This window comes from Solanum dulcamara, chromosome 2 (assembly GCF_947179165.1).
Source record: "Solanum dulcamara chromosome 2, daSolDulc1.2, whole genome shotgun sequence".
NCBI lineage: Eukaryota > Viridiplantae > Streptophyta > Magnoliopsida > Solanales > Solanaceae > Solanum > Solanum dulcamara.
In genome coordinates this window covers 46,141,113-46,285,291 of record NC_077238.1, presented here as the reverse complement: position 1 = coordinate 46,285,291, position 144,179 = coordinate 46,141,113, and positions in this window count along the sequence as shown.

Sequence of the window (144,179 nt, the reverse complement as noted above, 5' to 3'; positions counted from 1 at the left end):
TACTTGGTCTTATAAAACTCTTATCCAATAAATCCTTCACTACTTATTTAAACTACTTAAGTTCCGCCGGAGCCATATGGGAAGGAGGAATAAAAATAGGTTGGGTATCAGAAAGGAGATCAATGCCAATGTCAATTTCCTTTTTGGGAGGAATACCGGGCAAATCATCAAGAAACACATCAAATAACTCATTAACAGTAGGGACCGACTTATGAGTAGGAGTTTTGCAATGGATGTCCCTAACTCACACAATATGATAAATACACCCTTTGGAAATGGTGATCTTCTTGGAGCAATCTTTCTGAAAATCGCAAAGAAAGACCGTTTGGGAAAAGAAGTCTTATGGTAAACTCTATAGTACGACATGGATAATGAAAGAAGTTATAATTCCTAAAACACCTCATAGCGTCCTACTCATAAGTGTGGCGTGCTTCACACCCATGAATAAGACTCTACTTGATGCGGCATGCTGGATACCCTAGGAGACTTGAAAAACCTTGTGCTCTGATACCAAGTTTGTCACAACCCGGCTTAGGTCCAAGTCGTAACATGGCAATTAAAACCTTGAAGGGTTCCAACCAAGCCTCTTGAATATATCATAAGCATACATAAGGTAAAGCAAAAGCGAAAATATCATAAGAGAGTCTAAACTATGAATAGAAATTTAAGAATGTCATATGAAAACATAAACTCAAAATATTTTTCCAACTAGACACCTCTACTCATGCATATAGGTGAGGACTAAGACATGTCCTAGCTCACCCTCAATATGAACCATAGCAAAAATCCATGAAAATAATAACTAACTCGATAACTAGTTCCCGATAAATAAGGACTCGCCACAAACACAACTGAATAGGAAAGCTTAAATAGCCACATAGATTAGTATGATCTTCAACCTCAACCCCTATATTATGAGACAATATAGGAAACAAGTATGCATTAGTATGTTGGAATGTCTCAGTATGAGGGCGTGACATGCAACATAAATCATGAAATGCAATTGTCAAGTAAAATACATGATAAGATTAGATAAGTAAAGTCATGAGAAAATCATATAGACCAAAGCATTTAAAAAGCATAATTTAAAATCATAGCATACATAAGAGATCATACATATATGGGATAGGAATCATAACAAACAATAAGACCATGCGAACTATAACATGGAATTCCGTTGTCTCCCCATACAATAATGAAAAATTGGAATCTACTTTCTAAGGTAGACTCTACCCTTCTAGGAGGGTCATACATACGCTATATGTGGATCCAATAGCTAGGCTATGAAGGTAAACTACGGTGCCACATAGTTTATGGGACATGAGGCTGCTACTAAGTCTTTTGGTAGAGATCCCACCTCAAGTCCACTCGGTGCTAAGTAAAATCCCACAGAATACATGCATATCATAGAAATCATAATTACATATCTCATAGTCATGATCATAGGTTTAAAATCATAGAGTAGCTCCTTTTCATAACAAACTTGTAATGTTAGAATTGTCCTTTCATCATTATAAACATATTTGCATAATTCATATGTTAAGGCCCTTCACCTTTTAGGCCTTAGGTCATCACATAGGTCCTTAAGTCACCATTCTTCATAACTTATATGAAATTCATACCATAAACGTAGAGTAAAACTCAATTGCATAATTAATTGACTTTGAAAATCATGTAATTTATTTGAAAACATGCATGATTGTAAACTCTATATCAGCCAATGCATAATTCATATAGATAATATCCCTTTGAAGTATAATTCAAAATAGTCGTAATTTATATCATGAACCGTAGAGATCAAAATGCGAGAATTAATGAGAAAACTTTTCAATTAAATGCAAGAACCATCAATTTATATAAAATTAAACTCATGATCATACTTTAAATCATAATTCATGCAATAGGAATAGAGATCATAAAACCAATAAAATACCATACTTTAATTTGATAGAAAACCTTGAAAAATTTATTGGGTTTCATGGATGAAAGGATCCATGAATCAACACCCACATACCTTAAGTGAGAACACCAAATAATTTAGAAGAACATGAGAGGTTTGATGGAGAGCTTTAGTGAATTTACTTGAAGTCTTCAATGGATCCCTTGAGATTCTTTCGTAGAGAGAGAAATATTTGAGTAGGTGAATTATAGAAGAATAGATAGAGTTAGAGGTTTAGATCAATTTATAGAGTTGAATTAAGTCTTAAAAATGTGTAGGTTTATTGACTAACAATTAGGCAAAAATGGACCCAGAACCCTACTGGCGCGATAGTGGCACGCCGTGTGAAAGGCCAAACTACTGCATCTAGTTTTGGGTGCTCTGCTAGCATGCCGCGCCAAGCCCATAATTGCTTCAGCGGTAATCTTTGGTAAAATGATCATAACTTTTGACTTTGAACTCGAAAAGAGGAAACCTTAGTGGCGTTGGAAAGATAATGCAAAGACCTTTATTTTTATTGGTAATATAACACCTAATTAGTTATATAAAAGGAGATATAGGCATTTAATGTTGACCCTATTCCTCACTCATATAAAAACTTAGCCGATGGAAATTCTTTTGACTTGGCTTGGTGTTAGAGATATCTTATAAACCTAAAAAATATCTAATACACTTAAAATACTTAGAAATTGCATCTAACTCATACATAAAATTATAACTTGATGATATCAAACCTATAAACTTTTGAAGAATGGTTTGGGTCTTGGCATATAAATTTTCGAGGTGTTACGGTTTATGTATGCCAATATAGCGAAGCTAGTGGATCAACATAGCCCCGTAAAAAAGTAACTTATGGAGAATTCCATGGAAAGTTAGCCTCCCATGACTTGATGCATGAGTCATTGGATTCCATTAATTAGCTTACATGGTCTTATGTCGATTATAGGTCCTATCCCACATAGTTTTAGTTGAGGTATGAGTTCTTATAATGATTTTGAGATTCTTTTGATGCCTTGACCAATATGATAAATATTTTAATATTTCTATGACATTAGATATATTTTAATGATATTGGTCTTGCATCTTATGATTTATTTTGATTATGTACTATGTTTATAATTCATGCATCTTCTCATATACTTAGTGCATTCTATGTACTAACAGATACATTTTTCCTGCATTGTATCATAAAGTAGGGATGGACGATTACCTTCATTCTCCTCCCAATCGTGGCTAGAGTATACTATTAGCTTCTTGTTGGTGAGTCCTCACATTTCGAGCACATGACATTTATTTCTCATTTGACAGGCATACTTTCTTACTTCTATTTTGTCTATTTGGTAATATGGGAGATTGTCTCATCCCCCCATCTAGTATTAGAGGCATGTTGGATAGAGAGAGTTTATGTTGTCTCTTATTCCGTATTTTTGAGACTTATGTTCTTAGTAAGGATTTTTCTTCTGTATGTTAGTTTAGTTTGAATGCTCATTATGGCTAATTGAGTTTCTATCCTATGAAGATTGGTAAGTCCTCATCTATCGAGGGTGAGGTATGAGTTTATTTCATTTCAAAGACTTTTGTTATATTTGTGTTGAGGGTGAGCTAGGGACATGCGTTAGACCTTACCCTTCTCAAGTAGTAAAGGCATTGTTGGACAAATGGTGAAGAGTCTATGTAGTCGACCTTACTCTCTTTTATTTTATGATTCATGTTTGAGACTCTTCCTATTGTCATTTCCGCTTTAATTTACCTTATGCATAGTTACGATACGTCAAAAGGTTTAGTTGGAGCCTATTGAGGTTTTGATAGTCATGTCAAGTGTAGGGACTAGTTTGGGTCATGACAAAGGGGTCACAAATGACAAGGTTACACCTGGATCAAACAAACCATAACAATCAAAAAAGAGAACTTGAAGCATGCCACTAAAACATATGGTGAGTTCTCCTAATCCAGGAGAGTATCCATAACATATAGGTTGTTTGAACCTCCACCTGTACTTGATATGGTACCTCTCTAATTACCTTGAGTTGTAGTTACTACAATAGAGATTGGGCCCTGCCACCCCACATTGTACACTGCCACTGAAAATGGCCTATCTTAGCATATTTTTATCAACCATTACCTCTGTCTCTGCATTCAAGGTGGATTTTTCCATACTTACCATAAAGTGGCTTCCCTTTCGAATTGACAGCCACACTATCTTGGGAATGAGAACCGTAAGCCCTAAAATTCTAGTGGCTTTATGACTTCTAATCATACCTATAACTGGGAGCAGGTACACTTGTTATCGACGGTGCATAATTAGAAGACCTCTTCTCAAAGAAGGATTTATTTCCCTTGCCTTGCCTCTTCTCATTCTCATTCCCAACTTCTTTGGGATTTTTGCTCAAGTGCTCTTCTCTATCTTTCTTCTAATCATCCTCGACATGCTGCATATATACCATCAACCTAGAAATATCAATATTAGAAATCAATAATGATGCCTTACACTCTTTCTTCACATGCTTGCCCAAGCCAAAGAATAACTTCCTCATCTTTGATCTCATGTCTAAGATTATCTCCGGAGAATATATAGACAACTGGATGAACTTCATACCATATTCCTTTATTGTCAGGCACTATTGATTCAAGTTCACAAACTCCTCCATCTTGGCTTTATTCAATTCTCTATGAAAGAATTGATCAAGGAAAGCATCCTCAAACTCAAAATCCCATTGATTGTACCACATATTCGCCATATCCTTGAGCTGATAGGATACCAAATTAACTCACTCAACCTCAGTAGAATGCATTTCTCTCAGTATCTTCCATATCTCATCGATGAAATTCAAGGATCCTCCTCAGCCTTAGAACCTATGAAAATTTGCGGATTCATTCTCAAAAAATGTGGGATCCTCACAGAAGTTGAATGCTCTTGAGAGATAGAGATAGGAGTGGGTGAAATCTGGTTAACCCTTTGGGCAGCTATCAACTAAGTGAGCATGGTAATAGTGCCTCTAAAATAATCCTCTAAAGTAGAAGCGGGCTAAGTAGTAGACACCTGGGTTTCTTCCAGAGATCGGGCATGTCGACCACTATTCCTTATTGTAGAAGGTGGGGGCATCTTTGACTGTGGCACTTTAGTGCTGGCAGCGTTCCTCTTACTAGAAGTACATATACGGGGCATTACATCTCAAAATATGAAGAAGTGAAACAATTTCCTAATATCCTATAGCCGTTTGATAGTAAGTGTGGTGCACGAAATACCTATATGAAAGACTCTACTATACATGAATTCATATACATCTTAGGACTCTTGAACTCTATGCTCTAATATCAAGTATGTCATGCCTCATGAGGGTACCCTAGATGTGGCCGATACTCGAAGACAATTAATGATTCCTAAGAGAACCACTTGGTCCAATCACATTTTAATTCATTCAACGGAAGACTTATACAAAAGAAAAGGGGACCATCAAGTGGTCTAACCAAATCAGCAACTCAAGAAAGAATAATGTAATAAAATCAAATCTCAACTCAACTCCACATCAAAGAATAGTTGTGAAAACCAGAACAATAACTCAACACTATCACTATTTGTCTATGAAGTCTCTATCACTATCCAGGTGGTACCTATGAAGAGTCCATGGCTACCAAAAAGAAAAATATCAAATGTAAAACAAAATACCATGATTCCTCTGAAAGAAAGGGGGTCTCACCACTGTTAGGAAAGGAAAATAGTCCATCAATTGAGCTCTTATTGATGTTCTCTATCACCTATATCTGCATCATGAAATGATACAGTCCAAAAGGCATCAGTACATAGAATGTACAAGTATGTAAAATGGCAGAAAGGAGAAACAGTCAATAAAACTTATCGCTATCTCATCAATCAACTTAAAGGATATGCAAACTTTAAAATTTAGCAAATGTTTTCGAAATCAACTCAATAATCTACAATATCAATCAAACAATCCTTTCATGCAAGATCATATCCTTATTGGGAGTTTCTCTAACCGACACCATAACCTATGAGCCAGTGATGTACAATAAAGTAGTGTCATTGCCACACCCATTCAATACTTTTCTAGGGTAAGGAGAGAATCACTATCATTAAATCCAGAATCAATCAAAATCCATTGTTTTGGGACATAAGAGATTTAACCCTCCATCATATGCTAGCTATATAGTTAATGGGATTTGGGTTGTAACGATACTCTTTCCCAATTAGGTGTTCAATAATCCTCCCAAGAATCATATTCTCATAAGACTTGAATAAATCAGCTTATACAAGTCATCACATTAGACTCTAATCAACTCAATCATTATTTCAGTCATCGCTTCTTTCAATTAGACATTCTTTCCAGACCCGTTTGTGACTCATTTGGACTCCAAATCAACAATTATTAATGCTTTCGTTTAAGAGGTACTTTCAACTCAGTCATACATTCTCATCACTCTTTCACAAAATAATTGTTTATGACAAAGAAATATTCATGTTTAAAAGTAGTAAAATGCTTAAAGACATCAAACTTGACTCATACTTGATGCTAGAGTTGTTCATGGTTATGGTTAAAAAACCAAGAACAACAACAACAACAACCACCTAGTGAAAGCCCACAACGTGGGGTCTGAGGAGGGTAAAGTGTACGCAGACCTGATTAAAAAAACCGATATTTGGTTTGGTATGGTTAGGTTTGGTTTTAAATTTTGAAAAACAATATTATTTGGATTGGTTTTGGTTTTACTAAAAATAAACCATAAAAACAACCAAACCGGCCAAGAAATTATATATATATATATATATATATATATATATATATATATATATCATAATTATTTATATATTATTCATAAACAAAATATAGATATTTTATTTAATTTTAATTAATTTATGTCTTTACCTTTACCATTTTCTCAAGCCCAAGATTTAAATTTTTGGTAAATAAGTTTCTTTTACCCTCCCTTGGGTGGTTCCTCAGTTGTTGAGCTTGGAGTTATTTTTGAAATAAAGATTTGTTCTTTTGATTTTTTGTCTATAATGACTTTAGGATTGCTTAAATAAATCACTTTTTTGTTTAATAATAACTCAAGTATTTCTTAACTGAATCTCTAATAGCTTTCATGTGGATTGTTTATTCTCTAAGTGTTTGTATCTATCGGGATGCAGATGACTTCAACAAATTTATTATTTTCAAACCGGAAAAAAATAAAAATTGAACCAAATCAAACCAAATTGACCGTTATCTTTTTTGTTTGGTTTTAGCAATCGATCCAACCGAACCATCAACACCCCTACTTAATGCTTCCTCTTTCAAGACATTCACAATAATGCTTTCAAATCCAATCAATGTAGTAAATTATAAATATAATTTCAATTAGGGTTCATGTGAATAGATACATGAAAACATACCTCAAATACTCAATTCAGTAACACTATCAACACATGATCAATTAGGTACAATTAAAGACTTATTAGAATCATAATAACTCAAGAAACATAAATCATAGAAACATTCAAAACTCCAATTGAGACACAATTCGTCTCAAAAAAGATGTAGGTTACGTGGATAAACTTAGTCCAATGTTTTGATAGCCTTACATACCTAGAACTCAAAGAACAATTGAAACATGAATGATGGAAGTGAACGCTTGAACCCTAGTCTCTTTCTCCTCTCAAATCCTAGCCGTCTAATAATTCTAAGTGTTAATGAGATTCTAGGAATTCATGGTACAGATAAGGGACTCAAGATAATCCCAAACATCGAGTTTTTGATTTGGAAAGGGTGAAAAAGACCAAACTACCCTTCCTAAAACTCAATTCTGGCCATTTACGGGTCGTTCTTATGAGTTGTCGAGCATCCTATGAGTCATCACAATGACTCGTAAGTCACCCCAATACTTAGAAATTGTCCCTGAACTTAGGACCCTTCCTACGAGTCCATTCTATGACTCATCAAAAAATTTATGGGTCATAGGATTCATTCATCCCGGCAACTTTGAAAACCCTTAAAACCAGAGTCTCTGAATTTTCTCTACGGGTCTATTCTACGAATCATAATACCTTCTACCGGTCATCCTATTGACTTTTAATAGAAGTATTGAGGCTTTTATTTTTTAGAACTTAGGGAATTACTCTACGACTCATTTCAACGAGTCATCAACATTCTTACAAGTCGTAAGGTGACTCATAAATCCTTTCAAACTTGGACAAAGTTTTCCTTTCTAGTGCCAACCCTACAAGTCCATTCTATGAACTGTAGAATCCTCTACGAGTTATTGTTTGACTCGTAACAACTGGCATAATCCATATTTCTCAATTTTTTCTCATGGTCCAGTGCATAGTTTAGGCTAGGATAACACAGGGTGTTACACAACCCTAGTTATGGGATTAAGCAGATCATATCCGTATGCAAAGAGTTAAGAATTTGTGTAGAATTCTTATAACAATTCTTAGATTTATAAATAGTTAATCTCAAATCAATGGATGAACGACGAATCAAGTAGAATCCAAAAAAGCAATATTTGTATTAATCTTGAAAAGTAGCTCAACGTAGGTTCTCACACGTTGTTCTATGCTCAAAAACTAGTAAATGTGTAACATCAGCATAAACCCTATGTAGAATATTTATAGAATACAAAAAAAAATCTTAAATAAAGTAGGAAAACTAAGTCGATGCTGCTTAACGCTCGAAGTTCACAGTTTGTAGTGATTTTCATGCCCTGTAGAGAAGCATCGTGATATTTAAATTGGGATCCAAAGCTGCTTCAGACTCCACCTTTCCATGACTTACATTTATAAACTGTATGAATCTTAGCGGTTCGTATAAGATTTAGTATATAATGTCTTAGACATATTCCTGGAGCTTTAATAATGACAAAGTTAAAGAGATGACCAATAAAAATTGATTATTAGAATGTGGAAGCAATACGAGAAAAAGAAAAAGAAACCTAACTAAAAATATGGGACATTCGAAGGAAAGATCCAAGAATTTCAAAGGATTTGATGTTCTAAGGCCTTGAAAATATCCAAGTAAAAACCTATAGATTTATGGAAGAAATATACGCCTTTACTTGAGAAAATGAATAAAAAAGATAGATTCAGATCTTGACCATTTTATGAGTAACTAAATACAATAATTAATATGTATAAACTAATCACCTTCTAAAGAATAACAGAAAGAAATCAAAGATATCAAACGAAAAAATTACTTTATACCTTAAACTATGAAACTAGTAAAGGTTAAAGATAAATTCTAAAAGAACAAGTCACAAAGGTTCAAAACAAACTCCCTCAAATAATATTAATATTAATGCAATGTATTTAAATGAAGAAAATAACTCCTATTCATAGGATATGGGGGAGGACGTCCAATACCCCTTAGGCTAAGCTAAAGGATCAGCCAAAACCTAGGAAGAAAATTACAAGGTAAATCCTACACTAGAAAGGAAATAAAGTAACCTAATTAGGAAAGAGTTAAATAGTACTAGGGAATCCATAAATAGACTAACTAAAGTATTAACTAACCTATAACTAAATAAAGAAATAAGATAAAACCTAACTAGGAAAGGAATCTTGACAATCTTGGAAAGTTTGACTAGTCTTCTCTAAAAATAAGTGCAGAAAGCAATCGTTTGTTGTGACTGATTCTTGGACTATTCGTGACCTAGTTACCACGAAATTCCTTAATCTAGAATCCGATAATTTTTTACTTTAACTTATGAAAAATTGAGCCTCTTTCCTCCACAATAAACAACTTCTTGATTTTTCATTGTACCTATAAACTTTAATGGAGGTATGTCATTGTGGATGCTATCATTCCCCTCTTCTTAAAAATATTTCATCCTCGAATTAGAATCTCGCTAAATTAGTAAGACATGCATTAGTAAACAACATCCATTAACTGAAAAGCAACAATGGTAGGAATAAAACAGGGTAGAGACCATGTCCACTAAACCCAATTAATCCTAGCATGTATTGATACATCCTTATAAAGTATGTGTACATCATCATCCCAATATAAAATTCTCCCATGTATATAAGAAGAACAAAAGTCTTGTTAGATGTTATTGCGAACGATACATGCGACTCCAAGTTAGTTCTTTTAATATACTAATTTGATGGGTATGATAAAGAAAATAAAAAAATCGCATTGAATTGGACACTTTTATGATATAGCCAAGCATCCTCAACACTATCCCCCATAAATTCTTCTCTATATGAGTTATTCATATAAGCATTTAAAAACGCATAGTCATGTATCTCCTAATAGTTATGTATCTCCTCATCAGTAGTAGCAAACACCCTTTTAAACTCACAATCACCAACACTTAAAGAATTATGACTCATCACACAAAAAAATCATATTCTAACAAATTATTACACAAAAAATTATTTGACAATAGAATAAGAGAAAATCATCCAACTCATTCACAATCATTCTCGCACAAACATCACACTTCTTGTCAAGTGAGAATCCAAAATCAACTATGTCATGCACAATTTTAAAAAGTAATGAATTGCTCTTATTGAGCTTAGAGGTTACGGTTAATGACTTATTATATGGCGAAATATCATAATCCTTAAAATTAATAAATTCATTAATATAGGAATTAAGAATGTAGTTCATTACCTCAAAAAAGACCTTAGGTATTTTAGGAATACAAAGAATGTGAATAAACCAATTATACATACCGTACTTAGTCTTATGTATCATAAGAATAACATCACCTTGTTTTTCCTTGTTCATTAGCATTAAATCCATAATTTTCTTGTTGAAATTTTTGTCATGAGTTTTATCTTGGACAGACCCTAATAAATCTCTTTACCTTTATTGTTCTCATCAACATGCATTTTCTCAATGGGGCATGTAGTATCGACCATCTTAGGTTCAAGTACATGCAATGATGGTTTTTCTAGGAAAACATTCTCATGTGTACCTACAAAAGAATCAAAACAACTACAAGAAGAAGTAGTAATGTAAGAATTAAAAGAAGAAATAACCTCACTCAAATTATCTTGTTTTTGTATCTCTACCTCACAACTATCCCTCTCATTTATGCTCTCATGGCTATCTCTCTTTTCGTTTCTCTCAATCTCACTTTTTCCCTCACTTTACTATCCATTCTCTTCACATAGCACATCCTTTATTTTTTCTTCTCTTGGGATGTCAATGTGTACTCCTTTAATCCTCTCATCCTTTTGTTTCTCAATTTTTTCATTAATTCTTTCACACATTTTTTCTCTTCACAAACCTTAGATGGAGTTAATGGTCCAAGTGCATATTTTCTTTTATTTAGCTCAAGATAAACTCCACTTTTTCTCCTATCATGAATCACGTTCCTACTAAACTGCCATGTACTCCCAAGCATGATATGGAAATCTTCCATTAGAATTACATCACAAAGAGCATTATCCGAATACCTTCCAATCGAGAAAGACAATACCAATATTGATTATTCACCTTAACCTCGCCAAAGTTATTAATCCCTTGATGTTTATGAGTAGTATGTTTGATGCATTTATGTTTCAACTTCTCCATCAGATATGAGCCTACCACATTAACATTATTTCCACAATCAATAATCATAGAACCACTCTTATACTACTTGATAACAACAAGGTTAAGGACATCACCAATAAAAATTGAATATTAGAATATGGAAGCAACAAGAGAAAAAGAAATAGAAAACTAACTAAAGATATCAAAATTTGAAGGGAGCCTCCATGAATTTCCAAGGATTTAATGTTCCAACGCCTTAAAAATCCAAATAACAATGTATAGATTTATGGAAGAAATCTAACGCCTTTACTTGAAAAATTGAATAAAAATGATAGATTCGGATCTTGATTACTTTATGAGTGTCATGACCCAACGAGGCCAATGAATCTCACTAAGGACCAAGCATACCTATAACCTAGTCCTAACACCATCCTAACAATAAAACTACTCAAATATTCACACAATCAACTAAGCAAGGACTAAAAAGAAGTAATTCATAACCTACCTCGAAGCCGAAACTACACTCGAACCTTTACTAGTGTATTTTTTTATTTTTGGAGAGCCTCAATTGCTGCCAAGCTACAAGAATGGAACGATCAAGTCTAAACTAATCCAACGATACCCATATTACTAAAAAGAAAACCGAATGGAAATATAGGTCAAAAATTGACCCTCAAATCGAAGTTACAGAATTATAGAACAAAACCCTTCATTAATTCTCCTTGAGGTAAGGATCATATGCCTAAACGTTGAGCAAAAATGGAGTTCAATTTGGACCTCAAATGGTCCAAATACTATTATTTGAAGACTAGATATCGAGGGATTTAGGGTCAAGAACAGAAATAAATCACGGATTGAAAAAGAATAATTTTAGGAAAAAGAAATGGAAGAGATTTACCTTTGAATCACTTAAATTTATCAATAAATGAGAGAAAAAGACTTGGTCTGAGCTCTCCTAAGGGGGGTCTTCATTTTTGAAGAAAGAATAGTGTATAGTGTTTAAATCTTTTTGCGGTTATCCCTAAAGCGACATCTGAGCTGCAAAAGCAAACCCCGCCCAGAGTCGCTTGTCGCTAAAATGACAGCCTGGTCAAAAAAGCATAGAAGAAGTGATAGGCTGGTCACTTAATAGACCCCCACCCCATGGGTGGCCTCCGCTAAAGCGACCCCTTGGTCATAAAAACGGCCACCACTTAAAAGTCCAAGGGTAACAAAAGCGACCGCACCAATGGGTAGCAACCTCAGTTTTGAGTTTTAGGCTTAAGACATCAAACGACACCTTGGAAATTAATCGGAATCCGAATAACGCAAACCAAAAGTGCAAAAAACTCGTAAACAACATTTTGTACTCAACGGAATACACGAAATGACCAACGAAGGTTGCCTCATCAAAATTTTGACTAAAGTCAAAAGTAAATCTAGAATACATGAAAAACACACAACCAGCCAAAATCTCATTCTGAGCAGCTCGGGAACTAAACCAAAGTATATTCTAGACCAAACATGGTATTCAAGATCTAATTGCGCTATAGGAGTTTCAATCCTAGCATGTTTTCTAATATGGTCGACAAAAGTCACATTTGGCCAAAAACTTTAAAGTTAAAATGCCTAATTGCACAAACTCTTAATGACAACTCCAAAACCAAAACAAACATTTATTCTAGACCAAAATCACCCTATCGGAGCTGATGGAATAGGCAGAATCGTCATCCCATCGCAGAATCTCAAAATGTTGACTAAAGTCAACTCTTTCAAGACTTAAGCCTCAAAAATGGCCAGACCACCTCAAAACTCAATTGAACACCTTGGAGAGCATGCCACCCATCTAAACACCACATAAATGCTACAAGAAAGTGAAGGGAAAGGGAAAATGGTAAAACATGCAAAAACACAGAAAAGACCTCGAGGGTCATTACAACATCCATTACTAAAAAGATTTTTGTCCTCAAAAGTAAGAGAAAGAAAGGTGCTTGAAGGCTCAGAATGGTGAGGATATCAAGTACACATATAAAGCTCGGTCTCCTAAGTCGCCTCTTCAATCAGACAATGCCTCCACTCAACTTTCATGGATGAAATCTCCTTAATTATCAACTTCCTAACCTGCTTGTCTAGAATGGCTATAAAATCCTCTTCAAATGCCAAGGTCTCATCAAATTGAACGGAATCCAACTGAAGCATGTGAGACTCATTTGGAATATATTATCTCAGCATAAAAACATGAAAAACAGGGTGGACCCTCGAAAGAGCTTGATGTAATTCTATCTCATAAGCCACCTATACTACCAACGTAAGAATCACAAACATACTAACTTGGGGCTGAGCTTGCCCCTCCTCCCGAATCTCATCATACTCTTCATGGGCGATACCCGCAGAAATACTGGGTCACCAACTGTGAACTCCAAAGTCCACAACCTTTTGTCATCATAGCTCTTCTGCCTACTCTAGCAGTATGAATTCGCTCTTTAATCACATGGGCACTATCTATAAAATCATGCAGCAAGTTGGTGCACTCGACCTAACCTCAAAAGCATCAAACTAGCCTACAGGATAATAATACCTACTACTATACAATGCCTCGAATGGATCCATCTAAAAGCTAGAATAGTAGATGTTATTATAGATGAACTCTACCAAATTAAAGAACTGATCCCACTGCCCTATAAAATCAATAACACAGGCCCAAATCATGTCCACCAAGACCTGAATGGTCTTCTCAGACTAATCGTCGGTCTGAGGGTGGAAGGTTGTTCTAATCTCAACCCTAGTACCCAACTCTCTCTGAATAGACCTCTAGAAGTATGAAGTGAACTTAGTAACACGACCGAAGATAATACGCACTGATATACCAATAAAATTTAGAACCTTACAAATGTAGATTAGAGCTAACCTATCAGAACTATAGGAAGGCTGAACCAGTAGAAAGTGAGCAGCCTTGGTCAATCAATCCACGTTGACACAAATAGAATCAAACCCTTAAAAAGTATATAGAATGCCTACCACAAAGTCCATAGCTATTAACTCCCACTTCCACTCTAAAATGGGTAGTTGTTGACTCAAACCACCTGGCCTTTGATGCTCGTACTTCACTGGCTGACAGTTGAAGCACCTAGACACAAAAGCTGAAATACCCCTCATTATCCCACACCACCAATAGTGTTGACTTAGATCACAATACATTTCACCACACTAGGATGAATGGAATATCTAGAACAGTAAGACTTCTCAAGAATCAGCCTAACCAAATCTCCAGCTCTAGAAATGCAGATACGACCCTCAAACCTCATAACACTATCTAAATCTAAGATCGCCTTCCTAGACTCATCGCTAAACACCTTATCTTGAATCATCCTCAACTGTGGATCATCAAACTGTTATGCTGGAATCTACTTAATCATAGATGATCTAGCCTCCACACAAGCAATTACCTTGCTCAGCTCTGAAATATCAAGCCTAACCAATCGATTGGCTAAAGACTAGATGTCCAAAGCCATAAGTTGCTCCTCTACAGTTAGAAAGCCAAACTCCCCATACTTACTATCTTCTGGCTCAAGGCATCCGCTATCATATTAGCCTTGCCCAGATGATAAAGAATTGAGATGTCATTGTCTTTTAGCAACTAAAAACACCTGCACTACCTCAAGTTAAGGTACCCGTGGCTGAATATATAATAGAGACTACGATGGTTAGTGAACACCTTATAATGAACTCCATTTAGTTAGTGTCACCAAATCTTCAACCTAAAGATTACCACCACCAACTCTAATTCATGAGTGGTGTATTTTTTTCTCATAAAGCTTCAGCTGCTTAGAAGCATAAGAAATAACCTTATCTTAATGCATCAACAAATATCCTAGGCTGACACTGAAAGTATCACTATAGACTGTAAACCCATGTCCTTCAACTAGAAAAAATAGAATTGGCGCTGAATTCAATAAGGCCTTGAGCCTTAGAAAGCTCACCTCATACTTGTCAAACCACTGAAAGGGAATATTCTTCTGATTAAATCTAGTAAAGTGTACCGCTATCAAAGAAAACCCTTCCACAAATCGCCTGTAGTAGCCTACGAAGCTGATAAAACTACAAACCTCAGTGGGAGAAGTAGGCCGAGCCCAATCCTATGATGATCTTATGGATCTACCATAATCCCATCCTTGGATACAACGTTCCCCAAAAATATCAATGAGTCAAGAAAAAATACATACTTAGTGAATTTGGCATACAACTGCTGATCCCGCAAAGTCTGGAGTACACCCTCAGATACTGCTCGCACTATACTACTAGACTATATTATAATGTCATCGATGAATACTATCACAAAAGAATCTAAAGAGGGAATGAGCACACGGTTCATCAACTCCATAAATGTTGTAGGGGCATTGGTCAACTCAAAAGTCATGACTAAGAACTCATAATGGTCATATCGAGTGTTAAAGGGACTACAAGGGATGTCTACCACCCTACTCCTGAATAGGTGGTATCCCGATCTTAAGTCTATCTTAGAGAATATGAAAGCACCATAAATTCGGTCAAATAAGTCATCAATCGACGACATAGGACATTTATTCTTGATGATAAGCTTATTTAGTTGCCTGTAGTCAATGCATACATGTATGCTACCATCCTTTTTTTCCACAAACATGATAAGAGTACCCCAGGTAGATGAACAAGGCATAATTAACCCCATTCTCAGCAGGTCCTGAAGCTGATTCTTAAGTTTTCTCAACTCAGTTAGACCCATATGATAGGGTGGAATAGAAACTGGTTGAATACCCAGCTCAACATCTATGCAAAATTCAATATGACGATCAGGCGGGAGACTAGGTAAATAAGTAGGAAACATGTCAGGGTACTCTGTAACCACTGGAACTGACTCAAGTAAATGACTACTGGATCTACTATCATGAACATAAGCAATATAAGTAAGGCACCCTTCCCTACCAACTGTTATGCCTTAAGATAAGAGATCATGCCCCCGGGCGTATGGCTAACCGTACACACCTATATAATTGAAGGAATGCTAGGCATGTATAAGTGACAGTCTTGGTGAAGCAATCCAAGACCACATGATGAGAAGATTACCAATCCATGGCTAGAATCAAGTCAAAGTCCATCATATCTAGTATTATAGAGTCCTCCCTAGTATTATTCCTAAAAATAGACACTACACAGGATTGATACACTCGATTCACTAATAAAGAATGACCTATTGGGTTGGCTACACTCATTGGCAAAGGCAAAGGCTTATGCAACACATCCAGATATATAACATAATAGACAAACACATATGAGTAGGTAGACCCCAAATAAAATAAAGCATATGTAGGATGATGTGAGAAAGATATCGTACCTATGATAATAGCATCCAAAGCCTCTTCCTCTGGCCTCCCTAGAAAAGCAAACATGGGTCATCAACTACGGCCACCTGACCTGCCTAATTGAGGACCACCTCGAGCATCTTGGGGACCACCCCTACTGCCATGAGCACCATCTCTGGTAGAATGAACCACAGCCCTAGGGGCCTGAATTTTCTGACCCTGATGACCTTATTAGCCTTACTATTTGAAAGATCAACCTACCACATTCTCTAGAAAAGTGGCCAAACTCGCCACACTCATAACAACCTCTGCCAGAATTGACCGCTGAGACAACTTGGCTGAACTTAACTGGCCACCATGGTCTAAATACACTAAGTGTTCACCTTAATGAGTCTAAACTAGCATTGGAACTATAGAACTAGTAGCACCTGCAGTAGTGACACCATCTTTAAGATGAATGTCAGCCTGAAATGGCCTAGTAGGCTAGAACTGTGTTAGATAACCATTACCTAGAAACCCCATACCATAGGACTGAGTCCCGCTGAAATCATCCTAATGGTGGGGTCTCTTATCTTTTCCCCCATACGCCTCATGATGGATTCCCTCAATGGTGCTTGCATGATCGATTATCTGTATAAAGATTTGGCCTGACACCACTATCTACTCTGTAGACAACATTACTTAGTATAAGAGCCCTCTGACAAACCTATGCACTCTCTCATGCTCTTTCGTTATAAGCATAGTTGCATGTCTAGAAAACTTATGGAACTAGGTATCATTCTCTACAACTAATAGTGACCCCTGAGTCAAACATGTAAACTCATCCCGCAATCGCTCCTTCAGGAAGTGAGGTACATATTTCTGTAAGAAAGCCTTAGAGATTGAGCCCAAATCATTAGACCTAGTTGTCCTACATTAAAGATAAATCCTTCACCTCTACTTTACTGACCTATCTAGATGTTAAGTGGTGTAATCCATCACGTGAGACTTATCTAACCTGAAGTTATGTATCCTCTCTTGACAACTAATCAAAAACTCATGGGCATCCTTTCCCATTGTGCTAGAGAACCTAAGGGGACCCAATCTAATAAACCGTCCTAGCATCTTCTACTCCTCAAAATACATGATTGGCCAGGGTTCCTAGGGTGGAGAAAAAGTAGCAATCGAGTGAACTAACAACTAAGGAGCCGGGCAGTAGACTACGCCCCTAATATCGGACCTCCTCGTGCCTCCGCCTAGGCTGCATTTTGAGTCTCATCACGCCGCTAGGACCTGTTGAAGTACTGGGAATAGCTCCTACCTGGGGGATACCATCTATGAAGCTAACAATCCTTACTAGGGTATCCTCCATAATTGGTGTGAAAACAAATCCAGCTGGAGGCTGGGCTGGCCCCACACCATTTAACTGATACTGAATATTCCCAACCTCTGATGTTGTATATCATGCCCTTGCTCGACCTCTAGCTCGACCTAGATCTCAATCCCTAGAAGTGTCTATATCGGTAGGATTAGGATTTTCTCACCCACCCACAGACAATCTTATGTTAACCATCGATAAATAGTGAAAGGATCAAAACTCAAAAGTTTATACAGTTAAGGACACATAGTGGCAAACAAATAAGTAAAATGTTCCTAAGAATTCCCTATAGACTATCGAAGATGGGATATAGACTTTATCATGTTGATCCGCGAGACTCTACTAGGCACTTGATCTTGTATTGGTGAGACTGATAAACTTAAGATCATTTACCACTCTATCACTACTCGAAGGGGCCAATGAATCTCACTAAGGATTAATTATATGTATAACCTAGCCCTAATACCATCATAACCATAAAACTACTCAAATATACACATAATTGACTAATCCAAGTCTAAAATGAAATAATCCACAACCTACCTCAAAGACGAAACAACACTCAAACTTTTACTTATATGATTTTCCTTTCTGGAGAGCTCAGATTAATACCAAGCTATTGAGAATGGAACAAGAAAGTTAAAATGAATCCAACGATACCCATATCAGTAAAATAGAAATTGGACCAAATATAGGTCAAAATCTCTATCACGAACCGATGTCGGGCCAGGATGGCAGCTACTACAACCCACCAAGTAGGCAAGCCTATATCCAAGGAAATAAATTTGTAGAAGACAACAATTTAAGTATAATGATAATAATAAAGGATGGATACATCAATTAAGACCGTTTATTGCTCAGAAGGACATTAATTGGAGGAGTAGACCCCATATTTTTTCTACTATTACTTCCATCGCATCCTTGACAGTAATTTCTGCCATTGAAGCATTTTCCAGTGCGGCTTCTAGCACCTCTCTTTTCAAGTCCTTAGGTTTTATTACACAGGCTCCTTCATTGAACAACCTTCTAATTATTTTTTTATCTGCTGTAACTTTTCACATTTTTGTACTGCTTGTCTTTCTCTTATTTTTTCTCTTCTTGCGTAACTCTCTTATTCCTTTCCTTTCTTCATCTACTACATATTGAAACAATCACAGATTTGAACGAATGAAGGTGAGGTTCAAATATCCATCTTTCCCCCGCACGTAATCTCCTTTGGTAGAGTTGCTTCACTACTATTTTAGAAAACTTCTGACGACATTGACCATCAATCATTCCTTGAAGGTTCCCTTCTTTGAACCGACGGGATGTCATCATATTCTGTTCACTACTCCTTGTTTAGACAGTTGGTCAGATTTTTCCACACCGAGAAACTCATTTCTAATGGTATGAAACCTCATATTTGAAAATGAGTAATAAGAAATTTAAAGAAGGGAACAAGCACTAGCAGTAGCAACATCTCTTCTTCTTCTATTGCTCATACACATCTAGATCTATTGTTTTTGATAGCTCACGCTGTTTGAGTTAGAACCGAAGAGGAAGGCTAAGAGGAAACATCTTCAGTAACGAATGGGAAAACTCGATCTCAAATCGGGGCGAACCACCAACAATAATGTGAATAGTATTTTTTGGCTGCAACCAAGTTTATTTCAACTAGAGTTGGTACCTTCGATTTCCATATCTTTCAATATCTATTCTTTGTTCATAATCTTGTAGTTATATTTTGTTGACTTTAGATCTTTGAATAATTTATTAGTCCATACATATTTTCGTAGATTTGGGTAGTGATGGTAGACTAGGGTTATTTTCTCGCTCAGGGATAGGGATGGTGATGGGGTCGAGGGTAAGGAGAGGTAGGTTGGTTAAAAGAGCATCTAGACTGAGAGTAGGTTCTTGGAACATTGGGACATTAATGGGAAAATCCATAGAGCTTGTTAAGATTCTAAAGAAGAGAAAGGTTAATATAGCTAGTGTCCAAGAGACCAAATGGGTAGGTTCTAAAGCTAAGGAGGTAGATGTGTATAAGCGTTGGTTCTCTAGTAGGTCGAAGAATAGGAATGGGGTAGGCATTTTTGTAGACCATGATTTAAGGGATCAGGTGGTGGAGGTTAGGAAAGTCACTAATAGGATAATGTTGATTAAGGTAGTCATTGAACGGATCACATTGAACATTATTATTGCTTATGCTCTGCAAGCAGGCTTAGGCGAAGAGGATAAAAGGCGCTTTTGGGAGGATTTGGATGAGTTAATGGGAGGCATACTGACTACTGAGAAGAATTTTGTGGGAGGGGATTTCAATAAGCACATCGGGTCTATTTCAAGAGGGTATGATGATGTGAATTGAGGCTTTGGCTTCGGGGAAAGAAATGGAAGAGAAGTCTCAATTTTGGATTTTGGAAGAGCTTTTGGGTTGGTGATAGCTATTTCGAGTTTCACAAAAAAAGGAGGACAATATGGTAACCTTCCATAGTTCGGTAGGTAAGACTCAGATAGATTTTTTACTCTTTAGGAAGGATGATAAAGGTATATGCAAAGACTGTATGGTCATTCCAATCGACAATCTTACAACCCAACATAAGTTCTTTGTGATGGATTTAGGGATCAAGATAACGAGGAAGAAAAGGGACGGGGATGACCAACTTAGGATCAGATAGGGGAGTTTGACCACAACTAGTTCCCTGGAGATGGGAGAGAAATTGAAGGATATGAGGGCCTAGGATAGTAGTGAGGATGTGAATAGTATGTAGTATAGGATGGCTAGTTGTATTAGGGTTGTAGCAAGGGAAGTACTGGGAGTCTCGAAAGTAGTTGTAGTTGGCGTCGAGGGGACTAGTGGTGGAATGAAGAAGTGCAAGGATAGGTTAAAGCAAATAATACAATGTATGCGAAGTTGATAGAAATAAAGGATGAGGTAGAGAAGTGAACGAATAGGGAACTTTATAAGATAGAGAGGAAGGAGGTGAAGTCATCGGTTTCGAAGGAAAAAACGACAACTTTTAAATGCCTTTATACTGTACTAGAAGAGAAAGACGGGGATAGTAAATTGTTTAGTCTAGCTAGGGAAAAGGAGAGAAGGGCATGTAATGTGGATCAAGTGAAGTGCATTAAGGACGATCATGGAAAAGTATTGGTAGAGGAGACTCTCATTAAATAGAGATGACAACCATACTTTCATAAATTCTTAAATAAATAAGGGGACAGAGAGATTGTGTTGGGAAATTTGGAACATATAGGGAGGCATCACAAATTTTTATGTTGTAAGAGTATTATGCCCGAAGAGGTTAAGTGTATTGTGTGTAGGATGCGCTGGGGAAGAGCGATTCGACCTGATAAGATCTTGGGAACTTTTGAAAAGCGCGAGCTCGGTAGGTTTGGAGTGGATGACTATGTTATTTAATGTCATCTTTAAGAAGGCAACGATGTTCGTACAATAAAGGTCGAGCCTAATGATCCCTCTATACAAAAACAAGGGGGATATCTATAGTTGCAACAAGTATAGAGGTATCAAGCTTCTAATCCATACTATGAAAGTGTGGGAAAAAGTGGTGGAGATGAGGGTGGGGATAGGCGTGTCTATTTCAGAGAACCAGTTTGGATTTATATTGGGATGCTCAACTACAGAATCCATCGACCTTATGAGAAGACTGGTGGAGTGGTATAGGGAGAGGAAGAGGGACTTGCTTATGGTATTCATCAACCTAGAAAAGTCTTACGATAAAGTTCCATGACAAATACTATGGAGATATTTGAAGGATAAAGGTGTACATGTAGCATATGCTAGGGTGATCAAGGACATGTATGAGGGTGACAAAACCAGGGTAAGGATAGTAGAAAAGGACTCAGAGCACTTCCCAGTTGTGATGGGGTTGCATCAACGATCAGCTCTTTGTCCATTTTTATTTGCCTTGGTGATAGATGGATTGACGCGACAAATTAAAGGTGAGGTGCCATGGTGTATGCTTTTCGAGGATGACATAGTTCTGATTGATGAGACTCGTAGAGGAGTTAACGCTAAGTTGGAGGATTGGAGACATACCTTGGAGTGTAAAGGGTTTAAGCTGAGTAGGAATAAGATAGAATACTTAGAGTGCAAGTTTAGTGAGACACCTCAGGAGGTTGGCGCGGAAGTTAGGCTTGGTTACCAGGCTATCCAAAAGAAAAGTTGTTTCAAGTACCTTGGGTCTATAATGCAAAGAAGCAGGGAGATTGTCGATAATGTCACACATTCTAATGGGGAAGGGTAAATAAAATGGAGGCTCGCTTCTAGTGTGCTATGTGACAAGGTTCCACCATAACTTAAGGTCAAGTTCTACAAAGTGGTGGTTAGACCGACTATGTTATATGGGGCGGAGAGTTTGTCCAGTTAAGGTCTCTCATGTTCAAAAGATGAAAGTTGCAGAAATGAGAATGTTGAGATGGATGTGTGGGCATACTAGGAGTGATAGGATTAGAAATAAGGCTATTCGGGATAAGGTAGGTGTGGCCTCAGTGAAAGACAAAATGCAGGAAATATGACTGAGATGGTTTGGGCATATAAAGAGGATACACACAGATGCCCTAGTGCGGAGGTGTGAGAAGTTGGTCATAGATGGTTTCTGAAGATGTAGAGGTAGGCCAAAAAAATATTAGAGAGAGGTAATTAGACAGGACATGGCGCAGTTACAGCTTACCAAGGCATGAACTTAGATAGGAGGGTGTAGAGGACCCACATTAGGGTAGAAAACTAGTACATAGCCTTGGTATTCTTCCTTATAAGTAAGCGCATTAGCACACTACAATTTCTTGTGCTCTGATTTCTGTTATTATCTATTACTTTCTGGACTTTGATTACCCTATTTTATCTATGTCGCTTTTGGTATTTGCTTTCCCATATTGCTTTGAACTTATTAGCCTTATCTGACCTCTTTTTATGCTTTTATTGAGCCGAGAGTTTTTTCGAAACAGTCGTCCTACCTTTGTAAGAGTCTACGTACACTTTACCCTCTCCAAACCCCATATTTTGGGATTTCACTGGGTTGTTGTTGTTATTGTTATTGATAATAATAAAGGATGCAAGGAATAATATATAAGGAACATGCCATATCATAAATCTATAGTTCCATACAAAATATACAAAAGAGTTCTGGAAGTGACCAGGAAGACAAACTAACACATCACCAAATCCCCGGACCTAGTGTCGCCTATACAAGAGCTACTAAGTACAGAAAGGCTTTATCTACAAGGGAAATTATTAAGCAAAATACAATTCATAAGTTAGTATAAAAGAGGGAAAGCAACAAGTCTCGGAATGCAAGGAACTCACTACGATCCAAGTCGATGACAGCCAAAAAAGATCCAACACTCAAGAAGGGTGGCTCGTATTAGGAGATGCATCATAAAAGATGAAACAATATAGTATAAGTACTAAACCACGGTATACTCAGTAGGCAACATAGGTCGACCGAGTTCAGAAGGATCATATATACATACAAGAAGTAAGAAAGTTATAATAGGTTCTAAATAGAATTTAAAAGTTGTCCAAATTATAAAAATGCATAAAACAATAATCAAGTTAGCACAATAACTACCACACTATCCATATCTCACACAAAATCAAGTACAATGCCTATGTAGCCAATACAGAATGAATGCCAAAAGTTTCATAATTATATCTTCGCCTATCCCGTGGACCCTCGATATAGATGCGGAACCTTGCCTTAGCTTATCAGAAATGTAAAATACAAGATTTAATCTATGGACTACCGGAGCTCATCAACATATGAATAATCGGGTGAAAATTGTACTTTTCCTTAAACCAAGTTTCCATCAGTAAAATTAGTCAAAAATCGGTATCCCGCTCCTTTGGAGCTCAAACCCATGGAAAAGTGTAGTACATCTTAAACTAGTTAGAAACCTCTCCACTTTCATAAAATATATGCGAATATACCATGATCATTATTTTAAACCAATGCAATCGATTCCATAACTCAAAACAATCAAACTCATGCATATAATGGGGTAGAACACCCACCACATATGAAAGGTACAAACCCGGTAGTCCAAGCCCATGGCCTTAGACCCAAAATTTCAATCAAAAGGGGGATTAAACTTTAACATAGCACGAAAGTGGCACATAACACAAATGTAACAATCAAAATACATACAAGCTAAGTTTTAAACCACCTAGGAGCAGTCTAAGGATCTAAGCGACAATACTGCCAAAAGACACCCTAAACTAAGGCTTGGAGGCTAAAACACTAAACTAATAATTTGAAGTGGACAATGAATCTCACTAAGGATTAATCATACCTATGACCTAGTACTAACACCATAAAAACCATAAAATTACTCAAATATACACATAACCAACTAAGCCAAGTCTAAAAAGAAGTAAACTATAACCTACCTCAAAGACGAAACTGCACTCGAACCTCTACTCATGTTCTTTTCCCTTTTGGAGAGCCTCGGATTGCTGCTAAGCTATCAAGAATGGAAAAAGAAAGTTAAGATGAATACAATAATTCCCATATTACTAAAATGAAAATAAGACCAAAATTTGGGTTAAAAAATCTTTCACAATCCGATGTTAGGCCAGGATGGCGCCTACTACAACCTATCCAGTAGGCAAGCCTAAACCCAAAGACATCAATTTGCAGAAGACAACAATTCAAGTATAATGATAATAATAAAGGATTCCAGAATAATATATAAGGAACGGGCCATATCATAAACCTTTAGTTCGATACAAATTATACAAAAGAGGCCCAAAAGTGACCAGGAATAACAACTAATACAAAACCAAATCTCCGAACCTGGTGTCACCTATATAGGAGCTTCAACATAAAGAAAGGATATATCTACATGAGAACTGACTAAATAAAATAAAATGCATAAGTTAGTATAAAAGAGGGAAAGCAACAAGTCTCTAGATGCCAGGAACTCACCATGATCCAAGTCAATGATAAGCCAAAGAAGATCCTACACTTAAAGAGGGATGCTCGTATTGGGAGTTGCATCATAAAAGATGCAGAAATATAGTATAGGTGCCAAAATATGAGGTACCTAGTAGGCATCAAAGGCTGACAGAGCTTAGAAGGGTCATATATACATATTTGCAGTAAGAAAGTTATAACAGGGTCTAAATAGAAGCTAAAGGTAGTCTAAACGACTAAAAAGTATAAAGTAATAATCAAGTTACCACAACAACTATCACACTATACATAAATCACACAAAATTAAGTGCAATGTGTATGTAGCCAATGCAGAATAAATGAAAAAGGTTCCACAGTTGTCTCACCTACTATCCCTTAGACCTCCGAGACAGTTGCGGAGCCTCAGCTTATTATGAAAGTAAAACCCAAAATTTAGTCTACGGGCTGCCGGAGCTCATCAGCATATATATAATCAGAAGAAAATGGTAATTTTACTAAAACCAAGTTTCCATTAGTAAAATTAGTCAAAAAACGGTATTCCATTCCTTTGGAGCTCAAACCCACATAAAAGTGTAGTACATCTTAAAATAGCTAGAGACCTCTTCACTTTCAAAATTTATATGTGAATATTCTATGATCTTTCTTATATACCAATGCAATCCAATCAATATCTCAAAACAATCCAACTCATGCATATAACTGGGTAAAACACCCACCACACATCAAATGTACAAACCTAGTAGTCCAATCTCATGGCCTTAAAGCCAAAAGTTCAATCAAAAGGGGAATTAAACTTTAACATAGCACGAAAATAGCACATAACACAAATGTAACAATCAAAATTCATACAAGCTATGTTTCATACCACCTAGGAGCAGTGTAAGGATCTAAGCGACAATCCAGCCAAAAGTCACCCTTAACTAAGGCTCAGAGGCTAAAACACTAAATTACTAACCCAAAATGGCCAATGAATCTCACTAAGGATCAAGCATACCTATAACCTAGTCCAAACAACATCCTAACCATCAAACTACTAAAATATACACACAACCAACTAAGCCAAGTCTTAAATGAAGTAAGCCATAACCTACCTCGAAAATAAAACTGCACTCGAACCTTGACTAGTGTTCTTTTTCGTTCCAAAGAGCCTCGTATTGCTACTAAACTATCAAGAATGGATAGAGCAAGTCAAAACAAATCCAATGATACCGATATTACTAAAAATAGAAATGGACCAAAATTTGAGTAAAAAATTGACCCTCAATATGTTCTCCTTGAGGTAAGGATCACATGCCCAAAAGTTGGAAAAAAAGGAGTTCAATTCGGACCTCAAATGGTACAAATACCATTCTTTGAAGATTAGAAATCAAGGGATATGGGGTCAAGAATGGAAATAAATCACGAAATTTATGCTAGAATAATTTTAGGAAAAGGAAATGGAAGAGAATAAACTTTGAATGACTTAAATTAATCAATAAATGAGAGAAAAAGCCTTGGTCCGAGCTCTCCTAATATGGGTATTAATTTTTGAAGAAAGATGAGTTTTAAGGGATTAAATCCCTTTGTAGGTGTCGCTAAAGCGACATCTGGGCCCATGGCCACTTGTCTCTAAAGCGACAACCTAGATGGAAAAGCGACCATCGTTTAAGCAACAATAAATAAATACAATAATTAATATGTATAAACTAATTACCTTATAAAGAATACCAGAAAGAAACCAAAGATATCAAAACCAGAAATTACTTTATACCTTAAAATATGAAACTAGTAAACTCAAAGTAACAATATATAGATTTATGGAAGAAATCCAACGCCTTTACTTGAGAAAACTCAAAATAATAGGTTCGGATCTTGACTTATTTATGAGTAACTCAAGAAAATTATTAGTATGTATAAAATAATCACCTTTTAAAGAATACCAAAAAGAAATCAAAGATATCAAAAGAAGAAATTACTTTATACCTTAAACTATGAAACTAGTAAAGGTTTACAATAAATTCTCAAAGAACAAGTCATAAATGTTCAAAGGAACCCTCTAAAATAATATTAATATTAATGTAATATATTTTATTGATTGGAAAAAGAATCCTATTTATAGAATAAGGGTGAGAACGTCCAAGACCCTTCAGGTTAAGCTAAAGGGTCAGCCAAAAGCTAAAAAAAAATAAAAAGTAAATCCTACACTAAAAAGGAAATAAAGTAATATAACTTGAAAAGCATTAAATAGAACTAAGGAGTCCAAAAATAGACTAAGTAAAATATTAACTAACCTATAACTATGTAAAGAAACAAAATAAAACATAACTAGGAAAGGTATCTTGACAATCGTGGAAAGTTTGACTAGTCTTCCCTAAAAACTTGGGCAGGAAGCAATCTTTTTTTCTGACTGATTCTTGGACTCTTCTTGACCTAGTTACCATCAAATTCCTTCATCTAAAAGCCTATAATTGTTGACTTTTACTCTGGAAAAATTGTGCCTCTTTTATTTGTCATTTAGGAATTGATTTTTGGACCACATTATTTTTTTCGGGCTTCATATTGGGCTCATCTTTAGAATTTCTTCCACAATAAACAACTTCTTGATTTTTCATTGAACCTATAAACTTTAATGGAGGTATGCCATTGAGAATTCTTTCAAACTTCTCATATCTTCTCCACGAGCAAAGTTAACGCCTCGTATAGGTTTCCACGACATATGGTGGATCTCATGGACATTCCCTTAGAAATTTTCTAGATTCTTTTAGCTTAGCTTTCAAGGCCAGGTTCACAACCCATGGTGACTCCCGTAGCACATGAAGGTTCTCATGGTGGTTCACTTGGGGAATTTCCTAAAAACTATTTTTCAGCAGCATTTTGATGGCCAAGTCCATGGGCCGTACAAGTCTTCAGGACCCGTGGTGGCAATCGGAAACCATCACTTTAGTTGAAATTAGTGAAAAACAACAATTTAGCCTGACCTTGTGCGCGACTTAATTTTTTTGCAAAATAAGCACAATGCACATCATATTTACAAAAATATGCACGACATCCATGATAATTCAACATTTTAAGCATCAATAGTGTCCTAAATATGCGACACATTATATTGCAAGTCCACACTTATATCTCACACGTTCTAGAGCAAGTAGGATGAGATGGTTCTAAAGGAAGAAATCATCCAAGAGGAAAGTATGTACTTTGGAACCTTTATGGACAATTTGGGGATTTGTGCAAAGATAGAATAGGATTATTCTCCTCTAGTTTTTTATTTATAACCCCCCATATTTTTTAACTTAGATGAATTCCTAGAATAAAGAGAAAATTTTGAAAAGAGTGAGTTGTAAGGGGTCAAAAAACCAACTCTATGACTAGTAGAGTTTTCTACGAGCTGTAGGAACAACTAGTAGAACCCCTGGACCCTTAGTCAAATTTCAGTCTTTATGGTCCTTTCTACGAGCCTTGTTATAACCAATAGAAAGTAATACAACCCATAAGAATTGGTCATAGACTTTTGTGTCACATTCCAATATTAGTGGAATGTTGACAAAATTCCTACGAATAGGTCTTATGACCTGTAGAAAAGATTACGAAGCATAGAAAAAGGGTCTTTACATCCCAATCCCAACCTCCATTGAATCCTAAATAGTACAACCAATAAAAAATTCTACCACCCGTAAAAGCTTAGTCGTAGACCCATATCATCTTGAACCAGTGAGGTCAAATTTTGGACCATAGTTTCGATGACCGGTCTACTACCGTCCGTAGAAGGACCCATAGATGGCTAAAAGTCAATTTTAATGAGGGATATACTCATCTTTTCCACCTCTCCCAAATAAAACCCAAGATGTTTTATGATGCAAATTAGTCCCTTATTAGTACCCAATGACCCCTTTCTCTCATTATTACTTAGAATATTCTGAGAGCAAGGATTAGGGAGAAAAAGAGAAGCTAGGGTTCAAAGTTTCAAGCCAGAGTATGAAGTTTGGCTTAGATAATCTTCATCCTAGGTATGTAAGACTATCAGAATATTGTACTAAATTCATCCTTGTGCCCTACATCTTCATATAGTAAAGTTAGGCTTTGAATTTGAGTTTCAATATCGATAATGTGAATTCTTGAGTGTCTATATTATTCCTTATTGAATTCTAGTTTGTGTATTTTATTATACTATGATGAGTTGAGTTTTTAAGATTATGGAGTCATGTTTTCTATAAGACGCTATAAGTTGAAGAGTCAAAATGAAGGAACAAATTTTGGAAAAATAGACTGAATGAGCTCTTATGACTCAGTCTATGAGTCATAGAAACTCCTATGAGTCGTAGGAGTAAGTCATAGGACTGAGGTTAAATTTGTCCATTTGGCTACGGGAAGGAGTGGGTCTATGTATCCGTGTTATGACTCATTGAAATTTAGACGAGTTGTAGAAATGACTCATCAAGAAACTTTAGAGGCATAGATTTGTAGGTTGTCCAAATCCTATAGAATGACTCGAGTCTATGACTCATCGTCATGTCTAAGAATCATACAGACAAGTCATAAAGAAACTTCTAAGGGACAGTCATTAGAGTATTTCTCAGACCCTTTAGGACAAGTCCTCTCTACGACTTTAAGAGGACATTTTAGCCCTTTGATATATTTTAACATCTAAGTGAGGTCATTTTAGGGAATACATCTAACCTATCTAAAGACCTTGAATCTAACATTAATAGCACTTGCGGATTTGGTGGTGAGTCGCATTTGTTTTCTCAGCCTCACTTTCTACTACACTCCTTCTTTAGTTCCAAGTCACTAATTTGGCAATATCAATCTTTCTCGCCAATATTTTTGACTAGTTTCCTTTACACCTTTTGCATAGTTCTTCGGTTGCTTTCTTTCCATGAAATTCTAACATTCTAGGCGAGATCAGATGAACTCGCCTTATTGATCGATGATTCACCAAGATTCTTCCTTGCTTGCCTTCTTGATATTCATATGATGCTTATGTTACACCTCACCCTTTTAAAATCAGAATGTTTCATAAGTTCCTTGGACATTACCATATGAACCGGATATGCTACGACACTATCAAATGACTCCAACGAAGGGAGGATGTGATACCCCGTGGTAGAGAAGGTTGGAAGGGGAATCATAAGAGTCCGGAAGGAATAGGAGGCCAAGTAACGAGTCGTAGGACTCGACTTATCTACGTAAGCTGCTAATTTAGAAATCTTACATACGTGAGTTACTTGATTACATACCTGCTTGGGGGAGGTGGACCCCACTGCCACGTGGAAGCACCCCATTGGCCGCATGTTGAGGTGGCCCAATAAGGGGCTGACACGTGTCACCCTTAGGGGGCTGACACGTGTCACCTCATATATATATATGTATATATGCTTCTTAAGATGTTCATTATCCAGAAACAGCAGCTAACATAGAAAAAAAAAACGTGAGAAGAGGCAGCCATGGTTGGAGAAAGTTTAAGGTAAGTTCCTTAATTTTCTTCCGTGAATTAATTAGCTACGGTGTTTCTTAAGCACGTGGAGATGTATATATGCATATATATGTATATTATGATGACTAAGAAGTCATTTCTTCAGCTGTACACTTGGGAAAAATTGGACAGAAACGTGAGAGGAAAAACGTGAAGAACCAAAAGGAACAAGGCAACAACGTTTTTGAAGAATTAAAGGTGAGTTCTTCAATTTTCCTCCGTGAATTAATTATCTACAATGTTTTTCAACCATGTGGGGGTGTATACATGTGTCTTAGGATGCCTAAGGAACCATGGTTGCAGTTTACACTTGGAAAGAAATAAGAGAAAGTTGAAGGAGAAAACGTTAAGAAATAATTAACCAACCCGTTTTTGGAAGGGACTGTTGTTAGTAATATGGGTATAACTTCTTGTGTACAGATTCGTTTCGAGTGATTTAATATGATTTCGAAAGGTATTTCGTGGTTCTATAACTTTCATTCAGACTCCAAAATCCAGTTCTTCTTGTATCAGCTTGAAAAGTGGTGATGAAGTGTAGAGGAGGTACTGCTCAAATTTGGTTTTGGAAATTCCACACGGACAGCTGTAAGTATTTTGGTCATATCCTTTTGTACAAAATTGATGTAGGGATGATTCGAAATTGTTTGCGACCTTAAGACATATGTCTATAACTTTCATGAAGGGCGTAAATCCTGTTTCCCTCCATTACCCCTTCGAAACGAAGCGACAAGGTAAAACAGTAAGCTGTCCAGATTTCACATTTTGGATAGTTTTGGCGAGTTTGACAAGTTTAACGTAAGGTAAGGTTTCTTCTTTAAATTTGAGCTTTATGTGTTCTGATGGAGCATGTTACACGCCCTATTGGTGGCTGGAAATATGAAAATGGCTTAGAAATACTTGGCGTTCGGAATAAACTAATTTGTAGTCGTTATAGTTGAATTGTTGTCGAAATAAAGTGTCGTTCTTGTGAGTTGCTGATGCAGGGGTGTGGCTTGTTGTTGCAGGCCCTAAATATGTCCTAATGTGGGTTAGGGTGTTTCTGGTATAAGCCACATGACCCCTCGTTATGTATAATTAAAGGCGTCACAAAATAAAGGCTAGACGCCCTATTTTAATATCGTATTTTTGAATAAGTCGTTTGGGATTTATGTTGTATATGGTTGGTATGAATTGCTGCAGGTTGTTGTTGTTGGTTGGCTGTAGGTCTTAGGGACCTAATTGGAAATTCGGATAGGGCACATTATAGGGGAGGTGCTGCCCAATTTTCGTTAACGCCTTAACAAACTAAAGGACTAGTCGAGGAAACAACTAAGGCAATAGATTCCATTAACATTAAGGCGTAATCCAAGATACTGGAAAGTTAAGAGTAGTTGATATTCGTATTACTTTCATATTGAATAGGTTCAGAAGACGACGAGACGAGCAGGATAAAGGGTAACTCCCAAAAGGTATGTAAAGCTTTCTCTTGGCATGTTTTGGTATAAGTTCGTACAGCTATCTTTCTTTCCTTTTGGCAAGTTTTAGCTTTAAGTAAAGTGTGTGTGGAATGTGGGGATAATTCCATTCCCAAAACTCCAAGTATGCCTCATAACCCATATCCACTGCTTAGTATTGGAATTTCTGCAAGAATTGAGTATTGCCTAGTAAGGCTCCTATGTGTTAAACACTAGTAGGTGGAAAGCTATCTCTCATTTCCTTTGATACGTACTTGGTACGAAAGTGAGATTATGATGCCATAATGATTCACCGAGCCCCATGATGGGCCGGGTATGAAATATGTGTATGCAGATCCCATAAAGGAAAGTACAGACCACATATAGTTTATTCTCTTTCTTCTTCTGGCATGTCTTAGTTGTAGGTTAAAAATGATATGAGTTCCGAGGTAACTCCATTCTTAGAATCTCTTATTTACGTCTGAATATCAAACTTTTATAATAATCGAACTATTTCCCTAGAAACTTTTATATGTTAAAAAGGTAACAAATGTACAGGCTCCAAGTCTTACAGACTATATGTTAACAAATGTTTCTGGTTCCATAAGCGATTTGGCTTTACTTTAGTACATGTCTAGGAGCCCCGAGATTATAATTGAGACAACCCATAATGGCATTTAGAGGACACTCGAGATGACTACACCGTTACTCGGGTTCTCAAATAAAAGCTTAACTTTCTTATTCTGTCGAGTCTCTGATAACGATTTAAATTGCATATAGTTACTCACTACTCTACTCGTGTATACCGTAACACTTCTTTCCTTGAGTCCCGAGCCAGGATATGTTCTCGTGCACAGTTCACTGCATTATTCACTGAGTCCCTCAATAGAGGGCCAGGATACGTGTATAAATATATGATGATGTGTTGTAATAAGGTGGTGATGGCACTGGGGCCATGATGGTTTTACAGAGATGATTCACTGGACCCCAGAAAGGGCCGGCTATATGATATGACTCGAACATGCATGTTTTTGTAATTCATAAAGTACAGGTACAGGTTTCTGAATTGATATCTTATCCCCTGATTCTCTATCTCAGATATGTTTCCAGTTGTATTATATTATGTTTTACATACTCAGTACACATATCGTACTGACCCCCTTTCTCGGGGGGCTGCATTCATGCCCGCAGGTACAGATACAGATTTTGGGAGTCCGTCAGCTTAGGATTCCATGCAGCTCAGCTGGAAGAGGCTCCATTGTATCGGAGCCTAGTTTTTGATACTGTCCACGGATGTATAGAAATTGTTTTATCCATTCAGGGGTATGGCGGGGGCCCTGTCCCGCCATATGTTGTCATTTATATGTTTAGAGGTCTGCAGACATGTATATGTGGGTTGTGTATGTCAGTTTGATTCAGCTGGGTCTACATGATATATGATATATGTTATTATGTTATGGCAGCCTTGTCGGCTTGCGTGCCCTATCGGGTTGTGGTACAAATGAAAAGGGCTACAGGTTTATGAAAATGTTATCGCCCAGTGGGGCTTTATTACATGATATTGTCTTATTTATGATTCAATGTGACCTCAGCTAATAGATATAGGTACGGGGGGTCCAGGTAGGACCCTAGTCGCGGCCTACGGGGTTGGGTCGTGACAGAAGTGGTATCAGAGCAGTTCGTCCTCGGAGTGTCTGCAGACCGTGTCTAATAGAGTCTTGGTTATCGATTTGTTGCGCGCCACATCTATAAACAGGAAGCTATAGGACATTTAGGATGTTACATTTCTTCTACATCTGAGATCGTGCTTTAGATCCGAGTCATAGGAAAAATTCCTTATACTAACCTTGGATCTTAACAGAAGGACGACACCAGCAGAAAAAAGTAATTGATGACATGGAAAGTTATAAACATGCAGGTAAGTAAAGTAAAGCCACGAAAGATATTCGTCAGGTAAGGTATTGAAATATAAAGTTGAAACCTGAAAGAAAAGCAGACAGAAAGTGCAACAGATGCAGTTTGAAGTTAGACATATGAGGTAAGTCCGATTGAAAGCCCTGTGCGGCTGTGATATGATATGTATATATATATGTTGGCCCTGTGAGGCATTGTTGGTATTTTCTGCGTGCAGGTTTTGAGATAGTAAGAAATATAGAGGAAACTCTGCCGAAATTTTCCAGAACAAGGAACAGGGAATGAAACATAGATTTTTGAGATGTCTGAGGAATTGATACCAAGTACCCCTACTGTGTTTAACTAAAGCTGTAAGAGGTATCCTTCAGGTCGCTGACAAGGGGCACCCTTTTTACTTGAAGAATTTTATTTCAGAGGAACAAAAGCTTAATTAAGTAGTAAAGTTTAGGTTACGGTATCTCCAACTGTATTTGTATTGTAGGAATATAAACAGAGGGCTCAGAATGAAGGATAGGATGTCCCGCGAATGAGTTTCACTCTTTTGGAAAAAAAATACCAAGCCCTCAACTTCTAATTGTAAATTAGATAAGTTGTTCCTAACTCGAGATAAACTCAAAAGGAAACCAGGTAGGTCGAGTATAAAAATGGAAGTACTATGATGATTAAGGGATTCGAGTCTCTTCCAACAATGATTGGAAAAGGGTTTACGATAACAGTTTATAGTTTTTCACCGACTAATTGGGGAAAGATCTTTGAATAGAAGCACCTCAAAGAGATGTCAGGAACCAAATATATATACGAGTTAAAAGGGGGATATGTAAGTATGAACTGAACAGTGTGATACGAGTACGCAGGGATAAATTGGAACCACTAGTAAGACGCACTTGGTACGCGTTGCCTAAGTTAAAAGTCTGCGTTGAGTACGCAGTAAGAGTATGGAGCCTAAGATACAAAAAAATGACGCGGGTACACCACGTCACCCCAAAAATAGTGGAACCCTCAAGGGACGAGGATGGCAAACTAAAAAAAAAATAATTGGAACAACTTCCATTCATCCTAGGAAACAAAGGATATAGGTTAGGACAAAGCCACTACTTTAAGAAAACCTGGAATAGTTATTCCCAGAATACTAGTACCGCCTAATTGAAATTGGAATGACTACAAGTACATACAGAGGAAAGCACGAGTACCCTCTAAAGGGGGGAAGTTAATGAGAAAATGGCAAAAGTAAGGTGAAGGCAATCGATATGGTAATATATTTGAGATGGACGTCTAAACTTTAATAAGATATCCTGTCGAACCAAGTTAGAAAGGTCTGGAAGCCACCAGTAATTGAACGGAAGCCAGAATGCTACATAAGGCAACGTTGAGAAGGTTGTGACGAGACCCTAAACAACATAACGCTAGAAGGCGTCTGCATATAAAAACAAAAGGGTGTAAACAAGAAAGGATGTCGAATGAATTAAGAAACACTACGAAGGATAATGATAACATGCTAGATCAAAAGCCAAAATGTTAACTATAGAGTTGGTCGCAAATAATGTTGCGATAGATATATAACCAAGGACAAAGGAATAAAAAGTCTTCTGTGGTATAAAATGAAAAAGACACAAAGTGAATCGAGGATAGGGAAGCGTATATGTCAAATTCCTTTAAAGCTATGCCAGGTAATAATAGATAAGAGTCAAAGCGGCTCCAAGGGTCACTATATGACCGAACTTTAGCGCTACTCAATAGCCCACCCTAATGAATGGGTGCGTACAGAAAGGGGGGGGGGGGGATACAATAGGGGAAGTTAAACCAAAATGACCAAAAAGGGACATGGTCATAGCGGAACTAAAGGTCTACGCCGATACTAGTCGCAAGATAACAAAGGAAGGACAGGGCAAAACATAAAGACTCGCGAGACAACACTAAGGTAAATCTTGGGCTAAATTGAGTGCCCGCACATCGTAGAAAGGATTACAGTGAAATGATACACGAAGACTTCCCAGGAAGGTCACCCATCCCAATATTATCTTGCCCTAGCATGCTTAACTTCAAAATTCTGATGGAACTTAATGCGTTAGTGCTGGTATGATCACGCGAGATGGAAGAATCTGAACTAGCAACGGAGAAACGATATGAGATGATGTACCTAGAGTATTATAAGATACGTTAAGGCAATTCTAACAAGAACTTAAGCAACACAAGGAGGATTAGCTAATTGCTAACTGACAACACACTTGAATGCCACAGTTCTTCAACATAGAACCAGTTAACGAGTGGAAAACCATAGAATAACAATATAGGCCAATTAAAGTTCTGAAAAGAGTCGAGAAAGACTATACGAGGCTAACGGTTCCCAAATTATCCACGTCATTACGCACCCATTTTATACTCGGTAAGAGTAGGGTGCTATATGAGTTGTTGTGATTAGGCTAATGAATCAGCCCATTTGCATCCAATCAAGAGCACCTATGCTGCTGAAATTAGAGTGAGTTATAGAACATGGAGAATGGTAAGGTTCCGTGAGGTTTCCTTATCCAATATCCCAGATAAAGGGACTTTAATTATAATTAACGTCTTGAGATCAGTCCAAGAAGAGGTCAGGAGCACAGACAGGTCTTAGTACCGCATTTCCCCCTCGAGCTATTAAACAGACTGAGCGCACCATTAGATGCTAGAAGATATGCCACAAGCCGGGAGATTAACTTCGAAGGTAGCCGGAATGATTATCCATCACTTATCAAGTTGCCTACAATAATAATTACTACTCTAGTATGCCAATGGCCTCGACATGATTAAGCAAGCTATTGACTAAAAGCCCAGAGTCGGCAGGAATGATATACAGATAATCGACGTCGACATACAGAGTTCAAGTTGATGATTGGATGTTCAACATAGGGTCACCTAGAAAAGGAACTTGACCCAGAATACGTTAAACAGTATCAAGTTACTCATAAGGTGGGAAACGTGGCTAGTAAGTTAAGCTTACCACCTTAGTTGGAAACTATACGCCCAGTCCATTAGATACTGACGAGTCACCCAGGGTATATTCCATAAATGAGGTCCAGTAGATGGAATCCTGTGAGGAAAATTCTACCACCATCCTGGATCGGCAAACTGGAAGATTGTAGACTAAAGATGTATCTTCCGTCAAGTTATGGTGGAAAAAACCAAAACCAGAAAGAGGATGATCGGGGAACTGAAGAGAACATGGAATACAAGTATTTGCACTTGTAACCGATGTCTACAGGTAACTCCAACTCTTGAGAACTCATATGTTAATAATATAGATGGGAATGCATGTGATAGCATAAAGTAAAGGAAACCCTCTATAATTTATATAAAGTCTTACAGAAGGTTGCATTTAACATTCGGGGACGAATGTTCTAAAGGGGGGAAGGATGTTACACCTCACCCTTTTAAACTCAGAATGTTTCATAAGTTCCTTGGACATTACCATATGAACTGGATATGCTACGACACTATCAAATGACTCCAACGAAGGGAGGATGTGATACCCCGTGGTAGAGAAGGTTGGAAGGGGAATCATAAGAGTCCGGAAGGAATAGGAGGCCAAGTAACGAGTCGTAGGACTCGACTTATCTACGTAAGCTGCTAATTTAGAAATCTTACATACGTGAGTTACTTGATTACATACCAAGCTTACGTAGCAAGGGTTTCATAGTCTCTTAAAGTGAGACGAGATTACGAACGAGATTACGAACCCACGAGGAAGAGAAAAAAAAATTCGCGGGGCAGCCAATGGGAGGGTGACACGTGGCAGCACCTGAGCAGGCAGGTGACCCACCTGCTTGAGGTCAAGTAGGTGACCCACCTGCTTGGGGGAGGTGGACCCCACTGCCACGTGGAAGCACTCCATTGGCCGCATGTTGAGGTGGCCCAATAAGGGGCTGACACGTGTCACCCTTAGGGGGCTGACACGTGTCACCTCATATATATATATATGTATATATGCTTCTTAAGATGTTCATTATCCAGAAACAGCAGCTAACATAGAAAAAAAAAACGTGAGAAGAGGCAGCCATGGTTGGAGAAAGTTTAAGGTAAGTTCCTTAATTTTCTTCCGTGAATTAATTAGCTACGGTGTTTCTTAAGCACGTGGAGATGTATATATGCATATATATGTATATTATGATGACTAAGAAGTCATTTCTTCAGCTGTACACTTGGGAAAAATTGGACAGAAACGTGAGAGGAAAAACGTGAAGAACCAAAAGGAACAAGGCAACAACGTTTTTGAAGAATTAAAGGTGAGTTCTTCAATTTTCCTCCGTGAATTAATTATCTACAATGTTTTTCAACCATGTGGGGGTGTATACATGTGTCTTAGGATGCCTAAGGAACCATGGTTGCAGTTTACACTTGGAAAGAAATAAGAGAAAGTTGAAGGAGAAAACGTTAAGAAATAATTAACCAACCCGTTTTTGGAAGGGACTGTTGTTAGTAATATGGGTATAACTTCTTGTGTACAGATTCGTTTCGAGTGATTTAATATGTTTTGGAAAGGTATTTCGTGGTTCTATAACTTTAATTCAGACTCCAAAATCCAGTTCTACTTGTATCAGCTTGAAAAGTGGTGATGAAGTGTAGAGGAGGTACTGCTCAAATTTGGTTTTGGAAATTCCACACGGACAGCTGTAAGTATTTTGGTCATATCCTTTTGTACAAAATTGATGTAGGGATGATTCGAAATTTTTTGCGACCTTAAGACATATGTCTATAACTTTCATGAAGGGCGTAAATCCTGTTTCCCTCCATTACCCCTTCGAAACGAAGCGGCAAGGTAAAACAGTAAGCTGTCCAGATTTCACATTTTGGATAGTTTTGGCGAGTTTGACAAGTTTAACGTAAGGTAAGGTTTCTTCTTTAAATTTGAGCTTTATGTGTTCTGATGGAGCATGTTACACGCCCTATTGGTGGCTGGAAATATGAAAATGGCTTAGAAATACTTGGCGTTCGGAATAAACTAATTTGTAGTCGTTATAGTTGAATTGTTGTCGAAATAAAGTGTCGTTCTTGTGAGTTGCTGATGCAGGGGTGTGGCTTGTTGTTGCAGGGCCTAAATATGTCCTAATGTGGGTTAGGGTGTTGCTGGTATAAGCCACATGACCCCTCGTTATGTATAATTAAAGGCGTCACAAAATAAAGGCTAGACGCCCTATTTTAATATCGTATTTTTGAATAAGTCGTTTGGGATTTATGTTGTATATGGTTGGTATGAATTGCTGCAGGTTGTTGTTGTTGGTTGGCTGTAGGTCTTAGGGACCTAATTGGAAATTCGGATAGGGCACATTATAGGGGAGGTGCTGCCCAATTTTCGTTAACGCCTTAACAAACTAAAGGACTAGTCGAGGAAACAACTAAGGCAATAGATTCCATTAACATTAAGGCGTAATCCAAGATACTGGAAAGTTAAGAGTAGTTGATATTCGTATTACTTTCATATTGAATAGGTTCAGAAGACGACGAGACGAGCAGGATAAAGGGTAACTCCCAAAAGGTATGTAAAGCTTTCTCTTGGCATGTTTTGGTATAAGTTCGTACAGCTATCTTTCTTTCCTTTTGGCAAGTTTTAGCTTTAAGTAAAGTGTGTGTGGAATGTGGGGATAATTCCATTCCCAAAACTCCAAGTATGCCTCATAACCCATATCCACTGCTTAGTATTGGAATTTCTGCAAGAATTGAGTATTGCCTAGTAAGGCTCCTATGTGTTAAACACTAGTAGGTGGAAAGCTATCTCTCATTTCCTTTGATACGTACTTGGTACGAAAGTGAGATTATGATGCCATAATGATTCACCGAGCCCCATGATGGGCCGGGTATGAAATATGTGTATGCAGATCCCATAAAGGAAAGTACAGACCACATATAGTTTATTCTCTTTCTTCTTCTGGCATGTCTTAGTTGTAGGTTAAAAATGATATGAGTTCCGAGGTAACTCCATTCTTAGAATCTCTTATTTACGTCTGAATATCGAACTTTTATAATAATCGAACTATTTCCCTGGAAACTTTTATATGTTAAAAAGGTAACAAATGTACAGGCTCCAAGTCTTACAGACTATATGTTAACAAATGTTTCTGGTTCCATAAGCGATTTGGCTTTACTTTAGTACATGTCTAGGAGCCCCGAGATTATAATTGAGACAACCCATAATGGCATTTAGAGGACACTCGAGATGACTACACCGTTACTCGGGTTCTCAAATAAAAGCTTAACTTTCTTATTCTGTCGAGTCTCTGATAACGATTTAAATTGCATATAGTTACTCACTACTCTACTCGTGTATACCGTAACACTTCTTTCCTTGAGTCCCGGGCCAGGATATGTTCTCGTGCACAGTTCACTGCATTATTCACTGAGTCCCTCAATAGAGGGCCAGGATACGTGTATAAATATATGATGATGTGTTGTAATAAGGTGGTGATGGCACTAGGGCCATGATGGTTTTACAGAGATGATTCACTGGACCCCCGAAAGGGCCGGCTATATGATATGACTCGAACATGCATGTTTTTGTAATTCATAAAGTACAGGTACAGGTTTCTGAATTGATATCTTATCCCCTGATTCTCTATCTCAGATATGTTTCCAGTTGTATTATATTATGTTTTACATACTCAGTACACATATCGTACTGACCCCCTTTCTCGGGGGGCTGCATTCATGCCCGCAGGTACAGATACAGATTTTGGGAGTCCGTCAGCTTAGGATTCCATGCAACTCAGCTGGAAGAGGCTCCATTGTATCGGAGCCTAGTTTTTGATACTGTCCACGGATGTATAGAAATTGTTTTATCCATTCAGGGGTACGGCGGGGGCCCTGTCCCGCCATATGTTGTCATTTATATGTTTAGAGGTCTGCAGACATGTATATGTGGGTTGTGTATGTCAGTTTGATTCAGCTGGGTCTACATGATATATGATATATGTTATTATGTTATGGCAGCCTTGTCGGCTTGCGTGCCCTATCGGGTTGTGGTACAAATGAAAAGGGCTACAGGTTTATGAAAATGTTATCGCCCAGTGGGGCTTTATTACATGATATTGTCTTATTTATGATTCAATGTGACCTCAGCTAATAGATATAGGTACGGGGGGTCCAGGTAGGACCCTAGTCGCGGCCTACGGGGTTGGGTCGTGACTGCTTATCTCTCAATGAACTTTAGGCAAGAACAAAGCAGTCTGCCCATCTTCACTCAGTGAGCCACCGAAGGCTCTTTCCATTGCCAAAATGCTTAAGCTGTTAGCCTTGAGTTCTGATTCGCTTGGCGAGCTTTTGGTGTATTTGGCGACTCGCATACAACCCTTTGCGAGCCTCATCTTTCATTTTGCTCAATTTTGTCCTTTTTAGCTCTTTTCTTTAACATTTAGCTCATGTATAGTCCTTAACTACTTGCATCTTCAAATATTCAGTTTAGAGTCAGTTTTTGACCTAATATACGCAAAGAGGACACTAATTCAATGCATTTTGAGCAATAAATATTTCCAAATTCTTGACTTATCAAAAACCCCAACTTAAACTTTTGCTTGTCCTCAAGTAAATGAAGAAGCCGATCAGTTCAAAAACTAAAGACTACAAATAGTGCTTATTGAGACTCAACACAACAAGTGCAAACGAGGTGTAAATTAGTATGTAATGTTCAATTGTGCACTCAAGGCTTCAAATGATGACTAATCAATTCCCAATGCAAGCTCATTCTCACAAATGCTCGCTCCAAAGTGCAAATTTATGCCCAATACCCATATTAGAATGCCTTCACATCCACACTCTCAAAATGCCATTCACAAGTTATAGTATAGAAATCACATATTACCCTCACAATCACAATGAAAAAAAACATGCATAAGTCCACCCATAGGCTTGCCCTTATTTTCTAATCAATAAACTAATCGCATCATGTAAGATAAAAAGGGATTTTAGGGCCTGTAATGGAGCTCAGTGCAAGGCATGATCATTTTGGTTTAGTTACTTATCTTCCTAGGAGCATGAATTAATTTATCTTTTCAAATTAAGGTTCACCCTTATTCATTCGCGGCACTCTCGAATCTTTGACCTATTCATATATATATATATATATATATTCATTTTCTTCTATCGATCATCCAAGGGTGATGTCACAACCCGACCTAGGGCCGAGTCGTAATACGTCGATTGGGATGCAAGGGACCCCAACCATAAGCCATCTTATCATACATCGAATACATAAGGTAAAGAACATGATAAAGATAAGCGAAAGTAATCATCACAAGGAAATGTGACAAAGAGAGATCAACTTTCTAAAAGTCCAACTGGACTACACCATAATATCATCTAAACATACCTCTAGTCTATTCTTTCATGCGGGCTTAGGAAAACCTCCTAGATCACCCTAAAAAAAGAACAAAGTTTAAATCATAGAAACATGAATAAAAGTCATGTACTCGATACAATGCTGACTCAGCAACTTCTTTAGAATCTAAGGCAAACTCTAGGCACAAATACAATGATGGCAAGTGTCGTCCGTCCCTACATTATGAGAGATTGTAGGTAAAATATGCCTTCTACGTATGGCCACGTGAACGTAGTTTTCTCTTGATCCTCAGGAGAAATAGAAATATGATTGTACCCGGGGTATCCATCCAAAAAGAAGTACCAAACACGACCCGCAAGATGATCCAACATTTTGTCCATGAAAGGCATAGGGAAATAGTCCTTTTCTGTGCAAGTATTTAGTTTTTGGTAATTCATGCATACCCTTCAACCAGTCACCAAACACATTAATATAAGATCATTCTTTTCATTATGCACGACAGCCATACCACCTTTTTTAGAAAAGCATTACATCGGGCTCACTGATTTACTATTTGGAATGGGATACACACCACCCACATCAAGCCACTTAATGATTTCTTTTTTCACCAATTCTTGAATTGGAGGGTTTAAACTCTATTTGTGCTTAATGCTAGTCATGCTATCACTGGCTAGCTGGATCCTGTCTTTATACCCACTTGGAGGAATGCCTACAATGTCAGCAATTGTCCACTCTATGGCTTTGATGAATTTCCTCAACACACTCATAAAAGCTTTCACTTACTCCTCAACTAAATCAACAATTATTATGACGGGAAATGTATCATTAGACCCCAAGTATATATATTAAAGATGAGATAGAATTACCTTAAGTTCAAGCTTGGGAGGTTCATATATAGATGGCTTAGTATGCGGTGAGTCCCTATTCATCAAAGCAATCTCTAACCGAATAGGGTTTTTTGGGTAGGAACCAATGCCCATAAGTTCTACCACCACTTCTTCATAGTTTAAAATTTCTTCCCTATCATAATTTAGCAACACCGCCTCTAACGAATCCATAATATTAGACATTTCTTGGACAGTTGCCAGAGCGTCATCCACAATATCAATTACAAATATGACATGAAGATCACTAGGCTGTTTCATTGACTTGCATACATTAAAAGTGAATTCTCACCATTGACCCAACATTTTAGTTCACCACTTTCAACATCAACCCAAGTAGCTAAGATAGGTCTACCTAGAATGAAGGGCACCTCTGCATAAATTTCGCAATCAAGAATAATAAAATCCACTGAAAAGATGAATTTATCAACCTTTACCAAGATATCATAGCTAATAGCAATGGGACGCTTAATTTTTCAGTCGACCATAAGCAACCACATAGTACTTGGCTTGGGATCACCCAAACCTAGTTATTTGAAAATAGCATAGGGCATCAAATTTATGCTTGCACCAAAATGAGAATGTGCCTTAGCGAATTGGTATAGCCTTATAGTGCATGGAATTATAAACGCCCTTTGATAATCTTTCTTTACCATTATATTTCTTGACATAATTGTTTTACAGATGTGAGTAACTTTTATAGTTTCGAGGTTCATATTATGTTTTTTCATCACAAGATCCTTCATAAATTTGACATACCTAGGCATCTCTAATAGTGCATTAATCAAAGGCAAATTAATTGAAAGAGTCTTGAAAATGGATAGGAACTTTTGAAACTTGATATCTTCGTCTTTCTTTTTAAAACATAAGGAAAATTTGGTTTTAACTTTTGAAGTAGCATTATAGAAACAACCGGTGGGACAACACCCACATTGAAATTTTAAGACACACGTAATCAATCTTCGTTGGTGCATCATTCACTTCATTGGATTGATCATTATTTAGCTCTTTGTCTAGCTTATCATTTTTTGAATACCCTATTCTTCCTTTTGGTTGAACTTGTCGCCTCATTAGTTGACACTTCCTTACTGATAACTTTTCCCCTTTTTGTTAAAATAGTAATGCATTGTGCATTATCGTTCTTAGGATTAACAACTGTATCACTTGGGAGACATACTTTTGGCCTTGGGTTGAGATAGGCTAATATATGACTCAGTTGACCTTCAAATTGCTTAATGGACACTGAATGTATAGTGACTATTTGGTTTAAGGAATAAAAATCATCCCTCATCTCCTTCAACACCTTAGTGACTCTTCAACCTTTTTCAATATTCTAGCAAGAATATCCTCTGTACGAAAATATTCAAGATCTGCATTCACCTCTTTAGGCTTTATATGGGGAGGAACGTATCTATCACGATCACCAAGACCATCCATCCATGTATTTCCTCTATCTCACCAATCGCTATCTCTCCAACAACTTTTGCTTTCCTTGATCCAACCTTGGTTCCCGCCCGGCATTGGATAGGTCTATCAAGAACCCCCCAGCTGATTTGCTAGAAATTGCACTTCTTTGTAGTACATAGTGTCGAACTTGGTATCTTACGATTTTATCCAATATTTTTATCCACTGCATTTACTGTTTTGTAACCCTCTACCATAACATGTTTGGAGAGAAAATCTAGTTGATTCAACATTTTTGTCATGTTCTCATCCCCTTCTTGGTCTTTCGTAAGTTATTCTTTAGATATTTCAACATGAAGGAAGACACTTGATCCTCCCGGGTGTGCCAAGAATGATTAATCTTTGTCATTCCATCAAGCAATGCTTAGGTGATGACAAAAAGTTGGCGCATGATTCCACCCCTAACATGCTGATCCGCTACCCCCTTATTTATCGTATCAAGACTATGGTAGAAATATTGTAGTAACACATTATCGAGCATCCTATGTGTTGGGCATTGTAGTAGCAACTTCTAAAACCTAAGCCATGTTTCATGTATCGGTTCCTCATCGATCTTTTTAAAGTTCTGAATACTGTCCCTTGGTTTCAACATCTTAGACGATGGGAAAAAACACACATAAAATATTACAGTGAGTTCATCCAACAAGGTAATTCTGCTAACCATTTTGTTTCTTTCCCCATAATGGGAAGGGGAACAACTGTAAGCAGATGGACTCCTACAATATATTTTTGAATGAGAAGGGGCTACATATGTCCATAAAATTCCAGATATGATCATGAGAATCCTCATGAGTAAGGTCTCTAAAAGAACCCCTTCATTTGAAGAAATTGCAACTTAGCACTGATCACATAGAAGATTGCATTACCCACTATAGGGGGTAACCTTATATCTCCATCTCTACCTAGTTGGTCAAAATTGACGTCGTTAATGTTTCCAATGTAATTATTTATTACTCCAGCGTTGCTTGCATGAAAACTTATGTCTTCACCTAGAAAGGGCAAACACAAATAAATAATAGTAAAGTAATCCCACTACAAATGAATAGATCACAAGCAACTTCAATAAACAAATTTTAAACACTATTCATCAGAATTGGCGCCATTTTAGATAATGCCCAAACTACTCTTCTTACAATTTAGAGTGTAGGCGATTGCTAGCAATAAAAACCCAATGTATGAGGTCGGAATTGAATTCCTTAAGGACTGGTTAGGAATAGAATTCGATCAAAAAGTAAAAGAGTGTTCTAGATTTTTGTAGAATAAAAGAAATTAAAATGTAACATGATTTAAACTATAGTTATGAGAATATCAATTATAAGAGTTAACTAGATTCAACACTAACACGGGTAGTGCTAATTTAGTTATAATAAGGTAGAAAGGACTTCTAGGGTAAGTGTGTAGTTAATTATATTGTTCGGATGAGGGTAAATGCACAACTGAATTTTGTTAATTGTCAATGGATAGGCAAGGATCAATTAATCATATGAAAATAATCTATTGATCACTAGACATCTATCCATGCTAGATCTCTCGAGCCTAGATAAGTGTATTAACACAACTAATTCGATTCTTAGCAAAATCTCCTCTCTCGAGTGAGATTACAATTGATAAGATCAAATCAACGACTATTTGTTAAAATAACAACTTCATATCACCCTCTCAGGCTAACATGAACATCTAACATAGAAATATATTTGCAACCTTAAATCATAAATGAAACATGTAAAATTAACAAAACCCATAACAAATTAATGATTCTTGAGCAGAATACAAAAACCCAAATTCTAAGACAACAAATTAACTACATAAGCACCCCCCCATAGAAATATGGGGCTTAGATATGTTACACCCTATACTTTTATCCCATGGAACGCGTTCTTAAGTCTCTCAAAAGACTCTTAAGTTTCATGGAAGGATCGTAAGCCTCTTAGGTTTCTTAAGGTTTCCTAAAGTTTCTTAAAGCTTCTAAAAGCTTCTTAAGAACTCTTAAGCTTCTTAAGAGTTTCCATGTGAGCCGGATAATCTATAAATCTATCAAACAACTCTAAGGAAAGGAGAATGTGATACCCCATAGTAGAGAAGATTGGAAATAGAGTTATAAGAATCCTGAAGAAGTTGGAGACTGAATGATGAGTCGTAGGACATGACTTATTTATGTAAGCTATCAACTTAGAAATCTTACATACTTAATATACTGGAGTACATATAAGGTTACATAGCAAGTATTACATAGATTTGTAAAGTAAGACGAGATTACGAACCTACGAGGGGGAGAAGAGAGTGCCATGTGGAAGAATGAGAGAGTGCCATGTAGAAGCATGATAGAGTTCCACGTGGAAGCAGCTGGAGAAAGGGAGGTGGACCCCCACATGCCAAGTGGAAGCCTGTGATTGGAGGAAAGAGTGTGTTGTCCCAATGAGGGCTTGACATGTGTCACCACTTACGGGTTGAAATGTGTCACCCCTTAGGTGGCCTATATATATATATATATATATATCTTATGACTTATTAAAGTTCCATACTTATCTAGAAAAATAAAGAACAAGAAAAAAGAGAAGAGAAGAAACTAGAGAGGGAGAGAGCCACGGTGTTGGAAGGAAAAAAAGATATGTTCTTCGATTTCGCTCTGTAAATTAATTATATAGGGTGTACCATAATGTTATGAAGGTGTTAGTAATGAAAATTTATGGTTTACAGAATCCCAAAATGTTTGGAAATAGCCACAAAGTTTTAGGCGCGCTAAAGGAACTTCTTAAGCAAGTTTCGACAAGTTTGATGAGTTTCGGGCAAGGTAAGGGCTTCCCTTTCAAATTGGATTTCATGATATTTTTATGAGGTATATTTCATGTCTTAAATAAGTTTTTAAGTTGAAAATTTGCATAAGGATGCTTGACTTTAGAAACAAACTAAATTGAAGTGGTTGTAGCTAAATCAAAGTCGAGTAGTGGGTTGTCGTTGTGGTGCTGTGAGTGCAGATGGTTGGGTTGCATGTTGCAGGGATTTAAAGTATTTTTAAAAGGGTGTTGGTTCTTATTGTTTCATCCATATGACCCTCCTTTTGGTATGGTTAAATATTTTGTGAAATAAAGATTACAAACTCTATTTTCGTATCGTAGTTTTGAGCTAGTTGTTTGGAGGTGTATTGTGTAATGTTGAGGTGGTTTACTTGTATATATGCTAATGGTTGTTGTTGTTGGTATGGTTGTTGAAACTGTGGATGATTTGAAATCTCGGGGATGTTGAAGTTACAGGGCAAATGCTACCCAATTTTCGGTAGCATCGGAACTAGTAACAAACTAGTCGAGCGTAATAGATAAGAAAATGACATCTATTAGTACTTGGTTGTAGAGTGGGATATTGGAAAGTGAAATTCTATTAATATTAGTATTACTTTCATTTCAAAAAGGTTAAGGAGGTATCAAAGCAAGTCGGATTTCAGTTAATCCCGAGAAAGGTATGTAAAGCTTTCTCTTGGCATGTCTTAGGCATAAGTATGTGAAGATTTCTTTTGACATGTCTTAGCCTTAAGTGATTGATATACAAAATGTGGGGATAATTCCATTCATAGAACCCTAAGTATGCCTCATAAGTCTTATTAACTTCTCGATGGTAGAATTCCTATACTAGTTGAGTTATTTCCTCTCAAGGATTCTGTATGATGGAGAGTAGTAAGTATGTAAAGTTATCTCCTTTCTCTTGGCATGTTTTGCAATAAGTATGTAGATATACCCTTCTTTTCTCTTGATATTTGTTTGACATAAGTGTGGTGATATGATTTTAAAGTAAGGCAATAATAAGGTTATGATACCTAGCCCATGACGGGCCAGGTACGATATATGAAAATGATGACTTCTTGAGGAAAAGTAGAGGCTAGGTAAAGCTTATTCTTTCTCTTCATTTGGCATGTCCTAGTTGTAAGTAAAATGTGATATGAGCTCTGGGGTAACTCCAGTTTTAAGTCCTAAATGTAATCTGTATCTAATATTCACTTCTTAATGTCAAACTCTTGTAGTAAGTTGAACTACTTTCCTTGAACTCCATAGGTTGAGAAGTACTGGAGGCATAAGCTTATAGTTCGGAGGACTATATGACGATGGGTATCCCTGATTCTATGAACTGTTAGTATTACTTTAGTACATATCTAGGGTCCCCGAGGTCCTAAGTGATATACGACTCAATGGCATTTGAAAGTCACTCGAGATGTCAACACTACTATTCTGGTCCTCATACGATAGCTTAATCTTCTTACATTGTCGAGTGTCTGATAATGATTTAGAGTGTATATGGTTACTCACTACTTTATTCATGAATAATTTAATACATCTTTCACCGAGACCTGAGCCATCTATAATATAATTATTATTATATGGTATATGGATCGTGCCCATCATTCCTCGGCATAATTATATGATATGTGGATCAAACCGAGTATTTATTGATATTATTATATGATATGTGGATCGTACTGAAGGTTCCTTGGCATTAGTATATAATATGTGGATCAGACCAAACGTTCCTTGGAATTACTAAATGATACATGGATTGGAACGAACATTCTTCGATATTACTATATGATATGTGGATTGGGCCATCATTCTTCAACATTATTATATGATGTGCAGATCGGGCCGTACGATCCTCGGCATGTATTTACTATATACATGGATCGGGTTCTACATTCCACAACACTAATAATATATATGTGCTTATGATGACAAAATGATGTAGATGGTACATCGAGTCCCCTAATGGGCCGGGCACAATACATGATGATAATATGTATGACTTTATTTTATATGATGCGAGTACGGTAAATGGTTAAATATTATACTTTCCCCTACATCCTTATGCCAACTGTAATTTCCTTATGGTGTCTATTCTTTACATACTCAGTACATATGTCGTACTGACCCCCCTTTCTCGAAGGGATGCATTCATGCCACTAGGTACAAATACACACCTTGGGGATCCATCAGCGTAGGAGTTCCACTCAGCAGTTCAGAAATGCTCCATTATGCCGGAGCCTAGTTTTGGTATTAACCCTCGATGTATATATTTAAATTTTCACAGGTACGATGGGGGACCTATCCCGCCTTATGTTACTGTTCTTACTCTTAGAGGTCTGTGGACCTGTATATGGGTTGTGTATGGGTTGTATATGCATATATGTACCATGGTGCCTATGATAAGACTCGTTGTCTTATATGTTATCCTACCTGTTGATATGCTATAGCTTAAACAGTGGACAAATTTACTTACAGATAGTAGAGATATATGTGAGTGCCTAGATCAAGCACCCGTCATGGCCTATGGGGTTGGGTCGTGACAAAAGTTGTATCAGAGCGGTTTGGTCATCGGAATGTCTACATACTGTGTCAAGTAGAGTCATGTTTATTGGTGTGTTGTGAACCACATCTATAAGTAAGAGGCTATAGGCCATTTAGGATATTATCTTTGTTTCTTATATTAGATCGTGCGATAGAGCCCAGCCATAGGAAATAAAATTCTTTTTTTCTACTAATCTTTGGTTTCAGCTAAAGAATGACATCGACAGGAGAAAGTGACGGATGATATTGGAAGCTACACCATATACAAGTAAGTAATTGTGTGAAAGAGTCATGCTGGATAAGGTAAGAAGATTAAAATATGATTGAAATTTAAAGTTGAAAATTGAAAGGCAAAGTAGACAGGAAAGTGTAACGGGTGAAGTTCGAGTTGGACATACTAGGTAAGTCCATCATTTTATACTGTGGTTGATATTGGGCGCCCTGTGTGGATGTGATATGAATATATATATATATGTTGGCCCTGTGAGGCATTATGGCTATGATACGATATGATGAGGATGTATATATATATGTTGGCCTTGCGTGACATTGTCTGTATTTCCTGCGTGCAGGTTTGGACATAGTAAGGAATATAGAGGAAACACTGCCAAAATTTTCTAGGAAATAGAAAGAGAATTAGATATAAGGTTGTAATATATCTTGAGAGATCGTATCCACAATAACGATAAGATCCGACTAAACTAGGAGTACAACTGACTTTTGGAAATAAGTTAATTGCAGTATGGGTGGTAATTAGAAGGTCAATATTGATATAGTAAGAAGAATGGTGATGGATATGAATGTCTTAAGAAGGCTTGTGAGGTATTAACGATGAGAATGATGAAGAAGGATAAAGGATTAAGTACGCTTACTCCACTAGGTGGAATTAACCCAGAGTAAGAGTTGTGAATAAAGGTTAAGAAATATTACCCTACGTGATTGACCATGAGCAGAATATAGTGTGAATATAATGAGGATCATCATGAAAGTACGTAGACCCTAGAAAAGAAGTAACTAAAGAATGTGATTATGAGTAAGATTAGGAGTTAGCATCGGGTACATTACAAGGATGAAACCTCATGAAGAAAAGAGGGGTGTTGTGTATATGTACCTCCACTTTGGAAAATAGTAGGATCCCTCGAAGATAGGGAATAGAAATTGCAAAACAACTGAGGCATTGTGAAATTATTAAACGAACAAGTGGTATCCATTGGAAAAAAATGTGATAAACAAAATGTGAGACACGTGTCATCAGAGTATAAGTGCCCCGAATGGAGAATCGAACACGATTATAAGCACTAGTGACGTACTAATTGGGATGAATGAAATGTGGCTTCGGGTAAACTACATTAGTTATATGATTTGAGTATCAGTACTTGGACTATATTGGGTACTAGTTATTGAGAATTCTGAGCAACCCATGGTTATATTAAGGTTTCTTACTAAGGCAACCTAAAGTATAGATGAGTTAATAGAAGGTGTAGACATGGTGCAGTATGTCAAATATGTTAGAATAGAATCATATGCGTATGAACAGTTGAAAATAAATAGAGGATGACATACGTACACCCTAAAGGGGGAAGTGGACAAGAGAAATACAAGTGTGAGAGGAAATCAACTAACACTGTCACATGTTGACATGACCGCTTAAATTTCAAGCGAGATCCCATACTGGCACGAGTTAGCAAGAGCTCAAGGCCAACAATAAATAGATAGAATCCGTGGTATCTAAGACCATCCAAAGAATCATGGGTTCCTACAAAAAGGGGTGAATATGATAAGAGAGTAGGACTGAGCAAACTAAGGGCCGCAAAAAGGGTAGTAGGTTCGTATTTGAGTAAAGATTAAGATATGGCAACAAAGTCATTGGTCGTTGATATCAGGACATACAAGTAGAAAGGAGAATAGGAAATCTCCTACGGTAGGAAATGAGGAGACCAAGGAGTATGTAAAGGAACAAAAGAAAGAATTAGGACAAAATAGCGTTAGCACGAGCAAGTCCTAGTGTGAAGTCGGTATGTAAAGCAAGATGGATCGAGAGACGAAAATACTGCGTTTACCTCATACTAGTGGTATAAGAGTAGTTTTGAAACCTACGAATAGTTATATACAACATAAGACCAAGCGGAGGAGTACATGATGAAAAGGAGTTATGATATTTTGGAGACGTTACAGAGGAATACAAAGAAAAGATAAATCAAATGGCCAAAAAGGACACAGCCATGGTTAAATTAAAAATCTACCCTGACATCGATTGTAAGAGAGAAGAAGAGAGGGCAAGATGAAACATGAAGACTAGCAAGAAGACGCTAAGGAAAATCTTGGGCTAAGATGAGTGCCTTCAAACATTATTGCAAGGATGGCAATAGAAGGTGACACGAGGACTTCCCAGGAGGGTCACCCATCCTAGTACTACTCTTGCCCAAGCATGTTTAACTTTGGAATTCTGGTGGGATCCAGTGTGTTTGCTTCTATGATCGCACGAGATAGGAGAATCCAAACTAGTGGTGAAGCAACGACATGAGATTATGTACCTAGAGTGTTATAAATTATGATAAGGGAATTAAAAAAGAGCTTAAGCAAAATAAGTAGGATTAGCCGATTACTAACAGATGGCGCACTTGTATGCCACAGTTCTTCAACATAATACCAGTTAATGATAAAGCAAACCACGGACTGGCTATACAAGTTATTGTGTGAGGGGACTTCAGCACAACTTGCTAGCCAACTCTGATGGGCAAAAAGTAAAATCCTAAAAGAGAGGGTACCAGTTGATGTCATCTAAAGAAGGAAAGAAGTAATATACAAGGTCGAATATTCCACAATACGACCTTGGCTACAAGACTCACTTTGCACTCCCTGGATAAATAATTCTATATGGAATGTTATCCGTAGATTAACAATATTATCCCATGTTCCTTCAATCAAGGACTACCTATCCAGTCAAGATTATGTAAAATTATAGGTCAAGAGGGTAGTGAGACTTTACGGAGTTCCCATAGCTATTTTCTTAGATGAAAGAGACCGAGTTACAGTTGACTACTGAAGATCAGTCCACGAAGACATTGGAAAGACAGATAGGTCTTCGTATACCATTATACCCTTAGATCGAGGGATAGATTAAGCTTACTAGCTAAACGCTAGAGGATATTTTGCGGGCCTATACGGTTGACTTCAAAGGTATCTAGGACAATTGCTTAGTATCTATCAAGATTACTTATGATACTAACTATCATTTTAGTATCCAAATGACCCCATACGAGACATTGTAAGGAAGACAATTTAGGTCGCTAATTGATTAGTTGATATTGTTAAAACATGACTAATGGGCTCGGACATGGTCCGATAAGATGTATAGAAGGTGAAGCTCACGCAGGAGAGGTTATTAGCCGCCCAAAATCGATAGAAGTCATATATAGGTAATCGACGTCGACTTCTAGAGTTTCAAGTTAATGATTTGTCATTTCTGAAGGTACCCATCCATAGAGAAAGTAATGAGATACAATAGAAAAGAGGACATTAGTCCTAGATATATTGGCCATATCAGATCCTCCGCCAAATAGGCAAGGTTGCCTATGAGCTGGACCTACCAGTAAATTTGAAAGTAGTACATCCAGTCCTCTATGTATTAATACTTCGGAAGTGTGTTGGTAATCCATTTCGAGTATATCCCATAAAGTATATCTAGTTCACAAAGGAGTTATCCTACGACAAGCAACCTATCGCCATCTTGGGTTGGCGAAGTAGAAGATTGTGAACTAAGGACGTAGCTTCCATCAAGGTATTGTGGAGAAATAAAAATCCTGAAGACATGACCTGGGAAGCAAAGGAGAAACTGAAACACAAGTATCCGTACCTACTCCTTACGCTACAGGTAATCCCAACCTTTGGTACTCTGATAGTGATAGCTTGATGACAGTATGTGTTATTGCAATAGATAGGAATTTCCATATAGTTTGTACAAGATCTTAAGGAAGGTTTTGGTTCACATTTTAAGAAGAATTTCTTAAAGGAGGGAAGGATGTTACACTCCATACTTTTTTACCTTGGAACGCGTTCTTAATTCTCTTGAAAGGCTCTTAAGTTTCATGGAAGGATCATAAGCCTCTTAAGTTTCTTAAGGTTTCCCAAAGTTTCTTAAAGCTTATAAAAGCTTCTTAAGACTTCTTAAGAAATCTTACGCTTCTTAATAGTTTCCATGTGAGACGGATAATCTATAACACTATCAAACAACTCTAAGAAAAGGAGAATGCAATACCCCATAGTAGAGAAGATTGGAAATAGAGTTATAAGAATTCGGAAGAAGTGGGAGACCGAATGATGAGTCATAGGACACGATTATTTATGTAAGCTACTAATTTGAAAATATTACATACTTAAGCTACTGGAGTACATACCAAGCTTACTGGAGCAAGGGTGGTGGACCCTATATGCCACATGGAAGCCTGTGATGGAAGGAAAGGGGTGTGTTGGCCGAATGAGGGCTTGACATGTGTCACCACTTAGGGCTTGACATGTATCACCACATAGGGGTTGACACATGTCACCAGCTGGTTCAGTTGAGTATTGAAGGGCTTGAAAGTGTTTTAAAAAGGGTGTGGGTTATTCTTGTTTCATACACATGACCCTCTATTTGGTATGGTTAAAGATTTTGTGAAATAAACATTAAAAACTCTATTTTCGTATCGTAGTTTTGAGCTAGTTGTTTGGAGGTGTATTGTGTAATGTTGAGGTTGTTTACTTATATATATGCTGATGGTTGTTGTTGTTCGCATGGTTTTTTACACTATGGATGAGTTGAAACCTCGGGAATGTTGAAGTTACAAGGCAAATGCAACCCGAATTTTGGTAGCATCAGAAGTAGTAACAAACTAGTCGAAGGTAATGGATAAGGAAATGACTCCTATTATTACTTGGTTGTAGAGTGGTATATTGGAAATTAAAAGGATATTAATTTGGTTTTAGAGTGGGATATTGGAAATTAAAAGGCTATTAATCTTAGTATTACTTTCATGTCAAATAGGTTAAGGAGGTATCAAGTCAAGCTGGATTTCAGTTAATCCCGGTAAAGGTATGTGAAGCTTTGTTTTTACATGTCTTAGCCTTAAGTGATTGATATACGAAATATGGGGATAATTCCATTCATAGAACCCAAAGTATGACTAATAAGTCTTATTCACTTCTCGATGGTAGAATTCCTATACTAGTTGAGTTATTGCCTCTCAAGGCTTCTGTATGATGGAGAGTAGTAAGTATATGAAGTGATCTCCTTTCTCTTGTCATGTTTTTGCATAAGTACGTAGAGCTACCCTTCTTTTCTCTTGATATATCTTTGAGATAAGTGTGGTTCAATGATTGTAAGTTAAGGCAATAACAAGGTTATGATACCGAGCCCATGACGAGCCGGGTATGATATATGTAAATGATGACTCCTTGAGGAAAAGTAGAGACTAGGTAAAGCTTATTCTTTCTCTTCCTTTGGAATGTCCTAATTATAAGTAAAATGTGATACGAGCTCTGGGTAACTCCACTTTTAAGTCCTAAATGTAATGTGTATCTAATATTACTTCTGAATGTCAAACTCTTGTAGTAAGTTGAACTACTTTCCTTGAACTCCATAAGTTGAGAAGTACTGGATGCACAAGCTTATAGTCCTAAGGACTATATGACGATGGGTATCCCTGATTTCCATGAACTCTTAGTATTACTTTAGTACATGCTTAGGGTCCCCGAGGACCTAAGTTATATAGGCCTCAATGTCATTTAGAAGGCACTTGAGATGTCTACACTACTATTCTGGTCCTCGAACAATAGCTTAATCCTCTTACATTGTTGAGTCTCTGATAATGATTTAGATTGTATATGGTTACTCACTACTTTTTTCGTGTATACTTTAATACATGTTTCACTAAGTCCCGGGCCGGCTATAATATAATTATTATTATATAGTATATGGATCGTGCCGATTGTTCCTCGGCATTATTATATGATATGTGGATCGGACCGAATGTTCCTCGGCATTACTTTATGATATGTGGATCAGACTAAATGTTCCTCGGCATCATTATATGATATGTGGATCGGACCCAACATTCCTCGCTATTACTATATGATATGTGGATCAGACCAAACATTCTTCGGCATTATTATATGATACGTAGATCGGACCGAATGTTCCTCAACAATACTATATGATATATGGATTGGGCCGTCGTTCCTCGGTATTATTATACGATGTGCAGATCGGACCATACATTCCTCGGCATTTACTTACTATATGTATGGATTGGGATATATGTTCCACAATACTAATAATATATATGTGCTTATGATGACAGAATAATGTAGATGGTATACCGATTCCCCTAACGGCTCAGGCACATTACATGATGGTAATATGTATGACTTTATTTTATACGATGTGAGTAGAGTAAACGGTTAAATGTTATACTTGCCCCCTGCATCCCTACGCCAACTGTAATTTCCTTATGGTGTCTATGCTTTACATACTCAGTACATATGTCGTGCTGACCCACCTTTCTCGGGGGGCTATGTTCATGCCTGCAGGTAGAGATACATACCTTGGGGATCCATCAACATAGAAGTTCCACTCAGCAATTCAGCAGCCCTCCATTATGTCGGAGCCTAGTTTTGGTATTAACCCTCGCTGTATATATTTATTTGTTCACGGGTATGGCGGGGGCCCTATCCCGCCTTATGTTATTGTTCTTACTCTTAGAGGTCTGTGGACATATATGTGAGTTGTGTATGGGTTGTATATGCATGTATGTACCATGGTGCCTATCATAAGCCTTGCCGTCGTATATGTTATCCTGCCTGTTGATGTGCTATAACTTAAACAGGGGACAAATTTACTTACAGATAGCAGGGATATACGCGAGTGCCATGTTCAGGCACCTGTCACGGCCTACGGGGTTGGGTCATGACAAGCTACACATTGAGAAATTAAAGAAAGTTTTACCAAAGTAATTGTACTCCATTTATTATAGCAAGTTAGCAACTTCAAATCACAATACCCAATGCCAAAATCTCAAAAAACAAAATCAAAACCCAAGATAAATCAAAAGTTCTTGTCTCTAATTCTTATCAGTGAAATTTTTTTCCCCATTAGCATTTGAAAAAACTATTAACACATGTCCAAAATGTAGGCAAAAATTGTTAGTTTGTACCATTTTGGCGATGTTAGTCGCACTCGCCGAAATAGTCTGCGAGTCGCGTTTCTGTTGTGTTCCTCACCTTTTGCTGCTTTTCTTCTTCATTTAATGTTTCTTGATTTGACGACATCGATCTTTCTCACTAACATGTTTGGTGAGTTGACTTTTTCTCCTTTTGCATAGTTCTTCAATCGCTTTCTTTCCCTAAAGTTCTAACCTTTTAGGTGAGCTCAGATGAACTTTCCTTACTGATCGGCGAGTCGCCAAGATTTTTCACTGCTCACCTTCCTGATGTTTATATAATTCTTATCCCTCATTGACCTTTAGGCGAGCATGATGCGGCCCGCCCATCGCTGAAGGCTCTTTCCATTTCCAAAATGTTTAAGTTATTAGCCTTGATTTTTGATTTTCTTGGCCAGTTTTTGGTGCATTAGGAGACTCGCATATAACTCTTTAGGAGCCTCAGCTTTCATTTTACTCAATTTTGTCCTTTGTTATTTCATTTCTTAAAAATTTAGCTCATATCGAGTCCTTAACTCCTTGCATATGCAAATGATCACTTTAGAGTCAGTTTTGGACATAATATTATCAAAGAGGACAAATTAATTGCATTTTGAGCTACAAATGAGTCCAAATACCCAACTCATTAGTGGTATATTTGTTCATAATGGGTCCAAATCATCCTTGATGATGGATGTTAAGTTGAAACAAGACCTTGATCTGACGTTCGTGGAGATAAAGAAGTTGGTGAAAAAAAAGAGAGTAGAAGTCTTTTCATAAGGGAGAGATGGGATACTTCTCTATGAAGGTCAAATATGTTTTAGGATATGGATGGCCTAAGGAGTATGATCTTAAAGGAGGCTCATACTATTCATATTCTTTTCACCCTGGTTCGACTAAAATGTACCAAGACTTAAAAGAGCTCTATTGGTAGGGTGGCATAGAAAAGGACATAGCAAGGTTCGTGGTTAAATTTCCAAATATCCAATAACTTAAGGTCGAACATCAAAGGACGGATGTCCTAGCACAAGACATGCGAATTCCCACTTAGAAGTGGGACGATGTGAAAATGGATTACATAGTTGGTTTGCCTCGTACTCGAAAACATCATAACTTGATTTGGGTAATTTTTAATAGAATGATGAAGTAGGCTCACTTTCTACCAATTAAGACTTCTTATAGTGCTGAGAAGTATGCTATGTTGTATATTCCAGAATTGGTAAGGTTGCATGGTGTGCCCTTATCAATTATTTTGTATCGTGGTACACAGTTCACTTCTTATTCTTGGAGATTGTTTCAAAGGGTTCTTGGTACCAAAGTGAAGTTAAGCACCGTATTCCATTCTCAAACCGATGGGCATGCTGAAGGGACAATTCAAACATTATAAGATATGTTAAGGGCTTGTGTGTTGGAGTTTAAAGAAAGTTGGGATGACCATCTACTGCTTATTGAGTTCACCTATAATAATAGCTACCACTCAAGTATTGAGATGGTACCATATGAGGCTTTATATAGAAGATGACGTAGGTCTCTAATTGGTTGGTTCAAAGTAGGTGAGATAACCTTGTTGGGTCCCGATTTAGTGCTTGGGGTTTGATGCTTTGGAGAAGGTGAGAGTCATTAGTGAAAGATTGAAGATGACTCAAAGTCACCAAAAGTCCTATTCCGATACAAGGAGGAGAGAACTTGAGTTTAGTTTGGATGATTGGGTATAAATGAAAGTTTCTCCTATTAACGGTGTAGTTCGGTTTAGTAAAAAGTGAAAATTGATGCCTACGTATGTAGGGCCTTATAGAATATTGAGATGTGTTGGCAAGGTTGCATATGAGTTAGAGTTTCCATTTGAAATTGACATAGTTCATCTGGTGTTCCATGTGTCTATGTTAAGGAAATATGTGGGTGATCCTAGTTCCACTGTGCCGATGGAAGTAGTGAATGTCGAAGTAAACTTGACCTATGAAGAGGTCCCGGTTAAAATTTTTGACCGGCAAGTTAAGGGATTAAGGAATAAGAAAGTTGAATCCGTCAAAGTAATTTGGAGGAATAAACAAGTTGAAAATGCTATATGGGAAACCGAAGCGGATATGATGAAGAGATACCCTCCTCTTTTTCATTTTACTCAAGAATAAAGTGCTACAATATTATGCTCAAATTGTAAATACTCCTATATTTCATATTTTCCTAAGTCTTTCATATTCATGCATGTTCCTAAAGTTGAAATTTTAAAGTCATGTCTTATGCTAAGTTTAAAAATCTCAGGTTCTATGCATTTCAAGTGTCATTCTATTTATGTTGGTTGCTAGTCCTTATTCTGTGTCCTTTCTATGCTAGTTAAATCTCATTCGAGGGCAAATGTTCCCAAGAGGGAGATATTGTAAGGCCCCATAAGTTAAAGAGTGAAAATTAAGGAACAAATTTGTAAAAATTGAATGAATGAGATCCTACAAGTCATCGACGAGTCGTAGGAGTGACTCATAGGATTGAGTTTGAGGCTATCCAATTGGTTAAGGGAAGGAGTGGGTCTATGAGTTTGTGTTATGACTCGTAGAAGTTTAGACGAGTTGTGGAAATGACTCATCAAGAAACTTTAGAGGCATAGATTTGCAGGTTGTCTAAACCCTACAGAATGACTCGAGTCTCTGAATTGTCGTCAAGTCTACGACTCGTATAGATGAGTCATAGAGAATCATCTGAGGTTCAGGTCTCAGGTATTTCTTAGACCCTACAGGATAAGTCCTCTCTATAACTCATAGAATGTCCTTCGAGTCGTACGGACCAGTCAAAGGGTCAGTTTCGACCAATTTTTAAAGGGGAATTTTAGTATTTTTCCATATTTTAACATATAAGCGAGGTCATTTTAAGGATTGAATCTAAAGACCCTAAACCTTCGCTATCCCTCATTCCTCACATTAACTCCCTACATAAAGTACTTCCTCTCAAAGTTCTCCCAAGGGTTTCATTTTCCAAGCTAGGGCTTCATTTCCAAGGCCTTCAAGTCTCCACTTCCAAAGTTGCATTAGGGATTTATTCCCCCAAGGTACATGGGTGTCATTCATTGGTTCTTCCGTCAATGGAGCCCAACTATTTTTCAAACTTAATAAGTGCAACATCAAATTGCAAATTTTACGGGTTTTCATATTATCTTTTCAAATATATAGATTATTGAATATTTGAAGTTTATTTACCTCTCTTAGCTCATATTGGTTCTTAATTTCATGAAATGGTTGATTTATCAAAGGTCCTTATTTGAAAAGGGTTTTAAAGTGTATTGGTGGGTTGTTTTAAATGAGTCTTAATTGATGCATTTCATTGCTCTCATGCATGCAAGAATTGATGTCAACAACTTAAAAGTCGAATTGAATAGAACCCAACTAGCTTTACTCTGCTTTATTGAAGTTTGAATTAAAAGCTTTGACTTCAAAATGATTGTTTATGGAAACAAATGTCTATGATCAAATGGAGACTTATGAAATGAAAGAATGATGAAATGATCATGAAATAATGTATTCCACTTGTAAAAGTCCAATTCTCATTTCTGTGAATCTAAGAAATATGTTAATGAGCTATCATACTTAATGATGATTTGATAATTTAAAACTATGTAAATTATTATGTTCTTATGTTATATTAAACTATTCTGTGGGATTGACTTAGCACCAAATGGGGCAATGATGTAAGATTTGGTAAGGGAATGCTAGTAGCAACCCCTTATCTCACTATTTATGTGCCAACATAGGAGCCCTTGTAGGCTTAGGCTAGTGCATCCACAAATAGCCCTAAATGTTAAAGAACTGAATGAATCTTGATGGAGCTCTACCCGAAAAGTAGTCTCCTAATGCCAATGTAAGGGGTTATGTTGGATTCAATGTAATAGTTTGCATGGTTTTAAAAGTCAGTTATAGTCATTTTCCCACAAAATGAATGTTTCAAGTATTATTTATATTGATTGTTCATGTATGCATCTACTTATGTACTTTATGATATGGTGTTTTAACATTTTCATTGATTTGCATACCTACATACTTAGTACATTCAAATAACTAATACATACTGTTTTACCTAATGACACCACCATGTAGGGAACGACATTATTCCACACTCACCTCCATGTGGCAAGTCGGATTCGTTGAAGGCTATTATGTTGGTGAGTTCCAATGTTTCGGGAACAACATTCTTTTCCTTTCTTGATTATGTATATAAAGACTTTGGATACCATTCATAGTACATATTTCCATTTTGATTGAGGGTGAGATAGGGACATGTCTTAGCCCCCGCCAAGTCTTTTTATAGAGGTATGTTTGGAGATACATGTATGACGTTCTAAGGTTGACATTGACTATTATTCCATGATGTTTCCCTTAGTCCCTCTATCCCTTTTACTTTCTCTTGTTATTGAAGTTCATTTCCTAGGAAAAGCTAAATGAATACTAAGAGGATTGGGTAAGGTACCTCCGAGTGTCTTATTCACTGTGCCACGTCTAGGTCCTAGGCTTGGGTCGTGACATTTGCATTCACTTGAACTCTAGTTGAGTTTTGATTTAATATTTTATGCATGATGTTGAGTAAAGAATGATTATTTACATCATCTAATTAAGAGTGAGTTTGAGTATGAGTTAAGATAAGTTGAAGAAGGCTCTTAATATCTATTTTGAGCATGAGTATTTTATGTATAAATGAGTTGAGTTCATTACATTTAACATCTATTTTTGAGACTTAATTGAGAAGTTAAAGTATGCTTTTAAATTCATTATTCATGATGGGTTTTTTACCTATCTTAAAGAGAAAAAATAGGTTAAGAAAAGATAAGTTTGAGCTTTGTCCAAAAGAGACTAAAAGAGGTTAATTGAGTAAGTGCCCTCACTTCCGATACGAGTAGAGTAAAGTTATTTTTGGAGTAGTATCAATCACCAATTTGGGTACTACTTTGGATAACTTCAACCCAATAACCTATATAACTATTTTAGATAGGATTGTAGCATTCATTCTAGCGACTCCTCAGAGTCCCAAAAGAGAACGTTTTTAGATGGATCCATAGTTTAGTTATTGTCCTATACCGTGGTAAGGTATAGGATAGCTCTAGCAACCTGGTCAGAACATTGTATTATCATAAGAATCAAGTGATGATTGTCGGTTAGAGAAATTCTCTATGAAATAAAGTACAATATTTTAATATACTAGGTTGTAATTATTATTGCATATCATTTCAATCATTTTTTATAATATTGCATGGTTTATTGAGTTGAGCTATTTTCAGATTGAGTTCCTTGAGTTGAGTATCTTGAGTAAGTTTACTTCCAGTTATTTTATATACCGTACATTCCATGTACTAATGCTATTTGACACTAGATCTTTTTATGATGCAGACACAAGTGATAGAGATCCTCAATAGGCACATCGTTTAAGATAGAGTTTCCATCCAGCTTTTAGTGACATCTCTTTGCATTTAGAGATGCTCTTGCTTCTTATATCAGTCCTTTATTTAAGTCATTTATTTATCAATTGAGGTAGTCATGGGCTTGTCCCAGTTGATGGTTGCTCAGTTTGGTCATTAAGATACTCCAGTCCCAAGCTCCAGTTCCTAAGATCCATCTGGTTCTAATAGAACTCGAGATTTTTTTAGGATGAATTCACCGGTATTTACTGGGTCCAAGGATGAGGAAGATCCTTAAAATTTCATTGATGACATATGGAATATTCTAAATACAATACATACCATAGAAATAGAGGTAGTTGAACTTGTGTCTTAGTTACTGAAAGATGTTGCAAACATCTGATACAACCAGTGGGAGGAAAGTAAAGGTGAGGATGTTGAACCTTCCGTCTGGGATGACTTTGAGAATATATTCCTAGACCACTTCATTTTGCGAGAGCTAAAGGAGGCAAATGTAGAGAAGTTTATGATCCTAAAACAAGAGGGGATGACCATCAAGGACTATAGTCTGAAATTCATTCAGTTGTCTAGATATACTCCAGAGATGGTTCGTGATGTAAGATCCAAAATAAGGAAGTTTGTTTCAAGTTTGGGCTGACATGTAAAGAAGAAGTGTCATACATCTTTACTAATATCATATATGGACACATCCAGACTCATGGTGTATTCCCAACAAGTTGAGGAAAATAAGAAAAAGAATAAGGAGGAGCATCAAATCAATATAGCTAATTATGTAGACAATGAATGCAACCATTAGAAATAGCAACTACTCTTTCTTTCATAAGAGGTCTTCTGGTTATGCACCTTCTACGACTAGTGCACCTACAACTAATAACAGCAATGACCAGAAGTCTTATGTAAATCAGGATATCAAAGGTTAAGGCTCTAAATTCCTGGGAAGTATGGTCAAAAGTTCTTTGCGCAAGCCATATTGTAATAAGTATAAGAGGCCTCATTTAGAAGAGTGTCTTGTTAGCACCAATGGGTGTTACAAGAGTTGATATATAGGTAACTTTCTAAAAGATTGTCCCACGTAGAACTGTAACCCCCCATAAAAAACATTCTATATGGTGTTTCAATTCTCGAAGAAAATTATACTGCTCATGTATTTTAGGCATAACTTTTCATAGGTTGGTCTAAATTAGTTGATTCAAAATTTTCAATAATTCTAACATCATTACCTACAACTTTTGTGCATATCTTGTGATTCGGAGACTAAGTAGGTCAAATAAATTAATTTTTGCAAGACCTGGTGTTGTGACAACATGGAGTATTTGAAGAAGTAAAATCATATCTCACTGTAGGATGCTCAAAATTAGTTGATTATTGAATGAAATGAAATAAGCTTTCTAGAGCTACAATTCATATGCACACATCAAATGCTAATTAGGAAGTTATCTTGTTCAAACATAGCTTCGAAAAAGGGTATTCCGTAAAAAAAGATTCATCTCACCAACCATGGAAGATCTAGATCCATTTGACATCATCCATGATATTAATAGTCCTCCATTTGACATCACCCATGATATAACAATCCTCCATTAAATTTTCAAATTTTTTTTACAATTATTTTAATTATTATTAGGTCCTTCCCTCACACATATAAATACCCACCTTATTTCATCATTTTGTTCATCAATATTTCTCAAGCAACTCTTCTCTCTATACATTTCTGTACTTATTCTCAAAATATAGTTTTAGTTCTTAGTAGTATAGAAATAATATTCTGGTGATTCATATACTCTAGGTAATATACAAAATACTCTAGAGAGGAGAAAAAGCTAGCATTCAAGAGTGTTCATTAAGTCCTTCGATTCTTAGTAAAGCTTCGTATTCTAGATATGTAAGGCTTCAATGAGAGTATTCCTTCCACTCTCATGCCTAAAGTATTTTGATTATATCATAAATTATATTTATTTTCTTTAAGTTTTACTCTAAGGTATGTGAGTGCTTATTCATGGGTTCTTCCACCATGGAGTCCAAAACACTTTCAACTAAATTTATTGATTTCAAATAATATTTTCTTATGGGTAATTCTTATTTCTACTTAATAGCATTAATCATGGTTAAACTAATAATTTTTGGTCTATTTTGATGCAAACTGATTTCTTATGTATGAATTGATAGTTTGCAAGTAATTTATCTATTCATCTGTTTAAAGGTTCTTAAAATTCATGGTTGTTGTTTAAAACATAACTTTTAATTAATGGATTTCAAAGTATTTATGCATAATTTCATTTATATAATGTTTGAGAGTTGAAGTGATTCAAACCCACCTAGTTCTACTATATTTTCATTAAAGTTTGACTTGAAAGCTTTGACTCCAAATAAATATTTATGAAAGCAATGTCTATGATCAAAAGTGAGCCTTATGAAATAAAAGAATGATGAAATTCTATAAATTATGGATTCCTTATGCAATAAAGACAATTCTTACATATTTGAATCACCAAATGTTTTAATGAGCTAGTTTTGGTGAGTTCCTATATTCTGGGAATAATATTTTTTTATCTTTTTAGCTTATGATATGTTGAGATCTTTAGAACTTACTATGACATTTTTTTCTATTATGATTGAGTGTGAGCTAGGGACTTGTCTTAGCCCCGTTAAATCTAAAAGTTAGAGGTATTGTTGGACATATGTAAGTTGAAGATTTACAATTATGATTTCCACTTGTGTATTTATTGTCATTATCTATGAAAGACTAAAAGAATACTAAAAGGCTTGTTTGAGGTAATTTTAGGTTCCTCATTTGCCATGTCACGTCTAGGCCCTAGGCTTGGGTCTTGACAGGAACCAAGTCAATCAAGGAAATAAATCCCAATCTTCTTTATCAGCACTATCCAATTAAGGTAATCAAAGAAGTACTAATTCAGGAGTAGGCAGAGGTTCAAATTATTTGTATGCTATGGCTAATTGTCATTACTAGGAGAACTCACCAATTTTTGTCATTAGTATGCTTCGAGTATTTTTGTATGATGTTTATGCATTACTATATCGAGGTGCTACTTTGTCTTTTGTGACCACCTATGTAGCCCTTAATTTTGGAATTCCTCATGAACGACTCTTATAAACATTCAACTTTTCTACTGTATTGATAAGTCTATTCTTTCTAAGAGAGTCTATTGTGATTGTGTAGTCTCTATCCATCATAAAGATACTTCTGTAGAATTAGTTGTGTTAGACATGGTTGACTTATATTTTATTCTTGGCATGGACTGATTTTATGCTTTTGTAGAACCCAAATTGTTAAGCTTCAGTTTCTGAATGAGCTATTTATAGTATAGAAGGGTAATCCAACTTTACCTAAGGGTCGATTCATTTCATACCTGAAGGCCAAAAAGTTAGTTTCCAAGAGATGTATATACCATATTATTAAAGTTAGAGAGGACAGTGTGGAGTCAAAAATCGGTAATTCAAAATTCCCAATTTTTGACTTTGAAATTGGCCCGTCTCTGAATTCGATAACTTTAGTATGATAACGATCATAATTACATTATGATTATATTATTTATAGTGTGTTAGCATTCGGATGTTCCTCGAAAGGAAAAATATCTAGTTTCGTGAGTTGGAGTGCATGCAGTCGACCTACAGGTAGGCTATGGTTTTCCCCTTATAAGATTGAGCATGTTTTGGTAATTGTATATTGAATTATATAACTTGGAGGGGTTGGGGTGTCGAGTATGCTAAATTCCTAGCATTTATGTCCTAGGTGTTATTTTGGGAAATTTTTGGAATGTTTAAGCATGTTTTCAGTTATTATTGATCATCTATGCCTTGTTATGTATGCTTTTCCTGTGGTTATATGTTTAGAAGCATGTTTGGCCTTAGTCTAGGCTTAGACTACTATTGCCTTATACTTGCATGATTTTGGTGTTGTGGGGCCTTAGAACTTCTCTAACGTCATTTTGGATGGTTAGCTCCCTATAGACTGATAAAGCAGACTTTACTCTGCTAGTGTGAGCTTTAGCGAGGCAGTAAGACACTTTGTAACCTTACCTCCATAATGCCCTATTTTCCTAACGATCCTATATCAGTTGGTTCTTGATTCTGGAAGTCTTCGCGATGATTCTGATTGTATATGGTTTGGGTTGGAGTGATTTATTGATGTCATTTGGTATAAGGGTACTCCCCATAATGCTCGATTGGTCTCTAATTCTAATTTGGTTCGATCCCTTAGCTACAATTACCCTGTTCAAGGTCGTGGTCTAGTTGACTTATGTTAGGTTCCTTAGCTATAAATACCTGGTTGAAGTCTTTGGTCTAGCTTACTTGTGTTCAGGTTCCTTAGCCACAGCTACCTCGTTGAATTTCGTCATCTAGCTTACCTATGTTCCATCCCTTGGCTACAGTTACCCGGTTGAAGTTCGTGCTCTAGCTTACTCATGTCGACTCATTAGCTACAGTTACCTGGTTGAAGTCAATGGTCCAGCTTATTCAATTCCTAATTCCCTAATAAATCTTTAGTTCAAGCCTTCATCTACTCTGAGCTTTGGGGTTAAAGTTTTAGAGATTTGGGATCAATTGGTTCAAGTTCGGAAAATGGTGGTATGATTAGGACTCTATTAGCTCCGTTCATTCTGCTTTATCTATACTTGCTCCTATTAGGCTTATGGGAGCCTATTTAGGTTGTTACCTTATACTTGTGCACGAGTGTACCCATTGGGTTTATGGGAGCCCGAATGACTTAGCTAGATTCTTTCTCTTTATTTGTTGAGTATGTTCATGTACATACCTAATTTACTTCTTTCCCTATCTTTGGTTGTGGTCATTTACTCACATTTTAGTTTACTTTTTCTTGACTTTCTATGTTAGCCTATAATGCCTATTGGGTACTGTTTTGGAACTCATACTACACTCTGCATCTATTTTTGTGATACAGGTTCGAGTACTAGCTACTGGCGTTGATTCAAGCCAGCTGCGATCATGATCGGAGGCGAGGGTGAGCACATTGCATTTTGGATTTTCCTATCTCCCTCTGTATTTATACATTTTTTCTCTCTTTTGCCTTTTGAGACAACTCTATTTCTGTGGTCCACTTTCAGGACTTGTACTCTTTTTATAGTAGCTCTATACATGTGACTTCCAGGTTCTAGAGGGATCTTTTATTTGTATATATTTTTTTAGCTTCCTCCCATTCATGTATGTTTCTTTTATTTCATTACTATTGATAGATTGAATTAGTGGTCTTCCACCCTAACATCCTATTACTAGCAGTTTCGGGATATAGGTTGGCTTGCCTACTGGTGGGTCATAGTAGGCGTCATCATAACCTGAGAAATCAGGTCATGATAGTAACCTATTTCTATTATGCCATATAAAATGGGTCCCGTATAGGCAAAAGAGTTAAAAGAGAAATTTAAATATCTTTTCAATAAAGGATTCAATAGGCCGAGTGTCTCAACTTGGGGCCCTCCTATCCTATTCGTGCGAAAGAAAGATGGCTTTTTAAGAATATGCATTGAATATCGTAAGCTGAACAAGGTTACTATAAATGATAATACCCTCTATTGAGAATTGATGGTCTTTTTGACCAACTTTAGGCTGCCACTTGTTTCTCCTCGATAGACCTCAGATCAGGCTATCATCAATTGAAAGTGAGGGAATTTGAATACGTAATAAATATTAGAAAGGTAAAATTAGTTAATTGTTGAAAGGATCCTTTGTCAATCACTTCCATTCGTTTTGTTAGACCATCTACAACACTCATTGCTACAGCCCTAACACAATTATTTCCTAATAATTGCTATACTTGATATCCCATAGATAGCCTTAAGAACCATGTATGGTCAATATGAGTTCCTAATTATGTCCTTCTGTTTGACTAATGCCCATGTAGCATTTATGGACCTTATAAATAGAGTGTTCAACAAGTACTTAGACATGTATGCTATTGTGTTTATCAATGTCATTTTGATCTATTCGAGGAATGAGGAGGAGTATGTCGACTATCTCATAATTGTTCTCCATGCTCTCAAAGAAAAGGAGTTGTATGCTAAGTTTTCTAACTTTTAGTTCATACTTGCATCTGTTGCATTCTTAGGCCATATTATTTATGTTGATGGTATTCGAGTAGATTAACAGAAGATTGAGGTAGTAAATATTTTACCCAGACCCACATCTCCGATAGATATACAAAGTTTCTTGGGTTTGGGTGGTTACTATAGAAGGTTTATTGGATTTTCTTTCATATTATCGCCTTGAACATGTGATGCAAAAGAGAACTAATATTCAATGGCTCAATGCTTATGAGAAGAGTTTTTAAGAGTTGAAATCGAGGTTGACTATTGCTCCAGTTTTGTCCCTACCCAAGGGAAAATATGGCTTCATCATTTATTGCAATGAACCTAGAGTTAGATTGGGCTGGTTGTTGATTCATAAATGCAATGTCATAGCTTATGCTTCTAGATAACTTAAGATCCACGAAAGAAATTATTTGACTAATGATTTAGAGTTGGAAGCGGTAGTATTTGTCTTAAGATTTGGTGTTATTATCTCAACGTCATGCATGTGGATGTGTTCAAAAATCACAAGAGCTTGCAATATGTTTTTAGTTAGAAAGATATGAACGTGAGGCGGAGGATATGGCTTGAATTTCTCAAGGATTATGTTATGAGTACTCTCTACCATCTAGGTAAAGCTAATATTGTTACTGAAGCTCTTAGTAGGTTATCCATAGGGAGTACTGCTCATGTTAAGGAAGAGAAGAAAGAAATAGCAAGAAAAGGTGCATAGAATTACACGTTTAGGAGTTCTTCTTGTGAACTCTAATGAGGGAGGTATTATCATTCAGAATTGGGTTGAGTCTTCTTTAGTTATAAAGGTAAACGAAAAGAAAGATCAAAATCCTATCCTCCTTTAATTTAAAGAAGATGTTCATAAAAAGAAAGTGTTGGCTTTTCCCAAAGGAGGGAGATGGAGTATTGAGATATCAAGGCATATTATGTATTCCAAGTGTTGACGATCTCCGAGATAGAATAATAGTAGAGGACCATAGCCCTAGATATTCAATTTATCCAGGCTTTACAAAGATGTAACATGATCGGAGAGAAGTCTATTGGTGGAATGGTATAAAGAAAGACATAACATATTTTACGTCCAAGTGCCCGAATTTCCAACAAATCAAAGTTGAGCATCAAAGGCCTTGTGGTGTTGCTCAGAATATAAAGTTGCAAGAGTAGATGTGGGAGATGATTAATATGGACTTAATTATAGAGTCACGCAAACAACATGATTCGATTTGGGTAACCGTAGAAAGGATGACCAAATTAGCCCACTTCTTGCCCGTTATGACTATGGATTCGGCCGAGAATTATGCAATGTTATACATTCGAGAGATAGTTTAATCTCATGGAGTTCACTTGTAAATCATCTTAAAAGAAGGTACCCAATTTACTACTTAGTTTTACAAGTAACTTCCAAAAGGTTTAGGCTCGAAGGTGAATCTTAGTACTCATTTTCATCCTCTGAAAGATGGTCAGGCAGAGCATACAATTAAGACTCGTGAGGATATGTTCAGATCATGTGTTATATATTTCAAGGGTAATTTGGATGATCAATTTCCGCTTATTGAAATTTCTTACAATAAAAACATTCATTTGACATTTAAATGGCTCCATATAAATCTCTTTATGAGAGGAGGTCTAGATCGCCAATTGGTTTGTTTGAAGTTATGGAAGATGAGTTGATAGGACTAGACTTGGTTCATCAAGGTATGGAGAAGGTAAAGACCATTCAAGAGAGGCTGAAAACTATGTAAAGACATCATAAATCTTACAGTAATGTTAGGAGAAGGGAATTAGAGCTTGAGGTAAATGAGTGGATGTATTTGAAAGTTTTGCCCATGAAGGAATTTTGAGGTTTAAGAAGAAAGGGAAGTTGAGTCCTTGATACATTGGTCCTTACTAGATTATAAGGAGCATTAGAAATGTTGCGTATGACTTAGAGCTTCCATCTGAGTTAGATGTCGTGTATCCGGTGCTCCATATTTCCAAGATTAAGAAATGCTTGGGATATCCTTCACTCATAGTTCTGACAGAAAACATTGGAGTGAAAGATAGTTTTTCCTATGAGGAGATTCCAGTCCAAATCCTAGATTGTCAGGTTCGTAAGTTGAGGACCAAATAGGTAGCTTCAGTCAAAGTTTTATGGCAAAATAATTTCTTCGAGAAGGATATGAAAGCTAAGTACTCAGATCTATTCGTTCCTCCTAGTGCCGATGTTGAAGGTAATATTCCTACTCCTATTTTTGAAATTAGTATTTTCTTAAGTTTGAGTAATTGAATGAGTTATTCTTGTGTTTGATATTTTAAGCTCTTGCATTGTATTTGTTCCTTATGTAGATCCTAAGCTTAATCATCATTTGAGAACGAATGATCCCAAGGGGGAGATATTGTGACACCCTGTACTATTTTAACTTAGATGAATTCTAAGATCTAAGAGAAAATTTTGAGAAAGTGAGTTGTCAAGGTCTATCACCCAACTCTACAACCAGTAGAGTTTTCTACGAGGTGTAAGAAGGGCTAGTAGAACCTTTGGAAACTTAGTACAATTTTTTTCATTAGTGTATTTTGTCATTAAGGTCCTTTATACAAGCCTTGTTACGACTAGTAGAAAGTCGTATGACCCATAAGAATTAGTCATAGAATTTAGTGTTGTATACCAGTAGATATTGGAATGTGGACAAAGTTCATATGAATAGGTCTTATGACCCATAGAAAATGTTATAAACCATAGAAAGGGGTCCATAGACTCCAAGACCAACCTCTATAAAATCCTACGAGTGGTCTTCTACGACCATTTAAAAAGTCTACGATCGGTAGAAGCTTGGTCTAGACCCAAAGCACCTTGAACCATTGACGTCCAATTTTGAGAAAAGACATCAACACACGACTGAAGTTGTCCCATTTTTTCAGAAAAATACCTTTACTTTGAATGTGTCTATTACCCACAGAACTATTTAATTCCTTTGTAAATGGAGCAATTTGACCCATTTTGTCATCAATCTGTGAATATGTAGAAGCGCATGATGCTAACATTCTTTAAATTATTTATTTTACTTTAAAGACAAGGGTTTAACCCTAAACCTGACCCGAAAAAAATTAAATGGATGCTTCACTTTTCCTCTTCCTACTTCTCACTTCCTCTCTTTCTTTTCATTTGAAGAAATGATCAACTCTTCAAATTCTCACTTCAATTTCCATATTTGGTCGTTAATTTATTGGGGTAGTAGCTAGGTAAAGAATGAGTTGAAGGTTAGTAGGTTAGTATGTTCATATTTATGTAGTAAAGGTTAAATATTTAGTGCATATTTGATTGTGATGAGTCAATGACTTGGGTTGACTTTAGTTGGTCTTCGCGATAGCGAGGCTTGACCCCTAAGATCACAAGGGTCATTTTTAGGGATGATTGTGATGGTGATATGTGTCCCTATTATTGTGATGGGCAACTCTGTTTGGTCTTTATTTAAAAAATCAAATGTGATTTACAATATTTCTTAAAGTTCTAAAGTGAATATGTCCCTCATTTTGTTTATCCAAATTAAGTGATTCAAAAGGCTGGGTTATGGGGATTTGCTAGGAGAACGTAATAGAGTGTTTGAAAAGTGTTGGGGAGGTTTCATGTGAGGTAAACTATTAAAATAAGCTGCTACCTTATCTCTTTAATGGTGTCTTAATGTTTAAAATATTGCATGTCTTGTTTTCTACTATTCCAAGAACCGAATTGTGTCCCATTATGGAATACATGTTTGGGGTAGTGTTTATGACCTTTTCACCTTAATTTTGGAATTAGTAAAGCGGGTTCCACATTTCTATTTTTGATTTCAAAAATGGCACATCTCTGATTTTATTAACTTTAATGTCAAAACAACTGTATTAACTTTGTGTATGTATTTTTAATTATGTGGCAGCATTTGGAGCCCGTTTGAAAGGGGAAAGCTCTAGTTTAGTTATTTGGAAGCGCGTGTGATCAGCCAATAGGTAGTCTATGGCTTTCCTCTCTTTAGACTGAGCTTGAAATGTAATTGCTTATTAATTAGTTGGAATTCGGGTTGGTTAGTGATTGAATCATGCTTAGACATTTAGAAATCATGCTTTAGGGCTATTTCAGAATTTTATCGGGTACTTGTGAGCATGCTACTTGCCTTGTTGATCACCCATGCCTTGTAGTGTATTTGTAAACTTTTTTTATTTGTCTAGTTGTAGAATATGTGGCCTTAGCCTGATTGGCAAGAGATTGCATAAGAAATGCATGATTTGGACCCGATAGGCCTTAAATTTGCTCTGACATTATTTTAGCCATCTTAGATCCTTGTATACTAGTGTAGAATACTTGAGTATAATATTTTAGGCCTTAGCTAGGCGATATGCTTGCTTTAATAACATTCTATCCTTAAGTCCCAATTCTGCAGCTTTACAATTTTTATAGCAACATTGGGTTTTGTTCCATGATTCAAGATTGGCTTGGGGTTCAACTTAGAGGATTTAATTAATTTAGTAGGTGTGGTTGGTGATCCATAGAGTTTGGTAACTATTGATCAATGGGAGCACCTACAGTGGAAATATTTGGCACATATGTTGGGCATCCAGATTCAAGGTCCAACCTCTATCATATTGCCATTTCAAAGAGCATCCAATTAGAGGTCTAGCCTTGATCATTCGGATTCTTATTAAGAGCATCTAAAAAGAGGTCCAACCTTAGTTATTTTATACTTTTGATCGGTTACTTGGGTACTTCCGGTGAGCATTCGATTAGAGGTTCAACCTCTGTTCTTTTAGATTCTATTGGTTTGATTTAAGGTTCTTGTCATGACCCAACCCCATAGGCTGTGACTGGGGTCCGACCTGAACCCCCCGTATACCTAACTATCAGCTATGGTCAAATTGAACTGTAAATAAAATAATATCATATAATAGAGCCCCATTGGGCGATAGCATTTTCATAAACCTGTTGCCCTTTTCGTTTGTGTCATAACATAAAAGGGCATGCAAACCGACAAAGCTGCCATAACATAATAACATATACCATACATCATGTAGACCTAGCTGAATTAAACTAATATACACAACCCATGTATACATGTCTACAAACCTCTAACAATATTAATGATTACATATAATGGGACAGGACCCCCTTCGTACCCCTGAATAACAAAACAATATTATACATCAACGGCCAGTGTCAAAAACTAGGCTCCGATACAATGGAGCCTCTTCCCGCTAAGCTGAGTGGAATCCTAAGCTAACGGACTCCCACAACCTATATTTATACCTGTGGGCATAAAATGCAGCCCCCCCTCTAAGAAAAGATGGGTCAGTATGACATATGTACTGAGTATGTAAAACATAACATAGCATAACTGGAAACATATTTGAAGCAGAGAAGCAGAGAATCCAGTATATCATAAAAGAAGCCTCTGGACTTGTACTTTGTGAATCATAAAAACATGCATGTTCAAATTATATCATATAGCCGGCCCTATCAGGGGTCCGGTGGATACACCTGTAAGATCATCATAACCCAGTGTCATCACCACCTTATTACAACACATCATCATATATATATACATACGTATCCCAACCCTTTAGTTAGGGGCTCGGTGGACAATGCAGTGAATTATGCACGATTACTATTCCCGGCCCAAGACTAGGTGAAAGAAGTGCTACAATATACACGAGTAGAGTAGTAAGCAACTATATGCAGTTTAAATCATTATTGGAGACTCAATAGAATAAGAAAGTTAAGCTTTTGTTTGAGGACCCGAATAACTGTGTAGTCATCTCGAGGGTCCTCTAAATGCCATTATGGGCTGCCTTAAAAGTAATCTTGGGGACCCTATACATGTATTAACATAGGGACAAATCATTTATGGAATCAAAAAGACTTAGTCTCGTATAGTCCTTAAGACTTGGAGCCTGTACATTTGGTACCTTTTTAACATACAGAAGTTTCCAGGGAAATAGTTCAACTACTATCAAAGTTCGATATTCAAACGTAAATAGGAGATGTTAAGAATGGAGTTACTCCATATCTCACATCATATTTAACTTACAACTAAGACATACCAGAAAAGAAAGAGAGTAAACTCTATATAGTCTGTACTTTCCTTTAGGTAGTCATTATGTACATATCTCATACCCGGCCCATCTTGGGGCTCGGTGAACAACTATGGCATCATAATCTCATTTTCATACCAAGTACATATCGAGAGAAAGAAAATAGAGTTTCCCATACACTACTCTTTAGCACGTAGAAGCCTTAACAGGAAATGCTCAATTCTTGTAGGGGTGTCAACACCTAACCATGGTTAGGGATTATGAGGCGTACCTGGAGTTCTAGGAATGGAATTATCCCCACATTCCACATACTATTCACTTAATTCTAAGACTTTCCAAAAGGAAAGAAAGATAACTATATGTACTTATACCAAAACATGCCAAGAGAAAGCTTTACATACCTCTTATGAGTTACTCTTTATCCTGTTCGCCTTGTCGTCCTTTGACCCTATTCAATATGAAAGTAATATGAATATCAACCACTCTTAACTTTCCAATATCTTAGGTTGCACCTTAGTATTCATGGAACCTATTTCCTTGTTCGTCTCCTCAACTAGTTCTTTAATTAGTTAAGACGTTAACGAAAATTGGGAAGCACCTCCCCTATAACGTGCCATATCCAAATTTCCAATTAGATCCCTAAACACTATCACCAACCAACAAAAACAACCTGCAGTATATTTTCAAGCAATTCACACCAACATTTCACAATACAAACCCCAAACAACTCACTCAAAACTATCAAAACATGAATTCTGGACAGTTTACTGTCTTGTATTGTTGCTTCATTTCGAAGGGGTAATTGAGGGAAACAGTCTTTATGTCCTTCATGAAAGTTATAGACATGTTTCTTAGGGTCTCATACTATTTTTAATCACCCCTACATCAATTCTGTACAAAATGATATGCCAAAAATACCAATAGAAGTCCGTGTAAGATGTCCAAAACCAAAATCTGGGCAGTACCTCCTCTATACTTCATCACCCTTTTTTGAGTAGATAAATGCAAAAATGGATTTTAAAGGCTGAATGAAAGTTATAAAACTATGAAATATATTTCCAAAAAATATTGAATCACTTAAAACGAAGCTGTACACAAGAAGTTATACTAATATTACTAACAACAGTCTCATTCAAAAACGGGTTTGTTAACTAGGTCTTAATATTTTATCTCTTTGTTCTTTCAACTTTCTCTTAAGTTCCAAGCTAAAGAATTAATTCCGTAGACATCGTAAGATACATATATACATCTTCATGTGGTTGAGGAACATCGTAGATATTTAATTCACAGAGAATAATTTAAGAACTTACCTTTAATTCTTAGAAAACCATGGCTGCCTTGTTCTTTGTTCCTCACGTTCTTCCTCTTCTTTTGTTTGCTGGAGTTTAAGCTCCAAATAGAAGAAGAATGACTTAGTAGTCATCCAAATATACATATATACACTTCTTTAGAAGGTGCCACGTGGCATCCCCCTAGGATGACACATGGAAGTCTTCTAGGGTGCCACCTCAACCCCTGTGGCCAATCATCTGATGCCATGTGGCAGCAAGGTCTAACCCAAGTAGGTAAGTCACCTTCTTGATTTTCACCTACTTGCTTGTCACCTGCTTGCTTGTCACCTGCTTATTTCACTTTTGTAAGTTTGGAAACTAGTTTTGCTCCCTTTCATAGGATCGTCATCTCGTCTTATTTAAAGAGACCATGTAATACATGCTACATAAGCTTGGTATGTCCTCAAGTAGATCAAGTATGTAAGACTTCTAAGCTAGTAGCTTACGTAGGTGAGTCAAGTCCTACGACTCATCACTTGGCCTTTAATTCCTTCTGGATTCTTACGACTCTATTTCCAACCTTCTCTACTATGGGGTATCATATTCTCCCTTCCTTAGAGCCATTTGATAGTGTCGTAGCGTATCTGGTTAAGATGATAATGTCTAAGGAACTTATGAGACATTTTGAGTTTAAAAGTGTGGGGTATAACAGTTTTGGTTCTATATTATTCGATCTTGGTTTCTTAGATTTGGTTCTTATAGTTGTAGCTATTTTATGTACCTATCGGTCCTATGGGGGTCCATTCAGGCTTTTATTCAATTTGCACATGAGTGTACCTTTTGAGATTATGGGGGTACAATTAGGTGTAATTTAGCCGCAGATTACTTTAGTTAGTTCTTTCTACACTCATGTGCACTTCATTGCTTTATTTTGGACTTCCGCTCTTGACCTTGTTTTTTCATATTCCTCCTTTTCATATAGTTATTAATTTTTATGTTCAGTCAGCCTATGATCCCTACTGGAACATGTTATTTTGGTACTTATACTACACTCTGCATGTCTTTTTTGTGATGCAAGTCTGAGAACTAATGAAAAGCATTGAATTGAGCTTCGACTAGTCTGATCTATAGATTGGGGTGAACACTTGGCATTTTGTACTATTCTGGTCTCTGTCTGTAGATATAGACTAGTGTTTTATTTTTGCGACAAGTCTTGTTTCTATATTCCACTTTGGGGAATTTTTCTCATTTGTTTTAGTCGGCTGTGTATTAGTGACATATAAGTTCTAGGAGGGTTCAGTTGTATATATTTATCTTGGCTTGTCTTTCTCTTATCTTTTCTATTTATATTAGAATTGCTTTTTCTTGTTTAGTTTCTACCCTTAAAACCATTACTCGTTGTTCCGGGTTATGGGTTGGTTCACCTACTTGTAGGTTATAGTAGGTTCCATCATGATGCAAGAAATTAGGATGTGACATAATTTAATCATGCTTTACTAACCCTTACCTTTGATCCCAAATTAGTTATCCCTTGGTCCATTCAAGAAATTAGATGAGGGTTGATAGCTTCAAATATTCATTTTATAATTTTTTTCCCATTTGTTACCTCCTTGATATTAAAAGAAAGAATAAGGCGAGGTCTAATATTTGCAACCGTTATAAAGTAATCAAACCGATCAGAAAAATAATACATGCATAAAAACCATTCTACTATCATTTTTTATATTAACTTACGTCGATAATTCATCATGGTTCCCTCAAACATTGTTATGCAATTTAGGTATTCATAATTTAAAAATCACAAATAAATGGGATAAAGCCCAATACTATTACCACTAGGTTTCCTAATTTGTGTCTATATTTTTCTAAGCTATTGGAGTATGTAGAAGTCTTTCTCCTCCGCCTTCTCCGCTTTAGAATGTTGTTTTGTTGTCAGAGGAACTCCCAGTTTTTCTGGCTTATTCTTTGGTTCATTTCCAAGATCATGCCCTTCATGAAATGGTGGATACTCTTTCTATCAAATTCCCACCTGGTAACTCCTCTTCCTTTGTTCTTCATTGTCTTCTCATTTTCTTCTGTCCTGATCTTTTTTCTTTCTTCATAGGTGGTCAGGGTTCTTCTCCAAAGGCCTGAAGAACAATTATTGGTTCTCTTGTGCATTGAACTGTGGTACTCCCTCTTCTCCTATTTTCCCCATTATTGGTCCTTTATCTTCTTGAAGATTAACCTTATTCATATTTATGTGTTTTCTCAAATAAAGTTATGGTGGTGCCTCACTCTCTTCATTCATTCTTAAAATCCAATGGTAGAATCTAAATCTATTGCCTGTTTGTCTTTTCGGTGAAGCTTCTAAGTATCTCGAGCCTAACTTTCTAATATGATAGCTAGTGTAGTACTTTTTATGCTGATGTAGGGAGATTCTATAAATATGTGCAGTAGCCATGACCTTTTTGTAAATACTTTTGTTGTGCTCACTATTGAATTGTAATTCTCCTCATTGTAAATCACAATGTGGGTATTTGTTCTTCATCTATGTTTATTTGCCTTCTGATGGTGGTTGGTAGATCCTCAAAGTTGTTGAATTCCATTACATGCTGTGAACCACTACTTCCTTAGCCAATAGATCTACAACATTATTACCCTCTCTGAATGGGTGAATGATATTTGCATTTAATTTATTTAGTCTCTTCCTTATATTCTCCCCTCTTTCCACAAACTGCCAAGGTATTTTCCATTGCCCTCTTATCATATTCATCAAAGTTAGTGAATAGGTTTCAATAATTACTCATGTAACCTTTTTTTCCAACAATACTCCAATGCCTTATGTATTGCCAGTGACTCTGCCTCTGTGTTGGTAGCAATACCAATACCTGCTGCTCTAGCATACACTAAGTTTCAATGTGAATTCCTTAGACAAAAACCATATGAACTTGATCTAGGGTTTCTTTTTGAAACTCCATTAGTGTTACATTTCAGTTTATGTAATTCTGGTGGCTTCCATATAACACTATAGTAGTGTAATTTAGGCTAGTACCCTTGTAGTTTCATTACTATATCCTTCCACAATCTTTTCTCTTTCTGAATCCAACGGTATAAGCTCTTCACCAACTTCCTGGCCATCTCCTAAAGTTGTATCACTATATCCTCAGAGGTAGTGTTTCCTCCATGCTTTATGATATTTTTCCTCTTTCATATCATTGACCTCAATGTGCCTTGTAAGTGTGGTGTTTTTTTGTGTTTCCACCATGGAATGATAAGTTGTTGTAGGAGCATCCCTTCCATACATATACCTGCAAAATTAGAAAAATACCTCAATAGCTTTTTATCCATAGGGGCTGCTAGAAAAATATGAGTCATTGTTTACTCCTTCTTTTCATCACAGCACCAACACCTTAAGACTACATGAATCCTCATCCTTTTTAGGTTATCATCTGTAGGAATTCTCCTTTTCTAGACCCTTCATAGGAAGAAATTACCCTTAAAAGTCACCCTCTGACTCCAAATGAAGATATAGTCATTCCTTCTTTCTTCCTTATTTCTCACATTATCCCAAGCTTGTTTAATTGTGAAGTTCCCTAGAGTATTGCTTATCCACCAAGAAACATCATTCTGATTTTCATTAATAGGTGGTGAAATGCTCTTCTTGATATATTCCACCATGTTTGCTAATATTTTACTAGCCAGCTTTTGTTCATCCCATTCCATATTGATTACAAACTCCCTTGCTTCAATTTCTTCCTCTATAGCCCTGTCACTTTTAATATAGAAGAGTGATCCCAATTTTTTTCCAATTTTCAAACTAAAAATTCGAATTTCCTGCCTTTAATTGCAACCATATATTATGCTCAATCTACTCCCTTATTTCAATCCTCTTGAAGATTGGAAAAAACTAAAACATTTTCCATTCATCAACACTAAATACCAATTATTGCTTATAAGCCTCACTATCATGTCAATGATTCTTTTAGAAAATCCAAATCTTCTCATCACCTAAAGTAGGTATTTCCATGAAACTCTATCATAAGCCTTTGTCATATCAAGTTTCACCACTACATTATGTAATTTGTTCCTCCTATTGTCATATCTTACGATTTCCTGAGCAAGAAGCATATTTTGTTTAATACTCATCTCTTTAACAAACCCTGACTGATTTTTAGAAATTAGCTTTGGTAGCACCACTAAAATTCTTTCATGGATCAGTCTTGAAATAACTTGTTAGCAAAAGTGCTTAGAGTAATAGGTCTCAAATCTCCAAAGTTATCCACAACATCCTTCTTTGGTATTAACACAAGATTAGTATGTGTTATGAATCTTGAGATCTCATACCTATTGAAAAAGGCCTTTACCATATTCGACACATCATCTCCAACAGTCTACCAGCAGCTCTGAAAGAAATGCCCTGAATAACCATCTTGCCCACTTGTATTATCCCCATTTAATTCATACACCACCTTCTTCACCTATTTTTTAGTAGGAACTCTCTCGATATCTTCATTTTGTTCCATAGTAATAATCTTATGCAAACACTAAAGCATTGAATATTCATGAACTTCTTGTATTTATTTGGTCTTCTCCCTGAAGACGTTAACTGCTTCCTCCCAAATAGTCTTAGTAGATGTAATGATAGCCCCTGCCTTGTTCTCATTTCATTAATCTTCAACTTCTTCCTTCTTTCTATCACTGCATGAAAGAATTTTGTATTTCAGTCCCTATCTTTAAGCCATCTCATCCATGACTTCTGCCTCTAGAATTCTTCTTCAATTTTCATAAATCTCTTCAAATCAATATTAACCTTACTTAGATCAGCTCTATTTTCTTCTGTATATGCTTTATCTAGTTGTATCTCCTTTCCTTTTATCACATCTTTCTACGTTGCAGTTTTTTAAAATATATTCCCAATAGTAGCTTTGCTCCACTATGCCAGAACTGCCTTCAATCTTTTCATATTTGTATGAATAATAGTAAAAGGGGTTCAAGTTACCTGCATTCTCCAACTCTCCTCTACTACCTTTTGAAAGTCTGCATGCTTAGTCTAGAAGTTCAAAAACTTGAAAGGCCTAATGACTTGCTCAGGATTTGAGTTACATAGTACATGTAAAAGGGCATGGTCTTACCCTTGCCATATTAGATGATTTACCTCACTATCTAGTAAAAGATTCATAAAGATATTATTGCCAAATACTCTATCCAATCATTAAAATATGCAGCCTTATTAGATGATGTACCTCACTATCTAGTAAAAGATTAATAAAGCTAGTATTGCCAAATACTCTATCCAATTATTGAAATATGCAGCTTTATTAGATGGTGTACCTCACTATCTAGTAAAAGATTCATAAAGCTATTATTGCCAAATACTCTATCCAATTATTGAAATATACAGGCATGCTCAATTCTCCTATTCCACTAAGTAAAAACACTACTTGTGAATTTCAGTTCATTCAATGCACATGCATTAATGCATTGAACAAAGACCCATGTTTCTCACTTTGTTACTGGCAGTCCCCCTAATTTCTCAGAATAATCCACAGTTGTGTTATAATCTCCCCCAACTAACCATGGACAACTTTGATATGTCATGCACTCTAAGTCTTCCCACAGCTCTAACCTTTCAATAGCACTACATCTGGTATATGCTATTGTTACTACAAATCTTTCCTTTGTTACCCTAATCTTGAAATTTATAATCAGTTATTGTACTGTAACTGTTGATCCATCTTCTTCCCATATTTCATCCCAAAAAAGCCATTTTTTGCAGAATAGTTACCTTTAGTATTTTGGAAGCCTAGATTTATTTTATACAACTCAAGCTCTGAAGGAATTTGAAAAGGTTCTAATAAGGCTATGTATGACTAGTGATGTCTCATCTTCAGATTAATTAATCTCTCAAATGCCTTCTGATATTCTAGTGATCGGATATTCCAAAATAAAACCTTGTCTATCACTGGTTAGATGTATACATAGAACGTTTCCTACTCCTTGTTTATCTTTTATTCTTGATCTTTAGTCTGTCTATTTATGTTGGTGATACATCTCTACTTTTTCTTATGCTATCTATGTTTGCCTCTAGGTTTTCTTCCTTCTCAGTATCCTGTTTATACTGTTTTTCTTGATGAAAGAGGTTGTGCAGATTAATTAACAAGCCCTTCCCTCCTTCATTGTGTACAATGTCCAAAAGTCCCCCTTTATCCATAGACTCCCTATCTCCATTTTGTTTTTGATTAGCTCCTTCCTGTTGCATCATAGGAGTATTGCTGTTGATTTATATATCCTCATTTTTGCCCTTCTCTTTATCATCTTGATCTTTCTCTTTTGTATTTTATGTAGATTCCCCTTGGACATTTCATTTTTTTGTCCAACTGCCTTCTTTACCTTGATTTTGTAACTCCTCCTCTTTCTTATTAGTTATAATCTCCATGTCCTGAATGTTGTTACCTCTCCATCTTCCTAGTTTTATTTTCCTCCCTCATGTTATCTCCGAAAATCCCTCTACTTGACATGCCCCTCTGATTATCTGTCTTTTCACCTGTGATCATCTCTTGAGTCTTTGGATCTCCTTTTTCAACTTCCCCCTTATCCTTCTCTACCTCCTTCTCCTTGTCCTCCCCCACTAACTTATATTTATTGGTGGTTGCAATGTTTTGTTCTTTCATTTGAATGTTTTTAGGATTTGATTCTTGTTCCTTCTTATCTACTCTATTAAATAATCTACTCATTCTATATCTCCTCTTCCTCCTTTATTCCCTAAACTCATTTTCCCCTTCTCTAACTTGAGTTTACCTTATACCTTTTGTCGCCCCTTGTATCTCTTTCCCCTTTTCTTTATCTAGTTCTTCTACCCCTAATTCATCTTTCTGCATAGGATAAAGCTCTGGATGAATCACAAAACACTCCTTTTCGTTATGACCTTGTAACTTACATGATTTGCAGTACATAGGCACATATTCATACTTGAAATCCACCAATTTTTTCATAACTTCTCCATATTTCTTCCTCATACCCACATTAATCCTTGTAGGGAATTCCCCCATTAGATATAATTCCACTTTTTACTCTATCACAACTATGCCTTGTTTTATTAAGAGTCTGTCATGACCCGATTAGAGTTGTGATGGTACCTGCTAACACTCACCAGCAGGTAAGCCTAACCCTTAACCCTTAGCCCAAAACTAGAGGTAATAGGCTATCAAGTGAAAGATAAATAAATAAAATAGAAAGTAACTAATAAAGAGAAGAAAGAGAACAATTGAGACAAACAAAATAGACCATCTCAAGACCTTACATCAGTCATTAATCGAGCATCTACATCAAAATACGAGTAATATGCTTTTATAAATATATTAAGAGTACATACAACCTTTGAAAGAAAGTAAAGACTAGTCCTAATTTAGCATGGATGGAAATTGGTAAATCCGAACGTCAGGAGCTCACCAAATCTCTGAATCAAAAGCTTCTCCACACTATTCCAAATCAATCATGATAACCCGTACTATGATCTTCAGGGGGAAGAAGTGTATTATGAGTACTAAATAAGTTGTACTAAGTAGGCATATGCCGACGGAGCTCCGCAGATAAAGCAAGTATAAATTACATATAATCAGGTAAATACTGCATAAGTACCAATAAGGAATTATCACAATAATGATAGAAAATAAGACAAAGAGACTGGAAACATAGATAAAGGAGCAGTGTCAAAAAATGCACTTGAACTGCAATCCAATAGCTTATTAATAGGAATAAGGCATCACACGAGTCTACTAAATGATAACATAGTAGTGACGGGCAAGGCTAACCAAGCAATCACCTAAATGCTAATCCGTTTGAGCCTAATTGAAAGTACCACCTCAAATCCAACTCAGACATTTTATAAATATTCTACATATAGAATATAGATAAGTTCAAGTATAGTCGAACAATAACTGACCGAACACCCGTACCATGGATGATACAAATAAAATGGCTACACTGAAGAGGGTTAGAGCTAGGGTTCTCTAAGAGTGAATGCCCTAGAGACTGAGGTCGGGCCTGTAACCCTAGATACTCATCTAATTTGACAATATGGTAGAGGCAGGGCCTATAACCTCGATACTCACCATAAATGGCCAACTCAGTAGAGGCAGGGCATGAACCCCGAAGCTCTTTTATAAATAATGTATCAGTAGAGGCAGGTCATGTACCCCAATGCTCTATATATGTAATGAATTAGTAGAGGTAGGGCATGTGACCCGATGCTCTATATAAGTAATGAATATGGAGTGGCTGGGCTTGTACCCTAATGCTCTATAGGAGTAGTAAGTCCGTAGAGGTAGGACCTATAACCCCGATGCCATATGCAAGAATATAATCCACATGACGATCCAACTACATTTTCTAGAAGATGCCTAGTACATCACCCAAAGCTCTCATTCCTTAGAAATTCCAGGCCGCAAATATATTAAGTATAATTTCCATAGACCTCCTTCCATAAATATATAACTAATAATATACACTTGGGCTTCAATCAGAACTAAAACACGCCAAACACATGGTCTAGGAACACCGACAAATATCAAAAGTTTCAAACTCAAGAAATTATAGATAAGGTTGGTCATGTGAGCACAGTTACTGCCTAGCTGAGGCACAACTACTAGATTCTAGTCTGCTACACCATTCTACAGGGATCTAACCCCATCGGTACGACGCCAGGGCATCTAAGGCAAGTTTCCACTAACCTACACTAAGGGCAACATATATCGCAATAACAAAATATTAAGAGACAGGAACCGTAAGCAGAACCATCAAAGAACAACAAGGGTCATTGCTTTTAATACCCAAAAAACCCGAAATAGGACCTAAGACTTGATTTCTACCTTTAGGCATGTAAATAAGCTACCAACCCCAACGTTCCAACAATTTCTACATGTGCTCGCACAATCTAGCTCAATCTAAAGAAAAACCAAAGTGCCAAGCCTTAGCCCAACAATAAGTCAATGGGATTAATGTAGGATCTAATTGCTCCTCAGACACGGCCTCAGGCCTAACAATAAATAACAACTAAGGTGGCAACATGAGGGAACAATCGAGGCATGGAACAGAGTCAAATATTGGGAGAAATATCTCTAGGAACGACGCCTTGCCCCAAATATGTGCCATCTTAGCTCTAAATGAGCAAAGCTAAGCCAAGTCTATGGCTACGACGAGCCTGAGGGTCTTTTGGCAATAGTACTAAGTAACACCAACCATCACACGCCTTTTCTGAAGCTGCGAATAGCTACAAGGGAACAAACTAAATCACCTAAGTCTCAAACATAGCCTAATTCAATCAGTATCGATCCTAAGAAGGTTAGTCTCAGCAAGCCATAAAGCAAACATAACGACAAACCTATAATGATGATCGCAAGAGACTAAGTTAGTCTAAGGTCCAACCAGAGTGAAGGAAATAAGATAAAAGAGGAAAGCCCTTAACCCGTCCAATATGGACCTAAATAATATATAATATATACTAAACAATATCTAATAGAACCCACTCAAAAGGAGAAGACCGTAGCCTACCTCGAAGCTGATCACGCACACTTTAAATCCATAAAAATAAAGCTCTGGACCTCCAAATCACCTTCAATCGCCACTACACTAACAAAATAGTAATCACATCATCAATACGGATGTTTTGACACCAATTTTACATTTTTCGGAGAGGGACACAAAATTGGGTCTAAAACAGAATAGTGAGACCCGTGCACAGGAATCCCAAAATCAACTTCATGAAAAGTCCATTTGAGCTTAAGGAACTCATATTCAAAATTACAACACATTCTGACGCTTAAAACCAATGAAAATAGCCCACGAATAATTTTCACCATTACTGGAGATTTCAAGAAGGAGGGTAGTCCCTTTGGGATGAAATTTACCTAAAAATGACGTTTTATGGAGCTTCCCAAACACTCCCACGAGTGTCCACGATCAACACAAACACTAAGGACTTGGAACTGCCTTAATTGGAGCTCCCTGTCTTTAGAAATAGCAAAAAGAGTAATGTAGGTTAGGCTCAAAATGGCTGATGGTCTTAATTAAAAGACCACTCAACAGACCTCCCCGAACGCGAGTACTAGGTCCTCGAACACGTAGGGTAGGCTACCTCTTTTCCTCGACCACTGGATCAGGTCTGCGAACTAGAGGGAAAACCTCATTTTTCTCAACAAACGCGAGGACTAGTCCGCAATCGTAGAGAGAAACCCAAGATGCAACAGCAAAGGCTTCACCAGCTCAAACTTGAGCTTTGAAAAAACAATGATAGGGTACTTGGGATTCGTTAGGAACCTCGTGCACGAAAATAAAATATGTTACCCTACCAAATTTGATATTTCGAACTCAATGCTGCACTCATAATTTCCATCTGATGTCGTCTCAATAAAAAGTAGGTCCCAGGCCTAAGAGTCATTTTAAGTTAAAATCCATAATAAAGCTCAGAATGAGATCGGGAGCCTCAAAAACTGCATGAGAGGTCATTCTAGATAAAACTCGACATTCCAAAGATAAATGCATTTATCAAATTTCAATTCGAGCATGTTTTCTAAGAATGTTGACCAAAGTCAACCATAGGCCAAATTTTGAAGGCAAAAGCCCCAAATGGTCTCAAACTCGTACTGACTGCTATGATACTCATGCCAACAATGCTACTAGCCTAATTTGGCCATTCTAGAGCTGATCGAACTGTCAGAATTTTCTTTTGAGATCATTTACCTAAAGTTATGACTGAAGTTAACTTTTCAAGTTATAAAAGCTCCAAAATGAGGAAACGGGCGTAAAACTCAAATGAATGACCAGACAACCTAACTGTTAGTGCCAGCAAGTCATAAATGACTTGGGGTTACTACAGGAATGCTCTAAATGCTAAAAATTTTAGAGAATAAAGAAAATGACCTGGAGGGTCATTACGACATCCACTACTAAAAGAACTTTCATCCACGAAACTAAAGTATAGTCATAGACTTTGGCACGAAAGGATGAGGGTATCGAGCCCGCATACACTGTAAGACCCTCAGACACCCTCTCAAGTCAAATGATTCTATCATAGAAGTCAAGCTTAGAGGAAAATCCTAAAATTACCTTCAACCTTCCAAAACTCCTTCAATTCCTTTTTGGGCTCCAACTGTCGCTCGCTTAGCCTGAACTTGACCAAAAACACCGGATTTCAAATGAGGATGACAAACTAAATTAAACCACCCAAATAAGCAATACAGGACCATGGAAGATGAAACTCACTCAAAATTCCAAATACATGTCTTATGCTTCCAAATCCCTTCCTCCAAGCCACTGAAGGCGTTCTATCGGTCCTTATCTATCATGGAAACCTTCAATTCCATCCGAAACTTGGTTATCGAATCAGACCGCACTAACCTTAGAGAAGTCATATACATCAATTGAACCTCAAGGGTCCATAACGGCCATAACAAGTAAACTAACCTAGGGCAAAGCCCAAAATTCCAATAACAACATCAAAAATGCATAATTCAAGTGGAAAACATAATCTTCTGAAAGTGAATACAACACTCCAGGGGATGATTATCCTGTAAATGACAAGGTCGCTCTAAACCCAGCCCTAGTGACTTGCATTACCATAGAAACTTATGAAAAAACTACATCATGTGCCCACAAATTACTCTTCCACCTTATGTTTGAGTCAACCATCTGTAACGACCCATTAGATCATTTTGAGAACTAAAACTTTTTATTTCATAAAGGACTCACCCCGTAAATTTTTAATGGGTACTTTGGACTAATTGATAACTAAGGTTATTTAATTGAGGGGTAACTTTAGATATTTAATTTAATTGGTTGGTTAAATTTATAATTTAATTAATACCATGTACCACTTATTCCATATTTATTAAAATAAGTTAGTAGAGTTATAACTTTTAAATACCTAATTAATAAGAAAAGAAAAGAATAGAAAAATAGAAAATACCTACACAGTAGAGACGAGAGCAGCCGCCGAGGTAATGGCCAAATTTTTTATGTTGAGTGAGTATTTTGTTATTGTATAGATGCAGTATATTATAATATAGATTAGATATAGGGAATTGATGCAATTGTCCAAATTGATTCCATTATTTTATGTGTTTAATATTATATACAAGAATATGATTGTTGGTTAAATTATTATTTTTGTGAGTATATGTGCATGTGTAGTGATTGGTTATCACTAGAAAGTGTAAATAGTAATTTGTGGTATGAGAAATTATTAGTACAGAGTAGGAATAGATATGATGGAATGCTACGGGAGTAATGTCCAACAATTGTTGTTAGTTCGAATCAACTGGTTTTCGTAACCAGTTGGTTTCGATCTTAATTATTATTATTTTCTTATCATATTATAAATTAAGTTTTAATTTATTGAGATAGGTAATTAAATATTAGGTGTATTGTATTATATGAAAATCATTAGAGTTATGATAGTGGAGGAATTGAGGCTTAACCCTAGGCTTGAGTTTTAGGAAATTGATTATAGAGTTGGGTGAGTTGTTGGGTTAGATTAAACATGTGTATAATATTAGCATCTACGGATTAGTCTGCTTACGAATATTATATATTTGATAGATTGGAAACGTGAGGCTTCGAAGAAGGGAAAAACATTGGTGAATTAGCTTGCTTGACTTCAGTTCTTCGATTGAGGTAGGTTATGGTTTTTATTCTATATCATAGATAGACTCTTAATAGTGATTGATAGTCATTGAGTAATATGTGAAATTTACTACGTATTTAATTGTTGTGGTTTGGATGGTTGATATGTTGTTGTGATTGGTCTGAAATCCCGAGGCCATGAAATCCATAATCTTGAACTTGCCCTATCAAAAATGGTGCCTTGAATAAAGAAGGCTTGATAAAATATTGTTAATGAAGTGGAATGTAATCATAAGGAATGATAAATTAAATATATTTGGATCGGGTGTCACGTTCCGACACGGCATATTTGGATAGGGTGTCACGTTCCGACACGGTATATTTGGATCGGGTGTCACATTCCGACACAGTATATTTGGATCGGGTGTCACGTTCCGGCACGGTAATATTAAAGGGAAATAAATTAAAATTACTTAATGCTACCCAATCTCCAAAAACTCATATTTCAAAGAGTGTGGTGTGGAGGCTTGAGTCCTCATGTGTGATCTTGATATTGTTGACCGGTTATGTAATTGTTTGTTGGTTGCCACCTGTTAAGTGTTGTTGTTGATTTCCCACTATTATTTTATGTATATTGATTTCTATTTTGAGTCGACCGATGATACCTACTCAGTACATGTTGTCCTGTACTGACCCCTACTTGTATCTTTCTTGTTTTATTTTGTGGAGTGCAGCGAGTGTTCCACAGACTTCGACTCGACCTCAGCTCTAGTCAGTCTCAAGATCATCGGATTTCAGGGTGAGCTATCCTTCTAGCTCGTGATGAATTCTCCCGGTTATGACATGGTGTCTTTAGTTTTCGGACACATTTTGTTATTTGTTTATTTTAGTGTTTGATACTTCCAGACTTAGTTTTAGAAATTAGATGTCCTTAATGTGATGACTTTCAGATTTTGGGGAACGTCAAGTAATAGATTTTAGTGGCTTTTGTTATATCTGACTTTAATAAGATTGAGCTTCCGCAGTGTTATCGTGATTTATAAGTTGAATCGTTAATCTAAGCTGGGGTTTGTATCATTGGTTCTCCCACCTAGGATGTTAAGTGTGGGTGCCACTCACGGCCCATTTTGGGTCGTGACAAACTTGGTATCAGAGCTTTAGGTTCATTTATCTCATCACACAAGGACATGTCTAGTAGAGTCTTGCGGAACGGTACGGGGACGCCTTTACTTTTCTTCGAGAGGCTACATGACTTTAGGAAAACTCCATTCCTTCTTTCTTTCGTGCTATTACTTGAATCCAATTGGTATCTAGGTGATACAAATTGGTATCTGACCTTCTTCACTTTATTTTCGCAAATGTTCAGAACTAAAACAATAGCATCGCCTGAGCCAGCCATTAGGGTTGTAGCTAGAGGGGGTTAGTGACGAGAGATCATGGTAGAGGTCGCAGGAGAAAGCCCACCAAGGACAGAGATCAGGCAGCTAGGAAACGTCTTCTGACTTCTTCATAGAGAAGTATATCCCCCGGACCTAGAGGGACAAGAGGGGAGATGAGTTCCAAAATATAGAGCAAGAAAAGATATTCGTTGTAGCCTGTGAGATCAGGTTTCGTGCCTTATCCAAATATGCAACTTTGCTACAGTCCAGAAGAGCGGATTTTGCCACTTTGTGATAGGATTGTGGTTAAAATTTCTATTGCAGTTTCATAGATTGAGTGTATATCAAAAAGGGTTAGGATATGACTACTATAATGATATCGATGCTTACTTGGTTAGATTATGGATTGTGTTACCTGTGCTAGTGACCTGACCTATGAAAGAATGTATATCGCTTGGGATAGAGATAGAATAGGTCGAATTTGATAATGTTTTGTAGTTATTCAATGAGTAAGAAGGTGTGGATCATTTGAGGTACGGTCTTCTCGATAGGTATAATATGTTCTAGGGGTATATCTTAGATACGATTAATGCATTTAGATATTTGAGTATATTTCAAACATTCTAAATAAGGATCTGTGACTTTATCGTAAGCTCTAAGAGAGTGGATCGATATAGGAACGACAAGATTATGGTTACAGGAAGACCCAAGAAGTAAACTTGGGTAAAGGCAATCGAAGATTTTAGTAAGAACATGCATATAAAATTGGGTTAGACCTTTGGAAGTGGTTGATTTTATGATAGATGTGGAGGGGGTGAAGCCAAATAGCTTCGCTACAGAGCCCATTGTTATGCTTTGCCTGGGATGTCAGAGGCAGAGACATTCGATGCTGTTATCATAGGTACTCTTCTGGTCTGCGATAGCTTGGCCTTCATATTATTTGATCCTGGATCCACATTTTCTTATGTATTTTCCATGTTTGCCGATGGACTCGATTTACATTGTGACTTACTTGACATGCCTATTCGTGTTTCTACTCTTGTTGGTGAGTCTGTGCTAGTTGAGAAAGTGTATAGGTCTTGCCTTGTGACTTTTGTGAGGAGCAGAACTTATGTAGATTTAATTATTTTAGAGATGGTTGACTTTAATGTAATCTTGGGTATGACTTGGCTCTCTCCAAATTTTGCTATCTTAGATTGCAATGCTAAGACTGTGACATTAGCCAAGCCTGGGATGGATCAGTTGGTATGGGAGGGTGACTATCTTTCCGCTCCAGTTCGGATTATCTCTTTTCTTCGTGCTAAGAGGTTGGTGAGTAAGAGTTGTTTAGCCTTCCTGGCACATCTCAAGGATGACAGTTCTGGAGTGCCATCGATTGAGTCTATTTCGATAGTGCGCGAGTTTATGGATGTTTTCCCCACAGACTTACCTGGTATGCCACCTAATAAGGATATAGATTTTTGTATTGACCTGGAGCCCGACACTCACCCTATTTCCATTCCACCTTATAGAATGGCCCCGGATGAGTTGAGGGAGTTGAAGGCCCAACTTCAGGAGTTGTTGGGTAAAGGATTTATTAGACCGAGTGCCTCTCCTTGGGGTGCTCCAGTTTTATTTGTGAAGAAGAAGGATGGTAGCCTTTGTATGTGCATAGACTACAGGCAGCTGAACAAAGTAACTATTAAAAATAGGTATCCTCTTCCTCGCATTGATGACTTATTCGATCAGTTGGAGGGTGCTTGTGTTTTTTCAAAAATTGATTTGAGGTCTGGTTACCATCAGCTGAAAATACGGGCAGCAGATGTACCGAAGACTGCTTTTCGAACCAGGTATGGACACTATGAATTTTTGGTAATGTGTTTTGGGCTTACAAATGCGCCTGCTACTTTCATGAGTCTGATGAATGGAATCTTTAAGCCATATTTGGACCTCTTTGTTATTATCTTTATTGATGATATATTGATCTACTCAAAGAGCAGAGAAGAATATGAAGAGCATCTGAGGATTGTTCTGGGATTATTAAGAGAGAAAAGGCTATATGCCAAATTCTCTAAGTGTGAGTTCTGGCTTGATTCAGTGTCCTTCTTAGGGCACGTAGTTTCTAAGGATGGAGTGATGGTGGATCCCAGAAGTTTGAAGTAGTGAAGAGTTGGGCAAGGCCCACTAATGTCTCAGAGGTAAGGAGCTTTGTTGGTTTGGCTAGCTACTATCGCCGGTTCGTCAAAGAATTTGCTTTCATTGCTTCCCTACTGACTAATCTGACCAAGCAGAAAGTTCCATTTGTGTGGTCGGATGAGTGTGAAGAGAGTTTTCTGAAACTCAAGACCTTATTGACTACTGCACCGATTCTTGCCCCGCTAGTAGAAGGTAAGAATTTCATTGTTTATTGTGATGCATCATATTCTAGCTTAGGTACAGTGCTAGTGCAGGAGAGAAGGTAATTGCCTATGCTTCAAGGCAATTGAAGGTGCATGAACGTAATTACCCCACTCATGATTTGGAGTTAGCTGCGATTGTATTTGCATTGAAGCAGTGGAGACATTATCTATATGGGGTGAAGTGTGAAGTGTATACAAATCATCGCAGCTTGCAACATGTGTTCACTCAGAGAGACTTGAATTTGAGGCAGAGAAGGTGGATGAAATTGTTAAAGGACTATGATATCACTATTCTTTATCACCCGGGAAAAGCTAATGTAGTGGCTGATGCCTTAAGCAGAAAAGCAGAGAGCATGGGAAGTTTAGCTCATTTGCAGGTTTCCAGACGTACGTTGGCTAGAGAGGTTCAAACTCTAGCTAATAACTTTATGAGGCTGGAAGTAACTGACAAAGGAAGGTTTTTGGCTTGTGTGGAGGCAAGATCTTCCTTCCTTGACAAGATTAAAGAAAAGCAGTTTGATGATGAGAAGCTGAGCAGGATTCGTGATATGGTCTTGTAGGGAGAGGCCAAAGAGGCCGTGATCGATAAAGAAGGCGTCTTGAGGATTAAGGGGCGGGTATGTGTGCCCCGTATTGATAATTTGATTCAGACTATTCTTGTAAAGGCTCACAGTTCGAGGTACTCTATACATCCTGGTGCAACCAAGATGTATTGCGATCTGAGAGAACATTATTGGTTGAGCAAAATGAAGCGTGACATTGTGGATTTTGTTGCCCATTGTCTAAATTGTCAGCAGGTAAAATATGAGCACCAAAGGCCTGGAGGGACACTTCAAAGAATGCCCATTCCTGAATGGAAGTGGGAAAGGATTGCAATGGATTTTATGGTCGGCCTTCCAAAGACCTTGGGTAAGTTTGATTCGATATGGGTGATTCTTGATAGGTTAACTAAGTCTGCTCACTTCATTCCAGTCAAAGTGACTTATGATGCTGGAAAGTTAGCCAAACTCTATATCCGCGAGATTGTTCGACTACATGGAGTTTCGATTTCTATCATATCAGATAAAGGTACATAATTTACTTCTAACTTTTAGAGGACCTTGCATGCTGAGTTAGGTACTAGGTTGGATCTTAGTACTACATTTCACCCTCAGACCGATGGACAGTCTGAGAGGAAAATTTAAGTGCTAGAGGATATGCTTCGTACATGCGTGATAGAATTTGGTGGTCATTGGGATCAATTTCTACCCCTGGCAGAGTTTTTGTATAATAATAGCTATCACTCGAGTATTGATATTGTTCCGTTTGAGGCATTGTATGGAAGGAGATATAGGTCTCCTATTGGGTGGTTTGATGCGTTTGAAGTGAGACCTTGGGGAACTGATCTTTTGAGGGAATCACTAGAGAAGGTGAAATTTATTCAAGAGAAGCTTCTAGCAGCTCAGAGTAGGCAGAAGGAATATGCAGACCGAAAGGTCAGGGACATGGACTTTATGGAGGGAGAGTAAGTGTTGTTGAAGGTTTCACCCATGAAGGGTGTGCTGAGATTCGGTAAGCGAGGTAAGCTCAGCTCGAGGTATATTGGGCCATTTGAAGTCCTTAAGCGTGTTGGAGAGGTGGCCTATGAATTGGCTTTGCCTCCAGGTTTATCTGGAGTGAACCCAGTGTTTCATGTGTCTATGCTAAAGAAATATCATGGTGATGGAAACTATATTATTCGCTGGGATTCGGTCTTGCTTGATGAGAATTTATCTTATGAGGAGGAGCCTGTAGCTATTCTTGATAGGAAGGTACGCAAGTTGAGGTCAAGGGAGATTGCGTCTGTGAAGGTCCAGTGGAGGAATCATCCTGTTGAGGAGTCCACTTGGGAGATTGAGGCTGATATGCGTGGGAGATATCCGCATTTCTTCGTCGAGCCAGGTACCCATCTCTACCGTTGCTCTTCTTTTGAGCGTTCGAGGATGAACGGTGGGTAAATTGGTATCTATTGTAATGACCCATTAGATCATTTTGAGAACTAAAACTTTTTATTTCATAAAGGACTCACCCCGTAAATCTTTAATGGGTACTTTGGACTAATTGATAACTAAGGTTATTTAATTGAGGGGTAACTTTAGATATTTAATTTAATTGGTTGGTTAAATTTATAATTTAATTAATACCATGTACCACTTATTCCATATTTATTAAAATAAGTTAGTAGAGTTATAACTTTTAAATACCTAATTAATAAGAAAAGAAAAGAATAGAAAAATAGAAAATACCTACACAGTAGAGACGAGAGCAGCCGCCGAGGTAATGGCCAAATTTTTTATGTTGAGTGAGTATTTTGTTATTGTATAGATGCAGTATATTATAATATAGATTAGATATAGGGAATTGATGCAATTGTCCAAATTGATTCCATTATTTTATGTGTTTAATATTATATACAAGAATATGATTGTTGGTTAAATTATTATTTTTGTGAGTATATGTGCATGTGTAGTGATTGGTTATCACTAGAAAGTGTAAATAGTAATTTGTGGTATGAGAAATTATTAGTACAGAGTAGGAATAGATATGATGGAATGCTACGGGAGTAATGTCCAACAATTGTTGTTAGTTCGAATCAACTGGTTTTCGTAACCAGTTGGTTTCGATCTTAATTATTATTATTTTCTTATCATATTATAAATTAAGTTTTAATTTATTGAGATAGGTAATTAAATATTAGGTGTATTGTATTATATGAAAATCATTAGAGTTATGATAGTGGAGGAATTGAGGCTTAACCCTAGGCTTGAGTTTTAGGAAATTGATTATAGAGTTGGGTGAGTTGTTGGGTTAGATTAAACATGTGTATAATATTAGCATCTACGGATTAGTCTGCTTACGAATATTATATATTTGATAGATTGGAAACGTGAGGCTTCGAAGAAGGGAAAAACATTGGTGAATTAGCTTGCTTGACTTCAGTTCTTCGATTGAGGTAGGTTATGGTTTTTATTCTATATCATAGATAGACTCTTAATAGTGATTGATAGTCATTGAGTAATATGTGAAATTTACTACGTATTTAATTGTTGTGGTTTGGATGGTTGATATGTTGTTGTGATTGGTCTGAAATCCCGAGGCCATGAAATCCATAATCTTGAACTTGCCCTATCAAAAATGGTGCCTTGAATAAAGAAGGCTTGATAAAATATTGTTAATGAAGTGGAATGTAATCATAAGGAATGATAAATTAAATATATTTGGATCGGGTGTCACGTTCCGACACGGCATATTTGGATAGGGTGTCACGTTCCGATACGGTATATTTGGATCGGGTGTCACATTCCGACACAGTATATTTGGATCGGGTGTCACGTTCCGGCACGGTAATATTAAAGGGAAATAAATTAAAATTACTTAATGCTACCCAATCTCCAAAAACTCATATTTCAAAGAGTGTGGTGTGGAGGCTTGAGTCCTCATGTGTGATCTTGATATTGTTGACCGGTTATGTAATCGTTTGTTGGTTGCCACCTGTTAAGTGTTGTTGTTGATTTCCCACTATTATTTTATGTATATTGATTTCTATTTTGAGTCGACCGATGATACCTACTCAGTACATGTTGTCCTGTACTGACCCCTACTTGTATCTTTCTTGTTTTATTTTGTGGAGTGCAGCGAGTGTTCCACAGACTTTGACTCGACCTCAGCTCTAGTCAGTCTCAAGATCATCGGATTTCAGGGTGAGCTATCCTTCTAGCTCGTGATGAATTCTCCCGGTTATGACATGGTGTCTTTAGTTTTCGGACACATTTTGTTATTTGTTTATTTTAGTGTTTGATACTTCCAGACTTAGTTTTAGAAATTAGATGTCCTTAATGTGATGACTTTCAGATTTTGGGGAACGTCAAGTAATAGATTTTAGTGGCTTTTGTTATTTCTGACTTTAATAAGATTGAGCTTCCGCAGTGTTATCGTGATTTATAAGTTGAATCGTTAATCTAAGCTGGGGTTTGTATCATTGGTTCTCCCACCTAGGATGTTAAGTGTGGGTGCCACTCACGGCCCATTTTGGGTCGTGACACCATCCTAGTCCAAGGGAAACTAAGCCGGTAGGTGACATACAGGCATAGAAAACCGATTGGTAATGGTTCAAGGGCATCTACTCCCACTCAAAAACACCATAAGCTACTAATTATGGCAAAACAAATATTCAATCCTAAACAAAGTGCCAAAATCCCACCTTCCATGATTAACTTTTACAATTCTTTAGATGAACCTTCTTACAACTTCTAGTTCGCCAATAGAAGTTTTAGTATGAACCCTCCAAGGGACACCAACATTCCAGCTCTAGAACATAACCAATACCTCGTGAGCTACCAACCCAACTGCAAATAACCAACCACAACAACAACTAGGCATAACGGAAGACCACATTTCCCAAATTCTCAACTAGCAAACCTGGTAGCCAAACCCTAAAGAGAGACAGCCTCAAAAGATTTAATGAATGGACCAAAACTTTGCAACTAAGAAGAATACTAAGGCAAATAGGAAGAGACGACTAAAAAGGATTACCACAATACCACCGAAGGCTATGCTACCTTTCTCACAACTCTAACAACCACAAATCTCCCAGCTACTAATAAACCCATACACCAAGAATTCCTTAAAGGATCCAACCAAGTAGGTAAAAAGAGCAAGCCCAAAATTCAGAGTCTAGGGATGGGGCCAAACAATGCCAAGCAAGGAAGGCAGTCGTCTAAGCCAAGGAAACCAAAATGGCCGAGAAGGCTTACTAATCAAAGAAAAGATAGCTAAGCATAGTGCTATGAATAACCATTCAACCTCTAACCCAATGGGCCAACCTTTAACTAAGGCAACTTTCTAATCCAACAAAAACCACCAGCACCACAACTCCCAAAACGAACAAAGCTATTCTAGCCACCTATATAACGAGGATCGACACCGCAAAAAAATCAATGGTAAGGGAGGCAAAAGGGAAGCTAATTAGCCTAGATGCAAAATTAAAACAATACCACCTAGGCAATCCACATAGAGTTGCTCAACCACTACTACTAAAAATAGGACATCGACCTAGTCAATCCACTAGTAAATAAAATCAACTACAGAGCTTAAAACATACGTACATAAGTCCAGATAAGACACATTCAATGGTTAAAAGGTAACTAATAGGCCAAATAGATACGTATGGGTATGAAAACCCCAAAACCACACCAAATGAATAATAAAAAGAAAAATATGGAAATTAAGTGAATATCACCGATACCTGGATCCTCTGCCTTAGACTGGCTTATGGAAGCATGGAATGGACTGTGACCGACCTCGATTTGAATACCTCAAGCATCACCAGCAACCCCCTGAGTACTACCTCTACTTGGAGGCATCAGAAAACCATCATACTGGCATGGTTAAGCAAATTGTGCATGGGTCTTACGTTAAGGAAAATCTATAGATCTATAGTCAAGATTCCACACGTATGACAAGGCCGAAAAACTCTGGTTTGGTGAGTTTGAGGAGTTTGGAATGTCTGAAATATCAAATCTCGCCCAAGGCACTCCCATAACAAGTGGTCAAGTAAACCGCAGTCGTAATGCCCTGATGTTGAACTCCTTTTAAATACCCGACTACGCTAAGAATGGAGAGAATCTGATCCCCTCGAGCACTGGCCTGCATTAGGACCACCCCGATGAGGCAGGCTACCACAGGTGTCCCTTCCCTTAGTTGACTGCACCGAGGCCCTACAATGCTCCCTAACAAAGTGGCCTTTCTCCCCAGCCACAAAGAAACCATCACTAATGACATCCCACTAAAAGGACACAAATGGGATAGGATAAGCTCCAACACATGAAGGCCTAATATGCTCACCGTGAGAAGTCTAACCAGAACCCTTGTCACAACCCAACCCTGTAGGCCGCGACTGGGGTCTAACCTGGACCCCCATATACCTAACTATTAGCTATGATCAAGTTGAACTATAAATAAAATAATATAATGTAACAGAGCTCCATTGGGTGATAATATTTTCATAAACCTATAGCCCTTTTCATTTGTGTCATAACATGAAAGGGCATGCAAGCTGACAAGGCTGCCATAACATAATAACATATATCATACATCATGTAGACCCAACTAAATCAAACTAATATTCACAACCCACATATACACGTCTACAGACCTCTAAAAATATTAGCGATAACATATGGTGGGATAGGGGCCCCGCCGTACCCCTGAATAGATAAAACAATTTTATACATCAATGGTCAGTATCAAAAACTAGGCTCTGATACAATGGAGCCTCCTCCAGCTGAGCTGAGCAAAATCCTAGGCTGACAGACTCCAAATCCTGTATCTATACCTGCGGGCATGAAATGCAGCCCCCCAAGAAAAGGGGCTCAGTACGATATATATACTGAGTATGTAAAACATAATATAGCATAACTGGAAACATATTTGAAGCGGAGAAGCAGGGAATCCAGTACATCATAAAAGAAGCCTCTGTACCTGTACTCTGTGAATCATAATAACATGCATTTTTAAATTATATCATATAACAGGCCCTATTAGGGGTCCGGTGGATACACCTGTAAGATAATCATAACCCAGTGCCATCACTACCTTATTATAACACATTATCATATATATATATATATATATATATATATATATATACATACGTATCCCGGCCTTCTAGTGAGGGGCTCGGTGGACAATGTAGTGAATTATGCATGATTACTATTCCCGACCCAGAACTCGGTGAAAGAAGTGCTATAGTATACAGAGTAGAGTAGTGGGCAACTATATGCAGTTTAAATCATTATTGGAGACTCAATAAAATAAGAAAGTTAAGCTTTTGCCTGAGGACATGAGTAGTGGTGTAGTCATCTCGAGTGTCCTCTAAATGCCACTATGGGCTTCCTTAAAAGTAATCTAGGGGAACTTATACATGTATTAACATAGGTCCAAATCATTTATGGAATCAAAAACACTTAGTCTCGTATAGTCCTTAAGACTTGGAGCCTGTACATTTGGTACCTTTTTAAGATACAGAAGTTTCTAGAGAAATAGTTCAACTACTATCAGAGTTTGATATTCAAAAGTAAATAGGATATGTTAAGAATGGAGTTACTCCGGAGCTCACATCATATTTAACTTACAACTAAGACATGCCAGAAAAGAAAGAGAGTAAACTCTATATAGTCTGTACTTTCCTTTAGCTGGTCATTATATACATATTTCATACCCAGCCTATCCTGGGGCTTGGTGAACAACTATGGCATCATAATCTCATTTTCACACCAAGTACATATCAAGAGAAAGGAAAGATAATTTCCTATACACTACTCTTTAGCACGTAGAAGTCTTAACAGGCAATGTTCAATTCTTGTAGGGGTGTCAACACCTAACTGTAGTTAGGGATTACAAGGCGTAACTGGAGTTCTGAGAATGGAATTATCCCTACATTCCACATAGAATTCACTTAAGGATAAGACTTGACAAAAGGAAATAAAGATAGTTGTATGTACTTATACCAAAACATGCCAAGAGAAAGCTTTACATACCTCGTACGAGTTACTCTTTGTCATGTTTGCCTCGTCGTCCATTGAACCTATTCAATATGGAAGTAATACGAATATCAATCACTCTGGACTTTCCATCACCTTCAGTTTCACCTTAGTATTCATGGAATCTATTTCCTTGTTCATTTCCTCGACTAGTCCTTTAATTAGTTAAGGCGTTAACGAAAATTGGGCAGCACCTCCCCTATAACGTGCCCTATCCAAATTTCCAATCACACCCCTAATAACTACAGAAAACCAACAACAACAACCCTCAACATATATACAAGCAATTCATACCAACATTACACAATACAAACCCCAAACAACTCACTCAAAACTATCAAAACGTGAATTCTGGACATCTTATTGTCCTGCAGTGTTGCTTCATTTTGAAGGAGTAGTTGAGGAAAATGGGATTTATGTCCTCCATGAAAGTTATAGAAATGTGTCTTAGGGTATCATACAATTTCTAATCACCCCTACCTCAATTCTTTACAAAAGGATATGCCCAAAATACCAATAGCGGTCCGTGTAGGATTTCCAAAACCAAAATCTGGGCAGTACCTCCTCTATACTTCATCACCCTTTTTCGAGAAGATAAAAGCAAAAATGGATTTTAAAGGCTAAATGAAAGTTATATGCCTATGAAATAAATTTCCAAAAAATATTGAATCATTCAAAACGAAGTTGTACACAAGAAGTTATACCAATATTACTAACAACGGTCCCTTCCAAAAACGGGTTTGTTAACTAGTTCTTAACATTTTCTCCTTCAACTTTCTCTTATTTCTTTCCAAGTGTAAACTAAAACTATGGTTCCATAGGAATCCTAAGACACATGTATACACCCCCAGGTGGTTGAAAAACATTGTTGATAATTACTTCACGTAGGAAAATTGGAACTTACCTTTGAAAGGAGCCATTCGTAGCTATGTTCCTTTGCTCTCAAAACTTTTCAGCTTTTGGCTAAGTTTTAAGATAAGGATTGAATTCCTTAGTCACTTAACATACTTATATAGGGTGGCTTTGGAGGTGACATATGTCATACCCATAGGGTGACACGTGTCTAGACCTTATTGGGCCACGTATCCATGCTGCCAATAGGGTGCTGCCACGTGGTAGTGGGGTCCACCTCCCCAAGCAGGTGGGTCACCTACTTGACCCCAAGCATATGGGTCACCTGCTTGCTTGAGGTGCTTCCACATGTTGCCTTCCTAGGCTGCCAGGTGTCATCTTTTTCTCTTCCTCGTGGGTTTGAAATCTCGTCTTATTTTAAAAACCCATGTAATCCTTGCTACGTAGGCTTGGTACGTCCTTAAGTAGCTCAAGTGTATAAGACTTCTAAATTAGTATCTTACGTAGGTAAATCGATTCCTATGACTCATTTGTTGTCCTCCAACTCGTTCCGGGTTCTCACGACTCTATTTCCAACCTTTTCTCTTATGGGGTATCACATCCTCCCTTCCTTAGAGTCGTTTGATAATGTCATAGCTTATCCAGCTCACATGATAATGTCTAAGGAACTAAAGAAATATTCCGAGTTCAAGAGTGTGGGGTGTAACAACCCTCTCCGCTATAAACCCCACATCCTACCTCAAAACCTCCTAGGACCTAAGGTACTATCGATGTGGGTTTGATGGGTCAAGAAGGAAGATGACCCTGACCAAACAGATACTCACCCCGATATGGGATACTATCACCACTATACTGATAAAGAGGCCAGTTACCACTACCTCTGTACGCCTCAAAGAAATCCTGCTCCACTTCCCTCGTGTGGATGACAATTTGAGAAAAGGTAGAACTAGTTGCTATTAAATGATCTGATATCAAACGAAGAGGCAAAGGCAAACCCCTTCTATATTTCCGACTCATATCTCGATCCATAAGGGATGATGTAGGGTTGTTTGCAGCCCAATCAAGGAATCCCATGACATACTATGATACTGATGATGAATCCTATTGGGACCACCAACCCACCTTTGGCCTGAGAACCATCTGCCGAAACTCTAGTAGAATGTGCTAATACTCCGACCATGTCCATTGAAGATAGGATACAAATGTCTCTACACCGATCTGCAGAACACTATTAGACATTGCCCTCATACCAATGATGCCGGTCAACATAGAGCTCTGATACCAACTTTCACGACTTGATTACTCGCGTCATGATAGAAACTGCTAACACTCACCAGAAGGTAAGCCTAACCCTTAACCCTTAGCCCAGAACCAAAGGTAACAGGATATCAAGCAAAAGTTGAATAAATAAAATGGAAAGTAAGTAATAATGAGAAAAAAGAGAACAAATAAGACAAACCCAAGAAACCACCCCAAGACCTGGCATCAGTTATTAATCGAGCATCTAAATCAAAATAGGAGTGCCAGGCTTTTACAAATACATTAAGAGTACATACAGTCTTCCCAAAAAAGTAAAGACTAGTCCTAATTCAGCATGGATAGAAATCGATAACTTTGAACTCTAGGAGCTCACCAAATCTCTAAATCAGAAGCTTTTCCTCACCAGTATAAATCAACCGCAATTACCCGTACTGATCTACAGGGGGCAGAAGTACAGTATGAGTACTAAAAGAATGGTACTCAATAGGCATATGCCGACTGAGATCCACAAGTAAAGCAAGTATAAATGACATATAATCAGGTAAATACTGCACAAGTACAAGCAAAGAATTATCACAATAATGACAGAAAATAAGACAAAGAGACTAGAGACATAGATAAAAGAGAAGATTCAAAGAACGCACTACAACCATAATCCAACAACCTATTAACAAGAAGAAGGAATCATAGGAGTCCACTAAATGATAATATAGTATTGATGGGTAAAGAAAACCATACAATCACCTAAGTGCTAATCCAGCTGAGGCTAACTAGAAGTACCGACACAAATCCAACTCAGACATTCTATAAATTAACTACATATACAATAGAAATAAGGCGAATGAATGCCCTAGGGACAGAGGCCGTGCCTATAACCCTAGATACTTATCCAATTTGACAATGTGGTAGAGGTTGGGCCTATAACTCTAATATTCCCCGTAAATTGCCAACTCAATAGAGGAAGGATATGCACCCCGAAGCTCTTTTATAAATAATGGATTAGTAGAGCCAAGGCATGTACCCCGATGCTTTATATAAGTAATGAATTAGTAGCGGAAGGTCCTCTACCCTGATGTTGTATATAAGTAATGAATTAGTAGAGGCAAGGCTTGTACCTCAATGCTCTATAGGAGTAGTGAGTCCATAGAGGTTGGGCCTGTAACCTCGATGCTCCACTCAAGAATCTAATCCATATGCCGATCCAACTTCTTTTTTTAGTAGATACATAGTACATCACCCAAAGCTCTCTTTCTTTAGCAAGTCCAGACCGTAAATATATAAAGTATAACTTTCATAGATATCCTTCCATAAATAACTAACTCATCATATACACTTGGGTTTCAATCGGAATCGAAATAACCCTAAAATAAGGTCTAGGAACATCGACGAATATAGAAAGTTGCAAACTCAGGGAATTAAGGATAAGGTTGTTCATGGGAGCACAATTAGTTCCTAGCTAAGGCACAACTACCATACTCTAGTCTCCTATGCCACTCTTTAGGGATCTAATCCCTTCGGTGTGATGCCAGGGCATCTAAGGCAAGTTTCCACTAACTTGCACTAAGGCTAACATACATCGTATTAACAATATTACAAGGCAGGAATCGGTAACTGAACCATCAAATAACCAGAAGGGTCAGTTGCTTTTACTACCCGAAATACCCTAAATAGGACCTAATACATGATTTCTACCCTAAGTCATGTAAATAAGATACCCAACTCCAATATTCCAACAATTTCTACATGTGCTCGCACAATCCAACTCATTCTAAAGAAAAAAGAAAATACCAAGTCTTAGCATAACAACAAGTTAATGGGACTAACATAGGATCTAATCGCTCCACGATTAAAGCCTTAGGCCCAACAATAGATAACAGGTAAGGTGGCAATATGAGCCAAGCGCTAATATAAAGTAGAATAATCGAGGCATGGCATAGAGTCAAATAGAGGAAGAAATATCGCTAGGAATGACGCCTTACCCCAAATATGTGCCATCACAACTTAACGAGCACAACTAAGCCAAGCCTATGGCTACAACAAGCCTGAGAGGCCCCTACCACAAGCAATAATTCACACCAACCATCACACACCCTTTCGAAAGATACGCCTAGCTACAAGGGCACAAACTAAAGCACCTCAAGATCAAACTTATCCTAAGGCTATCAATACCGATCCTAAGAAGGTTAATCTTACCAAACCACAGAGAAAACAAAACCACAAACCTAAAATGATGATCGCAAGAGACTACTCTAGTCTAAGGGCCAACTGAAATCAAGGAAATGAGATAAAGGAGAAAAGCCCTAAACTCAGTCAATACCAACCTAAATCATATGCAATACATACTAAATAATATTTAATAGAACCAAGTCAAAAGGGGGAGACCACAGGCTACCTCAAAGCTGATCACACGCACTCTAAATCCACCAAAATAAATCCCTAGGCCTATGAATGTCACAACCCAAGCCTAGGGCCTAGACGTGACATGGCGAATGAGGAACTCGAAAGTACCTCAAATAAGCCTCTTAGCATTTTTTTAGCCTTTCATAGGTAATGATGATAAATAAACAAGAGGAAGTCATAATAGTAAATTTTTAACTTACATATGTCCAATAATACCTCTAACTATTAGATTTAACGGGGCTAAGACAAGTCCCTAGCTCACCCTCAATCATAATAGAAGAAATGACATAGTAAAATATCTTAACATATCATAAGCTAGAAAGATAAATGAGTATTGTTCCCGGAACATGGAAACTCACAAAAAGTAGTCTTCAATGAAATCTCAACTAGCCACGTGAAGGAGAACGAGGAGGAGCACTGCTTCCTACATGGTGATATCATGTAGGCAAAAGAGTATGCGTTAGTACTTTGAATGTACTAAGTATGTAAGGATGCATGAACATTGAGGAAACATTATAACAATTATGTAATATGGAATATAATGTGATTCATGCATAATACATCATATAGATATCCTTTAAAACATTCATTTTGTAGGAAAAACACTATAACCGACATTTAAGACCATGCGAGCTATTACATGGAATCTAACATAACCCCCTACGTTGGTCGGAGAGACTACTTGCCAGGTAGAACTTCGTCAATTTTATTCATTTCTTTAGCTTTAATTTTAAGGGCTATTTATGGATCCATTAGCCTAAGCCTACAAGGTCTCCTATGTTGGCACATAGTTAATGAGACAAAGGGTTGCTACTAGAATTCCCTTACCGAATCCCACCTCAATGCCCCATTCAGTGCTAAGTCAATTCCACGGAATAGTTTAATACTTCAAAATATTCATAGCATATAGCTTGAGAATTCAAAACATCATATTTGGTGGAATAGCTCATTAAAACATTTGGTAATTCAAATATGCAAGAATTGTCCTTATTGCATAAAGAATCCATCATTCATATCATTTCATCATTCTTTCATTTCATAAGACTCCCTTTTTAATCATAGATATTGCTTTTATAAATATTTATTTGAAGTCAAAGCTTTCAAGTCAAACTTTATTAAAAACATAGTAAAACAAGGTGGGTTCAAATCACTTCAACTTACAAATATGTATGTAAATAAATATACATAAATACTTTGAAATCCATTAATTAAAAAATCATGCTTTAAACAACCCACCATGAATTTCAAGAACCTTTAAATAGATAAATAGAGGGATTACTTGTAAACCATCAATTCATACATATGAAATTATGTTGCATCAAAATAGAGCAATAATCATTAATTTAACCATGATTCATACTATTAAGTAAAATTAGGAATTAACATAAGAAAATATTACTTGAAATCAAGAGATTTAGTTGAAAGATTTTTATACTACATGGGTGGAAGAACCCATATAACTTAGAGTAAAACTTAAAGAAAATAAATATAATTTATCATATAATCAAAATAATTTAGGCATGAGAGTGGAAGGAATACTCTCATTGAAACCTTACCTACCTAGTATCCGAAGCTTTAGTCGAAACCGAAAGACTTAATGAACACTCTTGAGTCCTAGGTTTTCTCCTCGCCGGAACATTTTGTGTACTACCCGGAGTATATGAATCACCGAAATAGTATTTCTTTACTACTAAGAACTAAAACTATATTTGAGAAAGTGTAAAGAAGTGTATAGAGAGCAGACTTGCTTGAGAAACTTAATGAATAAAATGAGGAAATAAGGTGGGTATTTATAGGTGGGAAAGAGGGACCTAACAATAAATAAAATAATTATAAAGAAAAATCTGAAAATTTAGTGGAAAATTATGATGCATTGGATGATGTTAATTGGAGGACAATTTATGTCATGAGTGATGTCAAATGTATCTAGATCTTTCCATGGTAGGTGAAATGAGTTATCTTTGACAGAATACTCCTTTTTGGAGCTACTTTTGAATAAGATAAATTCCTTATTAGGATTTGGTATCTTCATAAGAATTGTAGATATTTAAGTCTAGTTTCATGTCGTTCAGTAATCAACGAATTTGGAGTATACTACAGTGAGATATAAATTTTCTTCTACAAATATTCCATTTTGTCACAACACACTGTCTTACAATAATTAATTTATTTGACCTACTTAACCTCCGAAACATAAATTATGGTCTTCCCAAAGGTTGTAGGTAATGCTCGTGTGGTTACTCCAAAATTTGAATCACCCAATTTGGACATGCCTATAAAAAGTTATGCCCAAAATACAGAGGCTATATTATTTTTTAGGCGAGAATTGAAACATTGTATACAACATTTTTAGGGGATGTTACATTATCTCCCCCTTGGGAATATTCTTCCTCAAATGAGGAAAGACTTAGCTTAAGTAGGGTAGAGTGTAAACCAACAACCCATCATTAATGCAATAGTGTAATTTAAAACATCGTTTAAAACATATTTTATAATTTTGCAAGCATATGACAAGAAAAGTTGAGATGCAAAGATTTCAAGTAATTGAGCAAGGACAACTTTATACCTTAGGTTTGGGTAGAGGGGAAAAGATGAGGGTATCTCTTAACCATATCCGCTTCCGCTTCCCATGTTGCACTTTCTATTTGTTGATTCCTCCAAAGCACTTTAACAGATGCAACTTCCTTGTTCCTCAATCTCTTAACTTCCCCGTCCAAAATTTCCATAGGAACTTCTTCATAGGTCAAGTTTTCTTCAATATTCACTATTACCATAGGTACAATGGAATTAGGATCACCCACACTTTTTTCAACATAGACATGTGAAACACCGGATGAACCATGGTTATTTCCAATGGTAATTCCAACTCATATGCAACCTTACCAACACGTCTCACGATTCTATAAGGCCCTACATACCTAGGGCTCAATTTCCCTTTCTTACCAAATAGAACCACACTTTTCATGGGTAAAACCTTCAGATACACCCAATCGTCCACATTAAACTCAAGATCCCTTCTTCTAGTATCAGAATAGGACTTTTGACGACTTTGAGCCATCTTCAACCTTTCTCTAATGATCTTCACCTTCTCTAAATCATCAAGTACCAAATTGGGGCCCAAAAAGGTCATCTCGCCTACTTCGAACCAACCAACCAGTGATCTACATCGTCTCCCATACAAAGCCTTAAATGGCGCCATCTCAATACTTGAGTGGTAACTATTATTAGAGGCAAACTCGATGAGTGGTAGATGATCATCCCAATTTCCTTTAAACTCCAACACATAAGCCCTTAACATATCCTTTAGTGTTTGAATCGTCCTTTCGGCTTGCCCATCCATTTGAGGACGGAATGTTGTGCTCAACTTTACCTTAGTACCGAGGCCTTTTTGAAATGATCTCCAGAAGTGAGAAGTGAATTGGGTACCATGATCTGAAATAATGGATAATGGCACACCATGCAACCTCACCAACTCTTGAATATACAACTTGGCATAGTCTTCGGCACTATAGGAAGTTGTAACTGATAGGAAGTGAGCTGACTTAGTCATTCTATCAACAATTAACCAAATCGAGTCATGACGCTTCCGGGTATGAGGCAAACCCACTACAAAATCCATATTCACATCTTCCCACTTCCAAGTTGGGATGTCAATGTCTTGGGCTAGGCCACCCGGCCTTTGATGTTCAGCCTTCACTTGTTGGCAATTCGTACATTCGGACACAAACCTTGCTATGTCCTTCTTCATTCCATCCCACCAATATAACTCCTTTAAGTCTCGGTACATTTTTGTTGAACCGGGATGAATAGAGTATGTAGAATTATGAGCCTCCATCAAGATCAAACTCCTTAGGCCCACATACATCTGGAACACATATCCGACCTTGGTAGTATACCACCCCATCTCCCTCTTGGGAAAAGATCTCTATCTTCTTTTCCTTTACCAACTTCTTTAACTCAATAAACTTTGGGTCAAGATCTTGCTTTATTTTAACATCCACCACCAAAGAAGATTCGGACCTATTTTGAACAACCATACCACCATCATTAGTTCCACACAACTTCACCCCTAATCTAGCCAACCGGTGAACATCTTTCACCAACTCCCTCTTCCTTTCATCCACATGGACCACACTCCCTATAGACACTCTACTAAGTGCATCAGCAACCATATTGGCTTTACCCGAATGATAGTGCACACTCATTTCATAGTCCTTAAGGAGTTGTAGCCACATTCTTTGCCTTAGATTAAGGTCCTTTTGGGTGAACACATATTGAAGACTTTTATGATCAATAAACACATCCACATGCACCCCATAGAGGTAATTCCTCCAAATCTTTAGAGCAAAAACAACGGATGCTAATTCAAGGTCATGGGTAGGGTAGTTACTCTCATGCACCTTTAATTGCCTAGAAATAGAGGATATGACCTTGCCGTTTTGCATTAATAAAGAACCTAAACCAATCTTTGAAGCATCACAATAAACTACAAACCCTTCTAATCCTTCTAGGAGAGTCAAAATAGGAGTAGAGGTAAGTCAATCTTTTAAGGTCTGGAAACTCTTCTCACACTCATTTGTCCATATGAATTTGGATTTCTTTTAGGTCAATTTTGTCATAGGAGATGAGATGGAAGAAAAACCTTTGACGAACCTTCTAGAGTACCCGGCTAGACCTAAGAAGCTCCTAATGTGTGAAGGATATAATGGTCTAGGCCAATTTTTGACTGCCTCTATTTTCTTAGGATCAACCTTGATCCCATCACCGGACACTACGTAACCAAGAAATGCCACCTCCTTTTACCAAAATTCACACTTACTAAATTTTGCAAATAATTGCCTATCCCTCAACGTTTAAAGCACAACTCTCAAGTAATTTTTATGTTCTTCCTCACCTCGAGAGTAAATCAAAATATCGTCAATGAAGACCACCATAAAGGTATCAAGGTAAGGTTTGAACACCCTATTCATCAAGTCCATGAACACCGCCGGTGTATTTGTCAACCCAAAACTCATCACCACAAACTCAAAGTGACCATACCTTATTCGGAAGGCCATTTTGGGAATGTCACACTTCCTCACCCCTAGTTGGTGATAGCCAGACCGAAGGTCGATCTTGGAGAAGTGACTTGCCCCTTGTAGTTGATCAAACAAGTCATCTATTCTAGGGAGTGGGTACTTGTTCTTAATGGTCATCTTATTTAATTGCCGGTAGTCTATGCACATTCGAAGCGACCCATCCTTCTTTCTCACAAATCACACGGGAGCACCTCATGGCGAAATACTTGGTCTTATGAACCCTTTCTCTAACAATTCCTTTAATTGTTCCTTCAACTTTTTCAATTTTGCTGGGGCCATACGGTAAGGAGGAATAGAGATAGGTTGGGTATCGGGGAGGAGATCGATACCAAAATCAACTTCCCTTTCGGGAGGGACACCGGGAAGGTCATTGGGAAAGACATTAGAGAATTCATTGACTATAGGAACCGACTCAAGAGAAGGACTTTTGGAGTTGACATCCCTAACCCTCACAATATGGTAAATACAACCCTTAGAAATCTTTTTTTGGGCCTTAAGATAAGAAATAAACTTACCCTTCACCACCGAATCACGACTTTCCCATTCAATAATAGGCTCATTTGGAAATAGTAACTTGACTCGATGAGTCCTACAATCTATGAAAGCATAAGATGCATGTAACCAATCCATCCCAAGAATGACATCAAAATCTATCATGTTAAGTTCAATAAGATCAGAAGGAATAACTTTGTGCAAGATAGACACAAGGCAACCCTATAGACCTTTCTACCAATAACTGACTCACCAACGGGGGTAGACACCAAATAGGGCTCTAATAATATTTCAGGTAAAACATCAAATCTATTAGAAAGGAATAGAGTAACAAAAGATAAATTTGCACCCGGATCTAATAGTGTATACACATCAAAAGAAAAGACCTTTAACATACCGGTAATGACATTGGGTGCATCCTCAACCTCTTGTCTCCTATGCAAGGCGTAAAAGCGGTTGGTGCATTGGACACCTCCTTGGACTTGTTAACCAAGAGAAATTTGGCCTTGAGTCCTACCACCACCATCTCTACAATCCTTAGCATGGTGGCCCAGCTTGCCATACTTAAAGCATGCATTGGAGCCAGCTAAGCATTCCCCTTTGTGAGTCCTTCCACACTTCTTGCAAGAGGGGAAAGTTTGAGTAGCAACATTCTCTCTTGGATTCATTGGTTTACCACTCTTGTCCTTGTTGAACCTTGGAGAAAGAGTATTGGTGGAACCTTGTCCCACAAATCGTTTCCCACCTTGGCCTTTGTCATTGTTACCATAATCGGACCTTTGAGGGTTAAACCCTCCACCATCCACTCTAGACTTTTTGAACCCCCTTGATATCTCTCTAAGCTTTTCTTCTTCAATTTGTTCTGCGTAAGTCATTAACCGAGAGATATACATCTCCTTGACCAACATGGCCATTTTGCACTCCTTGGACACCAAGCTTGAGACACCAGAAATAAACGTGCTCATCCTAGCTCTTGGGTCAGAGACCATGAAGGGAGCATATTTAGACAACTTAGTAAATTTGAGAGCATACTCTCTCACGCTTATACTCCCTTGACGGAGGTTGATGAACTCTTGGATTTTGGCCTCCCTTAGCTCCAATGGGAAGAAGCAGTCTAGGAAGGCACCTTTGAACTCTTCCCATCCGATCGACCCTATTTCTTCAACCCTCTTAACAACCCATTGTTCATACCACACTCGAACCACACCTTTGAGTTGATAGGCTACTAGCTCGGATTTCTCATTTGGTGGCACACCCATGATAGCCACAATCTGATACACCTCATTAATGAACTCCATAGGGTCCTTATCTAGTTTAGAACCATAGAATTTGGGTGGATTCATCCTTTGGAAATCCCGAATCCTAGAGGCTGGAATTTGCATTTGGGGAGGAGGAACACCTAGATTCGCTTGGTTAGCTATGACTTGAGCTAACAAAGTAATAACACTGCGAAACTCGACATGGGTTACCCCATCCTTATGATGTTGGACATTAGGAATCAGAAGAGTTTGGTTCTCATCATCAACCCTTGCTCTTCGAGGTGCTCTTCCTCGAGTCATTATCTAAAGAACACAAAATGGGTCGTTAGTTAAAGGAAAGCTTAGGACACTCTAAGGCACAACATAAATTTGAAAGAAGTGAAAATTTTCAGTCTCCTATTCATAATTATGGTGCGCTTTACAACCATGAACAAGACCCTATTCGACGCGGTATGTTGGACTTCAAAGGACCATTCAAAACCTCGGGCTCTGATACCAAGTTTGTCACGACCCAAGCCTAGGGCCTAGACATGACATGGCGAATGAGGAACCCGAAAGTACCTCAAACAAGCCTCTTAGCATTCTTTTAGCCTTTCATAGCTAATGATGTTAAATAAACAAGTAAAAGTCATAATAGTAAATCTTCAACTTACATATGTCCAACAATACCTCTAACTATTAGATTTAACGGGGCTAAGACAAGTCCCTAGCTCACCCTCAATCATAATAGAAGACATATCATAGTAAAATATCTTAACATATCATAAGCTAGAAAGATAAATGAGTATTGTTCCCGGAACATGGAAACTCACCAAAAGTAGTCTTCACCAAAATCTCAACTAGCCACGTGAAGGAGAACGAGAAGGAGCACTGGTTCCTACATGGTGATATCATGTAGGCAAAAGAGTATGCGTTAGTACTTTGAATGTACTAAGTATGTAAGGATGCATGAACATTGAGGAAACATTATAACAATTATGTAATATGGAACATAATGTGATGCATGCATAATAAATCATATAGATATCCTTTAAAACATTCATTTTGTGGGAAAATAACCATAACCGATATTTAAGACCATGCGAGCTATTACATGGAATCTAACATAACTCCCCACGTTGGTCGGGGAGACAACTTGCCAGGTAGAACTCCATCAATTTCATTCATTTCTTTAGCTTTAACTTTAAGGGCTATTTATGGATCCATTAGCCTAAGCCTACAAGGGCTCCTATGTTGGTACATAGTTAATGAGACAAGGGGTTGCTACTAGTATTCCCTTACCGAATCCCACCTCAATGCCCCATTCAGTGCTAAGTCAATCCCACGGAATAGTTTAATACTTCAAAATATTCATAGCATATAGCTTGAGAATTCAAAACATCATATTCGGTGGAATAGCTCATTAAAACATTTGATAATTCAAATATGAAAGAATTGTCCTTATTGCCTAAAGAATCCATCATTCATATCATTTCATCATTCTTTCATTTCATAAGACTCCCTTTTTGATCATAGATATTGCTTTCATAAATATTTATTTGAAGTCAAAGCTTTCAAGTCAAACTTTATTAAAACATAGTAAAACTAGGTGGGTTCAAATCACTTCAACTTGCAAATATGTATGTAAATAAATATACATAAATACTTTGAAATCCATTAATTAAAAAATTATGCTTTAAACAATCCACCATGAATTTCAAGAACCTTTAAATAGATAAATAGAGGAATTACTTGTAAACCATCAATTCATACATACGAAATTATGTTGCATCAAAATAGAGCAATAATTATTAGTTTAACCACGATTCATACTATTAAGTAAAATTAATAATTAACATAAGAAAAAAATTTACTTGAAATCAAGAGATTTAGTTGAAAGATTTTTGAACTACATGGGTGGAAGAACTCATATAACTTAGAGTAAAACTTAAAGAAAAAAAACATAATTTATCATATAATCAAAATAATTTAGGCATGAGAGTGGAAGGAATACTCTCATTGAAACCTTACCTACCTAGTATCCGAAGCTTTAGTCGAAACCGAAAGACTTAATGAACACTCTTGAGTCCTAGGTTTTCTCCTCGCCGGAACATTTTGTGTACTACCCGGAGTATATGAATCACCGAAATAGTATTTCTTTACTACTAAGAACTAAAACTATATTTGAGAAAGTGTAAAGAAGTGTATAGAGAGCAGACTTGCTTGAGAAACTTAATGAATAAAATGAGGAAATAAGGTGGGTATTTATAGGTGGGAAAGAGGGACCTAACAATAAATAAAATAATTATAAAGAAAAATCTGAAAATTTAGTGGAAAATTATGATGCCATGGATGATGTTAATTGGAGGACAATTTATGTCATTAGTGATGTCAAATGTATCTAGATCTTTCCATGGTAGGTGAAATGAGTTGTGTTTGACAGAATACTCCTTTTCGGAGCTGCTTTTGAATAAGATAAATTCCTTATTAGGATTTGGTGTCTTATAATAATTGTAGATATAGAAGTCTAGTTTCATGTCGTTTAAGAATCAACTAATTTGGAGCATCCTATAGTGATATGTGAATTTTCTTCTACAAACATTCCATTTCGTCACAGCACATTGTCTTACAATAATTAATTTATTTGACCTAATTAACCTACAAAACTTGAATTATGGTCTTCACAAAGGTTGTAGGTAATGATCGTGTGGTTACCCAGAAATTTGAATCACCCAATTTAGATAATCCTATAAAAGGTTATGCCCAAAATACAGAGGTTGTATTATTTTTTTAGGTGAGAATTGAAAATCGTATACAATATTTTTAGGGGATGTTACAATGAATCACCTCCAATAGCCGCCACGCTAACAAAATAGTAATCACCACATCAATATAGACATTTTGACTCTAATTTTATATTTTTTAGAGACAGGCCCAAAATTGGGTCTAAAATGAGATTGTGGGATATATGTCGGGAATCTCAAAATTGAATCCGTGAAAAAGTCCATTTGAGCTTAAGGAACTTATATTTAAAATTAAAACATATTTTGATGCTTAAAACAAAATGAAAATAACCCATACATAATTTTTACCATTAATAGAGATTTCAAGAAAGAGGGCAGTCCCTATGGGACTGAATTTACCTAAAAATGACGCTTTATGGATATAGCCAAACACTCTCATGCGTTTCCACGATCAACACCAATGATCAGGACTTAGAACTACCTTAATTGAATCTCTCTGGCTCTATATATCACAAAAATAGTAATGGAGGTCAGGCTAAAAATGGTTGATGGTCTTAATTAAAAGACCACTCAATAGACCTCCACAAATACGGGGACCAGGTCGATAAAAGTGAAGGGAAAATCTCTTTTTCTTTGTGACTTGGGGACCAAGTTCATGATTGTGGAGAGAAATCCAAGGTGCACCAGCATAGGCTTCACCAACTCAAACTTTAACTTTAAAAAAGCTCCAATGGGATGCTAAGGATTTGTTTGGAACCGTGTGCGCGCAAATGAACTACCCTACCTAATTTGATGTTCCAAACTCAATGGTGCCCTAAGAATTTCCATCTGAGGTCGTCTTGATAAAAATTATGTCCCACGCGCAAGCGCTATTTTAACTCAAAAACTATAATGAGGCTCGAATTAAGACCAAAAGGCTTGGGAACCGCACAAAAGGTCATTCTAAATAAAACTCGACATTCTTGAGCAAACTGCATTGACAAAATGTCAATCCAAGCATGTTTTCCAGAAATGTTGACCATAGTCAATCATAGGCTAAATTTCAAAGGCAAAAGTACCAAATGGTCCCAAACTCGTATCGATTGCCATGATACTCATACCGACCATGCTACTAGCCTAATTTGGCCATTTTAAATCAGATGGAATCGTTAATTTTTTTTCTGAGATCATTTACCTAAATTTATGACCCAAGTAAACTTTTCAAGTTATAATGGCTCCAAAATAGGGAAACGAGCATAAAATCTAAATGAAGAACCAAGCAATCAAACTGTCTGTAGTAGCAAGTCATAAATTACTTGGGGTCACTGCAAGAAAGCTCTAAACGCTGAAAAAATCAAAGAATAAAGAAAATGACCTAGAGGTTCATTACAGAGTCACTTGTGAATAATATATAATTGTGGCTTTAAAAGTAGTTTTACATTATCCTCTGATAAGGTAGTTCTGATTACAATATATCTGTTGCTAAGTAATTCAATATTAACATCTCCTTTTGAGTGGTATTGCTTTGGTATAAAATGTCTCAGATCTTGTATTTCAAGCCAGCCATATTAAAATTTCCCTATTACTGAAAATTGGAGGTCTTCATTGATGATCATCTGTGCTACTTCCTCTCCCTCCCAAACAATCCATTGTTCTCCATGAAGATATGTAATTTGTTTCATCTAGGCTGGCTTGTATTGTGGGTATTTTTGTTTGATGGTATTGGTATAAGTGGTTGTAGAAGGATGACCAAGATTATTGATAGTAGTCTGATGTGTTGGTCCAACCTCCAAAGGTTGAGGTTGGTCAACGTCCTTCGTGGCCATTTTGACGACCATAGGCAAGCGTAGGGTTTGTTCTAAGGTTTTGATAGAGAGCGTGCTTATGATTCCTGATTTTTTTATATAATTTGAAAATTACAATTTAGAAATCATAGGCAAAATCTTCATAATGAACTTGCAAATTGAATATAATAAATTCAAAATATTGAATTTCCGAAGAAAAGTTAATAAAAATGAAGAAAAAAGAATAAATCAATTTTCTCCGGCCTTCACGGTGGCTCTTCCAAAGTTTCCAAAACTATAAAATTCTAAGTCCTAACTTATATGTTAGTTGTAATTTAGTTGTGGAAGAATTATTTTATGGATTACATATAGATGTATAAAATCTCAAATAAAATAATTGAGTCCAAAATCAATTAAACTGGAATTCCGCACTGTACATGTGTCTTTGTCGCGGCCATCAACTTTGCCTACTACTCTTGTCCTCACTAATTGACAAGTGGCAGTTGAGTTGCAATTGGAACTTTGATATGCATGTTGCTCACATACGTATAATATATATGAATATTATTATTATATTAAATTAAATCCATTAAGTTGTCGGCTTGATTTTCTCATATGATTTCTTATTTTTAATTTATTTTTGCTACAAATTTGTTCATCTCACATCATTTTAGTCCTACAAATAAAATACCTAACATGAGAATAATTCATAAATTCATGATCAAAAATGATAATGAAAGATTAAATGTGAGGTAAATAATAATTAAATATATATATATTTTTGGCCTCACATCAACACCCCATACTTAAACTTTTGCTCGTCTTCGAGTAAGCATAAAAGCTATTCTCAAAAAAATCAAAAAAGAAATGCTACTACTTTTGTTGATACAAACAATTAGGTCATATAATAAATCACAATATCAAAAACACTTTTCGATCATTATGCAAGATATAAAATAAAATAACAAACTTCTAACTCCTAACTTCAATGAAAAACTCTAACTCATCAAATTAGGTTTGCTCACCTACGCCATCAAATAAAGTTAATAAAATCACCTATTTATCATAAAAACAAGTTTCCTCACGAGAAGAAATAGTTGACACACTCAATTTTATTAAAATCAAATATAGATTAAGGACTAAGAATCAAAGAAAAAATCTCTCACCCACAAAAGAATTCACATGTATGCTGAAAAGACCATACGCTTTCCTATATCTCTACTAGTTAAGAATGATTGAATAGAATCAAATAGAATTTTAACGGTTTGTAATATTGGCTAGAGGACAGGTAAGAAACTATATAATAGTGTTGTAATGACCCTCAAGGTAATTTTCCTAATACTGAACCTGTTTCATCATTTAGAGCATTTATATATTGGCCATAGATTATTTATGACCTGCTGGCGCCGGTAGCTCGATCGTCTGGTCGTTTGTTTGGATTTTAGAACCGTTTTCCTATTTTGGAGCCTTTATAACTTGAAAAGTTGACTTCGTTAATAACTTCAGTAAAACGACCTCAAAACTAAATTTTGATATTCCATCAACTTCGGAATAGCTAAATTAGGCTAGTAGAATGATCGGCATGAATATCGGGGCAACCAGTACGAGTTTGGGACTATTTGATGCTTTTACCTTCGAAATTTGGTCCATGGTTGACTTTGATCAACATTCTTGGAAAACATGCTTGGATAAAAAAATTGACAGCACGATTAGCTCCAAATGTCAAAAACAATTGACAGCACGATTAACTCCAAAATAATTTGACAGCACGATTCGCTTCCCAAGGCTTCTGGTCTAATCCGGAGGACCATTGTAAAATTTGGCTCAAAATGGCCCTGTATGGGACCTACTTTCAATCGTAACAAGCTCGTATGGAAATTTTGTCCGTTTCATTGAGTCTAGAACATCAAATTTTGTAGGGTATCATACATCATTTTCACGCATAGGATTCCAAACAAATTTCGAGCACCCCATCAAAATATTTGAACTTGAGAAATATCATCTTTTTAGCCGATATATGGTGCCAGAGACTCTAATCTCCGTGATCGCGGAGCCTTGACCATATTTACGGAGACCCAGGTTCTTGTTCTCCACATTCACTTGGCCATGGCCGCGTTGGCATAAGGAAGTGCATTTTGCTTCTGCATTCATGCGGCCTTGCCCGCATTCACAGAACTGTAAGTCTTTTGCCTCCGCATTCGCAGGCCTCTGGTTGCATTCGTAAAGGCCAAGCTTGTTGACCTTTGCGTTCGCAAGCCATTAAGGCTGTGTTTGCGAAGACCAAATCTTAGTCTTTTAATAAAAGACCTAGTATGAATTTTAGCTCACTTCTTCATTTCCAAACCTCGATTTCTTCTTCAATAGAAGCTCAAATTTAATGATTTAAGGGTCTAAATTCAATAGAATTTCATGGGAAATTAATTAAAAAGCTCATAATCTTACGAGGATGCTTCGTGTGAGGTAAGTTTACAAAATTAGCTACTGCCTTAGTTATTTTCAGAATGAAATTTTGTTGAATTTTTGAAGATTATAACTTGACCAATTTAGCTCCATTTTTAGTTATATTTTAGGCTAGATTGTTAGATTCACAAGGAATATTTTGGCATGTTTTGTTTGGAAAGTGGGGGTGTCATTTGTGAGAAATAATTGTGTAAAGATTCTGCCAAGTTCATTTCTTTAGCTTAAATTTGGGAAATTGTTGCATGTTCGTCTTGAGTTATTTTTCCAACTTGAATTGCATTGTATTTTGATGCTTGAGCTTGGGTGCTGTTTAGAACCTATTTGGGGGGTAAATTTCAGGATTCAAGATGCAGGTCCCATATTTTCTATTTTAGACCCCAAAATAGGTCCATCTCTGAAAATTATAAAATTAGTGTCTAAACGACCAAAAAGATATTGTGATTCTATTTTTGACAATGTGACAGTGTTTTGAGGCTATTTGGAAGGAAAAATCTCTAGCATAGTGATTTGGAGATCATTTGTTTAGCGTACAGGTAGGCTTCGACTTTCCTTTCTTTAGATTGACATAGAATGTTTGAAAGTATCTTAAAATAGATGGAATTTGGGTTGGATGTTTTAGGCATTTATAGGGTTTTTCTAGTAATTGGAAGCATGAATTCCTTTCCGTTGTATTTTGGTATTTTAAGAATTGTTGAATACTTATGTTGTTGATATTTTGGAGCATGTTGTCCTTAGTATGGGTTGGAAACTTCCCTTAGTTGTCCCAGTGTCACTCCGGAGGGCTTAGTTCCTTGTAGAATGGTGTAGCTGGCTAGTGCCTGATAGTTTGGCCTTAGTTAGGCAGTAACCTTGGTTTTATTAATACCCTTATCCATACCTCAGAATGATTAATACTTTCAAAATGCATCGGCGATAGTAGATCTTATGTTCATACTATTTTGACTTCGATCCAAGCTTTGGTTATTTGTTAGTTAATTCATTAGGAAAGTGATTCTCGGAACTATTAGTGTCCAGTTAGAAAGGAGAATATTCGGTACTGTAAGATAAATTATCGATTAGCATTCGGGTACCCATCCTCAGCCTTTGCCGAATTGCTAGTATGGTGGATACCCAACCTCAATTGTACCGATATGTTATGGCAAGTATCTGGGTATCCAGCCTCAGCCTTGATAATACTAATACATTATGGGGAGCATCCAAGAACCCAGCCCGGGCCTCGACTACCTTGAATACTCGAGAGAGAATTCGGCTCCCGATCCCGTCCTCGACTCCTAAAGCATTCCTAGTTTATCGATTCTTGGAGGTTCTTCATCCAAAAATTACACGGTTCTTCGGTTCATGGCATCACGAATTCTTAGTTCTTAAACTCGATGGTTGTAGCAATTTTGTGTACTTAGCGGGCTTATGGGGGTTCATTCAGTTTTTTATTTTAACTTGCGCACGAGTATCCCACCTAGGCTTATAAGGGCCTAGTTGGGTGTGGTTAGCTGTAGTTCTCTTACTTAGTACTTTTTCCACCTTAGATGCTTATTATGACTCCTATTTAGGCTTATTCATCACTTTCATATTGTTCTTACTTTTTCTTCTTAGTCATCCTATGATTCCTATTGGGTACCTGTTATTTTGGTACTCATACTATACTCTGTATTTATTTATGATGTCGGACCGAGCACCAGCTACTATCGTAGATAAATCAAGCTTGTTGTAGTTAGCTTTAGAGACAAGGGTAAGCACTTGCGGTTTTGAGATCATTTATCTCTCCTTTATCTTGGATGGCCCATTGTTTGCATTTTTTAGACTAACCAATTGATGGATATATTTTCTGGCCCTGTGGAATGGGCAGGGGAGCAGCACCAGCTCTAGACCCAAAGCTGGTCTAGAAGCATATAGAAAAGCATCAAGACGCTCTTATTCCTCCTCAGTTGGAGGGTCCACCATTAGTAGCACAGCCTCCAGTTGCAGTAGTTATGACCCCATCACTACAGGTAGCAATTGCACATTTTCTCATGGCTATTAGGCTTATACCATAGGCCCTAGCTCCAGTGGTGGACATAGAGGCACTGTAGGATCCGCCCGACTAGTCATCACCTGTGGTTCCGCCACCACCACCAGTTGTTGAACCCCTGCCAGTAGTTCTAGAGTATGTGATATCATTACAGGAGTAGAAGATAGTGGAGGTATTTTAGAGGATGTCACCCCCAATATTTCTAGAGTCATTGGCGTGGATGCCATGGAATTTTTAACTACCTATCAGGAGTAGATGCACCCTTTGGGTCTTGTGGAGTCAAGAGGCGCTGACTTCCCTGCTTACCAATTTCGTGGGTCAGCCAGGCAGCGGTGGCATTCTTACTTGTATGCCAGGCCAGCAAGGTCACTACTATTAACATGGGCCCAGTTCTTAGAGAGATTTTTGGCTTGATACATCCCCAGTAATGTTAGGGACCAACTTTGGGATCATTTTACTCAATTGGAGCAGGGTCAGATGAAAATTGTTTAGTAAGAAGCCAAATTTCACTAGTTATCCTAGAATGCTACTATGATTCTACCCACTAAGTAGGAGAGAGTATGATGTTTTTTACATGCATTGAGGACTTAGTTAAGGTTGGGGATCGAGCAGTTGCTTTTTATGGGCCGCTCTTTTCTGGATGTGCTGGATCATGCCCACACTATCGAGATTATTCATCGCTAGGCCGAAGGGGGAGAGATAAGAGATTTAGGCATTAGGGAAGCTATAGTGGGTCCTAGTTTAGGGGCCATGATAGTTATGACAGACCCCGCTAGCGCGCTAGCGGTTCTAGAAGAATAGGTACAGTAGAGTCATTCTAGCCGGTCAATTCAGGCCGCCCTGCCAGCAACTGAGGGTAGTCAGCCCCGATCGAGGGGTCCCACTACAAGGCAGAGCTCGAGGGGATCGGTTTTACTTCTTCCTACCTCAGATGAGTTATCAGATATTGTTTGGTATCAAGATACTTTGATTGTGTCTCACAGGAGAATTGGGCTAGAGAGTGTCTAGTTGGGCTAGACCGTTGACAATAGTGCTACTTCTGCCTAGAGATGGAGATCGGGGTCAGGGCCACGGCAATGGTTGGCAGGGTATTCTAAGAGGGCCCTGGGAGGCAGGTCAGGTAATAGGGCCGATGTTTGTAGGGGAGACCAACAGAGCCATTTCTATACTTCTCCGGCGAGGGCAGAGGCTGAGGCATCAGATCATTTTATCACAGGTACTATTCTTATTTGTCAATAGACTACTTCATCTTTATTTGATCTAGGTTCAACATATTCATATATATATCTATATATTGTGCTCTCCGTCTAGGTACTATTTATGTGTCACTTGAGGTGCCATTTCATGTTTCGACCTCGATAAGGGATTCTTTAGTAGTGAATCAGGTTTATAGATCCTCTATGGTGACTATATAGGGTTATGAGACTCGGGAACTTCTTATTTCACTTGATATTATGGACTTCAATGTGATTTTGGGTACGGATCGGCTATCCTCTTACCATGCGGTTTTGGACTATTATGTCAATATTATTACATTAGCCATACCTACCATTCCCCTAGTCTTGTGTTAGGGTGCATATAGTCGTTCATGGTGTTTTGCATACTTAGCTTATGTCCATGATGTGTCTAACGAGGGCCCTACTATTGATTCAGTTTATGTAGTTAGGGAGCTTACTAATGTCTTCCTTACTGACCTACCTGGCCTACCCCAAAAGAGAGATATTGACGTTACCATAGATTTGGATCCAGGTACTAAGCCCATTTCTATACTACCTTACCGTATTTCCCCTGTAGAGCTTAAGGAGCTCGGTGTATAGCTCAACGATCTCCTAGATAAGCGCTTTATTCTTTAGAGTGTCTCATTATGGGGTGCACCTTTCTTGTTTGTTAAGAAGAATGATAGGACTATGTAAATGTGTGTTGATTAGACGCAGCTGAATAAGGTGACGATGAAAAACTATTACCTTATGCCTCGTATCACTAACCTATTTGACAAACTTCGGGCTGTAGTCATGTTTTCTAAGGTTGACTTGAGGTTTGTCTATCACCAGTTGCAGATTAGAGCTGTTGAAATTCCTAAGACTGCTTTTTGGACTCGATATGGCCACTATAAATTCCTTGTGATGTCTTTTGGGCTTACTAATTTCCCCGCATCTTTTATGGATGTTATAACTCAAGTATTCTAGCCTTATCTTGACTTATTCATAATTAGAGAGGATGAGGTTTGTGCTTTATACTTTTAGTGATAAGTATTTTTATGCTAAATTATCAAAGTGTGAGTTTTGGTTGGAGTATGTGGAATTTATGGAAAACATGGCGTTCAGGGAGGATATCATGGGGGATCCGACAAAGATTGAGGCTATTCGTGGTTGGGCTAGGCCCACATCTGTTATTGAGATTCAGAGCTTTGTTGGATTAGCTGGGTGTTATAGGTATTTCATGAAGGGTTTCTCTATCATTGCAGCACCATTAACTCGATTGAACCATCAGGATATTCCCTTTGTGTGGTTCAAGGAGTGTGAGTCGAGCTTTCAAAAACTCAAGGAGTTGCTTACCACCACTCTTATTCTGACACTTCTAGTTGAGGGAGAGAGCTTTTCAGTGTATTGTGATGCGTCTGGTGTAGGTCTTGGGTGTGTTCTGATGCAGCGGGGCTGAGTTATTTCTAATGCTTCCAAATATTTGAGAGTGCACGAGGGCAACTACCCCACTCATGACCTATAGTTTGTGGCAGTAGTTTCCGCGCTCAAGATATGGAGGCACTATTTGTACGGGGTCTATTATGAGATAGACACAGATGACCACAGCCTCCAATACATTATGAGTCAAAGGGACCATAATTCTAGATATAGGTGCTAGATTGAGCTATTTGCCGACTATGACATATCTATCTTCTATCATCCGAGTAAGGCGAATGTAGTAGTAGACACCTTAAGCTGGAAGGTGGGGAGTATGGGTAGTTTAGCTTACTTCCCTGGTGTGGAGCAACCCCTAGCCTTAGAAATTCAATCTTTGGATAATAGGATGGTTAGGTTGGACATCTCAGACTTCGGACCAATTTTGGCTTTTATAGGAGCTCGGTCATCTCTATTGGATCACATTCGTGGTATGGTCGACAATTTGAGGATGAAGCATTGGTAGAGCTTCAAGAGTTGGTATTTCTAGGCGAGGGTTGCCAAGCTTCTATAGATTCATATAGGATACTACGGTTTGATGGTCTCCTTTGTTTTACCAGAGTTGGAGACTTTATTCAGTTGATATTTTGCGAGGCCCACGATTCCAAGTACTCTATTCGGTAAGGCACTGGAAAGATATATCAGAATTTAAGACAACATTACTGGTGGTATGGCATGAGAAAATATATTGCGGAGTATATATCCTGTTGTTTAAGTTGCCAGCAGGTTAAGGCCGAGCATCAGCTGCCTGGTGGATTGTTTCAAGGATTACCCATTCTTGAATGGAAATAGGAGTGGATCACCATGGACTTTGTGATGGGATTACCGCAAAAACCCAAAGGTAAAGATGGTATTTGGGTCATCATTAATTGATTAACCAAGTCATCATATTTCTTGATAGTGCAGTCCACTTTTACTGCAGATCATGTAGCTTAGATCTATAGTCAGGATGTGATCTGTCTCGATGGGTACTGATGTCTATTATATCAGATAGGGGATCTTAGTTTTTGTCTAGTTTCTTCATGGTCTTTCAGAAAGTGTTGGGCACCCAGGTTGATCTTAGCACGGCACTTCATCCACAGAACGATGGCCAATAAGAGTGTATTATTCATATTCTGGAGGATATGCTGCGAGCTTGTGTATTAGAGTTTGAGGGTTATTGGAAGCAATACTTGACTTTGGAAGAGTTTGCATACAACAACAGCAACCACTCTAGTATTCAGATAGCACTGTTTGAGGCCTTATATTATAGGCATTGTTGCACTCTGGTTGGTTGGTTTGATTTCGAGTCTGGGCCACACAGTACCAATTTACTTCAGGATACCATAGCTAGGGTTTGGGTAATCCAGGATAGGCTTAGGATAACTAAGATTAAGCACTAGAGTTATACTGATTGCAACCATCAGCCCTTATGCTTTGAGTTTGGAGATTGGGTGTTCTTGTAGGTATCTCCCTTGAAGGGCGTGATGAGATTTGGTAGGCGGGGGTAAGCTTAGCCCCATGTATATCATACTTTTTGAGAGTTTTAGGAGAGTTGGAGAGGTTGCTTATGAGTTGTCTTTTTCTCCAGCATTGTTCAGCTATACATCCTATTTTCCATATTTCTATGCTGCGCCGGTACATTTTAGATAATTCTCATGTGCTTCAGTATAATTCTATTGATTTGGATGATCGCTTGAATTTTGTTGAGGAGCCAATTGCTATTCTAGACAGAGATGTTCGCCAACTTCATTGGAGGTCCATCCCTATGGTTAAGGTCTAGTGGAGCCATCGTCCGATCGAGGAGGCTACCTCAGAGACCAATAATGAGATGCGGGAGAAGTTCCCTAGCTTATTTGAGCCTCTAGATATATCCTTTTCATTACTTTCGTGGACGAAAGTTCTTTTGGTAGTGGATGTTCTAATGACCCTCCAAGCCATTTTCCTAATACTGCATCATTCTGTCACTTAGAAAATTTCTATAACAACCACATGTCATTTATGACCTACTGGCACTGGTAGCTCAGTCGCCTGGTCATTCATTTGGGTTTTAGAACTATTTCCTGATTTTGGATCTTTAGTAACTTGAAAAGTTGACTTTAGACATAACTTTAGGAAAATGACCTCAGAACAAAATTTTGACAGTTCCATCAGCTTTGAAATGGCCAAATTAGGCTAGCCGCATGGTTGGCAAGAGTATCTAGGCAACCAGTATGAGTTTGGGGCCCTTTGGCACTTTTGCCTTTGAAATTTGGCCCATGATTAACTTTGGTCAATATTCTTGGAAAATGCGCTCAGATAAAAGTTCTGACAGTACGTTTAGCTCTAGAATGTCCAGTTTTGTCTAGAACTACCCTTTTTCCACTCTTTAAGGCTACTAGTCTAATTCCTAGGACCGTTGTAAAATTTGGCTCAAAATGGCCCTTGGGTGTGGGACCCACTTTCATTCGTAATGAGCTCGTATGGAAATTTTAACTCTGCCATTCAGTCTAGAAGATTAATTTTTGTAGGGTACCATATCTCATTTTCACGCACGGGATTCCAAACGAATTCCGAGCACCTTGCCAAAATACTTGAACTTGAGAAACATCATGTTTTTAGCTGATATCTAGTGCAGGAAACTTTGTCCTTCACGATCGTGAACCACTAGCTGTGTTGGAGGAGACCCAGGTTCTTGTTCTCCGCATTCGCGGGTCCGAGGCCGCATTAACGGAGGTATATGTATTTTGTCTCTGCATTTGCGGGGGCTTGGTTGTGTTCGTGGAGGTGTAAGTCTTTTGCCTCCACCTTCACGGTCCTCTGGATTTTTTTGCGAAGGCCAAGCTTGTTGACCTCCGCATTCGCGAAACACTTAGGCCGCGTTCGCGAAGGCCAAATATTGGTCTCTTTATAAAACGCCAATAATCTTACAGGGACGCTTTGTGTGAGGTAAGTTTACAAAATTAGCTACTACCGTAGCCATTTTTGAGATGAATTTGGTTAAATTTTGGGAGATTGTAACTTCGCCAATTTAGCTCCATTTTTAGTGATTTTTAAGGCTAAATTGCGAGTTTTTTGAAAGGAGCATTGTGGTATGTTTGGTTTGGTTCATGGGTGTGTTGTTTGTGAGAAATAACTATGTAAAGGTGATGCCATGTTCGTCTATTTAGCTTATATTTGGGAAATTGTTGCATGACCATCTTGTGTTATTTTCCACCCCGAATTGTGTTGTAATTTGTTCCTTAAGCTTGGGGTGCTATTTAGAACCTATTCTTAGGGTCAATTCTAGAATTCCGGACAGGGTCCCACATTTCCTATTTTAAAACTCGAAATTGGTCTATTTCCAAAAATTATAAAATTAGTGTCAAAACGATCATAAAGATGTTGTGATTTTATTTTTGATAATATGGCAGCGTTCTAAGGTTGTTCGGAAAGGAAAATCTCTAGCTTAGTGATTTGGAGCATGCATATTTAGTCTATAGGTAGGCTATGGCTTTTGGTTGTTTAGATTGAGCTGGAATGTCTGAAAGCATGTTTAAATAGATGGAATTTAGGTTGGATAGCTTATTTGTTTACCTTAGGTATAAGAAATCATGTTTTAGGCATTTTTTGGTTTACTCAGGCAATTGGAAGCATGTGTTCTTTTCCATTATTTGTTGGTATTGTAAGAAGGGTTGAATACTTATGTAGTTGATATTGTGGAGCATGTTGGCCTTAGTATAGGTTGTAAATTTGCCTAGTTGCCTTAGTGTCTCTCCAGCAGGCTTAGATCTTTATCGAATGGTGTAGGGGGCTAGTGTCTGGTAGTTTGACCCTTGTTAGGTGGTAACCTTCCCTTTATGAATACCCTTAACCATACCTCGGCATTATTGCAAATTTTGAGATGTTTCGGAGATACTAAACCTTGTGTTTGTACTGTTTCATCTTTGGTTCATGCTTTGGCGGTATGTCTATTGATTCATTAGGAAGCTGATTCTCGGAACTATTAGTATCCAGTTGGAAGGGAAAATATTCGGCACCATGGGATAAATTATCGGTGAGCAGCTGGGTACCCAGCCTTGGCCTCCATTCTGAATTTCCATCAGGAAGCATCTAGGTACCCAGCCCTAGCCTCTGCCAACTTGCTAGTATGGTGAGCATTTGGATACCCAGCCTTGGCCTCGATCATACCGATATGTTATGTTAAGTATCCAGGTACCCAACCCCAACCTTGACCAGACTAATGTATTATGGCGAGCATCCGGGTACCCTGCCTTGACCTCGACCACCTAGAATACTTGGGAGAGTATCTGGGTCCCAGTCCCAACCTCAACCCCTAAAGCATTTCTAGTTCATCAAATCTTAAAGCTTCTTGGTCCAAAAATGACAGGTTCCATGGTTCTTGGCATCACTGATTTTTGGTTTCTTACCTCGGTAGTTTTAGCTATTCTATGTACACGACGGGCTTATGGGAGTTCGTTCATATTTTTATTTTAAGTTGTGCACGAGTGTTCCAGCTGGGCTTATAGGGGCCCTGTTGGGTGTAGTTAGCTTTAGTTCTCTTAGTTAGTACTTTTTCCACCTTAGATGCTTATTATGATTCCTGTTTAGGCGTATTCATCTTATTCATATTGTTCTTACCTTTTCTACTCAGTCGGCCTATGATGCTTACAGGGTACCTATTGTCTTTGTACTCATACTACACTCTGTATCTACTTTCTTGATGCAGGATCGAGCACCAGCCACCGTTCTGGATGGAATGAGCCTGTTGTAGTCAGCTACGGAGACTAGGGTGAGCACTTGCCATTTTAAGATCATTTTTTTGTCCTTCAACTTGGATGGCCTGTCTTTTGCATTTCTGAGAGTAGCCAGATGATGTGTATATTTTTGGTGCACTTTTGGGACTTGTACTGGTCTTTTATGGGAGTTCGTTCATATTTTTATTTTAAGTTGTGCACGACTGTTCCAACTGGGCTTATGGGGGGCCCTGTTGGGTGTAGTTAGCTTTAGTTCTCTTAGTTAGTACTTTTTCCACCTTAGATGCTTATTATGATTCCTGTTTAGGCGTATTCGTCTTATTCATATTGTTCTTACCTTTTCTACTCAGTCGTCCTATGATGCTTACAGGGTACCTATTGTCTTAGTACTCATACTACACTCTGTATCTACTTTCTTGATGCAGGACCGAGCACCAGCCACCGTTCCGGATGGAATGAGCCTGTTGTAGTCAGCTACGGAGACTAGGGTGAGCACTTGCCATTTTAAGATCATTTTTTTGTCCTTCAACTTGGATGGCCTGTCTTTTGCATTTCTGAGAGTAGCCAGATGATGTGTATATTTTTGGTGCACTTTTGGGACTTGTACTGGTCTTTTATGGGAGTTCGTTCATATTTTTATTTTAAGTTGTGCACGACTGTTCCAACTGGGCTTATGGGGGGCCCTGTTGGGTGTAGTTAGCTTTAGTTCTCTTAGTTAGTACTTTTTCCACCTTAGATGCTTATTATGATTCCTGTTTAGGCGTATTCGTCTTATTCATATTGTTCTTACCTTTTCTACTCAGTCGTCCTATGATGCTTACAGGGTACCTATTGTCTTAGTACTCATACTACACTCTGTATCTACTTTCTTGATGCAGGACCGAGCACCAGCCACCGTTCCGGATGGAATGAGCCTGTTGTAGTCAGCTACGGAGACTAGGGTGAGCACTTGCCATTTTAAGATCATTTTTTTGTCCTTCAACTTGGATGGCCTGTCTTTTGCATTTCTGAGAGTAGCCAGATGATGTGTATATTTTTGGTGCACTTTTGGGACTTGTACTGGTCTTTTATGTTGTAGCAGCTCTGTACTTATGACCTTCAGGTTCTGGGAGGGATCCTTAGTTGTATATATCAAGTTTTGGTTTTGTTTTCACTTATTTATGTTGTCTATGATAGAATTTCCTATTCATGGTTAGTTTTTCCCCTCAAACCCATTACTTGTCATTCCGAGTTGCAAGTTGGCTTACCAACTAGGGTTATAGTAGGTTCCATCATGACCAGAGAAATTGGATCGTAACAAATAGTGACTTAAACTTCCCTAAGAACTTTGCACTTTTTTTTATTTCATTATTACTTTTGTCACTTTATTTTTTTCAGCCATCTCTTTAATTTTCTTCACAAGTAATTCTCACCTTTCAAGAATGCTTTATTGTATTTTTCAAGAATTTTATATTTCATGTCGCATTTTGCTAAGAGGACCTTCTCATCACAAATAACTATCATTTGTCACCTTTAATACTCAACCATCCCTTTTCTTCAGATTTAATAATTTTATCACAATTTATGCTAAAGTATTCAAGGAAGCAGGGTACAAAAAAATAGGGATTCAAAAAAATGGATCAAGATAAATGTAAGGCTACCGAACGAAAGGCTACAAGTTCAAAGGGGTTATTAGTGATATAATAACTGAAAAGCTAACATTTACAAGACAAATCAAAGAAAGCTTATTATCATCTCTTAAACAAAGAAATATTTTTTATTTTGATTCAATAATTTGCAGGACAAGTACTAGACTATGATGCAAAACATGAAATATATACAAACAACCTCACCGCACATATCACAAGTCTCAATCAAGATGCATCAATTCTACTTATATGATAGACAAGGTCATAGCAACCTATAAAATAAGAATAAGTTATAAATAGAGTCATAACCATGAGCCTAGGTGATAAGAATCAGGTACTTGAATAAATAAGAAAATAATGCAGAAGCAAAATTATAAAGATTAAAGATAGAAATTGAAAGATATGTGAAATTTGAAAATAAAATTTTAAAATTTCAAAAAAAGTGCTAAGAATCCTAATTGATCTTAGTATTAAAAATTAGAGGATTAAAAATAATTATAATAGAGTCAACTCAATAACTTAAATCAAAATTGATCTAGACCCCTATTTCCAAGAAATTAGAGACAATAATTACTCTAAGACTAATCACCTTCTTTAATTTACAAATAATAACCAAAGATATCAAGTTAAGAATAAATCTTACCTCTTAAAGAATTATTTTTATAAGGTTGTAAGATAAATCAATAATCACCACATATAAAGGTTTAAAGAAAAGAAACCTCTCAAATAATATTAATTATCATGTCCTTTTTAAAGTAACAAAATCCACCACTATTTATAGGGAAAACCTATCATAAATAGAATGAGATCATATACTACTTTTATGGAAATAATAACTAGGAAACTTTAAACTAGATAACTTTTAAATTTGGAAACTTTAAACAAGAAATTTTTTAACATAGGAAACTTTTAAACTAAGAAACTTTTAAAATAGGAAACTTGATGATACACCCCACACTTTTAAACTCGGAATGTCTTACAAGTTCCTTAGACATTATCATGTGAGCCGGATAGCTATGATATCATCAAACAACTCTAAGAAAAGAAGAATGTGATACCCCTTGAGAGGGAAGGTTGGAAATAGAATCGTAGGAATCCGGAATGAGTTGGAGGCCAAGAAATGAGTCGTAAGACTCAAATTACCTACGTAACTTACTAGCTTAGAAGTCTTACATACTTAATCTACTTGAGGATATACCAAGCTTACGTAGCACGGATTGCATAGGCTCTTAAAATAAGATTAGATTACGAACCCACGAGGAAGAGGAGAAGTTGACACGTGGCAGCACCTCAAGCAAGCAGGTGACCCACCTTCTTGGGGTAGGGGTGGACCCCACCGCCACGTGGCAGCCTTGGAGGCTAGGTATGGATTCATGGCCCAATAAGGGCTTGACACGTGTCACCCTTAGGGGTTGACATATGTCACTTCCTAAGGAACCATATATATGTATGTTAATGACTCTTAAGTCATTATTTATCCAAAAATCAGCCCAAAACTTAGAGAGAAAAATGTGGAGAAGAAGAAGGGAAGGAGGCAGCCATGGTTTAGAAGAATTAAAGGTGAGTTCTTCACTTTTTCTCCGTGAATTAATTATCTATGATGTTCTTCAACTCCGTGGAGTGTATATATGTATGTTACGATGTCTACGGAATTAATTGTTCAGCTTGGAACTTGAGAGAAAGTTTAAAGAACAAAGAGATAAAACGTTAAGAACTAGTTAACAAACCCATTTTTGGAAGGGACTATTGTTACTAATATTAGTATAACTTCTTGTGTAAAGCTTCGTTTTGGGTTATTCAATATGTTTTGGAAAGGTATTTCATAGGTATATAACTTTCATTTATCCTTTAAAATCCATTTTTGCTTTTAGCTTCTCGAAAAAGGGTGATGAAGTGTAGAGGAGGTACTGCCCCGATTTTGGTTTGGGAAATCTTACACGGACTGCTGTTGGTATTTTGGGCATATCGTTTTGTACAGAATTGATGTAGGGGTTATTAGAAATTATGTGCGACCCTAAGACACATGTATATAACTTTCATGAGGACATAAATCCTGTTTCCCTCAATTACCCCTTCGAAATTAAGCGACAAGGTAAAATAGTAAGCTGTCCAAAATTCACGTTTTGATAGTTTTGAGGGAGTTGTTTGGGGTTTGTATTGGGTAATGTTGGTGTGAATTGCTTATATATATGTTGCAGGTTATTGTTGTTGTTTGGCTTCAGTTATTAGGGGTGTGATTGGAAATTTGGATAGGGCACATTATAGGGGAGGTGCTGTCCAATTTTCGTTAACGCCTTAACTAATAAAGAACTAGTAGAGGAAACGATCAAGGAAATAGATTCCATGAATACTAAGGTGCAACTGAAGGTGCTGGAAAGTCAAGAGTGATTGATATTCGTATTACTTCCAGGTTGAATAGGTTCAAAGGACGACAAGGCAAATGTGACAAAGAGTGACTCGTACGAGGTATGTAAAGCTTTCTCTTGGCATGTTTTGGTATAAGTACGTACAACTATCTTTCTTTCCTTTTGGAAAGTCTTAGCCTTAAGTGAATTGTATGTGGAATGCGGGGATAATTCCATTCCCAGAACTCCAGGTATGCCTCATAATCCCTAACTACAGTTAGGTGTTGACACCCCTGCAAGAATTGAGCATTGCCTGTTAAGGCTTCTACGTGCTAAAGAGTAGTGTATGGGAAACTATCTTTCCTTTCTCTTGATATATACTTGGTATGAAAATGAGATTATGATGCCATAGTTGTTCACCGAGTTCCAGGATGGGCCGGCTATGAGATATGTATATAATGACCAGCTGAAGGAAAGTACAGACTATATAGAGTTTACTCTCTTTCTTTTCTGGCATGTCTTAGTTGTAAGTTAAATATGATGTGAGCTCCGGAGTAACTCCATTCTTAACATATCCTGTTTACTTTTGATTATCAAACTCTGATAGTAGTTGAACTATTTCCCTGGAAACTTCTATATGTCTAGGGTCCCCGAGATTACTTTTAAGGCATCCCATAATAGCATTTAGAGGACACTCGAGATGACTACACCGTTATTCGGGTCCTCAAACAAAAGCTTAACTTTCTTATTCTATTGAGTCTCCAATAATGATTTAAACTGCATATAGTTGCTCATTACTCTACTCGTGTATACTGTAGCACTTCTTTCACCAAGTCCCGAGCTGGGAATAGTAATCATGCATAATTCACTGCATTGTCCACCGAGCCCCTCATTAGAGGACCGGGATACGTATGTATATATATATGATGATGTGTTGTAATAAGGTAGTGATGGCATTGGGGCCATGATGGTTTTACAGAGATGATTCACCGGACCCCTGAAAGGGCCATCTATATGATATAATTCGAACATGCATGTTTTTGTAATTTATAAAGTACAGGTACAGGTTTCTAATTTGATATCTTATCCCCTGTTCCTCTATCTCAGATATGCTTCTAGTTGTATTATGTTATGTTTTACATACTCAGTACATATATTGTACTGACCCCCTTTCTTTGGGAGGTTGCATTTCATGCCACAGGTACAGGTACAGGTTTTGGGAGTCCGTCAGCTTAGGATTCCACTTAGCTTAGCTGGAGGAGGCTCCATTGTATCGAAACCTATTTTTTGATACTAACCATTAATGTATAGAATGTTTTTGACTATTGAAAGGTACAGCGGGGGCCCTGTCCTGCCATATATTGTCGTTAATATTTTAGAGGTCTGCAGACATGTATATGTGGATTGTGTATGTCAGTTTGATTCAGCTGAGTCTACATTATATATGATATATGTTATTATGTTATGGCAGCCTTGTCGACTTGCGTGCCCTTTTATGTTGTGAGACAAACGAAAAGGGCTACAGGTTTATGAAAACGTTATCGTCCAGTGGGGCTTTGTTACATGATATTTTTTTATTTATAGTTCAATTTGACCACAACTGATAGCTAGGTATACGGAGGGTCCAGGTCGGACCCCAGTCGTGGCCTACGGGGTTGTGTCGTGACACTTAAAACTAGGAAAATTTTATGCTCCTATTGGGCTCCATGTGGGCTCTCCTCTTGACCTTCATGCGGACCAATATTTCAACTCTTGGACTCGAACTTGGACCATAAAATATATGCAACACTTATTCCACTTTTTATTACAATTCTTGGGTCAATTTTGTGTTTTTTTCTCCATACTAAACATCTCTTTGGTTTCTAAATCAAGCCCTTCGACTTTAGTAAAAGTAGGCCGGCATGGATGCTATCATTTCCCTCTTATTGAAAATAATCCATTCTCGAATTTAAATCTCGCAAAATTAAGAAGACATGCATTAGTAAACAACATTCATTAGTCGAAAGCAACAATGGTAGAAATAAAATAAGATAGTGATCATGTGTCCACTTAACTCAATTAATCCTAGCCTATATAAATTCACCCTTATATATTATGTGGATATGATCATCCCAATAGAAACTTCTCCCACTGGAATAAGCACACAAAAGTTCTTGTCTAGATGTCATTACAAATGGTACATGCAATGTCATTTTATTTTCACCAATGAAGTACTTCAATGGGAATGACAAAGATCATATAAAATATGTACCAAATTTGACACTCTTATGATATATCCAATCATTCTCAATCATGCCTCCCAAAGATTCTTCCATATAAAAACTATTCACATAAATACAATTGTTTCGAAGAAGGTTAGAAGAACCTTTATGTTTCAAGTTAGAATCTCCTTTAAATTCTAAGTAATTTCTCAAATTCTTAAACAAGAAATTATGAATGGGTTCAACAAAGAGTATTTGATTACTAGTATCATAATAGTCATGCATCTCCTTATCACTAGTAACAAACACTTTTTAAGCTCACAATAACCAAGATATAAAGAATTATGTCTCATCTCATAGAAAAAATTATATTCCAACAAGTTATTACACAAAAAATGATTCAACACTAGAATAAAGAAAGAATCATCTAACACATTCACAATCCTCCCCACTAAAAGATCACGTATCTTTTCAACAAGTGAGAATCCAAAATCAACTATGTCATGCTCTATTTTAAAATAGATTGAATTACTCTTATTGAAGTTACAAATTACAATTAATGACTTGTTAGATAGAAAATATCATCATCCTCAGAATTAACAAAGTCACCAGCATAAGAATTAAGAGTGTAGTTCATTACCTCCAAAATGACCTTAGGTGTTCTAGGAATGCTAAGAATGTGAATAATCCAATTATACACACCGTACTTGGTCTTATGTAATAAAGGAATAACATCACCTTGTTTTCCCTTTTTCATTGGTGTTAGATCCACAATTGCCTTGTTGAATTTTTTTTCATGAGCCTTATCTTGAATAAGACTAAAATAATTCTCTTCACCTTTATCATTCTCATCAACATGCACTTCTTAATAGGACATGTAGTATTGACTACCTTAGGATTAAGATCATCCAATTATGATTGTTCAATGTAATATTTTCCACGAGTACCTACAAGGGAGTCAAAATAACTAGAAGAAGAAATAAGAATGTTAGAGTTAGAACAAGAAATAACCTCACTCAAACTCTTTTGTTTTTCTCTCTCTACCTCACAATCATCTCTCTCCTTTGTGATCTCATGGTCATCTCTCTTTTATTTTCTCTTGATCTCATTTTTTTCATAATTGACATCCCATTCTCGTCACTCAAAACACCATTTTGTTTTTTCTATCTTGGGATGTCAACATGCACTCCCTTATTCTTCTCATTCTCTTCTCTCTCAAAATTTTTCGTTGCTTCTTTCACACATTTCTGATTTTCATACACTTGGGATGGAGTTAAAGGTTCAAGTATATATTTTATTTTATTTAGCTCAAGAGACACTCTATTCTTTCTCCTATCATGAATTGCATTTCTATTAAATTGTCATAGGCGCCCAAGCATGATGTGAAAATCATGCATTAGAATGACATCAAAAAGAACATTATTAGAATACCTTCCAATGGAGAAAGAAATCATGTATTGCTTAGTCAATTGAAGCTTACCAACATTATTCAACCATTGTCACTTATAAGGAGTAGTGTGTTTAATGGATGTAAGTTCCAACTTCTCCACAACATATGAACTTCCCACATTAGGTTCACTTTCACCATCAATAATCATAGAGAAAATATTAATATTTATCCCACACCTTGTATGAAAAAAAAATTCTCTTCTTAAATTAGCTATGGTGCCATTTTTCTCCTCCATTCATTTGATCAACACATCAACACAATTGATATTATTTTTAATTCCAGATTCAATTTTCTTACCTATTTCAGACATCTGAGACAATATTAAAGAAATAAATATCTCACAATTTTCCTTTTTTCCTCTCTATTGATCTCACTCTCTCTTGCCTTTTTGCACTCGAATTACAACCTTTGGATGGATCCTTTAATATTTATCTATTAAACCTATTATTAACGACCTTTAGAAGTAAGATATAGAAAGAAAAAGAATTTACCAATACCCAGAAGAATTGGGATTGATGAGACAAGAAAAAGACCAGTTTGTTTAACAAGAACAATAAATTTCAAACCTCCCCTATTGTTGAATTTCCTTCTTGATGTAGGAAATGAAAAAACACAATAACCTCAAAGTTTCTACAAAAAAATTAATTTCTAAGAACTTGAATATTTTTTCTCCTCTTTCTTTAAATATAATTTTTATTTTCTTTGTTTATTTTTGCTTTTTTTTTGTTGTGTACCTTAAATTTTAAACTACTACAACAAAGACAATTTTGGTCTTTTTTCTTTTGAAGCTCTCAAGATTATCAAGAACGGAACCTTGATAGAATTGCCCTTGTAATGACCCTTGGGGTCATTTCTGTGCTTCTACGTGTTTTTACCAGTTTCCCCCTTCCCATAGCTTCCTCGTAGCACTTATGCAGTGTTGAGATAGGTGACATGCTCTCCAAGGTATTATATTGACTTTTGAGGTAGTTTGGTTATTTGTGAGGCGTAAAGCTTAAAAGAGTTGAGTTAAGTCAATATTTAGATATTCAGATGAGGGATGATGATTTCATCAATTCCATCAGCTTTGGAAGGGTCATTTTGGTCAAGAGTGAGTGTTGGTTTGGGTTTTGAAGTTTTTATTTTGAGTTAGTGTGATTAAGCATTTTAACTTTAAAGTTTTTGCCAAAGTTTGACTTCGGTCAACATTACTTCAAAACGTACTCGGATTGTAATTATGATAGTGCAGTTAGCTTTAAATCACCAAGTTTAGTCTAGAGAAACCTTTGGTTTGGTTTTTGAGGTTCTCGGAATGAGTTTTGACCATTTATGTGTTTTTTGTTTTCTTGATTTAGTGTTGACTTTAGACACACATTTTAATGAGACGACCTTTGTTGGTTATTTCATCAACTCCATTGTGTCCAGAATGTCATTTCCAATAGGGTAGCATAGTTTGTTTACCTCGATGGGGTAACGAATGAATTTTGAGCCCCCATCGAGAAACTTTTATTCCTTGGGATTCTACTATTGCAGAGATGCTGATGCAGCTTAACTTTGTCCTCAGTGATCGCAGGCCCCTGGCTTCATTCTAAGAGGTCGAGCAATTTGATCTCTGCAATTGCGAGCCTCTGGCCGCGGTCGTAGAGGATCACCAGACCCTTCTCCGTGATTGCAAGAGGAGCTCCATATTCATGGCCTGTCCATTCCTACGCTATAGTTGGCAAGCCTCTCTGTTCAGGACGTTCAGCAGGTTAACCTTCGCGTTTGCAGAGCTAGTCTTCTTATTCTTGAAGTCCAAATAGCCTGGCACAAGTGAATTTTAAGCCCGATCCTTCATGCAAATTTTCATTTCAAAAGTTACAAAAACTTTGATTTTGAGATCTACTCTTGAAATTTTGGTGATTATTATTGGAGGGTGTTGGAAATTCGTGTGGGTATATTCCAGGGGCGTTAATTCTTCCGTTTCTCTTGATGAATTTTGTTAATTCCTTCTAAATTTCTGCTTTTGACCCATTTTCATTCTCTTATATGGTAGGACTGTTTGGTATGGATTCTTGCTCGGATTCTGCTCATTTTTGGATCATATATTCCTTGAGCTCACTGGGACCTTATGACAGAGTTGTTTTTGCGATACCATGCATGGGTCCCAAAGTCCAATTTTAGACCATTTTGATTCCAAAGTTGTAAATTGCAATATTAGTATCATTGGATTTGTTTGACTTGCTCGTTCCATTCTTGATAGCTTGGTAGCAATCTAAGGCTCTCCGTAAAGGAAAAGCGTACGAGTAGAGATTTGAGTGTGGTTTCATTTTTGAGGTAGGCTTTGCCTTACCTTTTTAGACTTGACTTAGTTGGTTTTATATATATGTGAGTAGTTTGATAGTTAGGATGGTGTTAGGTATAGGTTATAAGTATGATTGATCCTTAGTAAAATTTATTGGCCATTTTAGTTTAGTTAGCTTAGTGTTTTAGCCCCTAGGCCTTAGTTTAAGGTGACTTTTGCCTTGTTTGTTGCTTAGATCCTTAGACTGCTCTGAGGTGATGTGAAACTTATTTTGTATGTGTTTTGATGAGACCCAAACTGCCGCCCAGGCATGGATACCAGGGGGTCTGACATTAGGGGCGCAGCCTGCTACTGCGGCTCCTCAATTAGTAGTTTAGCTGATTCCTAAATTTGCTAAACCCATGGCACCTAGGCCAGTCATCTCTTCTGAGGATCAGAAGTTTCTAGGGTGGTTCATTAGATAGTCCCTCTCATGTTCGCTACAACAGCAGCCAAGAATTCCCATGAATTTCTAGTCAGTTGTCAAGAAAGGTTGCATAACCTCGAATTAGTATAGTCTCACGAGGTGGATTAAACTTCTTACTAGTTAGACGAGTCAGCGAAGCAGTGGTGGAGGTCCTATATTTAGTGCAGACCAATCGGGTCACCTCTGATGACTTGGGCTCAATTCTTTGATACTTTCTTGAAGAAGTATGTACCTCACTACCTGAGAGAGCAGTTGCGGGATGAGTTTACGGGTTTGACTCAGGGGTCATTCTTAGTTGTAGTGTGTGAGACCTGGTTTCATGAATTATCTAGTCATGAGATGATGTTTATGCTGATGGAGCACCAGAGAGTGCATAGATTTGTTAGAGGGCTCTCATACCAAATATAGTTAGCTACGGAGAATATGGTGGATTTGAGGCTGTCCTTTTTTCAAATAGCCGATCATCCATGTACCATGGAGGGGATCCGTCATGAGGCCTATGGGGACAGCAACAAGAGACTCTTCCAATAGGGTGGTTTTAGTGGATCTCAGTCCTGTGGTAGGGGGTTTTTAGTCCGAGGTTACCCAGAGCAGTTTCATCTTTCTAAGCCAGTTCAAGCGGTCCTTTAGCTTATAGATGGTGGAAACACTGCAGGTTCTAGTGGTCCTATATTCCAGCACTAGTTCAGACTCCTCGAGGTGCACACTAAGGGTATTCAGTCCATAATGTCTAGTTAGTCTTAGATGATTCGTCTGAGCAATTTAGTTCTGGCAGAGGTTGCTATGAGTTTGGCGAGTTTAGCTACTTTGCTAGAGAGTGCCATAAGGGCAGGCGGCAGGGCCAGCAAGGTCATCAAGGCCAGCAAATTCAGGGCTCTGATTAAGTCTACTAGGCGTGGTGCTCAAGAAAATAGGGGTGGTCCTTAGGATGCTTGAGGTGGTTCTCAGTCAGGCAAGTTAGGTGGCCATGATGGGCGTCATATGTATTCTTTTTCACAAAGGCCAAATATGGAGGCTTCGGATGCAGTTATCATAGGTATGATCTCTATCTCATATCCACCTGCATATACTTTATTTAACCCAGGGTCGACCTACTCTTATGTGTTTTCTTCTTATGCTATGCATATGGATGTCTTGTGTAAGCCCTTGCCTATGTAGATGCATATTATGGTGACTATTTTGGGGTATGGTACTAGGGCAAACCTGATTATACTATATATGGTGGACTTTGACCTAATTCTAGGCATGGATTGATTATCTCCTCATCACGCGGTCTTGGATTTCATTGCCAAAACTGCCAGGTATTTTTCCAATTGTATAGACGGGTACTGTTAGCCATATACCTAGGGGAGTGATCTATTTTCTTACGGCGCAATAGTTGGTAGGAAAGGGGTGTCTTGCTTATCTTGCCTATATTTGTGATACTAGCATCAAAAATCTTTCACTTGAGTCAATTCTAGTGGTTAGAGATATCCTGATGTGTTTCCTACTGATTTACCTAATCTCTTGCCCCATCACAAGCAATTTCTATTACATCCTATCGAATGGCTCCAACTGAGTTGAGGGAGCTTAAGGAGTAGCTCTAGGCCTTTCTTTGAAGGGGTTCATTATCCCAGAGTGTCTCCTTGGGTGCTCCTATCCTATTCATGAAAAATAAAGATGGTACCATGCGTATGTGAATTGACTACAGGCAGCTAAATAAGGTGACCATCAAGAATAAGTATCCTATACCACAGATCGATGAATTATTTGACCAGCTTCAGGGTGCAGCAGTGTTCTCTAAGATAGAATTGAGATTGGGCTACCACCAATTGAGGAATAGGGCGGCAGACTTTCCTAAGACTATATTTAGGATGCGACACGACCATTATGAGTTCTCAGTCATGTCTTTTGGGTTGACTAATGCCCCAACAATATTTATGGAGTAGATGAACCATGTGTTCTGGCCCTATTTGGATTTCTTTATGATGGTGTTCATCGATGACATTCTAGTTTACTCCAATAGTAAGGAGCAATATCTGAGGGTTGTACTCTAGACCTTGTAGGATCCGCAGTTATATGCCAAATTCACTAAGTGGGAATTTTGGCTTGAATCTATGACATTCTTAGGACACGTGGTATCCAAGGATGGAATTATGTAGATCCGGTACAGATCGCCGCTGTTCGTGATTTATCTAGGTCTATTTCTCCTACTGAGGTTCGTAGTCTTGTCGACTTAGCAGGCTACTATAGGAGGTTTGAGGAGGGGTTTTCTTCGATAGCGGCACCCTTGACAAGATTGACTCATAACAAAGTTCCTTCCGGTGGTATGATGATTGGGAGGCGAGCTTTCTAAGGCACAAGGCCTTATTTACTTCAGCCCTAATTCTGGCTCATCCAATTGAGGGCCATGAGTTTACAGTTTATTGAATACTTCAGGTGTTGGTTTAGGTTATGTTTTGTTGTAGTAGGGTAGGGATATTGCTTATGCTTCCAAGAAGCTAAAGCTTCACGAGAAGAACTACCCCACTCATGACTTGGAGTTAGCGGCAGTAGTGTTCACGTCGAAGATTTTGCAGCATTATCTATATAGAGTTCTCTACCAAGTGTTCACTGACCATTGCAGTCTTTTGTATATACCCTTTCCAGAGTAGAAGTGGAAGTGGAAGCAGATAGAGATGGACTTTGTAGTAGGCTTACTGTCATGACCCAACTTTGTAGGCCGTGAATGGTGTACGAGTGGGCTCACATACGTACCCTTAGCCCCACTTAGCATGTTAGCAGAATAAACAAAAGTAAAAATTGAAAAGGGGTCGCTAGAGAGCGCATGAGAACAAATATAGAACAAGAGGGTTGTAAGGCCATCACGAAACACAAAGCCCAAAATATATCTACATAACCCACATCACAAGTCTACAGAACTCTACTGAATGATAGCCTAGTCATATGAAGGGATAGGGCCCCATCGTACCCTCAACCAACATGTACAAATGTACAATAGAAAAGTTAGTACCAAAATAGTGCTCCGGACAAAGGAGCACTGCCAACCAATAGGGTGGATGTCCTAAGCGAGCGGATCTACGAACCGAGCGTCTATACCAGCGGGCATGTAATGCAGCCCCCAAAGAAAGGGGGCCAGTATGGACAATGTACCGAGTATGTAAAGCATGGACTATAATAAGTAAAGCCATTACTAGAAAAGAAGGTGCAAAAATGAGCAAAATATCAAGAATATCAAAATGATTTTCATAACCACAGATAATATATGCAGAAAAACATATGCCATATCCAGCCCCATTATGGGACTCGATGAACAAATCATGGTCGCCGCCCCATCACTGGTGCCATAGCACATCATAACTCCTGAGTAGGGAACATCTCCGTAACAGATCATATCATATCATATCACATGTGTAAATGGCACATCATAACTCTACAAATCAAACCCATGTACAGGGCGTACCTGCCCCCTCAAGTCGGGGCACGACGAATAATGTAGAGAAGTAAGCACAATAAAAAACTAACCCAGGCTTGGTGAAGGAAGCACTGAGGCATCCACGAGTGGAGTAGTGAGAAACTAAATGCACTTTAAATCATGTTTGAGACTCGATGGAGTTAACAAAATGAGCTATTATTCAAAACTCAAGACAAGAGTCATATCAAGTACCTTTTGAATATCACTATGAGTTATATCAAAGTAGAACTTTTGGAATCATATGTACGTATCTAGGCACGATAAAATATCTTTTGGAAAATCAAGAAGTTGTCCATCCTAGAGGCTCTACAAATAGGAAGTTCCTTGGAATCATATAAAATTTATATACTTGTTTCATAAAAAACATGACGAAAAGGAAGATTATCCTTATATATTTATGTCAAAGACATGCCAAAAGAAGGAAAAGTTAGCTTTACATACCTCTTACGGATTACTCCTAATAATTTCACCTCATCGTCTATTGAACCTATTTAACATGAAAGTAATACTATGGTTAATTACCTTTCACATTCAAATTCCAACTCTACAACCAAGTCTCCATAGAGGTCATTTCCTTATCCATTTCCCTCGACTAGTTCATTACTAGTTCCTAAGTTATCGAAAATTGGGCAGCATCACCCCTATAACTTCAACATCCCCGAGAATTCAAATCGGCCACCATGTCAACAACCATACCAAAAACAATAATTGGAAGCATATATACAAGTAAATCACTTCAACATTACTTAATACAATTCCAAACCAATAGCTCAAAATTACGATATCAAAATAGAGTTTTTAACCTTTATTTCATAAAATCTTTAACCATACCAAATGGGGGGGTCGTGTGGATGTAACAAGAAGAACCCACACACTTTTTAGAAAACTTTCCATCCCTGAAACACACCACCAAACTAGCTACAAAGGCAGCACCACAATCACAACACACTGCTCGACTTCGATTTAGCTATAACGACTTCAATGTAGTTTATTTCTAACGTCAAGTGTCCTTATGAAATTTTTCCACTTCCAACCTCATTCAAGACATGTTATATAACTCATAATATCATCATAATCTCCAGTTATAAAGAGAAACTTTACCTTCCCAAAACTCGCCAAAACTTGTCGGAACTCGCCTCAGAAATTCCTTTAGCGTAGCTGAAACTTCGGGGCTATTTGTTAACATTTTTGGGATGCTCCAAACCATAAATTTACATTAAAAATACCTTCATAAAATCATGTTATACCCTAGATAATTAATTCACAGAACAAAATTGGAGAACTTACCTTTTTCCTCTCCAAATCTGTGGCCTTGTCTCTCTACCTCTCTAGTTTCTTCTCTTCCTTTCTCTCTTATTCTTATGTTTTCTAGATATGTATGGAACTTTTTGTTTTCTAGATATGTGTGGAACTTTTTTAAGTATTAAAACACATATATATAGGACATTTTAGGGGGGGACACATGTTAAGCCCTAAGTGGTGACACATGTCAAGTCCTAACTGGTGACACGTGTCAAGCCCTCGTTGGACCAACACATCCCTTCCTCCAATCACGGTCTGCCACATGGAATGTGGGGGTCCACCACCATTGATACATCTGATTCCACATGTAATCATTGCTGTGTAAGCTTGGTATGTACTAAAGTATCTTAAGTATGTAATATTCCAAGTTTGTAGCTTACGTAAATAAGTCGAGTCCTATGACTCATTATTCGGTCTCCAACTTTTTCTGGATTCTTATAACTCTATTTCCAATCTTCTCTACTATGAGCTGGGTAATTTATAACGCTATCAAACAACTCTAAGGAAAAGAGAATGCAATACCCCCATGGTATGTACTAAAGTATCTTAAGTATGTAATATTCCAAGTTGGTAGCTTAGGTAAATAAGTCGAGTCCTACGACTCATTATTCGGTCTCCAACTTCTTCTAAATTCTTATAACTCTATTTCCAATCTTCTCTACTATGGGGTATCGCATTCTCTTTTCCTTAGAGTTGTTTGATAGCGTTATAGATTATCCAACTCACATGGTAACTCTTAAGAAGCTTAAGAGTTTTTAAGAAGTCTTAAGAAGCTTTTAGAAGCTTTAAGAAACTTTAGGAAACCTTAAGAAACTTAAGAAGCTTAAGAATCTTTCAAGAAACTCAAAAACCTCTCAAGATACAAAAGTCTTTCAAGGTACAAAAGTATGGGGTGTAACATCCTTCCCTCCTTTAGAACATTCATCCTCCAAGGTGAACCAAAACCTTCTTCAAGATCCTATACAGACCATATGGAGAGTTGTTCTATTCCATTGCAAAAACATATACTTTAATCGAGCAATCAATATCAGAGTTCTAAATGTTAGGATTACTTGTAGACGTAAGAAATAGGTACGGATACTTGTGTTTCATTTCCTCTTTAGTTTCCCAGGTCATGTGTTTCACGATTTTTATTTCACCTCAATACCTTGATAGAAGCTACGTCCTTACATCACAACTTCCTATTCCATCGATCCAGGATGGCGCTAGGTTTTTTCGTGTTAGTTCAGACTCTTCCATGGTCCTTTTCTCAAATTTAGCTCCAATTTTCCTATTGCATGTTACATTGCCCTCCTTGCAATAATGTGCGAAGGCACTCAACTTAGCCTAAGATTTACCTTAGCGTTGTCCTGCTAGTATTCAGGTTATGCGTTGCCCTCTCCTATTTTATCTTACAACCGGTATCAGGGTAGATCCCTAGTTCAACCCTATTCATGTCCTTTTAGTCATTTGATTTAACTTCTCTTTGTATTCCTCTGTAACATCTCCAAAATATCCTAACTCCTTTTCATTATGTACTCTTCCGCTTGGTCTTATGTTGTATATAAATATTTGTAGGTTGCACAACTACTCTTATACAACTAGTATGAGGTAAATACAGTCTTTTCGTCCCCTGGTCCATCTTGCTTTACATATCGTCTTCACACTAGAACTTCTTACTCGCTCTACACTATTTTATCCTACTCCTTTATTTTCTTCCTTTAAGTACTCCTTGGTATCCTCATTTCCTAATATAAGAGTTTTCCTATTCTTTCTCTTTGCTACTTGTATGTCACATATC